Source organism: Anabrus simplex, chromosome X (genome assembly GCF_040414725.1).
Source record: "Anabrus simplex isolate iqAnaSimp1 chromosome X, ASM4041472v1, whole genome shotgun sequence".
Lineage (NCBI taxonomy): Eukaryota > Metazoa > Arthropoda > Insecta > Orthoptera > Tettigoniidae > Anabrus > Anabrus simplex.
Window position 1 is genome coordinate 4,316,710 of NC_090279.1, and position 144,179 is coordinate 4,460,888.

At 39.8% G+C, this 144,179-nt stretch overlaps 1 protein-coding gene across 1 annotated transcript; it reads right to left on the minus strand.

Annotated features, from left to right (window-relative positions):
- Nucleotides 1–36,042: 36,042 nt before the first annotated feature.
- Nucleotides 36,043–91,060, minus strand: LOC137503151 (uncharacterized). The gene is made up of 3 exons (XM_068230626.1): nt 90,945–91,060; nt 85,354–85,449; nt 36,043–36,234 (listed from the first exon to the last, which is right to left on the minus strand). The coding sequence occupies exons 1-3, from the start codon at nt 91,008–91,010 to the stop codon at nt 36,043–36,045; spliced, it is 354 nt and encodes a 117-aa protein (XP_068086727.1). The 5' UTR covers nt 91,011–91,060.
- Nucleotides 91,061–144,179: the final 53,119 nt, after the last annotated feature.

A 144,179-nucleotide genomic window follows, 5' to 3' on the forward strand; every position in this document is an offset into this window, starting at 1 on the left:
ACGAATAGGAAATACAGGCCTAAAGCCGCGCGACTTGTGGTTGAATATTAATAAAAATTAGAAGGCCAAAGCCGATTCGCGGCTTCTAACGTTTGCTTCTTGGCAGACCAATCGCTTTGTAAATAGAGATTAGAATTCGCGGCTTCTAATTTTTGCTTGTTCACATACCAATGGTTTTATCACTAGCCGGACCTAACGTACCCAGACCAATCGCTTTGTCACTATCCGTGTAGTAATTACAGATCTGAACACTGTAAGGCATATATTCCCCCACTTATGTTTTAATATTAATAAGAAATAGAGGCCTGAAACCGCGCGACTTATGGTTGAATATTAATAAAAAATAGAAGAGTGAAGCCGCTTCGCGGCTTCTAACCTTTGCTTGTTCAGAGACCAATCGCTTTGAATAATGATATATTTAAATGGTTCAGAGGTAGCGGTACATACTGGTCCAGGGGAAATAAATGCTGGAAAATTATTTCATACACGCACATAAAGAAGAATATGGAAAAACGGAACATTTATACCGACACTGAACGTACCTTAATTGAGATCACCAGCTGTCGGAAAGAGATTGTGAACTCGCCCAAGTTGGTACGTGGAGGAACTAAGTTTAGTTGTTGGTACGTCATACTAGAAACCCGGACAAACATGTCACACACCTAAAATTAACACTAGATTTAAACTAATACAATATTGAGATGAACACTACACCGTTTCCTTTTAAACAACTCTGCGGTACTTATTTACTATCCCCGATCCCTGAAAGGGGTGCATCCTATTATTTTACCCAATACCCGTTATAACAAGTTTCATCTTCGAAGATGATATACCGAGCTCGATAGCTGCAGTCGCTTAAGTGCGGCCTGTATCCAGTATTCGGTAGATAGTGTTTCGAACCCCACTGTCGGCAATCCTGAAGATGGTTTTCCTAGGTTTCCTATTTTCACACCAGACAAATGCTGGGGCTGTACCTCAATTAAGGCCACGGCCGCTTCCTTCCCAGTCCTAGCCCTTTCCTCTCCTATCGTCGCCATAAGACCTATATGTGTCGGTGCGACGTAAAGCCAACAGCAAGATGATGTCGGAGACATTACAGAGCGTCTTTCACCAGTAAGTTGAAATGGCAGACAGCCGTTTGCGAACGCCCAGCGCAGCAGAAGTCAGTCTAGCGAGCCGTGCGCCCTCTGTCTATTATCGTTCAAACACATTACAATTTCCACTGCGCACTTGTAGATGGCGTTAGGGTACACTTTCCAGTCTGTTGAATACACACGTTGCCAACACTGAAATAGTAATTGCGCCGAGCATTTAGTCCAACAGCTTATTTGAGTTGTTCAGTGATATAATGCACATATACGAAGACGAACATAGTCAGATTCCAAATGGACTTAACTAATGATATAATTAGAAAGTCCTTGTTCGTGGGATGTCTCATCAAAGGAATACAGAGATAAAGCGAAGAAAGCCGACAGTTTCCACGAACTCGAAATTCTCAATAAATGTTACCGCGTGAAAACTAGCATCCATCCGCTCCCAGTAAGTCGAGGATTGCAAAAAGTTGAGAAAAGTCGGAAGATGGGGGCGGTAACGGGCAAAATTTATACTTCAAAGTGGTTTGTTTTTGAAGCAATGAGCAGGACGAGGGAAGGAAATATACCTAATAAAACTACATTTAAAAATCGTAACAAGAAGCAACAGTGGCAATAACAAAGGCCAAATCCTCTTCATCTTTTTTCTGCTAGTGGCTCTACGTCGCACTGACACAGGTGGGTCTTATTATCATGTTTACACTATGAGTGTTTGGCTGTTGTTATGGTGATCTTTGAAAAAAAGTATGGCGGACGGACTGTAATGTGTGAAATTATATTTTCGTAATAGAGTGTTTATTTTATAGCAGTTGTGAGTGTTTACTATGTGATCAACTGGTTATACCTATACCGGGTAGGCATAGGTCCCTAACAAATTGTGGCGACCCTGCCAGGATACGTAATTTTTACACAACTTGTAGATTGTGTTGAAATGGAGAAGTTAACGAAAGCTCGGAGGCCGGTTAGAGCGACTTTTACGAAAACGTACAATTTGCTCTTGCAAAATTTAAGTCAAGAAATACAAGACGGCATTCATGAAGACACGTTGCAATCCTTGATAAATAAATTGGAAAGGTTAGGAAAGGAACTGGCACCGTTGGACGAAAAAGTGTTAGATTTGTTGCTGGCAGAGAAGGAGACGACGAGTATGACCGTGAGTACGAATCTATAGACAGTTTTAGAGACAAATTAGATGATGCAAGACAAAAATATGCCCTGTGGTTACAAGCTAACAATGCCAATGTGTTGGAAGTAGTATCAGGTACATCTACTGTATCAGCTGAGAGTAAAAACAAAAGGCAACTGAAATTAGCCAAGATAGAACTCGTGAAATTCGATGGGGAGTTTAGGAATTGGTTGGAATTTTGGGGACAATTTCGGCGCATCCATGAGGACTCTGAAATTGAGGATGAAGATAAATTTCAATACCTAATCCAGTCCACGAAGGTTGATAGCCGAGCTAGAGATTTAGTTACCAGTTCCCCCCCCCCCCACTGCTGAAAATTACTCTAAGGCTGTAGAATCCCTTAAGGGTAGGTTTGGAAGAGAAGATTTATTGACAGAATTCTATGTCAGGGAGCTCAAAAGTCTTGTAGTAAAAATGTTTCTCAGACAAGGGAGAAGCCTATGCTTGCTAGCTTATACGACAAGTTAGAAACACAGCTGAGAGCTTTAGAATCAATAGGCGTTACTCGAGATAAGTATGGCTCAATGCTCTTTCCGTTAGTAGAATCTTGCTTGCCTGAGGAAGTATTACGTGTCTGGATGAGTTCATCAACGACTAAAACGGATCAGGATAATGGACATGCTGACAAACTGACCGCGTTACTTGGTTTTCTGAAGGGTGAAGTAGAGAGTGAAGAGAGAATTACATTCGCTCAAGCTGGTTTTGGACTATCGAATAAATCGAGGAGTGCTAAGATTAAAGAACGGGAGCGGGGGGAGCAAGGTTTAGCTACTGCTAGTGTACTTTTCGCTGGAAAAGGAAACAATTAGGAGTGTGTCTTCTGTAATAAATCGCATGACAGCAAATGGTGTCATCTGGCTCAAGAATTGAACTTAAGGGATAAACATAAAAGGTTGTCAGAGAATAAAGCTTGTTCTTCATGTCTGAAGGTGGGACATACGGCTGCTAATTGCATTACGAAACTAAAATGTCTCGTGTACAGTGATAAACATGAGGCTATTATGTGTCCCAAATTAGATGTAAATAAAAGGGGTTATAAGGGTGATGAGAAGAACCAAGAATGGGGTTCAAAGTTGTCAGGTGGCCCAACTCTAACCCTTAACACCCAAACCAGTGATGTTTCGGAAGTACTGTTACAAACTCTTGTAGTTAGGTTAAATCATCAAGGGAAAGAAATAACTGTACGGGCATTGCTGGATACAGGCTCGCAGAAATCCTATCTATTGCAGAAAACTGCCGCGGAAATGGGATACATTCCATCAAAGACTGAAAAAATTGAACACAAGCTTTTTGGGGATGCTTCAATCGGTGCAAACGATCATAACCTGTATAGGAGAGCTATTGTCAACCTACGTCATTCAATTTCTCAAAACATTAAGGTGCTGGGACAAAAAGTAATTTGTGGTACAATCCCACGTTTAAAAGGGGGTCCTTGGATGGATGAGATCAGAGGAATGAAAATTTGGCTCTCTGATTATGGTCCAGAGCCATCGGAGATTGAGTTACTCATTGGTGCAGACATCGTGGGAAGTTTATTGACCGGGGAAACAATCAATTTGAGGTCTGGTTTGGTTGCTGTTAGGACCACATTTGGTTGGACAGTGATGGGACAGCTCTGGAAGACAACTGAGAACTCTAACGCAGTGTCTATGGTGAACTCTCTGTTTGTGAGAACGGCTTCTTTGGGTGAACTATGGAACTTTGAAAGCATAGGAATTTGTGATCCGTCCGAGACGTTGTCGTAGGAGATTGAAATGGCAACATTGAAACATTTCCAAGAAAATGTTAAGATAGATGAGGAAGGACGATATAAAGTCGCGCTTCCATGGAAAGAAGATCAGCAGCTATTGTCAGACAACAAGGATGTTGCATTAAAAAGACTGGTTTCTGCAACACACCGCTTAATCAAGGAAGAAAATTTTGAGAAGTACCAGCAGGTGCTCCATGACTGGCAAGATGAAGGGATAATTGAAGAAGTTGGCCAAGAAAGCTCTCATGATGCTGGGTACTTTTTACCGCACCGAGGAGTTTTTAAGGAAGAATCGACTACAGCAGTGAGGCCGGTGTTTGATGCTTCATGTAAATCGAAAGGAGGACTTTCACTCAACGACTGTCTGGAGAAGGGACCTAATCTATTAGAAGTAATTCCATCTATTTTGAACCGGTTCCGTTTAAACACGATTGGCGTGATCTCAGAAATAAAGAAGGCATTTCTTCAAATCGCAGTCGCTGAAAGGGATCGAAACTTTTTGAAATTCCTGTGGTGGGAGAATTTTGCTGAGGGAACTCTCAAAATATACCACCACAAACGGGTTGTTTTTGGAGTTAACTGCAGCCCGTTGCTACTTGTAGCGGTATTGGATCTTCATTTAAAAACAGTTCATGCTTCCGTGAAACCGCAGATAAACTGACAACATCGCTGTATGTGGACAACTGCGTCACTTCCGTGAACACAGAAGAAGAACTTAAACAATTTGTGGATGAGTCGAAGGAGCTATTGTTGCAAGGAAAATTTGACCTAAGAGGGTGGGAGTACACCAGGTTGACTCTGGATGATGAAGTACCTAAAGTGACACCTGTTTAGGGTTTGTTGTGGGACCCCGTAGCTGATGTTTGTCATGTAAAGTGGTGAAGTTGAATGACTCTGATGTTCTCACAAGGAGGACAGTTTTGTCAATGACTCAAAGTATTTTTGACCCAATTGGTTTTACGTGTCCGGTTTCCATTGTACCTAAGGTTTTACTACAGGAAAGTTGGAGAGAGAAAGTAAGTTGGGATAGTCCGTTAAGTGAAGACACCCAAATCAAATTCAATAAGTGGTTGAAGGAGTTGCCCTTTGTTACTGAAATTAAAATGCCTAGAAGATTTTCTAGTTGTGAGGACAAATCGTCATGGAGTATGCATGTATTTTGTGATGCCAGTCAAGTGGCTTATGCAGCCGTTATTTTTTTAAGATCTTTCAATGGAAAAGAGTTTGATGTGCGACTGGTCGCAGCAAAATCAAGGGTAGCCCCCTTAAAGAAAATAACGATACCGAGACTGGAGTTATTAGCCTGCACTATAGGCTCACGTCTCGCTTTTTCTGTGAAAGAAAGTTTGAATTTGACGGACATCCCGGAGTACTATTGGAGTGACTCTTCTTCTGTGCTATGATGGATAAGGAGAGAGGGAGCTTGGGGAGTGTTCGTCACTAACAGAGTGAAAGAAATTAGATTATTATCTAATCCTAAGCGTTGGTTTCATCTACCAGCCACAGACAACCCAGCAGACCTACCTTCGAGAGGTTGCTCTACTTCGCAGATGATTTCTTCTCGTTGGTGGGAGGGACCCGCTTGGTTAAAGTTGGAAGAGAACAGTTGGCCATCGCGCGTTGTAGAAATTAATGAAGAGGAGGTCAGTGCAGAAAGAAAAAGAAGACCTTGTTACGACTACTATGCTTGTCTCCCAGGGAAAGCAGTGGTATTTAAATTTGTTTTCTCAGTATTCAAGAATCGTCAATGGTGGCCTGGATGCTGTGGTTCATCAACAATGCAAAAAAGGACGTAGAGCAGAATGTTGCTTCTGAATTGGATTGTTTGGAAATTTCAATGGCGGAGAGACGACTGTTGAAAATTGTTCAAGAAGAGAACTTTACTGAAAGGGACAACCAACAAACATTGTGCCTTTTCAAAGACCAGCTGGGCCTCGTCAGGGTTAAGACAAAAATCACCAACAGGAAGGATGAATACGATTTCCGTACACCTGTTTTATTGCCATCAAATCATCCTCTGACTGAGGTGATAATCAGAGACCACCATTTGAGAGCTTCCCATGCTGGTGTTCAGATTTTATTCGCCATACTGCGGGAGCACTACTGGATACCAAAGGGAAGAAGAACAATTCGCAAAGTCATCAGGAAATGTATACAATGTAGAAGATTCGAAATGAAAATATCAGTTCCTGAAATGCCAGCCCTTCCAGAAGATCGTGTGAGAGATGCAGGTGTATTTGAAGTGGTAGGAGTCGATCTTGCTGGAGCACTATTTCTAAAATCCAAAGACAAGGCTTGGATTGTGATTTTTACACGTGCAGTTGTTAGAGCAGTCCATTTTGAACTAGTAATGACTTTGTCGACTACAGGGTTTTTACTAGCCCTTAGGCGCTTCATAGCCCGACGAGGCAGGCCTCGTGTGATTTATAGTGACAATGGGACAAACTTTGCTGGGGCTAACAAATTGTTCGGCAACACTGATTGGAAAAAAATAGGTGCGGAAACATCGGTTACTAGAATCGAGTGGAAGTTTAGTCCTTCTTCAGCTCCATGGTGGGGTGGATTCTGGGAGCGCATTGTGCAAATGGTCAAGAAACTATTAAGGCGTGTTTTAGGCAAGGCTATCTTGACATATGAGGAACTGTTGACTGTTATTGCTGATTGTGAATCCGTAATTAACTCTAGACCCCTCACCTACATTTCAGAAAGTCGTGATGAATTGGTACCTCTAACTCCGTCAATGTTTCTTCAGGACATTCCCACGGTTGGTACTCCAGATTTAGACAAAATAGATCAGGTCAGTCTCTCAAGAAGATTTCAGTACCTTCAACAGCTGAGGAATGAACTGAGGAGAAGATTCCGCCTGGAATATCTGGGTAGCCTTCTGTGCTGTCCATCGGGCAAGGAGTCTGATCGGCATTGGAAGGTAGGAGATGTGGTCATCATTGGTAGTGATGACAAGAGAAGAATCGACTGGCCCCTGGGGAGAGTGACAGCTATATTTCCAGGTAAAGAAAAAGTGATCAGGGTAGTTCGGATGAAGATATCCTCAGGAGAACTCATCCGTCCTACGAGGCACCTTTATCCATTTGAAGTTGAAGGTGGGAGTGAGGAGATGGCCATACCCAGTGGTACGGTTCCTGAGACATTAAGTCTCGGCAGCCTAAACTTCACCAGGAGTGGAAGAAGAGTTAAAATACCTTCTCGCCTCTGTCTGTAAACATTGTGTTTTGATTGGTATCAAAAAGTGGGAGTATGTCATGTTTACACTATGAGTGTTTGGCTGTTGTTATGGTGATCTTTGGAAAAAAAACAAGTATGGCGGACGGACTGTAATGTATGAAATTTTATTTTCGTAATATAGTGTTTATTTTATAGCAGTTGTGAGTGTTTATTATGTGATCAATTGGTTATACCTATACCGGGTAGGCATAGGTCCCTAACACTTATGGAAACGATGAGAATGGGAAGGCCTACGATGTGGAAGGAAGCGACCGTGGCTTTAATTACGGTACAGCCCCAGCATTTGCCTGGTGTGAAAATGGTATTACCACAAATATGTATAATGAACTACCTGTACATAGACAAAGGAACTCAAGTTTAACATGTTTATTAAGTGTGGACACAATGTTAAATGAAACAGTATTTAACACTTACCATTTAATATGTTGATGGTGTCACCTGTTAACATTTAACATGTTGTTAAATGTTAATCAGTGGAGACCAGCCTTTACGGTAAATTTGTAGAGAAAAGATGCCTTTCCTTCTGATGTAAAAACGGGGAGATCTGTCCCCTTGAGCGTTTGTTAAAGGGAGCAGCTGTACTGATGTGAAAAAAAAGGGACTTCTGGCTCATGATGTAAATTGATTTTCTCTCTAATTATTTTACGCAAGCTCTCGAGCTAGAATTGTACCTCATCTATTGTTAATTACTTGGCAAAGTATTAAGCTTGTGATAGAAGGCTTAAGAAAATAAATAAAACTGACAATTTTAAAGTTTAAAATCATGCTTTCGATTTCCGTATATCCACCCATTCACGCCCGCACCTTCCTTCAGCTCCGTGATCCACACAATCCCCGGAACAATAACGACAGTTAAACCCCAGATCCATGCTGTTCCTTGGAACGCAAACCAATGGTGTTCCTCACACAGTGGTACTAATCACAGAGACCAGTACTGTCGTGGTGTTCCTCACATAGCGGTACTAATGACAGGTAATACCCATGGGGCTCCTCGGATGCAAGCCCATTGTGTTCAACACATAGTGGTACTAATCAGAGGGACCCATACAATCCCGCGGTGTTCCTCGAAATGCAAACCCATGGTGTTCTTCACATCGTTGTAAAAATCTCGGGGACCCATACTATACCGTGGAGTTCCTCACATAGTTGGTCCCAATCACAGGTAAAACCCAGGCCCATGGTATTCCATGGAACGCGGACCCATGATGTTCCTCACATAGTGGTACTAATCAGAGGGACCCGTAATCTACCGCGGTGTTCCTCATATAAGGGCACTTATCACTGGGATCCATACTATCCCGTGATGTTCCCCACATAGTGGGTACTAATGTCAGGTAAACCCCAGACCCGTTCTGTTCCTTTCAGCGAAAGCCCACGGTGTTCGTCACGTAGTTGTACAAGTCTGAGGAACCCGTACAGGTGTACCTCACATAATGGTACTAATGACAGGTAAACCCAGACCCGTAGTTTCCTCACATAGTGGTACTAAACACAGGGACCTCTACTATCCCATGGTGTTACTCGCAGAGCAAACACATGGTGTTCTTCAAGTAGTTGTACAAGTCTCAGGGACCCATACTATACCGTGGTGTTCCACTCATAGTGAGTACTAATCACAGGTAAAACCCAGAACCGTGCTGTTCCTCGGAACGCAAAGCCATGGTGTTCCTCGTATAGTGGTACTAATCACAGGGACCCGTACTATCTCGTTGTGTTCCTCACATAGTTGTACAAATCACAGCACCCGGTTCTATCCCGTGGTGTTCCTCGGAACGCAGACCTATGATGTCCACAACGAGATGCTGAAACACCCGAGCGAGGTTAGCCTCATTGTTTCTCCCTGGGATTCTCCAACCGAATCGGGGCAAAGGGTTGGCCTCTGTAATAGTGGTGGGTACTATACATGGGTACTTTAAACACATAGTGATCCTCCAACAGACAAATGGTATTCTCAGTTTATGGTACTAATTACAAGGATAATGGAACTAAACACATGTAATTTGGTTCAAAATTCAGCATTCATCGGCCTTGTCCCCCACCCACAGAGCTTTGCGTGATTGGTCCGCGAGAGCTATTTTATTTCACTCATGTCGGCCGGCAAATCAGGTAGGACCCACCTACCCGCCTCCTGGGACGCAGCACGTGGGAGTAACATCTCTCCCTCCGCTACGACAGCGAAATAGGTTCGTGGTTAATCTGCTGTAATGTGATGCGTCTATCCCTCCTAGCTTACCGCTCTTACAACAGTCAATGGCTGCCATGCAGAAGAGCCGCATAAGATGAATAGACTCTAATTCTTCTGACAGTAAAATTTTGAAGACTGATGGCGAGATTTACCATTTTCCACGAGCTGGCGAGAAATCTGTTTAGCTGTTACATTAGATCTGCCTGCGCAATCGCTCCTGTTATTACATGTCGATTTTAAGAAATCTTCCCCAGCTTTGACGGTGTTGGAGCTCAAAGAATCGTTGTCAAATAGATCGCGAGTGTTTCTCAATATTTCCCTACATTCTGTATATTGTGTGCAGCCTCAGGGATTTGTGATACGAGAACAATGCTTCACGATATTTACATAATCATAATATGATTCAGGAAAAGGCTCTATATTCAGAATGTTCTCGTCAAGTGAAGTCACAGTCTGCCTTCTTAAAATGATATATTATTCGAACAGGAACTCAGATTTTAACGATTTAACGATAAGACGTATAATACCAAGACGAGGCCACAAAACTACTTGCAGATAGAAGATTGTGGCGGTGTTTAGTAAATTCCCAGTGGGTCGCAGACTGAACGCTGAAAGGCATAACAGTCTGTAATGAAGACGTATGTATGAAAAGGAACTGTCTCCCGTCAGATTGCAGCATATATCTGGCATAAACCAGGACGATGCTGGATTGCTTGTCGCACTGATTTCGATGATAACTGAGATATGTGTTTGCTTACGCAGATACTGTAAGTTAATATCTGGATTATATCCATGCCTCCGTATCGCACTGTTGAATGACGCTGGACGTTTGTTATCATGCTGTAGAAATAGATCACACGAATCTGCACATTCTACCTCAGCCTCTCCGCTCTTGTCGGTACTGAGTAGCCGGGTGTTGTATTATGACTGTTGAAATCACCACCACAAACTTCACATAATGATGGTGGAAGGCTTCACCAGTCTAAATACAGTACCTGGTGGCTAATTAATTGCGCTCTACTGTGAGAGTTTCAATGTCATCACGGGAGAGGATCTGGATATTGGAAAGCACTGAGGGTGTTCAACCACTAAACGCATGCACTTGATTTTTGGACGGCGAAGATTCTAGTTTCGGTGAGTTTCCTGAATGCATTTTATTAGCGTATGGAGAAAATTGTGAGTGTATATATTTCTTGTTGTCTCTCATATTCTTAGAATTAAGTCAATAATACGGTCTAGAAAGCCAAGAATAACGGCCGAAAGGATTCGTCGTGCTGACCACACGACACCTCGTAATCTGCAGGCCTTCAGGCTGAGCAGCGGTCGCTTGGTAGGCCAAGGTCCTTCAAGGGCTATAGTGCCATGGGTTTTGGTTTGGTTTTTTAAGTCAATAATAGAAATAAAATAATCAAATGCAAAATATTATTATGCAAACTTGCGTAAAATAAACCACTAAACCCATACATACTGAAACAGGAACGCCCGTACTTCAGTTTTCTGGAGAGCATGGATAACGCCAAGGCGCGTACGGTTCATGCTTTAGAGAGTACGAGAGAAGGGTAGTGAAATGAGTTCATATTTCAAGTGGAACTTGCAGTTTATTAAAAAATGCATAGAAATTATATCACCTTTTACAGACGAATAGTTTGAATGTCTTGGAAGAAGTCGAGAAGGCGTCGTTCTGCGGCGTCGGCGTCGTCCCTCGGCGGTTGTTAGCCCTTGATGTTGGAGACTCGAACCTGGGGCGGTCGTCTGATGATAGTGCAGCGTGGAATATTTGTTGAGTTTTGTATTCTACTAAGTCCTATTAAAGGAGCAGAGAAATGTAAAACTTTCGCACAGAATGTTATTGGAATCTGACACGACACTTCTCTACCGCACTGCACTGCAAATTATGGCGAGACACTGTTTACTGTTCCACCGGGAATGGTGTTGGACGCACATTTGAAAAAACCACAGTTCAATGAAAATGATTAATATTGTTCGTGCAATAGTCACTGTCGAACGTAAATAGATAGATAATGAAAATAAACTGGAATTTTCTGAGATACAACCGTTTACCGCTTCACGTAATCTCAGTGCAAAAGGAAATAAATTAAGTCCTCACGGACACAGTCTTTGTACTGTTTGTAATGAGCACATCCAATGTTCTAGCACACGCACACGTAGAAATAAGTTAAAGTTTCTGCGAAGACAGAAATAAAACAATTTATGACACAGTCTTGCGAAAGAGAACCAAGTTCTATTACGACGCAGTCTTAACAAAAATCACGTAATTTCTCAGAGATAACTTTTCTACTGAGGCACAATATCACACGTAAATATAGACACAGTCTTTATGAGGGGAATTAACATAGTCCCTTGACAAGAAATAAAGGTACCGTATTCCACGAATCAGCTCTATCCTTGAAAGGAAATATCGGCACAGTCTTATGAAAGTAAATGTTCGCACAGTTCTGTGAAATGGATTGACACAGTCTTTTGAAAAAGAAGGTTGGCACAGTTTTAGGAAAGGAATATGTCGACACTGTTTTCTCACGGAGTAATTGACACAGTCTTTGAAAGAAATGTAGGCACTCTCCTTTACGAAACAAAGTGACACTGTCCGTAAAAAGTATCGTTCTTTTATTAGGGAACAATTTTGCGAAATAACCTAACACAGTCTCTTGTAGAGGCAACAACTAAAGCACAGTCTTTATGCCCTAAGTCCTTTAAGAACAGTTTCAAAATATCAAGTGATTACTGTAGTCTCTCGGCTCGACAGACCGATATTATCAGTGAATAATCTTTCGCTTACACGCGAAGTTAGAAACACTCGTATTGCGTACTTTCAAACCCCTGTCCTTAACCGGACAGAGTAACGAGCTGTATCACATCAGCGAGACGACTGGTTCATGACGAAGTACTGTGCGACACATTGTGACACACTGACACTCTCTGATCTCTTCGAGGCTAGCGACCCCCTAATACTACTCAAGGTCGGAGGGCGAGACTGGAAATATGAGCTTCAAAAAAATTCATATCCCGGGCATCCTTCCGCCGATTTTAATGAAATTTTGGGTATAGCATTTGCTGACCAGGCCCGCAAGGTGACGTTCTCGAAATTACGATTTAACCTTCCGTTCGTGATGAAATGCCATAGAATCGAACAGAACTTTCGGTGTGATGTCGCTTGGCCTTGGCAGGCACTCTGTAGCAGCGCTTGCTTGCATGCTGTCACCCATGATGCCCGCGCACTCGGCGCTCGTTTTGAATCCATACAGTCGGGTGTTAGTGCGTTCTTCGTAAGAAATACATGAACGCGAATGCTCCCAGAGCATTCCCGTTTCAATACAGAGGATGACAACGAGCAGAAAATGAGAGCTGATAAGTGTTAAATAAAGTCTGCGTATTCCAGTAACATCTACAACGTATTCCGGTGTATTTTGCTATGTGTAGGGCTGATTTGACCTTGTATTATTTTAGGGGAAGTTTACCACAGTTCCAAATATTAATTGTAGTGCTGAGAAGATATGAGGCGAAATATACGATGCTTGCGTATGTTAGAAGTGTCAATTTGTAATAACAGAAATTTTGTCATACTTTTCCTCAAGATGGGACGTTAAATTTATTAAATTTTTCATCAATTTTTTTCAGACGTAATGAGGAACACGTTAGCAGTAGAGCAGCGAAATTTAGAGGATTTTCATGCACGTTAATTTCGGAGATTTCATGTCTACTTATGTAGAATCAGTTGTGTATGCAAATTGGAAAGTTATGGTCAAATTGTAATATGTAAATGTCAATAATTAAAATAATTATTTATTTATTTGGCGTATGGCTACATCACTAAAACAATTAATATTTACAAAAATTATCTCATACTAATAACAAGAATAATTGATTCCATCCAGCTAGTAAGTTGAAGACAGGAGAGAGTTCGATTTTAATCTACCGCAGCAGTATAAGTAAGGTATTTAGCATTAGAGGTTGCCTCAAGACATTATCTGGCAAGCCAGTTAATCATAAAATTCATATCAAATGTTTGGCCTTGAAAGACAGTCTACTTATTTCATCAAACAATAGGAAAGAATGAATTCAGTCCCTGGAAAAACTTCAAGCAATTGCATCTAAAATGAATCCAAATCTCATATAAGGAAACCTGATACATGGGAAGATCTCCTCGACACTTACGTAAACAAAATCTTGTAACTGAGTTTGGTAAAATTACTCAGGTAAATAATTTCAAATACTTGGGGTAATCATCCAACCATCTGCATTAACAGAGAGAGATGTCTATAATACATGTAAGCCATAGAATCACGTGGAAAATGTACAACAAAAAATCAATATCCTGGAACGCAAGATTAAAAATTTATAACACCGTAATTAATCCTGAAGCATTACACACATCAGAAACCTGCATCATTGGAGAAAGATCACTATCTAAAATAATTCGAAAAGAAGACAGAGAAGTCCTCAGGGAAATATTTGGCCCAGTAAGCATAGAAGTAGTGTGGATGAATAGGAGGTCTCCGGAATTATACAAACATACTGAGATAATATCAGACACAACTGGAAAAGGGCGATTGAAATTTGATGGCCATATTCATAGAATGGATAATGAAAGACTCACTAGAAAGATATTTAATAATGCCTCCTCACTAAAAGTCAAGAATAACTTGGTATTCAAAACAGAAAAAAGACCTTTCAAGTAATCAGCAAACCAGATAAAATTATATGGGACACGCCTAGCTTGAGAACGTTAGTGAACATATACATTTTTGCTAAAAGCCCAAGATGAGAACACCACTGCATGGATGGAAGAACGGATGAAAAACACAGCAAGGGAAGAAGAGAATCTGGGTAGAGAAGAAAGCACACTCATCTGCAAAATAAGTACAGTTGCGCTCCTTAGTTGGGCACAACATTATGAAATAATAATAAGCAATGGAATGAGTAATAGTTACTATCCATGTGGTATGCTTTGTTTTTGTGAAAGGTCAGTCTGCAATACATTTGGCAGAAGGTGATAGCACGTTGTTTGGTCTAATGAGGTTTGAGGTCGATGTTGAAGTCGGTGTCATATGCGTCTGGAGTACTGTATTTCCAAGTGAAGTGAGAAACTTCGTAACTGTCCATAACTGTCGGAGGTAGATAAGGTCTATTTTTCCATGACGTTATGAAACCATGTGATCCAGTTAGTGAGACATGTTCCTAGTATATATTCCAGAGTTAATAGTGAAGAATGCTCGAGGGAAAACCGTCAGGACAGAATGTTTTGAAATATGGTAAGGTCCATGGTTTGAACACTGAATAGGGTCCTATATCCAGAGGGATCATTTGTTCACCTAATGACTCCATTAATACCAGTGACACTCATATCATATTCTACAGATCGAATTAGACTCGAGTTCATTCGTGATGGCAATGATGATGAGCGATATATTGTCTGATAATACAAGGATTTGGATGTGGATTTGTGCTGTAATAAAAGGCCGTCGGTGGCGAGATTTGTTTCCTCAATTCTAAGCCAGTAGAGTGCAGCAGGTATAAACCTGTTTCATGAGATAACAGGTGTCCACATTTATATGAGGCGGAACCTGTTCGAAAAAACGGGGGTTAAAGTAAACGGGGAGTTATTTGAATTTCAATTCTATTGCATAGGAAAATTATAGAGTGGATTCTCAGTAAGAGTTCTGAACATTTGACTTTTTTATTCCAGTTTCGATGTTTCCATAACACATAGTTCTTATTCCCACTGAGCATTTAAATAATTATTTTGGTGTCAGAAGGATGTCCTTAAATATTTACGATTTCCACTTCATGATATGTTCGTAGTGGAGCTATGTGTTAAGGATTGTCGATGGCGTGTCCTCCAGTGGAAACGTAGGATGGTGGGTGAAGTGCATGGAAGGGATTCTTGGAATTGCTCGGCCATGCTAGGGCAGCGAAATGATGTAGCTAGCCAACTGCCCCTAAATGAGAGGTGAGTATTCTAGTTCGAGAGTCAGTACCACATGGTGTTCCATAAGATGTAGTTGCACTCTCTCATTAGTCCATGGGATATTGATGATTTATGGCCATGTTGTTCATAGAGAATTTGTAAAATTTCGCATGTTTATATTTTAGTAGGACTATATAAGTGGACGTAGTTGAACTCCGTGACCAATATTGTTTAAGGGTCACCCATGAGTCGAGTTTATTTAGAAATTTGATTGAATGTTATAACAAAATGATAGCATGGGTAAAATTTTAGTAGTATAGGATTACTTTTCACAGGTTTTCATAATTTATTCCAATCACCGACTTCAACCTGTAGTTTTGGTTTGTGATATAAATTCATACATTTAATATAAATAATACTATTTTAAGCTGTGTAATATTACACCATTAATTCAGTGGCACTTGAAGTCCTCCAATTTTGGAGGGACACTTTGGTCATCAGGCACATTCAATTAACTTCAGTGAAGGGTCAATTTGGTCATCAGCCACATTCAATTAACTTCAATGTGGGGTCACTTTGGCCATCAGGCACATTTCCTTAACCTTAAACATTTACTTTATTGGATGACCACGATTGCTCACTGATGTGAATTGGAGGTTACTCAGATTTAATTGAGGGTCCAGGTAACTCATCATATGCTGATGGTCAGTTAGTGGACAGCCTACATTAAAAATGATCTGGAGATCACTTCCTGATATTTAGGCGATCGAGAAATCGGAAGCATATTGCACAGTTGTTTATAGAGCTGAGTAAATTGAATCTCATGCTGTTGTTTTCTATTTCTCCACAAAGTGGTTTTCTGTAAATAGCCCTTCAGGCTTTGTTTGTGGTGGATATTAATTTCATCCTGAAATCATCAAGCTGCAGTGTATTATTAATGTCATGGTCTGCAGACAACTGTTTATGGCCATATTTATAAACACACCCGCCATCATATTTCGTTATTTTTGACTGAATAAACACAGTCAAATTACGTAAACTTTTAATCTAAGTAAGTAAGCCTTCCTTGATACCGGATAGTCATGTCTGGAAGTGACCAAGTTTCATTAACATCCCCTGAAACACAAGAGTTAATGATTCATGCTGAAGATCTGGAACAGGCAAATAACAGTTTGACATGACTCGCTATGTCTCTTCAAAACTTGCAACGTTTAGTTGTAAGAGATTTTTAGTGACTTATGTGAGGTTTGATTAGAGAAAATTGAGTGGCCATATCTCGGCCACTCAGTAAACGAAAATGGAGAAACTTTTGCAAGAGTATACCACAGTTGTCGACATAGGAGTCCTTACTTACAGACGCCTCCTCGAAAACTACGTGATCTTCATGAATAGCTACCGACACTGAAGTTGAACTTTCAATTTGCATTCAGAACAGGTTGACAGACACAATATTATCGTAACAAGAGCCGAAGGAGCAGGTAGAGTTTTGAGCTACTGGTCTACTCATAATTAAAGTAATACACCAGTGACATGTGGGAAGGGGAGCACAGGTGTGCTCAGTCTTCAGCAACAATCTCTTCAACTGCATACAATATTTGAAATGGTTCGGTACTTATTTATTCCCTTGAATTGTTTATTCAAACATTTTAATTTTTATCCTGCACTTCTGGTCTTTTACCACTCGCCTTTATCATATGATTCTTCTGTGTTCACCCGGAATACTTCTTAACCGCGCATGTGGACGGTTCCTTAATGTGTGTTACTGAGCACACTTCTACTGACGTCCGAAAACAGAATGCCATCCATGGCTTAGAACAAGCGGGTGTCACATATCTGTGATTGATGAGGAGATAACTCCTGAAATATCCTCTGCTCCTTTCGCACACGGACCTGCCATTATGTTACCTGAAGATTCTCTCAGAGAAAATGGCAAAGAGGGAAGGGCCACTCTCCGGTGTACATCACGAGTTGTGCCGAAAACGTTCCGTTCTCGCTGAAGAACTTTCTACTTCTCTATTGTTTGCGATCACATGTGTCTGGCTACATCTCCAGAATATGAAGGTCTCGTAGAACTCCGAACACTCGTGCAGTAGTTAATGGGACATAAAGCAAAATTACATTATTACTTAAACCCGTGCACCTTCATCCCGGCGTCACGTAACGCTAGTGCGCTGTCTCGCCCGTGTGTACCGACAGCTTGGTGCTGCATGCGAACGATTTACCACAAAACACGGAGCAGTGCGCCAACTCCCCCGTGAGGTTCACTTGTGCATCGGTAAGTTAGATCATTCCTTGAACATTTTATCGCATTAATGAGCAACTGTGTGCATTGGCACTCGTCTGCAATGATGGATACACGATCTGGCTGAAGATATCGCAATACATTCTAACAGTAGGCTACTCGTCTGTATGCGTCTGCTTGTGTTTCGAGAGAGCAATTCTCCCGGAAAAGTGCTTAATACAAATACTGTAGCTGTCTGGCTACTTGCCCATGTGACATATTAGGGGGTCTTTCTGGATGAAGGACTTGCCACAGATTTTGCAACAGACGTCTTGTCGCCCGTGTGAGTCCGCAGGTGGCGTGTTAAGTTGGATTGCGTGTTGAATGACTTTTCACAGACATTGCACTAGTACGGCTTCTCACCTGTGTGAGTGAGCATGTGACGCACAAGAGTGCCTTTCTCGATGAAAGACTTGTCACAGACACTGCAACAGTATGGCTTTTCTCGTGTGTGTGTCCTCACATGTTTCGGGAGTACGCGTTTATCGTTGAAGAGCTTTCCACATATATTGCACAAGAACGTTTTCTCCCCTGTGTGAGTCCGCGTGTGAACTGCTAAGTGGTCTTTCCGCCAAAAGGATTTGCCACAGACATTGCACCAGAACGGTTTCTCTGCTGTGTGAGTCCGAGTGTGAACTGCTAAGATGTTTTTCCGCCCAAAGGATTTGCCACAGACATTGCAACAGAACGGTTTCTCTCCTGTGTGAGTCCGTGTGTGAACTGCTAAGTGTTTTTTCCGCTCAAAGGATTTGCTACAGACATTGCACCTAAAACAACGTGCTCCGCCATCAGAAGGATGATGATCTGCGTTGCTCACATCGGGTCTCGATCTACAGCGACAAAATAAAAACCATGTGACCAAAAGTTCAACAATCAACTCCACTACAACTCTCACACAAAGGAATTGCTACTGAACATCTCTCACTGATAACCCATCAGAGAGTTCCTTACTCATGAACATCACATTCGTGAAAGTAAACCTCATCTGAGGTCAAATTCAGAGTATAATCTTAAATTTTGAAAGCTCTTACTTGTTACGGGAATGTGTGGAGTCTTTTCTCTCGAATCACGATATCCTGCGCAAGAAACTTCTGACGATTTTGGAACGTGCGAGCTCATAGACTACCTTAATTAAAGAATGCATGAGAAGTGGTCCAGCCTAAAAAGGAGAAATGCAAGCTCTTTGTCTGGCACACATTTATCTCTTGAAATCTGAATACATCTGTTATCCTGCATATGTACTGCATTTGGTTTGGAGTTTTGATCTTCTTCAACCACTCTGCGCTTTGTGGCAAGCAAGTAATAATTTTTGTAAATACCCTTGTTGCTGAGGTAGTTTTAGAGAATCAGTATTGTAGATATTAATAAAATTGAGATCATTGTTAGCCGAGAGTCAGCAAGATCTGCTGAACTAAGGCTAACTTTTATGAATGTTATTTACAGTCACGGAAACATACATTTTTATTTGCACATTTTTATCATATCAGTGTAGCATTCTATTACATCACAGTGTGGTTATTTCTAATTATATAGCTTTGATGTGCAATCAACTGAGCGGACCTACAACTAGGATGGCTTTGTTAGTAGTGTTTTATTACAATGTTCTGATATCCCGAATTGGAACCCAAACGCAAACTATCATGTCTCCGAATATTCTAGTAGTGTTTCTTTAACACTACAGCTAGAAGGAGCATGAAAATCAAGGCTAGAGTTAAAATTCGAGAGGACAGGACGTTGAATTTCACCGTAGTGAATATTGGGGCTATGTGAAAGAAGGAAAGAGATTCCTTTTATTTGAAAAGTTCATGGGCAAAGTGATTACTTTGAGTGGAATGATAACATCATAGGATAGCATCTAACCCTGTGGCTGTCTCCCCACCACAGATTGGTTCTATATACTTTAGGAAAGAAGAGCAAGAAATACAAATTTCTTGGTTAAAGGTGAGATCAGGAACATGGGAAAAGTCGATCAAACAGGGCAAAATGCTTTGTAACATGAAGTGGCACTTCCCAATTTATGCTGTATGAACTGAGTTCGCATGGCCCAGTCAAATGCATGGCTTCCTCACAAGCAAAGTAGTGGGAGGCTTCACCATGTGTTGTTACTGCACTCTTAGGAGAAAATAAGTGGACAAATAAAAGTAGGACAATGATTCCAGATACGACAGGCTAGGCCTCTTGATCACCTAACAAGATATTGATGTTTACATCACTAGACAACAGGGGGGCAGAAAAGATGACACTGGATTGTACTGGCATATCACGCCAAGTAAAAGGTGCAAATGTCTGTGGCCATTTTTCTTTACGTGACTACGTGATTTTTGTTACAAGTGATTTATCAGGTTCACAGTTAGTTATTCAATAAAATGGTATTTAACTTTGCCCTGATAATCATTCTGCACTAACCAGCTACATTGCTGAAACACGTGGCGCGTCCCAGGTGGCGGATACGGATTCCCCACTGGCTTGCTGGCAGACTTCAGCGAAATATAATAGCTCTCGCGGACCAAACACGCACAAAGTCCTCAATGGTAACTTTGGCGGATATCGAGACGTTCGATACGAAGCTGTTGGCAGAAAAAAAGGTACTCTGCCTTTTTGGAAGTTAATGCAGAAAGGAGCGTAGTGTTTCTTCTCTAGAGGTGCGGCTACAAAAGCGTCTGTAACCCATGTCCGGAGTGGTGTAACTACCTGCTGTCAAGAGCTCTAAAATGCTTCAAGGCAAGCCGGTCGTAAAATAATATTGACACATGATTACAGAAATATGTTTCATAGAATCAGAACCATGGTTAGGGCGTCCTCTTGAAGGGATGCACGCTGGCAGTGCCCAGTCAGCATGAAGAGTATGCAAGTGTTACCGTCACACGGGCTGTGATGGCTAAGCAAGCGAGTACCCCCATTCTGTATCGCATCACTGAACTATACCTGGATGAAGTACCAAATTAGCCACAGCACTTGACAAAAGGCATATAGGCATCTGTGAGGTGCAGGAAAAAGATGGAGTGGTGAAAAGTCATGCGAAATGGGGTGCGATTACTAACGGATGTGCAACGGAAGCCAAAGAACAAATAATGGTGTTGGCATTGTTATATCAGCAAATTATGACGTTTCAGACTCCGAGGTGCAAAAGTATGACAATCGCTTGATGTAACTCGTCTACATTGGGGAGAGAAGGAAATGCTAATTTTTCAGTGGAACGCTCCAAACCTGGCCAGAGCGCGGAAACCAAAGATGCCTTCTGAGCACTGCCTAAAAAGAAGACCGCTGACTTATCTTATCGTTGCTGGTGAAATGAATGGACATGTCGGACCGAGGAAAGAAGAACGCACCGTCCATGGCGCAAATAGATATGGACAGAGGAACGACGATGGCAAAAAATTCCCGGTTATGCAGAACATGATAATCGCAAACACACGGTTCAAAAATCGTATATTCATCTAGTCGCGTACTACAGTGGCTCCCATCCAACTCACATGGACTACATCCTCGTCAGAGGAAGGAATCTCAAGGATGTTCTACAGACAACAGTTGTTCCTTACGAAACCAATGTGATGCAACCTCTACCTGTCACCTGCAAGCATTGGATAACCTTACCAACAGCCCTATACTTCGCTGGAAATGGACCAAATGGGATCAAATGGTGGTTCCTAAAGAAGGAGGCCATCGTTGTTGCAAAAGTTACAATGCCAGGAATCACCGCAGATGAAATGAGCCTGACTAAACTGAAAGACGCCGCACTCTCTATTCCTGGTAAAACTAAGTTAGGGCGACGACAACGGAGGATTAACTATGACACGTGGCTTCGGAATGACGATGTTAAGTGTGCAGCACAGTTGAAGAGTCTCTTGCTTGTTGGAATGCCTACAAAGCAGCCACTAGTAAAATGAACGAGATTGTTGCTGTAACAAAAGCAAACCGGTAAGCAGGACTATATGAGAAACTTGACATGCACGAAATCGAGCGGAAAATTTAACAGCTAGTCAAACCGAGGCATCGCAAAATGGAAGAAGTCCAACGTTTTTATGGCATCAATGAGGAAACAGACGATTTGCTATTCGACTGGCGGTAAGCGCGAGTACACTGGCGGAATTATTTTGACAAAATTTCAATCCTGGAATTTCCATATTTACCAATCCCCATCACCTCCGCTGTTGAAGGGCCAATGTAGGAATATGACGTCACCGCTGAAAGAAATGAATTCAAGGAAAGACATCTGTCCCGATTATCTACGGCAGAGTTTTGTTTCTCTAAATGGGGGAAGCAGCAGTGTGGTTAAAGCAAGCTTTCCAACCAGATCATCAAATAAGGTAGAAAAACCAACAGACTGGCGACGGAGTAGCCATTCAAAGTAAGGAAAGCCCTGCCGATTTTTCTAATTACCACCCTATCATACTTCTGAGCCACATAATGGCAAATTTCGAACAAATCTTCGACAAAAGGATTAGCAATTTAGCCAAACATACAACAAGCCAACCTGGATTTGTGTAAAATTGTGGCGTAACAGGAGCAACCCACGCTGCTGGGCTGTTACTCGAGAGACGCTGTGAAAAGAATAAGAGGCTTCATCACGACTTTCTGGACCCTGAAATGGCCTTCCATCGGGTACCTCATAACCTAATCAGTCAGCGCTACAAGAACATGGGCATTCCAGAGCACCTTGTTGAGAGGGTATAAATGCTCTACGAAGAAACAAGGAGTTATTTCCCGCTGCCGCAGAAGCATCTAATGAATTCTGCATAACTGTAAGATTCCACCAAGGCGCTGCCTTACCACCTTTGCTGTTCATTCTTGTGATTGACTCCATTATATCAGACCTGCGCAGTCTGATACCATGGATATTTCTCTATGCAAATAATGCCATTTTGGCTGCAAGGAACAAGCTTGATCTCCAGCGTCAAGCAGAAGACTGGAACAATCGACTAGCGCAATATGTCCTGCGCCTCAATAAAAAGAAGACAGAATACATGTCATTACATCGTCGAGAAGTTGGAACCATGCATGTTGACGGTGAAGATATAGCACGAGCAGAGACATTTAAGTATCTTGGCTCCACAATCTCTGATGATGGCCGACTTACTGATGAAGTCAACTTAAGGATATACAAAGCCTGACTGAAGTGAAGAATGACAACGGGTGCCCTTGCGACCGGCGAATGAAGGACCATCTAAAATCTAAGATCTACCGAACTTATCGTCCTGTCCTCTTCTACGGCAAACAATGTGTGGCCAGGTAAATAGGTACAACGCCAACTAAGCATCATGGAAACGAAGATCCTTAAGAGGAAGGCTGACATAACAAGAGTGGATCACATTTCAAATGATGTTACAGTAAAACCTCGTTAGTTCGAAGCCATTGGGATGCAAAAATCGGACTTCAAATTATGCGATTTCGAATTAGATATGCCAACCCTTGCCACGACACCAAGTATTCTTAAGACCTGTTACTGCATGCAATTAACTTTGATACAGAGTTTGAACGTTTCAAATCCCATTGAAATAATTATTTCTGAAATGTACCCTACAGTATTCAAATAATGCTCTTGGACAACTCACTGACAAACATAACCTCATGCAATGAAAGGAAAAATAGTATGATTCAAAGACGGGAAGAAATCTATGCTAGCTCCCCTGTCCTCTATTCATTGAATGACTGTGCTGTATGCATTTTAGATGTCCTGTACTTGCAAGGAAAGTACGTACCCGATGTCCTCAAAACACCGTGGCTTATCGAACTTTTCTATGACGACGGGAGAAATTTTCTCGCTTTAGTCTGCATTACAAATTTACAACACAGTACAGTGACGCTATCCTTTTACGATTTCCCGCTATGGCATCTCTCTTGAAATTCTTCCAGTAATTGCCGCGTCACAAAGTATTCTCAGACCCATTAATGCATGCAATCATTTTGATTCACAGTTTACAACTTACATATGCCATGGAAGAAGCTATCTCCAAAAAGTATCCAAAAAGGTGCATTTAGGTTATTCAAATAATGCACTTGGATAAATCACTGGCAAACATAACCTTACAAAACAAAGGAAAAACACATACGATTCAAAGAAGAGGACTTTTTATGCTGGCTCCATTGTGCAAATGTTTCATTTTTAGGTTTACTGTACTGTTTGCATTTTTAGATGCCTTTTACTAGCACGGGAAGTGCCCGACGCCCTCAAAACATCGTAGCTTATCGAACTTTGCTACGACCAGGAAAGAAAGTCTGTCGCTACAAGCGCGTTGCAACACAGTACAATGACCCCCACCCTTGTACGATTTCCCGGCTTGCACCCTCTCCTTTAAAACCAAGTACATTTGAGCTCGGCATTAAAAAATGCAGTTTCATTGGCATTTACAATATTGTTCGGTGCGTATGAACTGCTTATACGCACGCTTTTTCGCCAACTGTTAGCACCGCCAGTGTTCGCGGATTCTACTTTTCCGCACACTGCCTGCTACGTGATATTGTACCGTTCGTTAAAACGCTGAATACAAAAGAATTACGATTGTACTCAAACTTAGCAAATATGAAGCACACTGTGAACACACCGAAGTGAGTGAAAGTATGGAAAGCTACTCCAGCAGATACAGGAAGACGCATTCTATCATAACCGGGATAAATTTTGAATTTAAAATAATCTGAAAAATACTAACGTTCTTAAATGTTGAGGCAGTTTTGAATTAAAAGTCTGAATTTCGGTAATGGAAAACGACACTGTTCTTCGAATTACGAATTTTTCGTATTTCGAATTAAGGGTTTAAATAACATGCAAAACACCTCATGTTTCTGGGAAAGGGAGATGCTTTGAATTAGGCGGGACTATGAATTAACCGATTTCGAATTATCCAGGTTCTGCAGTATTAGAGAACGTTTTGGCATTTGAGGAATGGCATGTGCGCAGGTTTGGGCATGTGTTGCGTGCAGAGGACGATATATTGGGAAAGTCAGCGTATACACAGAAATTCGGTGAAAAGAGGTGCAAGCGACGAACAAGACAGCATAGGACAGATAAAGTGCACAACGACCTGGAAGCTGTGAAACTACATATATACATGGCCCGAAACCGAACTGGAGAGAATGAATCACAACACCGGACCCTGCCACCAGGCAGGACTAACACTAAAGAAGCAGAATAACAAGAAGCAGATTGATGAATATTCTGTTATAAACATGGGATACAATGGATATTTTACACATCCTATCATTCAACTGAGTATGTTCTAATTCTCTCCCCTAAAGCCTATGTCCAATATCTAAAAAGACTTATTATCACAAAATACAGTAGTGTTCGAATGACCGAACGCTTCTCCATTTTGTGCATAAGTGACTCCTATAAATGCATTATAAGGAAAAATATATATAACTCAACAAAATCAAAATTTCAGGATTAGCCGTATTAATCAGGAGTGACAGTTTGAATATAAAGAGAAATTCTATGAGTACCAACAAGAGGGGAGTCCATCAGTTAATTCTAGCCTGAATGGAATTTTTTCATTCATATTTCTGCATACATCCGTCGTAGAGAGCAGACGATCAGAATAATCAGTTCGTTATTTTCACCCCAATCAAGTCTATAAATATGAAGACCATGGAGGAGTGGCACAAAGTGGTCAGCTCAGGGCCATGTGACACTCGACACTCTACAAGTGGAAGGAAACGGCATCACTAAGTGGTTAGCTCATGACCATGTGTCCCTACCCAAACAGAAGTTAGCCTCATCACTAATTATATAGCTCAGGGCGATGTGCCTCTCCAGTAATGTAAGTTAATCTCATCACTAATTGGTAAGCTCAGAAGTATGTGTCTTTCCACAAGTCAGCGATTAGGAAGTTTTCTGAATCTTAAAACCTGTTCTTCTATAACTCAGTACCAAATTAACATGGCAAATCTTTTTGACATTTTATAAGAGGTCATTTAAATTGCTGAATGATATTTGTAGACTGTCGAAATGAGAGTCCGGATAACATAGCACATGAGGTAAGATATAAAACAAAGTGGGAAGCAGTAGATAAGATCCGGTCCACTGAATCCTTCAGAAGCATCTAAAATCTATGATATACAACGGACTATGCTATAAAGACAATGGAAAGTCCTCTGCCTTGTATAACAAAGAAAAAGAAAACACACAGAAATCCTGTTGCTTTGCTGGTTCGAGAGTGCCTCAGTGCAAGATATGTTTTAAAAAATGTGCATTTTGTGTGTGAAAAGTAGTCATAAGCAACATTTTTATTGGTGGTCATAACACAAGATTGTTCTCTAACATAGCCTATTTTGTCCTGCTACACAAGAATTACAAAGCAACAGCACAATTTGAACCTCTAAAAGTTGAAGTATATGGGCGATGTTTAGATGTGTGCATGGTTCTATTCTGACTAATTACAGAGTGTAAGCTGGTACTGGGCAGTTCTGTGGACTGAAATGAATATTTCTTGCCACTAGTTGTGAATGTACAGTAGGAACAAGTCAATGCGTCAGATAACAGTCGAGAAGACTCTAACCACCCACAAAATCAGATAAACCTTTCAGAATTCATAGTTTCCATCACTAATCTGGTTTGCAGTCAAACCTTAGGCTATGACTAGTCATTGCAGGACCTGCCAACACAAGGGCTCGGTTGAGAGCACCAATCCGAGATTATACAATCATTTCCCAGGGATTATCACTGATCGTTTCACACAGTGACCAACAAACATTCATACATACATACATACATACATTTATTGAACATAACAGGCGACTTCGCCCCTATACATGTTCACATGCAGAGTAAAATAAATAATAAAGAATAATAATAATAATAATAATAATAATAATAATAATAATAATAATAATAATAATAATAATAATAATAATAATAATAATAATAAGGATAATAATAATAAGAATAATATAGTCTAGCAGTCCTTAGCTGTAACAGTCACTCATTCAATGTTCAAACATATTCATCCAGTGTCCTTATTGTGCTCTGTACTTGCGTCACATTATTGTTCCTGACCTACACCTAATCAATAAATCAAACAACAACACTCAGCATTTCAGCACTTGCATTCCAGCTAACTTTAAAACAAACAGACCATGCAATCCTGTATCATTACCCAACTCCACATAACTAAGAACTCGGTCCCTATATTCCCTAATCCATTAGAATATTATCATACTATCCCCTTCCCTTATATACATAACTATTCCACCCCCTATTCCCCTGCCCACCCTCTAACTCACTCTCCTTCATTTTACTCTCACAGGCCTTTTTTGTCGCACATAAATACCTGTTCAATTCACCCCCTTTTTACCATTGTTTAATAATCCATCTCAGGATTGCGTTCTCATCCCCTCTCCCCAATATTTCCCGATGCTCGGCACTCAATAATCCATGTCTTAACCCCCTCGTTACCTCACAGTCTCTTAGCAAGTGAAAATCACCATTTACATCTCCGCAAAGTACACACCTTGTCTTATCCCTCCCCTGTATCCACCCTGTATTCCTTTGCAAACCTAAAAGCCACCACATCATCCCATACCGTTTTGACCTATCGACGGATCTAATATTCAACCCTGCTATCTCCTCTATTTTCGTCAAAACAGTCAGCGAGTTTCTTAGTCTGCTTTCCCCCAATAATTTCTGCCTATGGATATCTCTAATAGGGAACATGCATGATCCGGGGTTTTAATTAAAAATATGCTAATCTGATTCAAAATTTCATGCAGAATTCAAAAATGTGATCAGAATGTACAAATAATAACTCCAAACGTGATAAAAATCTACGAAAATGTCACGTCACGCAAGCACGCGATCTCATTGGTCTGACGTCATCGTACAGGTTGACTGAATTAGCAGACGAAATAACACATAGTGTGCTGTGAGAAGCAGGATACACTTCGCGTATTTCTACTTTACGTTAGTGTCTAGTATGGTTAAATTCGAGGTCTATACATTGGATAATAATCTGAGTGGTATATTTTAGACTTAAAATGAATCCTGCGCAGACAGTGAGGCAGAAAACTTATAAATGGTGTAGAGTTCCGATGTGCAATAGCACATCGCATACCATACCAAACAAATTGTTTATAAATGTTCCAAAGACACTAAAACTAGGAAGAAATGGATTTTGGCGAGCCGGAGAAATGCTGGTGATATATCGGAAAAGTCTACAGTTTATTTGTTTTGAATATTTTAACGTAAGATGAATTTGTTTGAATTTTCAAATCACTTTTCCATGTCAGCTGTTCTAGTGGTAAAACTTTAAATTTTAATGTATGATGCTTTATTTAAATGCTTCAATTACATCTTGGAATATGAAAGTAATAAACAGTGCATTAAATAATGCCGATTATTTAAGTATTTTCCAAACCTAACCTATGTTTTGGGTGATCCATGTCAAGATAATAAATCAAAGGGGTTATGAACCATTTTGACAGCTCTAATTCTACCCATATATCTTGACATGGGACAGTTATGTATGTCTTTATTGAAGAGCTTGGTAAAGAAATTTAGGCTATATCTAAATACTCTATAATGTAACAAAGAATAGGCGTGTACATTATGAAAGGAAACAACGTGAATTTAACAAATGTATAACTCTACACAAAACCAATGCTTGTCTGTTGGGGTCTTATAAGTTAACAATGCTCAATTATAATAATTATCATAATATTAATGAAGTAAATAACATAATTGCACACAGGTGAAAATAGTGATGTAGGTGTTTAAAATATTATCCAACTTAGCCTAAGTTTTAGGTTATACAAGCCAAGTCAATAAACCGAAGGGTAAAAATACCGCGCGAGTTGGCCGTGCGGTTAGGAGCGCGCAGCTGTGAGCTCGCATCCGGGAGATAGTGGGTTTTGAACCCCACTGCCGGCATCCCTGAAGATGGTTTTCCGTGGTTTCCCATTTTCACACCGGGCAAATGCTGAGGCTGTACCTAAGGCCACGGCCGCTTTGTTCCCATTCCTATGCCTTTCCTGTCCCATCGTCGCCATAAGACCTATATGTGACGGTGTGACGTAAAGCAAAAAAAGAAAGTAAAAGTCACAGCACCCAAAGACATTCCTGTATTGAGCGACTAAAATGTCACCAGGACACTTTTCTTTCCTGATATGTTCAGCTTGTTAAAAGCCAAATGTAATTAATGTTATTGGCTTCACGCCCCTCTAACTACTTCTACGATTTTCGGAGACGCCGATGTGCAGGAATTTAGTCCTGCAGGAGTTCTTTTACGTGCCAGTAAATCTACCGACACGAGGCTGACGTATTTGAGCACCTTCAATACCACCGGACTGAACCAAGTTGGGGTCAGAAGGCCAGCACCTCAACAGTCTGAACCACTCAGCCCGACTTGTGAAAACTAGATGAAGTCATATTTATCTTTATCATGTTTAACTTTTTCCCTCCACAAAGATATTTAATTCTCTTTCATGGGCCCCGGAAGTGGGTAGGCCAGTTGTCCCAACCATAAATATATATTTTTTGGGGAATGATAGATTATAGCCCTATAGTACTATGATCTTTCTTTCTTTCTTTCTTTCTTTCTTTCTTTCTTAATCAGTTTATCCTTCAGGGTTGGTTTTCTCTCGGACTCAGCGAGGGATTTCACCTTTACCACTTCAAGGGCAGTGTCCTGGAACGTTGAGACTTTGAGTATGGTGATGAAACTGGTGAGGAGGGCCATTACCTCGCTCAGGCGGCCTCACCTGTTATGCTCAACGGGGCCTTGTTGGAGGATGGGAGGATCGGAAGGGATAGACAAGGAAGAGGGAAGGAAACGGCCGTGGCCTTAGGTGCCTGGAGGAGAAGTAGGAAAATACGAAAAACCACTTCGAGGATGGCTGAGGTGGGATTCGAAACCCTTCTACTCAGTTGACCTCCCGAGGCTGAGTAGACCCCGTTCCAGTCCTCGTACTATTTGTTTTCAACTTTCATGGCAGAGCCGGGAATCGAAACCGGGCCTCCGGGAGTGGCACACATTAACCACTACACCACAGAAGCGGACTAGTACTATAATGCTACCTATATGGTTATGTTAGTGCTGAAATCCGATTTCTTACTTTACTAATGCTGAAAGACCGAAAATGTAATGTTATTCTTTAATAGGGGAATCAGTCTAGAAGGAAATGTTGAAAGTGATGTGATATCTATCCAGGTTCGTTGTCATCCTAATACTATGGGTTACAGTACATTGCACGAATATAAAAGACGCCACTTACAAACTTGCTTGTTATCCGCGAATTTCTGCGGCCACAAAAATCACTATTTTTCAAGAATGATGACATCTACACATGGTAGATTGTCTGACTGTGCAGTTTCGAACCTTTCTTCTGTCATTTCGAAGTTACTCGCGATCATGAATAATAAACAATCGGCTTTTAGCAACGGCTGATGCACAACGGCTGGTAGAGCTCCATGCGGTACTGGATCGTGACGTCACAGCGCGCCGCTTACGTCAGAGGCCGTTTCACTCGCCTTGCGGAAAGGTACTATTAAACATTTTTTTAATGGTAGAAAACAAGGCAACATACCGCAATGTAATACGTTTACGTACTATTTCATTGGTGTACTTTTCAAAAAAAATATTTTTGAAAATTATGCATGTTCCCAATTCTCCTTTCCAGTATATTCATCCCTCTCACTTCTGTCTGCGACCAAACCTCCCCCCACAGGTGTCCTAATCCTATCCTCTCCAAATATCCCTTTATTTTTTCTAACCATCCACCCTTATACATGCTCTTACATTGCTGTGCATACGCTGCCTGTAATACCCTCCCCCCTTCCTGTCTTTTTAAATTCATCCAGTATCTAACTATTCTTTTCACACCCCCTGATTCCAAATCCTCCCCACACATTAATTCCTCCCGTACATTTGCTGTACATCTCGGTAAGCCCATTACTAACTTAGCAAAACTACTAACAATCCTTCTTAGTTCCTCTCTTTTCTCATCCAGCCCCCAGACTTCTGAGCCGTATAATACCCTCCCAACGATTACCGACCTGAACACTAGCCTCAGTGTTTTATAACTGATTCCCGGGTATTTGACTAGCAAATTTCTGACTGAGGCTAAGGCTGCCAATCCTCTATATTTCACCCTTTTGATCTGGTCACTCCAAGTTCCTTTATCATTAAAAATAACTCCTAGATATTCCAACTTCCTTACCTGTTCCAATCTATCTCCCTGAATTACCCAATTACCTTCTATCTTTCTTCTTTTGTCCACCTGGACTACTAATATTTTAGACTTATTTCCATTAATCCTCAATCCCCATTTCCTCGCAAATAGCGTCACTGACTTTAAGGCCCTATTCATCGCCCCTGAGGTTAGCGTCATCAATAACACATCATCCGCAAATATCAGTCCTGGTACTTCTAAACCATTAATTACTGGCACAGCCCAATTTTCTGCCCCAAACCCCTCTAAAATATCGTTGATAAATAAAATAAACAGTATTGGCGATAACTTGCATCCTTGTTTTAAACCCAGCTTGCACTCTAATGGTCCACTCAGTCTCCCTTCTCCCAATTTTACACAAAACCTGACAACCCTATATATTCCTTCCACTTCTCCGAAATCCCTAGCCTGCCTAATTTCTCTAATAGGGCCTCTCTATTCACCTTGTCAAAAGCTTTCTCAAAATCTATTGCTGCTACATAAACCGTACTTCTAGCCATATTCTTATACTTTTCTAGAATAGTCTTTACTATCATTATATTATCCACTGTTCTTTTCATTTTCCTAAATCCCCCTTGGTAATCTGTCAAAATTTCATTTTATTCCACCCACCCGCTTATTCTGTTCGCTAACACCCCAGTATATATTTTACTCAAAGAATCCAACAGAGCTATACCTCTATAACTGTTCACGTTGTTCCTACTACCCTTCCCCTTGTATATAGGGCATATAATTCCTGTTTCCCATTCCTTAGGGTAATTACCTCCCTCAAATATCCTATTGAATAGTTTAACCATGCCCTCTATCATTATCTCATTTTTGCAAATTTCCTTCCAAAACTTGTTATTTATACCATTACACCCCCCGGCCGACTTCGCTCTGGCTCTGCTTATCACTCTCAAGATTTCCTCCCTTGTGATTTCTTTATCCAGGTCATAAATTGCCACTCTCCTATTCCTCCAAATTACTTCTTCTCCCGAACCTCTCCATCTTTCATCCCCCTTTTTCCATAGTAATTCATCAAAGTGTCTGACCCATTGCACTTCCTCAATACTCGTTTTCTCTATATTCCTTCAACCCTTAATAATTTTATTAATCTTATCCCAAACTCTCTCAAAATTGTTTGTCTTGCAGTCATTATTTATGGCTTCCATTTGTTCCTCTAACCATGTCTTTTTTGTCTCACAGATTTTCTTTCTTTACTCCTTCCTCAATCTACAGAAAAACTCCCTTTCTTGGCTCCCACCTTTTCTTCTATATTCTCCTAACGCGTCCATCACCTTCCTCCGCATTCCTTCACACTCCCTATTAAACCATTCTTCTCCCTCTTTCTTATTTCCCTTTCTAGCTTTCGCCTTCTGCGCTATTATCTTTATTGGATGTAGCAGCAATTCCAAGGCTTTATCAGTATTATTCTCTTCTAACGCCCCTTCCCACCCATATTTCAGAAGTTGTAACTCTTCTTTTACTACCCTATTCCAGTCCCGGCCCACCTTCTCTGTCCATTTATACTTATTATAACCACTCCCTCGTTTATCATTTGTCTCAACTTCCTTCATTGTACACTTCTCTTCCCCCCTTTTCAGCATAACCCTCACCGAGAAATGGTGTGATTCAATCCAGTCTCTTATTTCCATTCTTACAACTTCCTCAATCATCCCTTCCGAACTTAAAACCATATCTATCACTCTACCACCCGTCTCAGTAACATATGTCAATTTCCCCGACCTGTCACCCTCTATCCACCCATTCAGAATATACAAATTTCCCACAGCACACATCTCTAGGAGTTTCTCTCCATAACTATTTGTAATTTTGTCCTCACTCCTTCTACTTTCCAACAAACACATTCCATCCTCCCTACTATAAACTGGGCTCTGTTCCCCTATTCTCGCGTTCCAATCCCCGAATAACAACATATCCTCTTCACCTCGAAACATTCCCCTTATCCTACCAATATCTACCAGTAACTCTTCAAAAAAATATTTATTTGCACATGCTGAATTACTAGGGTGGCAGTAAACAAAACCTAGATTTATTTTCTTCCTCCTTCCCTCACCCCCTCCCATATTCAATCTCAACCATATGGTTTCCATCATATCGGTCTCTATCTCTTCTACTCTTTTACTAATTTTTTCCCTAATTAGAACTATCATCCCTCCTGGTGCTCGTCCCTTATTCCTCTCTTTTCTTCTATATTTACATTTTATCACAAACCCCTTCCATGAAATCTCCCTCCCTGTTTCCAGCCACGTCTCCAAGAGTGCCACAACATCAAAACTTTCAATTACTTCCCGAACTTTCTTGTTTCCTAATTTGTTCCTTAGTCCCTCAATATTCACACATCCTATTTTCCAATATAGTTATAACTTTCCCTCCCTCCCTTCTAGGTCTCCCCCTCTATGCTTGCTTCTAGTAGTTATCGACCTCTCATCCCTCATCTCCATTCCTCCTTCTTTAACCAACCTATACCGTTCCATGTCTTCTGTATCTTCCATCCCTTTACGTACTTTTCCCCATATGTCTTTTAAGCTCCTACTTCTGACTTTACTCATAATTTTTTACCTTCCTGTCGATCTGTCTCCTCTTGTCCTTTCCTGTTCACTACACCACTGCACCCTGCTCTCACTGATTCTTGCTGCTCAACCCCACTCACCCCCTCACTATTCTGGACTTCTGAATCCATCTTCCCTTGTCCTTTCTTGCTCACTGCAACACTACACTCTACTCTCCCAGTTTCTTGCTGCTCACTCTCACCGTCCACTTCACTATCTTGATCTTCTGTCTCCCGTCTGCTCTGCCCATTCTCTTCTGAGATGCTGTCCTCTCCTGCCACGTCTCTCCTCCTCTTCTTTTATTCTTTCTTCTTCCCATCTTGCCTTGTCACCTCAACACCCTCAACCCTCTCGTTTTCCTCCTTCTCCTTTAGCTTCGTCACTGAATGTACTCTAACCCATCGCCCGTTTGTCACCTCCAACTTCAGACCTCTTATTCGGGCCTTTAGCCCCTGGTTCCTCGCTCTCCATAGGTGCCTATTCAAGATCCTCATATTTTCACTTCCTTCTCTTCCCATGTCTCTTTTCACCCTTATTTTCTGACCCTGTAAATTCTTACTGTTACCTACCACAATTACTGCCATTAGGGTAGATAAAAATTTTACCCTAATTGGCCTCCGACCTTTAGTTTTATCAATTCTCTCTACATCGTCTATGTCAACACTACTGAAATTTATCTTCATTGTATCACGTATAACTTCGATCACCTTACCTATCAGTTCCACCTTGTCCTCTCTTACATCTTCCTCAACTCCATATATAAATATGGCTTTCTTCCATCTCTCCTGCTTGTACTCCTCCCCTTCTTTCTTCATCCTCATCATCTCCTCTTTCAAAAATTTCACTTCCCCTCTCAATAACTCGATTTCTTTCTCATTATTATCTACTCTTCTGCTTGATTCCTCCGTCCTCGTTTCCAGCCATTTCTTCATGTTGCCTATCTCCTTTCTCTGCTCCTCCATCATGTCCTTTATTTCCTGCACTTTCTCCCACTGGCATTTCTCCTGCATGACTTCACTCACAACCACCCTGAGTGCGGCCAAATCTTCTGTGTTATACTTTCCACTGGTATTTGGGCCTGGGTTTAATTCCACCCCCCCCCCAATAACCAGTAGCACCGCTACCACTGCCACTACCAGCAGAGTTTCACTCATTTTTAATCCATCTTTACTTATCACCAATCCGTTCTTGTTCTCCTTCTTCCGTTTCGCCTGCCATTTGCCAATAGCGGCCCGGTATTGCTCGATGCCAACCATATTCACCGCACGCAGTAATCTACACGACCTCTCTCCTCGACCGCTCGAGCTAGACTGAGTGACCAACAAACGTGTGAGAGCAAAAAATTAATTACCAAGTAGTCCAATGGCACCCTACAGTTCAAAAACCATTACTACATTACATGTTTGAAAACAGGACATACACCTGTGCTCCTTTCTAATGTCAGTGATATAAATTACAATTTTGAAATAATATTATATCATTACATTATGTCCGACTCCTTGCCTGAACGGTCAACGTACTGGCCTTCGGTCCAGAGGGTCCCGGGTTCGATTCCCGGTCGGGTCGGGGATTTTAATCTTAATTGGTTAATTCCAGTAGCATGGGGGCTGGGTGTATGTGTTATCATTATCATCATTTCATCCTCATCACGACGCGCAGATCGCCAGCGGGCGTCAAACAGAAAGACCTGCACCAGGCGACCCGAACCCGTCGTGGGATATCCCGGCACTAAAAGCCATACGACATTTCATTTCATTACATTCTTATTTACTTACTCTTACAAGATAATAAATTCACTTACTTGACAAAATCTGAAATTTTTTGAGGCAACCTGCACAAATTTAAAACATTTTTAGCTGTCCATTTTATTAGTTTATACTAATTGTGTAAATGTGTTTGCAATCAACACACTACAAGCACTTGACTGACAATGAGCACCAAAATGAATAGTGGGAATTAGCAACAATCAGCAAGTGTGACCACAACAATGGAACAAACAAAAATTCAATACCATGATATTTTTTAATGCTTACAAAAATGTGGAACTTTTATTTGAAAACTATGATATGTAAGATGTAGCACTACTGATCTGAACATTTCATTTCTACAACACAAATGGAGGAATCTGACTTAACACACAAGAGAAGAGAAAAGATGTTTTAAAAAATCTAACCAAATAAATAATTTAAATATGACATTTTTTGGAGTTATCACACTATTAAACTCAGCCATCATTATACTGATCAGTGAACCTAATTATGTTAGTTTGAAATTATTATATTGTTTACAATGTACATAATACCTAACATTTTTGTATTTGTAGATTTAGTTTATAATCTACATACATGGCTTTTTCTGTGTGTCACTGTTCGTATGAACGTATAAAATTACTGAGAATATCTGGAGTTAATAGATGCAGAGAGCATTTCAGATGATAAGAATGTGATGAACAAATGATGCAGTGACAGTGAAAGAAGGAACACATTTTCATGGTTGCTTAAAGGTATTGTAAACAAATACACTTCAAAAATATATAGCATTACCAAAGATTCTTTTTGCAGATATATATTCAATAAAACTACATGATGAAACACTAAATATGAACTTCAAATTAGATAATTTTAACCAGTAGAATTTAAGGATATTAGTGTTCCTTGTAAATGAGGATTAAACTGATGAATATGGCCACGTTTTGGAGATAAACCAACCACTACTGAACACTACTATGAGTAGGTACAACTTATTCCATACTGTATAGGATTTGTAGTGTACATACTTTGTTTCTTCTTTGATGTATGGCAACAGCTGATCATCAGTATGTTCTTCTATGAATATTTCCTCCTTAATATCTTCAGAAGGCTATAAGTAAGAATAAAGAAGGGAATAAAAATATATAGGCCTAAACATGAAACAGCTGAGAAAATAAATTTCATAGTGGCACAAGAAGAGTATAATTAATTAATCTCCCATTTTGAAAATATAAGAATGGAAAGAAACAATCAAATCAAAATTACTTTAAATGCAAAGGAGGTGTATACCTTGGTGGCAAATGGCACACAAAAATACTTTATTATCAAGCACTAAATATTAAATGAACAGAGAAGATGACAATTTCCAAAAATAGAGTATTAAACAATAAACATTAAGTTTTTTCTACAAAACACCCAGCTCATTCCTTATGAATTTATGTTATTTACACAATTCTACGCATAATACCTTCTGTATTTACGAACATAATCAACTCATATACAACATGTGGAATTACTTCAAATAATACTATATAATTACTATTAGAATAAAATTTGCACTGCATTTTTTAATTATATTTTTTACCCTGATTGGAACCCAACTTGTATAACGACCTGCTGCATCTTAACACGAGTCCTTTTCCCCAACGCTTTTCAGACAACTGATAACAGGGATAAGAATGTGAAAAGGAACACACTGTAGGATAACAGTAGATATGTAGCAATAGAAAAGGAGGAACCTTTGTAAATATGAAAACTAAAAAGTGCCTACAGATTTGTGAATATTCAGCAGAGTATAAATGTACACATGCATGTGAGGATAGAGGCACAACTGTGTCTGTGTACATGTACAGTTTAAGGAAAATAAATAATAATAATAAACACTATCTCCAAATATTACCCAATACTATTCCTTGCTTCTGTTTCTCTTTCTGCGATCCCTATTTCCACAAAGACTAGCTATTTTCCTCATTCTCTTATATTTACATTCCCCTGTTCCCATCTTTCTATACATGACTTGACTTGTCACCTCTTTGCTCATTTCCATGTTCCTTTATGCTTTCTTTCCCAAAACACTTCAAAGTAATGTCAAATAATCCCACATTATTCCTAGCACCTTCCCAAAAAGTATAAATGCTTATATCATAACCATTGAAATACCCATCATCCCCCTCTGTACATCACATTAAGACCAAAAAACAAAAAATAATCAACGTTGCAATCAATGAATAAATGAATGAATGAATGAATGAATGAATCAATCAATCAATCAATCAATCAATCAATCAATCAATCAATCAATCAATCAATCAATCAATCAATCAATCAACAGCATTTATGTCTGTCGGTTGTTTATGTTGAAAAGGATTGTGGAAATGTATCAAACAACTCCCTTGGCAAATTATTTCATTCACTAAATCATCTTCATATAAGTGAATATTTACCTAAATTTGTGTCCTTGAATTCCAACTTATCTTCATGTTGTGAACTTTCCAACATCTAATACAGAACATAACGTAAATTTATTCATCAACTAATGTCATTCTATGCCATCTCTCCAATGACATCTCAGAATATACTGTTTAATCGAACAGCTTTTCTCCTTTCTCCAAGTCATCCCAGCCGAAACTTTGCAACATCTCTATACCGCAACATTTCATCTTTCCTGTTCTCTAATCAAGTAATACTGGTGATGGTCTCATATTCTCATTGTGGCCTTGCTGGATATTTATATGCCCTCTCCTTTACAACCCGTAAATAACCTCATAATCATATTAAGAGAACTGTAAATTTTATTTTCAATCCTGTTTATGTGACTACCACAACCTTATCCTTATTATGAGTACCTAGATACTTACAGAGATCCGCATGAGGAACTTTCACCCCATCACCACAATAATTAAACCAGAGAGGACTCTTCCTATTTGTGAAACAGACAACCTGACTTTTCACCCCGTTTACCATCAAAACATTCCCATCTTATAATATTGTCAAGGTATTTTTGCAGTCACTCACAATCCTCAAACTCATTTTTTACAAAGAGCCTTATCTCTAATTGCAGTTCATTATTCATATTATCCATATACACTATGTGATCAAAAGTATCCGGACACCTGGTTGAACATAACGTACAAGTTCGCGGCGCCGTCCATCGGTAATGCTGGAATTCAATATGGTGTTGGCCCACCCTTAGGCTTGATGACAGCTTCCACTCTCGTAGGCATACGTTCAATCAGGTGCTGGAAGGTTGCTTGGGGAACGGCAGGCCATTCTTTACGCAGCGTGTTCACTGAGGAGAGGTAGCGGTGTCGGTCGGTGAGGCCTGGCACAAAGTCGGCGTTCCAAACCATCCCAAAGGTGCTCTATAGGATTCAGATCGGGACTGTTATTGTCGGGATGTTATTGTCGTGTAACCACTCCGCCACAGGCCGTGCATTACAAACAGGTGCTCGAACGTGTTGAAAGATGCAATCGCCATCCCTGAAGTGCTCTTCAAAAGTGGGAAGCAAGAAGGTGCTTAAAACATCAATGTAGGGCTGTGCTGTGATAGTGCCACGCAAAACAACAAGGGGCGCAAGCCCCCTCCATGAAAAGCATGACCACACCATAACACCACCGCCTCCGAGTTTTACTGTTGGCACTACTCACGCTTGCAGATGACGTTCACCGGGCATTCGCCATACCCACACCCTGCCATCGGATCGCCACATTGTGTACCGTGATTCGCCACTCCACACAACGTTTTTCCACTGTTCAATTGTCCAATGTTTACGCTCCTTACACCAAGCGAGGCGTCGTTTGGCATTGACCTGCGTAATGTGTGGCTTATGGGCAGACGATCGACCTTGATCCAAATTTTCGCATCTCCCGCCGAACCGCCGAACTGTCATAGTACTTGGAGTGGATCCTGATGCAGTTTGGAATTCCTGTGTAAGGGTCTGGATAGATGCCTGCCTATTACACTTTACGACCCTCTTCAACTGTCGGCGGTCTCTGTCAGTCAACAGACGAGGTCGGCCTTTACGCTTTCGTGCTGTACGTGTCCCTTCACGTTTCCACTTCACTATCACATCAGCAACAGTGGACCTAGGGTTGTTTAGGAGTGTGGAAGTCTCGCGTACAGACTTCTGACACAAGTGACACCCAATCACTTAACCACGTTCGAAGTCCGTAGGTTCCGCAGAGCGCCCCATTCTGCTCTCTCACGATGTATAATGACTACTGAAGTCGCTGCTATGGAGTACCTGGCCGTAGGTGGCAGCAAAATGCACCTAAGATGAAAAACATATCTTTTTGGGGATGTGCGGATACTTTTGATTACATATTGTATATCAGAAAATAAAGGTCAAATAATACTGCCCTGTGGGACCCAATTCATAATTGTTACGGGATCAAATAAAGCTTCACCTCCTGTAATGCTCTGAGTTCTATTTTCTAGAAATATACCGGATGTGGAAAAATTGTTAGGGTAAAAAGTATATTTCCCTCTTTATGTAAATTATTGGCTTTTATAGCCTAATCCTTGAACATGTTTGGTTGTAAGGTTACCCCTTGGGATATCCCTGTCCTCACTAATGTATTTCTCACAATATCATTTCATTATTCAGATGGTTTTGTGTCATTCTTGTTAGTGCTCATGTTCTGTTGTTTAGTGTCAATATCTGCATATTGTTGCTGTATGGAAGTAAATCATGTGACGTATTGTTAAGACTGTGCATTCTGTAACTTACATGCATTATTGATGCTATTTAGAAGTTCAGCTGATATTTTTTAAGAGTGGTTCTAGAGAACTGTCAAATTTTGATGTTATGGGGAGACGAAAGGCCTTTTCGCCAAGAAAGAGAACTACTTGTTGAGTAATGTTATTCACAGCAAGAGATAACTTCTAGATTGCAAATATCACTGCAATCTGTTAGTAGAATTATAAAATGTGAAGACAAGAGGAAGACAAACTGTCAACAACATGTTGGAAACTGTGGGAGAAAGAAGAAACTAACCCGAAGTAGTAAGCAAAAACTGATTAATTTGTCAGTAAACAATCGCAAGGCTACTAATTTGGACGTACGTAGAAATTAGAAGAGTATGGGTCATTCGTATCAGCCAGGACTATGAGACGAGAGCTGTTTAATGCTGGAATGAAAGCAAGCAGACCTTGAATAAAAGCAGAGATTACACCTGCTATGGCTACAAAGAGGTTTCAGTGGGCCAAGAGTCTCCAGAATCGGTCATCTGATGACTGGAAAACGGCAAGTGCATGACAAGAATGTTAATTCATAAACTGTCATTCATTAATTCAATTTTAACCCTATCTAACTGATGAAACAACGCAGTATGATACAAGTATAATTTTATTTCTTTGAAACTGTACAGCTTATTGCATATAATGCTAGGCTTATTTCTTTTATTTATTGCAAGTTTGTGTTGGTGACGAATCGGTATTTACTGTCGAAGAAGAGACAAGTCAATATGTCAGAAGAAAACAAGGAGAAGCATTCTATCCAGATTGTGTGAAGCATCCAACTTCAGTGACGGTCTGGAGTGTGTTTTGTTGGTACAGCTGTGGACAACAATATATTGTCGAAGGAACTATGAGACGTGAACGGTATAGTATTAAGAACCCGACTGCTACCTAAGGTGCAAGAGTGGGTTGGCCAAAGTGAATTTATTTTGCCACAAAGCAAAAAAAGTAATGGAATGTATAAAGGAAAACTATGTAAACGTTCTTGATTGGCCTAGAAACAGTCCAGTCATGAACCCCATATAAAATACTTGGACGACAGCAAATAAAAAACAAATATAACGACAACATTTGGCTTGATTGAGAAGCTCGTTCAGATCTGGTTTCATGATAACGATTTTAAGTCAGTGTAGAATACGGATTGAGGGTATGCCCAGTCGAATCAAGACACTAATGAAAGCTAAGGCGATGCATATCAAGTACTAAAGTAATAAACTTAAAAATTGGTAACATATTATGTGTTCCATTCTCAATTTCTTAGCGTTTACTCTAATAATTTGGCCGCAACTTTATAGCCACTCGTTTAGTCACTATTTTCTTTATCCAAACTGCACTAATTCTTGTCAGTAGTCTCCCAAGATCTACCCTATCAAAAGCTTTAAATATGTCAATCGTGATACATTTGACCTCCTGAATCTAATATATCTGCTATATCTTGCTGGAATCTACAAGATGAGCTTCAGTGGAGTAATGCTTCCTAAACCTGAACTACCTTCTATCAAACCAGTTGGTAATTTCGTAAATATGTGTAATATGATCAGAAAGAATGCATTCCAAGAGTTGGCATGCAACACCATTCAAGATGTCTAGTGTGTAATTGTTGGCTTTATGTTTATCACGTTTTCTTTATACACAGCGTGCTAGTACACTAATCCTTAATTCATCTGGTATAGCTGCTTCATACATACACTAATCAATTAAGCACTACTGATCTAGTTCTATATCTCAGCGAACTGACTTTCGTATACACCCATAAATGCTACCAATCCCAGCAGCATTTCTAGTTTTAAATTTTTGTATCTTATTTTCAATGTCTAATTTTTATTATAGTACTCGTAATTTCAAAAGATTGGGTGAAAATGTCAACTGCTTCAGGTACTACAGAAGGACATGACCATACTATTTGTGACATATATTACGCCTCATGGGTGACGGGTGCGATGCTCATTTGCTTGTGAACAGTGTCTTCTTTATATGATGCAGGACTGCGATGCCCATCGACTAAGGGAGTATACACATTCCCATGTTGTATAATTGCTACTCCATACCTTTCCCAGTTTGTCAATATTGAACAACGCACACAGTGACAGCAACAAGACATAGTACCATGCCGTATATTCTGGACTTCAGATGTAGTGGTATTCTTCAGTCATAGAATGTACCTGTGAATTCCTTTTATCTCATCCTTGCTGCTATTACCATAATTCGCACTTCAACAAATACCCCAGTATCAGTCCGTAGGCAAGATCCTAGATTCCTGAATCAACTTGGATGGAGCCATTAGCCAGGTATTCACTCTTCTCTTTGTTCATGCTAAGGTTGTATTGTGAGAAACAGGTATACCAATCTTCATCTTGATGCCGCAGTCCCATTCTGGGTCTATCAGTAAGTGCAACATCATCTGCATATAAGAGAGTCCTACAAACACTCCTTTGCAGGTCCCATGTGGTGGTGTCCATGCTGAGGACAAAGGGCAATGGGGACAGAGTGGAACATTGGTGTACACACCAACTTCCAATGAGAAGCTCTCCGAGACGTTGACAACGTAACATACACAACCTCTGGAGTTCGTGTATAACATCTTGAACCAAATTATAAGCATTTCTGGTACACCATGGTCACGAGTGCAGACCAGATCACACGGTGTGGAACACGGTCGAAAGTCATTTTAATATCAAGGAAGGCAATGTAGACTGCTTGCTGATGCTCTCAGTGCTCTAAGATTAGCATTCTGGCTTAATGAAGATGCACTGGTTAGCAATAATGCTGACGATTTCACCCAGTAAATATTGAAGGATACTTTCAAAGATCTTCTCATGTACAATTGGGGGCAAATTGGACGGTAATTTGCCCATTCTCCTGGATCATCATTTTGCTTAAAATAGGTACAAGGGTGTTTGTAGCACAATGACGAGGAACAGAGCCAGAGTCAACTCTGGCACTGAACAAGCTTGTCAGCCAGTTGATAACGAGTTCTTTAAATTGCTACAACTTCCAGAAGTATGCTGGATGGTCATCTGGTCCTGGCGCTCTTTGGTTTCATACTCCTAATGGCACTGTCGTCTTCTTTTAACATGATGCATAAGATGGGACTTACCTTCTAGAATACGGTGATGTGGGAATTCAATGCAGGAAATCTCTACAAATGTTTTGCCAATGTTAGAGGATTTCTTGTTTGTCCTGTAATCACTGGTCATCATTGCCTCTAATGCACACAGAGTGCTCAATACTTAAGTCAATTTAGGTCAGCTAGAAAATAGTTCTTTTCTCCTTCCTTTCAGTTCAGTGGTGTACAGTGTTTATCGGAACTATACAGACAAAAACAAGTATGCCCTTCGTGTTATGTTAGGAATAACGGTTCAATCAGGCTGGCGGGGAAAATGATTCTTTTTGAGAAAATGATGTTAAAGTGTTACTTCCGGGTGCACGATTCAAACTGTTGAGCTACTGCGGTATTTCACGGAAGACAAGGGTAGGAAGGGGCTGTGGAGTGTATGATGTAATTTCTTCATACGACTTCGATAGGATTGTCTCTAACAGGCAATATTCACAGTTCATTTATTTAATAGCCGTAACCGCACACATAGTCAAAGAACACGCTGTATTTAAGACACACTTGTCAGTCAAGGAAAGCACCAGATTGTTTCTCCTCTCGTCTGTTTGTCGCAGTAATATTCTATATTAATTAACATGCTCGAAGGAGCAACGTTGACGCGTCGCGATTGTGTATTCCTTCACTCACAACATTTTCTTTAAATAACGATATTTTTTGTGGCGCCGACCTCTAGAGTTCATTTGCCACTACTGGCACCATATGATATGAACCTGCGTGTAACTGGAATTGCGGAAGTGTAGAGTGTTGAATGTGAGGAAAGAAACGTTCAGGACGACACAAACACCCAGTCCCCAGGCCTGGGCTGTTAATCATTTACAATTAAAAATTCCTGACCCGGCTGGGAATCGAACCCGGGGCCGCCGGGTGACAGGCGGGCGCTTTGCATCCTACACCGCGGTGCCGGTCTTCACTCACAACATTGCAATTTCAATGAAATACTGAACGAAGGAATCAATACACCCAGTGGTTTGATTACAGTAGATGTTCAATATGGCCCCCTCCTACTTTGGTGCATAGTTCAGAGTGGTGTAGTAGTGAGTGACATTGGACTCTGTCCAGGATGTGTAATGTGTGGCGAGCGGCTTGGAAAGCTGCCTGTGTTCTTGGTACAAGTATGTCTTCTCTTCCTAAGGGGTTCATATAGTAGTCAATTTGTGTAGAACAAACTGTACACTCCTACCGGCGCCCAGAAGCGACTATGCGAAATGAACTTGTGCATTTGCATCGAGCATTACTTCTGCCTCCCAATTTTCATTTCCCATCCCTTCCCTCTTCTGACGCACAGCGGCTGGCTCTCTGGCATAGCAAATACAGCAAGTTCGTCAATTTGATCTGCACGCCCTGAAGTAACAAGGTCACTTCATTTCCTCAAAATGAAACATTTGCCCGGCAATCTGACTGCGCCATCATTCTCAACATCACATGAAGAGCATGTCTGCTTCCTTTGTCAGTATAGTTCTGATACATCTTGTACGCAGGTCATTAGAGTGAGCGCACCTCGATTCAACGACAGATTTCTCAGCCACACGTTCGGCAAAGACAATTATTTCCCTGTGTTCTGGAGTCTTTTCTGAAACCCAGTTTACATACAGTATGTCTTTGTCTTTTCCTACACCTTTTCTTGGACTGGAATCATCCATAAAAACGTTTGATTTTCAATACAGTACGAACTAGGTTATGTTGTACCCAAGTTTATTGTGAAGGTTGCAGTGAGAGATCTGTAGAATGTGTCCACATGTTGTCAATTGCATTCAGGGCAACGAGAGGAAAATTTATGCTCTCTGCTAGGGTCTCCTTCTAGTCTTTAAGCTTCCACCACTTGATCTTCTCGGGGGCATTTATCCCTTCACCTCTACGATGCATTAAATCAGCTATGACTACCTTATGCTAAGGTCGTACACATATGGCATGACATTCATATCCTTTCTTAGTCGGAGATCACGGTGCCGAACGATAAGGTCAATTTGGTTTTTGCAATCACAAGTGCAGGTGATGAGGTGACTGATGCACTTTTGAAGAACGTATTACCAGAAACCAAGTCATTTGCCTCAGTGAAATCTAAAATGTGAGTTCCTCCATCATATCATATACGATAGGCATTACCGCCATGGCAGCTATAACAATCCTTAGTGTGACCAACATGCGCATTAATATCACCACAGAGAAGTGGGAACTCATCTCTGGGACACGCTGAAACACGATCTCCTAGGTCCTGCCAATGCTGTTCCTTATCTACGTCATCACAGCCAGACTGTTACGGAGAAAACACACGTTCGAGAGTATGCAATGTCGACTGTAATTGACATAAGGCTGTCTGAATAGCGCCGAACCTCAGCAAATCATTCTTGCAGACTTGTGCAAACAATCAAGTCAACACCATTCTGCTGGATGTACCCTGGTAGATAAGTTCGTAGACATATCTGATATCATGAGTATTCTGGCCTTTCCAAAGCAAGCAACTTACTATCTAATTTACATAGTTACACTCCATTTCCAAACCGGACTTACATTATCCTCATTACAACAGGTTAACTGAAACAATACAATTTTAGTGAGAACTAAATCTCTAGGGAGATATCTCCCCTACAATTAAAAGGTTATGTAATAATAAATCAAGCATAACATTTACTAATAAAATAATTACACAACAATAATTCTAAGCCACATTTAGATGTATCCAAATTACAATAGTTTAACTGTAACAACAAATATTCTTAAACTGTGAATCTATGGAACTTATGGGCCTGTAAATTTTCATTGACTATGTACATAACATTTAGTTTCCTTCGTTTATGAAAGAGACAAAAGGTGAAAAGCTTGACTGCAATTATCAGCCAAAGAACAGTGGCCAGTTGAATTCTTAATTTTAAGCTTTACTAACGAAAGTTAATTAAACACAATCTATGGCATATTGCATTTTTGTGATTTCTGCTATTTCTCTTTCACCAAAGAACTGTTTTTCACTATTGTTTTACATCACACCGACATAGATATGTCGTATGGCGATGATGAGCAAGAAAATGGCTAGGAGTGGGAAGGAAGCAACTGTGGCCTTAATTAATGGACAGCCCCACCATTTGCTTCGTGTGAAAATGTGAAGCCATGGAAAACATGCACTTCAGGGCTGTCGACGATGGGTTCGAACACAGCATCCCCCAAATGCAGGTAGATAGCTAAACGGCCAGTCCTTCAGTACCACAAAAAAGCAATTGCTCGAATTCCTCCTCTTCCAATACTTACTGTGAGAGTATCTTAATACGTAATTTCAAAGAATATGTTAAGAAGTAAGTTTTTATTTTACAAATTCAGTGTTCACAGTTACCCAGACTTACATGCACCTTCGGACATAAGTTTTCATACACATGTTCAAAATTTTACTTTCGAAAAATAAAGAGTAAAATAGAACTCCAAATGCACATCTTTCAAAATTCCATGCAGAGCATGCTTTCCTCCCTTGAAGTGAATATGGGCTGCCTACCTATCCTCTTCGGTTCTAGGTTTGAGGTAGCCTTTACTTCTTCGCAGTTTTTCCGTATGTCTTTCATCAAGAATCATTTTAAGAGATTTATCTTTTTTTGCAATTTGCTTTACGTCGCACCGACACAGATAGGTCTTATTGCGACGATGGGAAGGAAGCGTCCGTGGCCTTAATTACGGTACAGCCCCAGTGTTTGCTTGGTGTGTAAAAGGGAAACCACGGAAAACCATCTTCAGGGCTGCCGACAGTGGAGTTCGAACCCACTATCTCCCGAATGCTGGATACTGGCCGCACTTAAGCGACTGCAGCTCTCGAGCTCAGTTAATAATAATGTTATTTGTTTTACGTCCCACTAACTACTTTTTAAGGTCTTCGGAGACGCCGAGGTGCCGGAATTTAGTCCCGCAGGAGTTCTTTTACGTGCCAGTAAATCTACCACCACGGGGCTGTCGTATTTGAGCACCTTCAAATACCACCGGACTAAGCCAGGATCGAACCTGCCAAGTTGGGGTTAGAAGGCCAACGCCTTAACCGTCTGAGCCACTCAGCCCGGTTCGAGCTCAGTTAGGGATTTATCAAGCATATCGACATTGTAATTACGATAGACCATGCTTCAAAGTTCATGCTTATATTCTTGCAGCACAGACTGAAGTAACCGCATGAAGGTAACCTACTCAGAAAAACTGCCAACACATGACTCTTGAGGTGATCAAGCTAACGCAAGTTGATCCTAACAGAACTTCAGTTGGTGTAAAACACTAAAAAATAATTCACTTTAACTAACATTTGTTGACAAAGTGAACATTCAGTATCACACGATTCAACAAACAAATTGTCCGACTGAGGGACAGGGAAAAAGAGACAGCAATCAACAAATAGGTTTATCAAATAGTTCTATGAACTTAGACCGTCCTATATCAACACATATATATCCATATTAAGAAACAAACTGTACACTTGCTTGATGATAAACCGACGTCCAGAATTATCCCATAGAATATTGGGAAGCTAATACTCAGAGAAATGTAAAGAAAAAACACTAGTAAATTGCACGGTATTCGCTGTAAAAGGGAATCATGTATCAAATGTATCTGGGCATAGAGAAGCGCTCATGGGTCTGTTTATCTCCAAAGGGAAGAGACTGGGTTGGATCAAACACAATTCAATGACACTTGAGTGAATTTTCAATTAACAAATAGTTAATTCAGTGATTACCATTTTTTACCATAAAACCAATTATAGTATTAAAATTAACAGCTAAAAGACAGCTGGTTATATCAGAAAAGTTAACTGTTAATAATGTAGAATTACACTGCATAAGCACGGTAAAGTCTACAGATAGTTTCACTTTAAAGTTCTACACAACAATTCATATTGAAAATGATACTTTAACTCTTCACATAGGAATTCTACAAACCCATTTTACTAATACAACAACACATCTGATATAACTTAATTGTGTGATCTATTTTACATTTCTTAATCCAGTTTTAAAGTTGCCGTATTTGTATACCTTCCCTGACACTTTCTAGTTAGAAGTTACTGTTGCAACTGAATTTGTTTATGCACCAGTTGGTCGTCTTAAGTTTAATAAAACCTTATACAAGGTCATTATATGTTCATTTACTTCAATTTATTTAAGTAAAGAAGACAGTAAGATAATGAAGAATTACTTCATCTGGAACGTTTAAGCATTGATCAAGAATCCAGTAACGCTCAACAAGAATGGAAACATTGGTTCAGCACGTTCATGAACTTCATTTTGAGGTATCAAGTAAGTGACACTGACAAATTACGCATATTCATTGTGCCCGTTGCATTTCCGACCGTATTCCAAAATGGCGCCTACGGAAGGTATAGACCACTCAAGCTAAAAAGAGAACATAACATAACAAAGTCTTAGCATTTGAACAAAATAGGTGGCCATGACTTACTCGAAACGGCGAATCAACATATAAAAATACGGTAGAGGATATGAAATACACCGAGAAATACGAATATTCATCCAAATACGTGTACTGATTGTCCCGAAGTACAAGATCAGTTATACTACGAAAACAGAAACTGGAAGCCGCAGGAAAAGGAAATGATAGCAGAGAATTACTGCAATAAAAGAGAAGTCGTGGAAGAAATAATATTTAGAAATTCAATAATCTGAATTTGAAGATTTGTGCAAGACGAGGCGCAAATATCTTACGCGAACTTAGAGAACTGGACGATTATATCACAGAAGAAGGTTGAGAAAAAATAGCTTAAAATAAATATTACTTTAACAAAAATCTAAAATGAATACGTACTTCTCAGAAATATTTGATCTTATCGGCAGTTTTTCCAACAAGATGATGGTCTGCTAAACATCCAGATGGACCGACCTGGAGGGAGATATCATCCGAGCAGTTAAAACTACCCGAGATGAGTGGAGGATGTCGCCCAGCCATGGCCAATCAACTAGCCATGTGACGAGCGGAAGGAGAGCAACCGACGCCCGAGATGACGGAAGACGAGCGAAGTGTTTATAATAAGTAACATAATTCTTAATTCATATATTTTTGCCACATGCGATAGAATAGCCTAAGTATGAGGTAATTAAGTGTGCAAGTGAAACACTGAAGTGATGTGAATTATATTTATTATACTAAAGATATATTAAGTCAGTGTAGAATTAGACGGATATCTCGTGGAGTATGGTTACGTATTAACAAGTGATTCAACGAGGTAAATGAGAATACGGTTAAGAAGGAAAGTAATATAACAGCTGATTTCAAAGAGTGTCAAATGATGAATAATATCTATGAGTTTCGTAAGCCATCCAGTCATAGACTACGTCACAGGTGGATCGCGTATGGAGAAGTAATATTTAGAGTTCAAGTTATTCCTTGTCGAATAATATTGTTAAAAGTACATATACGGTATTTAAGGTTATGCATCGTATTTTTAAAGAGAATTGGTCAATAAAAAGGAATATTTACGCGGAGAAAAACATTATGTCTCAATAGTAGAAAATGATATAAAGAAGGTGAGTATAAATATTGAGTAAGTTAATGATTGTATTAATTGAAGGTTATAAATGGTAATATGGAGTTTTATGAGATGATTTAAGTATAATATTATGCGTCGTGAATATTATGAGACATATATGTGAAGAATAGACGTTAAATATGACTGGAATTGATGCAGATAGACGATGCAAATACTGAAAAGAAATACGCCGCGGGAGTAACATGAAATAAGGTATGGATGGATAAAATTCGTATACAGTTGAGAATTGAAGATGATATGGTGGTAATTACAGCTGTTAATAGATAGATATATATGTGAGTTTCGAGACGTATTCTCAGAAAATATGAAATGTGAGGTAGGCAAGATGATATATTTAGCTGACGTACAAGCATAATACCGAGATGTCACACCGCAGATACTTGTTGAATTTCTTGCACACATGATATATTTGGGTTAGGCTTAACGGCTGAACGCATACTGAGCCGAGATGCAATGAATTAAGAATTATACAGGTAGAATAGGAATATAGATTATTTTATATGTTGAGTATTGTTTTATATTTTAAGTTAGAAATTTGAATGAGAAGATATTAGACTAGGAGCCGTAATTTAAGTGGCAGTAGGGTCGAAAACCATAGACCGTCAGTCTCCATAATGCTGTTCATCGACGCTAACGAATTCAGATATAATATTTTAAATATATAAATTATGAGGAGGAATTCCGAATTTTCATAATGATAATGCAATTATGTTATATTAATGCACATGAATGATTAATTTAATTTTTCAAGGATAATTAGGGATATTTTGACTTCATTTCAGAAATATTGGATTCATAATATCACGATAATTTAAAAATAACCCAGCGCTGACTTAAACTTTAATTTTCACGGAATAATATTTATTTCAATCAACAATTATGGAGTTCATGATGATAATTATTATCACTTCGTTCAACAATTTATTAGTTTAATAAATATGTTTCTTCATTACTTTCATAATTCAAGGAGTGATCATTTATAGTAGTAGATAGTAGACTGACTTAGTATGTTAGGTAATTTTTATGTGAGTTGTTATGAAATTAAGGTCGAAGATGAATTTGCGAATTTATGCGGTAAGATGGAGACGTTCATCGCAAAGTATCGCGTACGGTCGTTGCGTCTTTCTTGGAATTCACGTAAAACCTAACTTATAGAAAAATTAAACATTTTTCTTGCTTGTAGATACCCTGAGACTACATCTGACTAGCCGGAGTGATAGCTGTGTCTCACCTGGACGCGGGTTGGGTTCATCATCAACCATGTTTCACCTACCGTTTACGAATACATGAAGGAAGCCAAAACTTATAATGATGCCATTAGTATCTTGGCTAGTGTTTTTTCTAAACCTGCCCGACACAAATTGGCAACTGGGAAGCAGCTATCTGGCGAAACTGTATCGATATATGTACAACATTTAAAGCTTCTGAGCAAGGATTGTAATTTTAAGGCTGTGATGGCAGAAGTGAAGAGGGACGATTGTATTCGCGATGCTTCTATTGCCGGCCTGATCTTACTCTCGAGGAGGCTTCGATTAAAGCAAAGGCTTTAGAGTCGACACTGGAACAATCTATTCAATACCAAGGGCCTGCTTTAGCCAATACCGTCCTGGAGCAACGTTTTTCTAGTTCATCTCACTCAATCGGCGAAAGACATTAATGTAGCTCGGCGGGTAGTGAAATATCAGGTGAGGCTTCGCTGCAACAACAAAGAAATGCTACTTCTGTGGACTTAATTATCACAACAGAAACTCTTGTCCAGCAAGGGAGGCCACTTGCCGTGCCTGCTCAAAATTCGGTCACTACACAAAGGTGTGTAAGAGCTCAAAATCTTCAAGCTCTGCCCAATCTTGCCATTGTCATATTTTTAGCTTCTATTCCTCCAAAGGTTTGTTTATCGAAAGCTATGACACCCATCCGTTTGAATGGAATGAAGACAAACGCTCTTGCTGATACGGGCAGTTCAACACGTTTTATTTCCGAGAAGCTGGTCCGAAAGCTCAAAGAACCTATTGCTGCTAGTGGCCTCACTGTCACCTGTCACTATGGCTTCAATGTCGCTTAGCTCTGTAGTGAAAGGAGCCTGTTCTGTAGATATAAAAACTGAAAACCATATTTACAAAGATGTTGAACTAAACATCTTGACAGACCTTTGCTCTGACGCCATTTTAGGACATGATATCCTTGGCCGTCATTCATCTGTAGAGATTGAGTTTGGGGTTTTAGAGAACCTATGAGTATCTGCGGATTAACAGTCGCGAAGGTCGAACCTGTTCGACTTTTCCGAAATATACCTCCAGGTTGCAAGCCAATCGGCATAAAGTCCCGATGCCACACAACAACTGATACGAAATTCATTGATCAAGAAGTTCAGCGACTTTTGAATGAGGATGTTATAGAAGAGAGCTTATCTCCATGGCATGCTCAGGTTCTTGTTACCCAATCAGAAAGCCACAAGCGCCGTATGGTAGTTGACTATTCACGAACAATAAATCAGTATACCGAGCTAGATGCTTACCCACTCCCACGTATCGAGGATATAGTCAACAAGGTAGCAAATTATGAAGTGTTCAGTTCAGTTGATTTGAAAAACGCCTACCACCAGATCCCAATCTGTGAGGAGGATCGCCCTTATACAGCATTCGAAGCATGCGGTAAACCATGCCAGTACAAACGGATTCCATTTAGCCCCACAAATGGAGTACCTCGTTTCCAAAGAATAGATACGATTATCAAAAATGAAAGACTTAATGGGGTTACTGCTTACCTAGACGATATCACTGTGGGTGGCAAGAACCAGGAAGAACATGATTTCAATTTGAAGAAGATCCTGAAAGCCATGGTAAAGTATGAATTCACGATAAACGAGAAGAAGAGTGTTTATCCGGTCAAAAAATTGAGCTACTGGGTTATGTCATCTCCAAACATGAAATTCGCCCAGATCTCGACCGACTGACACTTTTACAAGAGCTCCCATTACCAACTGACACTGCTTGTCTTCGAAGAGCGATGGGCAAGTTCGCTCATTTTGCCAACTTCATCCCAAGATTCTCCCAGAAAATACATAACCCTTCAAATGGTAGTTTTCTATTAAATGACAAAGCTATTGAAGCATTCAAAGCACTGAACGATGATGTGAAAAATGCACTAGTTTCAGCTATAGATGATAACGCTATGTTCACTGTAGAGACTGATGCTTCAGAACACACCACTGGAGCAACACTATCACAAAATGGACGCCCCGTTGCTTCCTTCTCTCGCACACTCAATCGACATTCATCTGTGGAGAAAGAAGCGCAGGCTATCATTGAATCCGTGAAAAGGTGGAGACATTATCTGCTAGGAAGATATTTTAGACTCATCACTGACCAGAAGTCAGTAGCCTTTATGTTTGATACTAGACATCTTGATAAGGTGAAGAATGAGAAGATACTGCGCTGGAGACTTGAACTCTCGTGTTTTGATTATGAAATAGTTTACAGACCAGGACAACATAATGAAGCTGCAGATGCCTTTTCCAGCATCTGGCTATTCAGTGTTGCGGTCCTAAACTGAAGATCCTCCATGAAGCTTTATGTCACCCCAGTATAACACGGCTTAATCACTTTATTAAGTAGAAGAACGTGCCTTATTCACTAGAAGATATGTAAAGAAGGTCATATCAGCTTGTAAAATTTGTGCCGAATTGAAACCTAGATTCATAAGGCATGAGGATAATCTCGTCAAAGCTATCCGAATCTTTGAGCGCATCAGCATGGACTTCAAGGGACGTCTACCATCAAAATCTAGAAACCGGTATCTCCTCATATTAGTTAATGAATATTCCAGATTTCCCTTCGCCCTTCCTTGTACAGATGCCACCTCGTCCACTGTATTTCTAAACTTAAGCAACTTTTCCCCATATTTGGATTACCTTCAAATGTTCACTCCGACTGAGGCTTTCATGTCCCAAGAACTGAAGATATTCTCCACGGCTGTTGGTGTGGCGACAAGCAGGACGACTCGATACAATACAAGAGGCAATGGCCAAGCAGAAAAATATGTTGGAGTTGTGTTGAAAAATATACAACTCGCGTAGAAAACAGGGGGAATGGATATCCAATGGGAGGAAGTTGTACATGATGCCCTCCATGCCGTCAGATCACTGCTATGTAACTACTACAAATGAAACTCCTAAGGAAGTATGTCAGGCAATCTAAGTAGGGGCCACTCGTGGAAGTAGTTACTTTTCTTGAAGCAAATCCCGAGTATACTCATATTCAACACAAAGATGAAAGGGAAACTACTGTTTCGACTAGAAACCGGGCACCATTGCCTTCTCCTTCTGAAATAGGGATTTCTGAAGAAAAGGGGGAAGAAGATGCCTGAGGAGTAATAGATGGACAACATTCCCATGGAAGCCACACCACTGCCTCATCGCCCAGATCTTCAGATCCAGTTCCATGCGAGACGGAATCTCCTGAATCATCTAGGTCAGAGGAGAAGGTTCCAACCGCCCCTCCCACTCCACACCAGCTACCGATGGAGAACAAGAATCCGTCGCCGTCCTGCCCACGTTAAAGACTATTATCTAGGTGGAGGTGAATGATAAAACTTATTTGTGTGATCTCTTTGACATTCCTTAATCCAGTTTTAAAGTTGCCTTATTTGTATATTTTCCCTGACACTTTCTTCTCAGATGTTACTGTTGCCACTGAATTTGTTTATGCACCAGCTGGTCATCTTAAGTTTAATAAAACCTTACAAAAGGTGATTACATGGTAATTCACTTCAACATCAATACATCAAAACATTACATTTTTAATACTTCTGTAACATTTATAACTCCGCCATGCCGGTTGCAAGCCCGGGGCCTCATCTCGCAAGTGATGAGGAAGGGAGGAGCAGGAGGAGTATAAACCTCGTTAAAAAACCAGGGTCCATCTGGCTCCGGATGGTAGCACCCTGTTATAGGGCCCCCACCTAGGGTTACAGGTGAAGAGGACCAACGGCTTGAAGGGTGGATGAGGATATGTCCCAACAGCTGGAAAGGCGGAGGAGTCTCTCTTCCTGGTAGTGGAAGCAGCGCTATCAGTATCAGCACAGTGCAGGACTAAGGTGTCTACTGGACTGTCGCTGAAAATTTACTGGCATGGTCAAGAAGACTTGAATGGCAGTAAAACTGCGATGTGGAAGGCAACGGGAAACCACCACATTATTTTTCCTAGTATAGCAACCATGGATAGTACGAATTGTAACTTAGATACTACTGATCATGGAACTCGGACACCAAGATCCGGCAGGGGAGTAACTGAGGTATCCCAGGTCGTCAGCAAGCGAAAATCTCAGAAGTTTGGAGAAGGGATTAAAATAGGGACATGGAATACAAGAACAATGCTAAAAACAGGAAGACTAGAAGAACTCAAACGAATTATGGATGAAAACAAAATAGATATCATGGGATTATGTGAAACTAGATGGCCTGGCAAAGGTGATTTCCACAGTGACCCATTCAGAATTGTGTACAGTGGAAATGAAAATGGTGGACAATATGGAGTAGCTGTAATATTAGGAAAGAAGTGGGCAAACAACGTGCTAAACACATATCATGTTGATGATAGAATAATGATGGCGAAAATAGCTGCCAAACCAACAGATATGGTAATAATACAGGTATACTTCCCTACTACTGGACATGACGACGATGAAGTTGAGGAAATGTATCATAAAATAGAAGATATAATTAAACTAAACAAAGACAAAGATAACATAATCATAATGGGAGACTTCAATGCTGTGGTTGGCAGCAATATTACTAGAAAAGTTGCTGGCAGATTCGGTCTAGGACGAACAAATGATAGAGGAGAACGTATGATGGACTTCTGTGAAGAACAGGACATGATCATAATGAACACTGTATTTGACATGCCTAATAGAAGACGTTACACATGGAAGGATTTCGGAGATAATAACAGATACCAAATTGACTACATTCTAGTTAAGAGAAGGTATAGAAATCAGGTAACTTCATGCCATAACTATCCTGGCTTAGACATCGACAGCGACCATGTCCCAGTATTAGCAAAATGTCGAATTAGGCTGAAGAAGTTTAGGAAACCAAGAAGCAAGAAATGGAATCTAGAGAAGTTAAATGATCCATTAACACAAGTAGCATTCAAAGAAAAGACAGATACGATCATGTACAACAACTGCAACGAAACAGATTGGGACGCTGTCAAAGCTTCACTTACAACGGCAGCAGATGAAGTGCTAGGAAAAAAGACGCTTGAACCCAGGAAGAACTGGATGACCGAAGAAATACTAAATCTCATTCAGGAAAGAAACAAAGAGCATCGGAAAAATACCCCAGAAGGAATGATAAACTATAAGAAACTAAAAAACTTAGTTACACAGAAGTGCCGAGAGGCGAAAGAAAGATGGATGAATGACATTTGTAAAAGCATAGAACATGATATGAAAATCGGAAATGTTGACAGAGCATACAATCAAGTAAAAAGAACACAATTCAAGGCTAAAATGAAATCCAGTGTAATAAAAGATACGGAAGGAAGTCTGTTAATAGAAGATGAGGAGGTAATGAAGAGATGGAAAGAGTATTTGGAGGATCTATATAATGGAGAAGAAATTGACAATGTAGATGAGTACATCATAAAACAAGACCAGGCTTCACAAGATGAACTAGGTCCTCCCATAGTGAGAAGTGAATTCGAAACAGCACTGCAACAGCTGAAAAAGAACAAGGCTCCTGGACCAGACAAACTGCCTGCTGAACTGTGGAAAAACTCTGGAAAAAAGCTGAAGGATGAACTCTTCAAAATCATCCAGTACTGCTATGAAAACGGAGATATGCCAGAGGATTTTGTTGAAAGCAAAGCAGTACTTCTGCACAAAAAAGGAGATTCAACAGAATGCTCCAATTACAGAATACTAAGTCTTGTTTCACATGCAGCAAAAATATTCACATGCATATTAAAAAACAGAATCAAAATGAAAATTGAGCAGAATCTAGATGATGATCAGTTTGGGTTCAGGAAAGGAGTAGGAACAAGAGAAGCTATTATAGCACTTAAAACCATCTTGGAGAGAAGACTGGAGCTTAACAGAAATACATATATAGCTTTTGTAGACCTGGAAAAAGCTTTTGACAATGTTCATTGGAAAAGGCTGTTCAAAATTATGAAGGACATTCATTTGGACTGGAAAGACAGAAAAGCAATACTCAACCTCTACATCAATCAAAGAATAAACATCGAAAGTAATGATAAAGTATGCAAGGTGAGAATCAGGAAAGGAGTAAGACAGGGGTGTTCCTTATCACCATTTCTATTTAATCTGTACATTGAAGAGGCCATGAAAATTTTTAAATCCAAAACACCTGGCATTAAAATAAATGGAACAGCTGTACACTGTATTAGATTTGCCGACGATATTGCACTTCTGGCTGACAATGAGAAGAACATGCAGATCATGCTCAACAAATTAACATCCATCTTAAAAGATTTCCAACTTAACATTAATGTAAATAAAACTAATGTTATGGTTGTAAGCAAATCTAAAATGAAGCCAGAGGCACAGCTCAGAATTGGAAATATTTTAATAAAACAGGTGCAGAAGTTCTGCTATTTAGGATCAGTTATTACCGATGACAAGAGATGCACTGTGGAAATAAAAAAAAAGGATTTCCCTGTGTAAGAAAGCCTTTGAGGAGAAGAAGCAGCTCTTAACTAATAAATCCTTAAATACTGAACAAAAGAAATTATTTATCAAAACGTTCATTTGGAGTGTGCTGCTATATGGCTGTGAAGGATGGACTCTCTTGAAGGAGGACGTGAAACGACTAGAGGCAGTGGAAATGTGGCTATGGAGGAAGATGACTAGAACTAGCTGGATTGAGAAGAAAACTAATGAAGCAGTGCTTAGAGAAATAAACACCCAGAGGCATTTAATAACAGCGATAAAAAGGAGAAAAGCATCAGTTTTCGGTCACATTCTCCGGCATAATAACTTCATAAAGAACTTGTTCGAAGGCAAGGTGATGGGAAAGAAAGGCAGAGGGAAACCACGGAAGACGATCATTGAAGAGGTAGTTGAGATGATGGGATGCCAAGGTTATGGAGAGATGAAAAGGATCGCAGAGAGAAGAGATCAATGGTTGCAGCGACAAGGCGAAGCCTTTAGATGATGATGATGATGTAACATTTATACAGTAATATATACTGTTCAAAGATATTTCATCTACAAAACATTGTACCTGTACATTTTGGCATAATTGGAGTTAAAATTGAGATTTAATTTAATTCGGGCAGTGGGTCATTTATAGCAGCTGTGATGAAATCCAGGATCAGATAACCTTGGAGCAAGTCGCCTTTAAGCTCATAGCTGCATGGGCATGTGGGAATCTGTACCTTTTCTCTTATTCGTCAGGAGCCTAGCATGCGACAGATATGAATAGTTAATATTTTCAAGGCTAGCACCGCCTGGCAAGTTTTCAGAACTCTTCACAAGACCAGTTTCGAACCATGATATTTTAAGAAGACGTGAAGAAAATTTATGATTGGTTTCCAAATAATCACACATTCTAGGTTGAGAACTGATAAAGGCAGTGTGTAATTGACGCTCCACTTACTCAGCTCTTACACTACTGCTTTCATACCGCTCTACTTCAGAGCACAACTTCACTTCGCTTTCCCACTACAGTTCTACAAGATATTCTACGCCAAGCGACATTTATTCGCCGTAATGTGTTACAAAGGGAACACTTTATTTTGTCTTCTGCAAGACAAAACCACTACAATATTAATTGAACACGTGTGGTATGCATAAATCATCTGAACACGCAAGTTAAGTGGATATTACGATCTGCGTTACCGGCGCGTGACTAATGTGCATGAACATGCTAGACTGCAATGGTGTACGCAACGACATTACTGGGGACAGGAATGGCAGCAGATAATGTTTACGGACGAATCCAGGTTCCGTTTGTTTGAAAATGATGGCCGCATTTTGGTTTGCCGCAGACAGGGGGAGAGGCATCACATTGACTGCATTCGCACAAGACATACGACGCCAATTCAAGGCGATATGGTGTGGGGTACTATTGGGTACAAGGACAAATCACAGCTGGTGAATATCCAGGTCACTGTTTCCAGTTTGATGCATGTAAATGACATCCTGCGACCAGTAACCATACCCTTTCTGCACGAAATCCCAGACGCCATACTTCATCAGAACAATGCGCGATCACATGTTGCTGCCCGAACACATGCCTTCTTGTTGTCACATGATGTCAGACTGTTGCCCTGCCCCACCTGATCACCCGACATGTCGCCAATCGAAAATGTGTGGTATATGGTGAAAGGACGGCTGCGGCGCTGTGACCCAATGCCAACTACCAAAGATGAACTGGAACCGGGTGAATGCAGCATGGATGGCTATACCCCAGGACACCACTAGCGCCTTATACTTGTCGATGCCATCACACATGGAATAAGTTATCAGTGCCCCTGGAGGACCCAGTGCCTTCTAGGCAATAGGGCACATGCCGAACCTGGGTGACTGAAATTCTAATCGTTTCTGCAGAACATAGCCTACTAATGAACATCTCTTGTGAATATGAACTTCCTATCTCTAGTCTTTCAAGGCGTTTTCTTTTTATGAATATGAGTGTAGTTCTATCAGTTGAAATGTGTTGATATTGTAAGTCTTCAATTATTTGAAATTCGTTAACAGCGTAGTGTACTAACAATCAAGTGTTTAAAACCATAAACCAATTTGTTTAACTTAGAACCTAAAAGAATATAATACGGATGGATACGGAGCATTCTTTTGTAAATTTTTATAGAATATGACACGCCATCTTGCTTAATTTCATCAATGAAGTATAAATTGTCACCTAAATGTCATTCATGTACGTTAGGAACTAAACTTATGATAAAAAATACGTTATATTAAAAGTAATGAACGTCGATGTAAATGACTGACTGTTAATAATAGGATTTAATGACCTAGGATGCTCTATTTAAGAAGGCAGATCGGGCTCAATGGGAACAGCCCAGCCTTGTAAAGTGACAGAATGGGATGATAGTTCATATTTATGAACACTGAGGAAGTAGCAACGAACACTGCATTATGGAGAGTATAGTACCGAGCACATGAGGCGACCAGCTCAGTTTAAGATAATAATCACTCTCTGTGCTCACTCAACAACACCAAGCTTGTCTAATTAATAAAACGTACCTAATTGACGGAAATTTTAAACCATTATTAGTCTGTCTTCTATAATGTGCGAAGATAGAATGACAAATCTTCTTTATGTCCTAAAGTGATCATGATTCTTATTGGGGGGATTTGAAAAGTAGGGCTTGGTCATGAGTGCAAGCTTAACCTAACAGGCACGGATTCGACTTGAGACCTATCATCACAGGCCCTGGATTCAACCCTAGGCGTAACCTTACAAGGTCATTAGCTTTACAGACTCATGTTTGACGTCCAAGAGTGCTGGCTTAAGCCAACAGGCACAGATTTGTTGCCCAGCTCAACCTTATACGGGCTTTTCACACTCGAGTTTGAGATTCGATCCTAGGCTTAACCTAACTAGAAAATCAAGTTTAAGAACTTCATTTTAAATCCGTATTGAACCGATAATAAAATGGGAACAAAATAGTAGGGTCCACCTATTCAATGCAACACAATGTTATAAGCTTAACTATAACATTTTAATATTATTAATGAGACCAGCTTCGATGCATGTATGCATAATCTTCAGCCATAAACTTGAAAACAGACAATATCCTACTTAAAGTTACAAAACAATGCATAATAAATATGAGAGTACACTAACCTTATGGATAATTGGTAGAAATTGACGTGATTAAAACATAATCCTGAAACAATGTCTTATAACACTAGCTTGAAAGTTTTCTTTGCAGAAAATATAGCACCATTTCCTTATACAAAGTGAAATTCCTCTTGTTGGAAGTTCACCGAGTCTTGAAATATGGGATAAAACTGTTAAGAGCATTAATCCAAAACCTTTTTCAAAGCACTGAGTGGAATATTGGCCATTGAAATTATATGTGATATTCTTTCTTAATCAACTTTTAAAATGATGTAGCAAGTTTTTAAATCTTTCTAGATTTCTACGTGATGTCAGCAATATTATAAGGTACTATAAATCTCTAGAATTCTAATCTATAAACTCTAATTTTTACAATGTAAAATTTAGAGTAGCAAACATTAAAAATCAACAGCATGTTTCGCTTCAGCTCATGTGCTAGTGTCTGTGACTCTGCAGCCGATCGGCTTCTCAAGACCTTAAGTAGCTTTATACAGGTATGCCCCTATGAATAATACAGATATTTTAAACCCTTCACCATCTCCCTAGTCCCATAATACCATCTTACGTCAAGTTTAGCTCTGAGCCCTACACCATAGCTCATTCCATTTAGCCCTCCTGCCCTTAAACCATTTAGCCCTTTTGTCCTACAGCCATTTAATCCTTTAGACTTTTTTGCAGTTTCTCAGCTCCATGACCTAAGGCCACCTTTCAAAGTTATAGCCATATGAATAAAGCGTATATATTAAGCCTTCTATCATTTCCCAAGTCCTATTAAAACAATGTGTGTAGCTGCTATCTTGTTCCAAGAACAGATCCAAAAGCCCCTGGACCATGTCTCAGCTTGTCTAGTTAGCTTATGCCTGAGATCGAATCTGAAACTCGAGTCTGTAATGCCTTTGTAAGGTTAAGCCGGACATCAAATTCTTGCTTGTTAGCTTAAGCTAGCACCCATGTCCCTGATCACATTGGCAGTTGGGTTTAGCTAGCACTCTTGGGCATCAAACTTGAGTCTGTAAAGGTAACACCCTCGTAAGGTTATGCCTACGGATGAATCCAGTGGCTGTAAGGTTAGGCCTAAAGTTGAATCTGTGCATGTTAGGTTAAGTTTGAACTCTTTGCCAAGTCCTATGTTTCAAATCTCCAGCCAAGTAAGGTTGTGAGTTTAAGTATGCACTCTTATACAGCACATTCCGTGTGGCGGAGGCCTTTCCCAGGGACATGTGGTAACAGTGGCCGGCAAACATGTGACTAGCATCTACTACTATCTTCTTTTTTCAGTGTTACTTAAACCACGTTCCATACCTTCCAAGGACAGTGAAGAATATCTTCAAAGTTATCATATACTTATACTGTAGAAATTTGTGAGTGTTGATTTTCAATTCAAAAAGACTTTAATATTGAACAACATCAAGAAGACTTAATTTGTGTAATTCTTGTGATTTTTGAGCAGTTATGTTTTAAAATAAATGTCTCCTGTTGTACTTCATTTCTTTTGCCAGACATGTTCCAAGTCCCACCACATCTAAACATGCCTGAAATATTTAAGCATTGCCAACACAATGGTCCACCTCTGGATTCCCTGTGTTCAGCAATTGGGTGCAGAGTAGTTTGGGGGCAATATATAAATATGCAAGCTATTAAGATAATATTTTATTAGTACAAATAACACAAGTAGTGTTCAAAATCTTTCATTTTGTGTGCTGTGAACGACTGTGCAACAATTACAGGAGTTAGGTGATGTCTTGATGTCTCCATTGAGTATCTTACCAAGTTTTAATACAATCAATATCTTTGATACTCCAGGTTACAGCTAAAAGTCACTAATTTTAGGCACCTCCAAGATTACTCTCTTGAGTGATAATCCTAGCAGTTTCCATTGCATTCGGTCTCGTCCAACCCAAGCAGTTCCTTTCCAGATGACCACATAGATAGGGACGTCCGCGTATGTACCGATTAGTACAAGGAATTTTATATAGTGAAAATAACTCCCTCAATTCATAACAGCAAAGCCACAAAGAACAACTTATACAAAATTCACACTACTGTCCTAGCTATAAGCCACTGCTTGAAATGAATAATTCCTGCAACATACTGCAAGTAGCAATGATACCAACTGCCACACATTATGTATATTGCAATCTTGGAACAGTATCAGCTGTTGTAAGGCATTGGAACAAAGCCAGATGTAACACAACACCTAGCAGTGCATTGCAGTGCATTACAGTACTCTGTGGAAGACATAGCAACCACTTGAAGAAAATGAGAATATTCGTATAAAAACTACAATGTTTCTAAGGAACTTCAGATTTAATGCTTTAAAATAAGGGGTGTGGTGTTAGTAGTAGTGAATGATTTTTAAGAGGAAGTACAACTACAAAACCAGCCTCTAAAAAAGGGGTGTGTCACTGACATTGACATGACTATATTAAAAATGATCTGAAGACCTTAAAGATTCACTGGAGGAAAAAATGGTAAACTCCATAAATCCAGTACCTAATAATAATGGAACTGAACATACATTATCATTGTTACCAAGTTTTTGTGGTAGGTAGAGGTGAAAGAAGGTGCGGGGGTGAACGGGTCTCAACCTACGAAATTAAAGTTAATGTAAAATTTAACAAGGTTATATTTTCTTTCCAAAATTCAGAAATAACACGAATGGCAGGTACAGAGTAGCAAGGCAGCAAAAGTACAATTACAGTATTTACAGGATTTGGGCTTCGAGCCCCGAACTCGCAATTCTTGGGCAACTAGCCCAACTTTACCTCAAAACAAGATTTAACAGAGGGGCAGAAAACCCCATTCATGCCCAGGAGCACTTGCTCTAAATTACACAGAAAAGCCTCCTCGAGGCATACAACACTCAATTTTTGAGAAAGAGCCACTCGCTCTCAACTTTAAGCCTATCAAAGGCCACACCAAACTCCACCTTCAAGTTGTCCTCTAAGGACATAGACACAGGGGTAAAATACCCAACCTACTGAGGCCTATTAAGTGAGAAAAAGGTTAATTACATGACCTCTAAAATAACAATTTGAGAGGAGGCGATCTGCACTCCTAATACATTTTGTTTAAAAACTAATCTGGCTCTAGGCCGCTAATGCAAGGGCTAATCCCATACTACAGAGGTGACTTTAGAAAAGAACAATTTACATTACATTAAGGAAGAATCGGTTGTGAGAAGTAAGTTCACCTCAAAACAATATGAGTGGGAGCTCGAGAGGGTTAAGCAGTCTCTATCCCAATATGTAGCTTAAAAGAGAATAGATACAAAGAGTCTTTACATTTTAGGGAAAAGTTACATGGAGGAAAAGCTTCGGACCCGCCCCGAGAGTTAAACTGCTGAGCTAGCAAGAAAAGAAGTTATTATACGGCCATTACCTGGTTGTTGAACTGCTGTCCGAAGAAAGAGGCACTTCCCGCCCCCTGCTATGTACTTTACACACTGAACTATGGTACTGAAGTGGCGCAGAGACCCTAAAATCAGCAGTTTATATACTCTCGCGGAAAGTTCGAGGCGTTTCAGGAAAGAAAACACCCGCCCACAATCATTTATTGGTTAGGGTTAAGCAGCATATCCAATTTGAAGAAGAAACCCCTTATTGGTCGTAAATTAATTAAAGAAATTCGGGATTGGCTAAATTCAAAACAAGGGGAAAGAAAGGGGAATACAGTCAACTTAAACAATACCAGAAATAAATTTAACAAGAAACAAACTTTTGAAATAAAAAATTCTCCAAAAAACAATTCTTTCACCTTGCACTAGGGTGCACTATTGTAGTTCTTCAGTAGTGTCCTCTAGAAGAGAAAGTTCACACTTCTTACTACAGGTAAAACAAAAATACATCGAAAACGACCCAGTTCAGAAACTTCAAAATTTCCAAGTAGTGACATCTTCTGGGTAACTTGAAAATTAATACATTAGATAGAGTTCGGACTTCCTCCAGCAGAGGGTTTTCAACTGGCGCAAAGTTTGAATTAGCGGCGTGGAGGTGTACCGCCCGGTACAGACCTCCCCCCCCCCCCCAAAAGTTCCTCCAAGGGGTAACACACAGGAACATAAACTTTGTTTCAAAATAAGTTCCAAGTTATGATCTTGATATAGACATTAATTGCGGAAGCATTTATACAATTTACTAAATTAGGTTTGATCCAGTTTCAAAATTCTTGTAGTAACTGTTGAAGTAATGTCTTTATGTTTGTAGAAGTTGATTTCAGAAGGAAAATTTTAGTTTTTTAAGGTTGATGAAAAATTTACTAAGTCCACCAGATATTGCAGGAAATCCAAAAAAAGGTAGTAATGTTGAACTGGAATGTCCATGTAGCTGATTAAATATTTTCAAGGTTGATTAAGTTGGATGGCCAGACCGGCCGCTGCAGCTTGTGTCCAGAGGAGGCCGCTCGGACCCCTCAAGTACCCTGAGATACCGCTCACCCGCACTATGGGAGGAGTAGTGGTGTTGAAGCACGCCGCGCCCGCGGTGAACATATACAGGCTGCGGGCAAGTAGCAGGTTGTGCGCCGCACATCAGCCTTGGCCGGGAGGAGGGCTCCGGCTCGCCATGCACATGTCGACCTCGCTGGAGTAGAGGGGGCCCTTCCTCTATCCCAGTCGCGGCACGGCGCCGCGCGGCTGCGGGGGCACTGAAACATTAAAGCTCGACGGCAGAATTTTTGTTGGACCAGAATGATAGTAGGGTACATTCATTGTAGTGCGGTTGAGGGGCCAGCGGCGTGGAGAAATTCATTTCATGTACAAGCCACTGTGTGTAGTGGAGCAGGAGACGGGAGCGTGGTAATGGCCGTGGCAACGACAGGATGGCAGTTTAACGGTTCGGGGAAGGTTTTACAAAAATGCTTACATATAAAACAAAATATTATAGAAGGGGCAGAAGGCCTTCAAAGTGAAAACCTCAAAAAAAATATAACCTTCATATTCCTTTCAAGATTATATGAAGCAAGTTAGCACAGAAATTATACAGGTTTCACCTGCGACAGGTGAACCCTAAATATCCTCTCGGTGGCTGGATTACTTAATAACAACGTAACCGGCGTAAGGAAATCGAGAATGACACACGGCACATGAAATCTGGGGGCAAGCTTGCCCGCGGGAACAAAATTCTTGACCATCACTTGGTCGCCTACCTTCAAATTGGTGGGTCTCCGTCCACGATCATATCTTTCCCTAACCTTTTCATGAGACACTTTAAGATTGGCTTTGGCCTTCTTCCAAAGATCTTTAATATTGTCCGAGTCTACTGTCTCCGGTAGAATGTCACTCAGAGACCAGAGGTTAGAGAGCGGCGTGTTGGGAACAAACTTGAACATCAAAGACGCTGGAGTAAATTTATGTGATTCATGAACCGCCGAATTCAAAGCAAAAGCTAACCAATGCAGGGACGTGTCCCACCTGGAATGATCTTCATGATGATAGGCAATAAGCGCGGACCTGAGATTACGATTAACCCGTTCAGCCAGAGATGGTTGAGGGTAATAAGCAGAAGTCGTCACATGAGAGATGGACAAGTCAAAACAGAATTTACGAAAAAGATTTGATGTGAACGCCTTAGCATTATCAGACACAATATATTGGCACGGACCAAAAGAAACAAAAATAGAATGTAGGCAAGTAATGGTGGACTGAGCGGTAGCCAGCTTAGTCGAAAATAACCAGGAAAATCTTGTAAAACCATCTACACATACAAAGATGAACTTGTTGGCATTTCCCTTTGACTGAGGGAAGGGTCCTACATAATCAATATACAGGCGTTCCATGGGGCGCGAAGCCTGATGCGAAGACAAAAGGCCTATCTTGGTGGACATGGTGGGTTTACTAAGCAAACAAGATTTACAAGCTTTTACTAGTTCACGGATTTCACCGTCCATACCCTTCCAGATGAACCTTTCACGAATCTTTTCACGAGTTTTAAAGAGTCCAAGATGCCCCCCTAATGGGGTCTCATGATAGTACTTGAAGATCATAGGCACAAGAACAGCTGGAACGACAACCTTCATCATCTTATCATGCCTCGAAGGGCAACATAGAACACCATTCCTCAGTACATAAGGGACAACATGTTCCCCAGAAGAAAGGGTTTCCATTATCGGAGCCAGCGTCGAATCTTCACGTTGGTATTTCTCGATATCCCTAAAGAGCATGGGAGCATCTGTTAAGATGGCATTAACATCAGACAGTATGGACTCGGGAGGTGATGAACTCTCGACCGGTTCATGGGTCTCGACGTCGTTGGAAAACATACGGCTGAGTCCATCGGCAACAACATTTTCGGTCCCTCTGATATGCCTGACATCGAATTGGAAGGCAGAAATTCGGATGGCCCAACGGGCTATACGGCCAGTACGACGCGGCCTACCTAAGACCCAGCTTAAGGCTTGATTATCTGTCTCCAGGTCGAATTTGACATGTTCCAGATAGAGACGGAACTTTTCTAAGGCAAATAAGACTGCCAAACCTTCGAGCTCATAGATGGAATACTTGGCTTCTTGAGCCGATAGAGTCCTAGATGCATAGGCGATGGGTCGCCTCCCTAATTCAGTCTCTTGAAGAAGGACTGCTGCTACTGCTGACGACGACGCGTCAGTTTGGACGATGAATTTTTTTGAGAAATCAGGCATAGCAAGGACAGGGGCATTACAGAGAGCTAATTTAAGATCTTCAAAAGCGGCTTGTTGAGAAGGTCCCCACTCGAATTTGATGCCTTTCCTACGAAGAAGGTTTAAGGGCGCCGCTCTATTAGCGAAGTTAGGAATAAACTTCCTGAAGAAATTCACCATACCAATGAACCTGGCGATACCTTTAATGTCCTTGGGAGGTTTAAAATCACGGATGGCCTGTGTTCTAGAATGATCGACTGCAACACCATTGGGTGACACAATATGCCCTAGGAATGACATAGAGGGCTTAGCAAAGGCAACCTTGGACAACTTGACAGTTAACCCAGCCTTACGAAGGCGATTGAGAACTTCTCGCAGATGATCTAGATGTTCTTCAAAGGTCTCCGAAAATACGACGACATCATCCAAGTAGTGATACAAGTACTCAAATTTGATGTCGGAGAAGACCCTATCTAGCAGCCTAGTGAGTACAGCTGCTCCCGTGGGGAGCCCGAAAGGCACGCGGTTGTATTCATACAAATTCCAATCCGTGGCAAACGCTGTAAGATGTTTAGACTCTTCCGCTAGGGGAATTTGATTATAGGCCTGATTCAGGTCCAAGATAGTAAAGAACTTGGCCCTACGAAACCATGAAAAGCAAGAATGAAGGTCCGGAATGGGCACAGATTGTAACACCACCTTCCGATTGAGAGCCCTATAATCAATGACAGGCCTGAAGCCCCCTTGGGGTTTCGGGACTAGAAAAATAGGTGAAGAATACGCCAACTTAGAGGGCCTAATAATACCATCCTTCAACATCTGATCGATGATTTTTTTCAGAGCCTTCATTTTAGGTGGAGATAGCCTATATGGCGGAAAACGGACAGGAATCGAATCCGTGACCTCAATTTTGTATTCAATAAGGTCAGTAACACCAAGAGTATCAGAAAACACCTCTGGAAACGACTGACACAACTTACGAATACTATCAGCCTGCTCCTCAGGTAGATGTCTAAGGTCTAACAACATCTCATCCTGGGTAGGCGAAATAGATGAACATGATGCAGAATTATATTTTAACAAGGGGATTTTACAATTGGAAGCAAATTTGAATGTGCACGACTTACTCTGAAGATCGAGCACAAGACCAGTGTGAGAAATGAAGTCAGCTCCCAATATGATGGGGCAAGACAAGTGCTTAGCCAAAAACTGTTTGATTTTCCATGTAAATTTAAAAATACGAATTTTGACCTGTAAAGAACCTAGAATTTCTAATGGAGATGAATTAGCCGAAACATATTGGATCGAAGAGGAACAATAGTCAGGAAGTTTACAAACAGATTTCAATTTTGCATACCATTCAGCCGAAATAATAGAACAAACACTGCCTGAATCTCATAGAGCTGTTATAGGCTCATTATTTAACTCAATTTTGAGAAAGGGGACCGGTGCGGGGGTATCCGCCACAATCCTAAGACACTCTTTGGGGCATTCAAAAGATGGATTTGCAGATTGAACGTTCCCTGAATTTTCGATCTGTTTACCAGGGGTTGAGCCTCGGAAAGATGGATTAGTCGACTCAGCCGAAGCCACTAGTCACTTTTTATTATTGGCATTGGTGAAATTTGCACCAGAGGTTGAGCAGGAGGGGGTGCTATTTGAATTTGGGCAATTCTTGGCGATATGTGAGAAAGCCCCACATTTAAAACAGCCTTGTGATGAACCAGCTCCATTATTTGCCCTACTAGTTTTGACCAATGGACATTTATTGCGAAGATGGTCAGGCGACCCACAAGCATAACATTTACGGGGTGTGACTGGTCGGCGAGGTGGAGGCCGAGTATTACTAAACGAAGGAGGGGGTTCTTTCGCGACACGCAAGGAATCGGCGTATCTAACTCCTTCCGCTGAGACGGCCAATGCTTCAAGTTCAGAGAAGGTTTGCGGGCACGCCGCGAAACACAAATATGACCTATAAGATGGTGAAATGCCTTCCACAATAGCTTGTACAATCTGATCCTCAGGGAAGTGAAGCGCAAACACCCTAGTATAGAACTTAATGTCTTGTATGAAATCAGCCAGATTTTCATCCAATCTCTGTACTCGATAATAGTACTTCTGAATCAGAGATGACCTCGCGCGAGCAGGAATAAAATTTGCAAGTAGATGTGCATGAAAATCTTCAATAGATGACTGTTCGGCAATGGCTCTTACTATTTTATCTGAGAGAATACCAACTGCATAAGGATAAATTATCTGTAACATTTGACACGGAGAAAGAGAAAAAACAAGGGCATGATCCTGAAATTCAACTAAAAACCTTAAGAATGAAATAACTTCACTGGTGGTATTAACAGAAAACTTAGAGATACCTCTGAGCAACATTGCTAATGGATGAGGCAAGCTGCTGAACCCAGGTGACATAGTAGGTAAAGGTTTCAGTGGCAAAAAAGTTAGTTCAGAACGTACATTATTCAACGACGTACGGCGTTCAGACTCGTTGTCCAATGGGGCCGAGATAGTTTGAGCTCCAACGGTTTTCCTATTGACTTCTCCCTTAGGAGGCTCTTCCTCGCTACCTACATTCACCGTAGCGGGTTGATCAGTTTTGGGAGGAACTTCCCCAGTTAACAATTGAGTGACCTTACTAGATAATTCAGAAATATTTTCAAGCACCGTACTAGCTTCGTTCCTCTGAACGTCATTCAACTTTAGGGACAACAGATCGTTAACTCTATTTGAAAAATGAAATAGCCTGGCTTGCACACGCTTAATTTGATTAGGAGAAGGATCATTTTCGTCAAAAAAACTAACTACAGATGCTAGCCCAGTAATATTCTCGATGATCGTGGAAAGAGAGTCGTCAATTTCTTTCTCTCCCAAAGTGGGGATGGAAATGGGCAAATCAAGGGACTCTCTAAGCTTGTTTGTGTCTACTGCAACCGTGCCTCCAGATTGCACATTTCTGATAGTTAACTCATAGATCAACTCCTCCTTGCGCAAATAGTTAAGATGGAGAACATCGCGAGGGCCGGGCATGATGACAGAACAATTTTGAAACAGGACAAATCAAAAATTCCAGCAACTGAGAAAATTGTTAGAGTTCGGATCAAGGCAATGTTTAGCCGTCAAAAGGGGCTAAATTGAGACCCATTCAACCACGCTCTGCTACCACTTGTTACCAAGTTTTTGTGGTAGGTAGAGGTGAAAGAAGGTGCGGGGGTGAACGGGTCTCAACCTACGAAATTAAAGTTAATGTAAAATTTAACAAGGTTATATTTTCTTTCCAAAATTCAGAAATAACACGAATGGCAGGTACAGAGTAGCAAGGCAGCAAAAGTACAATTACAGTATTTACAGGATTTGGGCTTCGAGCCCCGAACTCGCAATTCTTGGGCAACTAGCCCAACTTTACCTCAAAACAAGATTTAACAGAGGGGCAGAAAACCCCATTCATGCCCAGGAGCACTTGCTCTAAATTACACAGAAAAGCCTCCTCGAGGCATACAACACTCAATTTTTGAGAAAGAGCCACTCGCTCTCAACTTTAAGCCTATCAAAGGCCACACCAAACTCCACCTTCAAGTTGTCCTCTAAGGACATAGACACAGGGGTAAAATACCCAACCTACTGAGGCCTATTAAGTGAGAAAAAGGTTAATTACATGACCTCTAAAATAACAATTTGAGAGGAGGCGATCTGCACTCCTAATACATTTTGTTTAAAAACTAATCTGGCTCTAGGCCGCTAATGCAAGGGCTAATCCCATACTACAGAGGTGACTTTAGAAAAGAACAATTTACATTACATTAAGGAAGAATCGGTTGTGAGAAGTAAGTTCACCTCAAAACAATATGAGTGGGAGCTCGAGAGGGTTAAGCAGTCTCTATCCCAATATGTAGCTTAAAAGAGAATAGATACAAAGAGTCTTTACATTTTAGGGAAAAGTTACATGGAGGAAAAGCTTCGGACCCGCCCCGAGAGTTAAACTGCTGAGCTAGCAAGAAAAGAAGTTATTATACGGCCATTACCTGGTTGTTGAACTGCTGTCCGAAGAAAGAGGCGCTTCCCGCCCCCTGCTATGTACTTTACACACTGAACGATGGTACTGAAGTGGCGCAGAGACCCTAAAATCAGCAGTTTATATACTCTCGCGGAAAGTTCGAGGCGTTTCAGGAAAGAAAACACCCGCCCACAATCATTTATTGGTTAGGGTTAAGCAGCATATCCAATTTGAAGAAGAAACCCCTTATTGGTCGTAAATTAATTAAAGAAATTCGGGATTGGCTAAATTCAAAACAAGGGGAAAGAAAGGGGAATACAGTCAACTTAAACAATACCAGAAATAAATTTAACAAGAAACAAACTTTTGAAATAAAAATTTCTCCAAAAAACAGTTCTTTCACCTTGCACTAGGGTGCACTATTGTAGTTCTTCAGTAGTGTCCTCTAGAAGAGAAAGTTCACACTTCTTACTACAGGTAAAACAAAAATACATCGAAAACGACCCAGTTCAGAAACTTCAAAATTTCCAAGTAGTGACATCTTCTGGGTAACTTGAAAATTAATACATTAGATAGAGTTCGGACTTCCTCCAGCAGAGGGTTTTCACCTGGCGTAAAGTTTGAATTAGCGGCGTGGAGGTGTACCGCCCGGTACAATCATTATAGACTGTTATGCCTTTCAGCGTTCAATCTGCAAGCATCTGAGAATTTACTAAACGTCGCCACAATCCTCGATTTGCAACTAGTGCAGTGGCCTCATTCAGTTCTATACCTCTTATCTTTAAATCGTTAGAAACCGAGTCTAACCATCGTCGTCTTGGTCTCCCTCTACTTCTATTACCCTCCATAACAGAATCCATTATTCTCCTAGGTAACCTATCATCCACCATTCACATCACATGACCCCATCACCGAAGGCGGTTTATGCGTACAGCTTCATCCATCGAGTTCATTCCTAAATTAGCCTTTATCTCCTCACTCCGAGTACCCTCCTGCCAATGTTCCCACATGTTTGTACCAGCAATCATTCTTGCTACTTTCATGTCTGTTACTTCTAACTTATGAATAATATATCCCAAGTCCACCCAGCTTTCGCTCCCGTGAAGCAAAGTTGGTCTGAAAACAGACCGATGTAAAGATAGTTTCATCTGGGAGCTGACTTCCTTCTTACAGAATACTGCTGATCGCAACTGCGAGCTCACTGCATTAGCTTTACTACACTTTGATTCAATCTCACTATATTACCATCCTGAGAGAACACACAACCCAAATACGTGAAATTATTGACCTGTTCTAGCTTTGTATCACCAATCTGACAATAAATCCTATTGAATTTCTTACCTACTGACATCAATTTAGTCTTCGAGAGGCTAATTTTCATACCACACTCATTGCACCTATTTCCATGTTCCCAGATATTAGACTGCAGGCTTTCGGCACAGTCTACCATTAAGACCAAGTCGTCAGCATAGGCCAAACTGCTTACTACATTTCTACCTAAGTGAATCGCTCCCTGCCATGTTATACCTTTCAGCAGATGATCCATGTAAACTACGAACAGCTAATGTGAAAGATTACAGCCTTGTCTAACCCCTGTAAGTACCCTGAATCAAGAACTAATTCTACCATCAATTCTCACTGAAGCCCAATTGTCAAAATAAATGCCTTTGATTAATGTTAATAATCTACCCTTAATTCCATAGTCCTTTAGTATAGTCAGTATAGTGAACATCTTTTCCCTCGGTACCCTGTCATATGCTTTCTCTAGATCTACGAAACATAAACACAACTGCCTATTAATCTCGTAGCATTTTTCAATTACCTGGCGCATACTGAAAATCTGATCCTGACAGCCTCTCTGTGGTCTGAAACCACACTGGTTTTCATCCAACTTCCTCTCAACAACTGATCGCACCCTCCCTTCCAAGATGCCAGTGAATACTTTGCCCGGTATACTAATCAATGAGATACCTCGATAATTGTTGCAATCCTTCCTGTTCCCCTGCTTGTATATAGGTGCAATTACTGCTTTTGTCCAATCTGAAGGTACCTTACCAACACTCCACGCTAATTTTACTACTCTATGAAGCCATTTCATCCTGACCTTCCCACTATACTTCACCAATTCAGGTCTAATTTCATCTATTCCTGCTGCCTTATGACAATGGAGTTTTTTACCATCTTTTCCACTTCCTCAAGCATAATTTCACCAACATCATTTTCCTCCTCCCCATGAGCTTGGCTGTTTGTAACACCGCCAGGATGATTTCCTTTTACATTGAGAAGATGTTCAAAATATTCCCTCCACCTCTCCAGTGATTCCCTGGGATCTATTATGAGTTCACCTGAATTACTCAAAACACTGTTCATTTCCTTTTTCCCTCCCTTCCTAAGATTCTTTATTACTGTCCAGAAAGGTTTCCCTGCCACTTGACCTAGCCTTTCCAGGTTATTACCAAAATCTTCCCACGACTTCTTTTTGGATTCAACAACTATTTGTTTCGCTCTATTTCTCTCATCTATGTACAAATCCCTGTCAGCCTCGGCCCTTGTTTGGAGCCATTTCTGATAAGCCTTCCTTTTACGTTTACAGGCTGCTCTCACTTCATCATTCCACCAAGATGTTCGCCTTTTCCCATCTTTACACACAATTGTTCCTAGGCATTCCCTTGCTGTTTCTACAACAGCATCCCTGTATGCCACCCATTCACTTTCTATATCCTGAACCTGCTTACTGTCTACTGTTCGAAACTTCTCACTAATCATATCCATGTACTTCTGTCTAATTTCCTCATCCTGGAGATTTTCTACCCTTATTCATTTGGAGACAGATTTCACTTTCTCTACCCTAGGCCTAGAGATAGGGTACTTAGTTCACTACAGATCAGATAGTTGTCTGTATCATCGAAAAATCCGCGAAAAATCGTACATTCCTAACAGATTTCCTGAATTCAAAGTCTGTTAAGATATAGTCTATTATGGATCTGGTACCGCTAGCCTCCCATGTGTAGTGGTGAATAGCCTTATGCTTGAAGAATGTATTCGTAACAGCTAAACCCATACTAGCACAGAAGTCCAGCAAACGCTTCCCATTCCCATTAGCTTCCATATCATCCCCACATTTACCAATCACCCCTTCGTATCCTTCAGTTCTATTCCCAAATCTCGCATTGAAATCGCCCATTAGCACTATTCTATCCTTGCTGTTGACCCTGACCACGATGTCACTCAATGCTTCATAAAACTTGTTAACTTCATCCTCATCTGCACCCTCACATGGTGAATACACGGACACAATTCTTGTCCTAATTCCTCCAACTGACAAGTCTACCCACATCATTCACTCATTTTCATGCCTAACAGAAACTATGTTGCGTGCAATGGTATTCCTGATAAAGAGCCCTACCCCAGACTCTGCCCTTCCCTTTCTAGCACCCGTCAAGTACACTTTATAATCTCCTATCTCTTCCTCATTATCACCCCTTACCCGAATATCACTTACTCCTAGCACATCCAGATGCATCCTCTTTGCTGACTCAGCCAGTTCTACCTTCTTTCTTCCATAAGCCCCATTAATATTAATAGCTCCCCATCGAATTCCATTTTGTTCGCCAAGTTGTATCCAAGGAGTCCCTCGCCTGTCAAATGGGAGTGGGACTCCGTTACTCCCATAGATCCGAGGCTTGCTTAAAATGTTCCGAGCTCGGTAAATTCATGAAGCAGGATGCTACCCTACTTGCACTTAGTCCAAGTGAGGATCTATCCTCTAACGGGTTATGGACCAACGGTGAATTGTATAGTCCTAGCCGCCTGAGCACAAGGAGGGCCACGACTCAGAATGTGTCCGAGAGGCCCACTCCCATTCCATAGCAACTGGTATCCCGACTCTCAGGACCACTTACTAGGCCACTCAGCCGTTGCCCATAGTTCACGAACTAGGACGTGACTACAGTAACCCACAAACATGAACCAAAGCAAAGAATTATTAAAATCAACAGCATAAGTGAATATGACAAAGATCTGGCCTCCAAAAATGAAATTACCAAGTTTTGATGGAGACATAATGTTGTGACTATATTTCAAGAGCACTTTTACAAATATGATCACTAAAATTTAAGGTCTAAATGGAATAAAAAATTTCAATATATCACTTTGTCCCTGAAAGTTTAGACAAAGAATACCATAAATACACATTGCCACAATCAAACCCAGTGTCACCATACTATACAACTTAATTCATAACCGCTACCACTGCCCTAAACTGATTGCATCAGAGTATGTGAAGCATATCCTTGAATCCACAAATGAGCTGTGCTCCACCCTTTGCATTATAATGAAGTCAGGAAATATTATCTTCATCTGGACAAGTTCACTAGGATTCGTCTCTACCTCGTTTACCCCTTCTACACTGAATGGGCTAATCGGGCCAGATTTAATTTTCAATTGCTTTAAGTGATAAAATATGGACTGTATATGCCCAAAACCTTGTGTATTTGTTCATCTCGTTAAGTAGTTACTGACATGATTTAAAAATATTTTTTACTTGCTCACTACTCTAGCTGCTCAATAAATTACATATATGATGTGTCGAATGGACCTATCCTTTAATTTCAATGTTGCCCTACGTGGCAGTCACTACAGAAACAATATTCGACTACCTCCACGACTAGGGAGTGCTGCAGTAAGGAATGTAATAATTTGTTCATTGTTTCCATGTTCAAATATGGCTGGTCATCAGCGGTTATGTGAGAAATCTAAACGAAATATATTGTATGAAATTAGTGAGAGTGAACATAAGAGGAAGCTGATGACACATGACTGATCCTTATTTTGTGTTTCCCAAAAAATCTGATGATGAGGATCATGTTTCTCTTGATAGAGGAAAACGACAGGCTCCAAGTATCCGATAATGAACTACACGATGAGATTTACTCTGTACAAGAAGAAGTGTACATATCTCCAAATGGAAAAAACAACCCTACTGACAATAACGTATAAGGTATGTTCAACATAAACAGTGGAACCACTATGTAACGTTTTTAGAGGGACCTGATTTTTTTAACCTTAAATGAGGGTTTACTCGAAATCGAGGTTTCAGTAGGAAGCACACACATTCCAGAGATCCTTGCCTGTATTAACATAAATTACTTACACAATGACAGCAATAACAGAAGGAGATATCTACCCCACACACTCTACTGTAGTTACAGTTTGTTCTTCATTTTGACAAATTTATGACAATTGCTTTTTACGTCAACTGTTCTGCATCTCTAAAGGATCTACAAGATCCTACTAGCATTGATATACACTTCAATTATATTAACTTGTATTATATATTTTTGCGACTGAACCTTTTACAGGCTTGTTCTTTAAGCTATTCACCGAGTTTCATCGGTATTTATAAGCACAGTGCCGGACGTTGTGCATGTTGTGCTGATCTTCAGGAATTAGCATCTTCCTTTATTTAAATGACTTGTCTTCGACGTCTACACAATTTTGGGACTTTAAATTTATTAAATTGTGTTGTGACTTTGTGCCTGGCAGTGTTTGCATGCCTGTTCACCTCTTTTCGTAAACATTTTAGAGCACAGTGCCAGACATTGCGGGTGTTGTGCTACTCCTCAAGGACATGTGCCTTGCTACATAAAAGTGACTGATCTTCGAATTCATCTGGTTTTTATTTTAAATCACGCAGTGCTAATCCCTATTGTCTTATATTGCTTGTGGAATTGCTTTTGTGAATGATTTATCCTTTAATTTTTTGTTTTTTTATGCATTGCTTTTGTATTTTTAATCAGCTGATGATGACCCAGATTGGTGCTCGAAACTGCTACCGCTTTTAAACAAATAAGAATGTAACACCACATTTCTTACTTACTACTACTGAATAGGTTGAACCACTTCATTTCTAGTTTTCAATTTAATTGTAGAAGTATTGTAAAGAAAGGAATCGAATTAAGTAATTTAATAGATACAGCATATACATAACAGATTTTGTAATAGGAGTTGAATCACGGCTGAGAAATGATATAATGGATGCATATATATTCTCATGGAACTGAAGTGTGTATTGTAGAGACAAGATAGGAATGGTAGGAGGGGGAGTATTCATTCTGGTGAAAGATGAATTTGTAAGCTATGCAGAAGTTAAAGACGACAAACATGAAATTCTTTGTGTAAGGCCCATCTCTAAAGATAAAAGGCAACTTGATGTCTTTGGAGTGTACAGACTGGGAAAGGGTAGTGCTGACACTGATACAGAATTATTTGATAAAATAATCACCTATGTTGGAAACGATAAGGAAAGGAATATGATAGTAGCAGGTGATCTCAATTTACCAAATGTCAATTGGGAAGGTAAGCCGAATGACAGGAAGCATGAACAACAAATGCTAAGTAAGTTAATATGGGAAGAGAAGCTGATTCAGAAAGAGATGGAACCAACTAGAGGGAAAAATATCCTAGATGTGGTGCTGGTAAAACCAGATGAGCTCTATAGAGAAATCGAAGTAATAGTTGGTAATAGTGATCATGAAGCTGTTTTTGTTGTAGATAAAAATAAATGTGAAAGAAAGGAAGCTATTAAAATTAGGACTATAAGGCAGTACCATATGGCTGACAAAACAGGCAGGAGGGAGTTTTTTTTAAAGTAACTATGATCGGTGGAAAACGGTAATTAAAAATGTGACCAGACTCTGGGATGGGTTTAAAGCAATTGTTGAGGAATGTGAAAGTAGGTTTGTACCTGTAATGGTGGTAAGGAATGGAAAAGATCCACTGTATTATAACAGAGAAGTAAAGACACTAAGAAGGAGGTGCAGGTTAGAAAGAAATAGTTAGAAATGGCTGTGGAATTAGGGAGAAATTGAAGGAACTTACTAGGAAATTGAATCTAGCAAAGAAGTCAGCTAAAGATAACATGATGGCAAGCATAATTGGCGGTCAAACAAATTTTAATGAAAAATGGATGAGTATGAATAGGTACTTTAAGGCAGAAACTGGTTCCAAGAAGGACATTCCAGGAATAATTAATGAAAAGGGGGAGTGTGTATTTGAAGGTCTTCAACAGGCAGAAGTATTCAGTCAGAAGTATGTAAAGATTGTTGTTTAAAAGGATAATGTCCAGATAGAGGAGGTGACTAATATTAAAGAAGTATTAAAATTTACCTATGATGGAAATGACATTTACAGTAAGATACAAAAGTTGAAAACTAGATAAGCGGCTGGAATTGATAAGATTTCTGGGGATATACTGAAGGCAATGGGTTGGGATATAGTACCATATCTGAAGTACTTATTTGATTATTGTCTGCATGAAGGAGCTCTACCAAATGAATGGAGAGTTGCTATAGTAGCTCCTGTGTATAAAGGGAAGGGAGATAGACATAAAGCTGAAAATTACAGGCCAGTCAGTTTTACATGCATTGCATGTAAGCTTTGGGAAAGCATTCTTTCTGATTATATTAGACATGTTTGCAAAATTGATAACTGGTTTGACGGAAGACAGTTTGGGTTTAGGAAAGGTTATTCCACTGAAGCTCAACTTGTAGGATTCCAGCAAGATATAGCACATATCATAGATTCAAGAGGTCAAATGAACTGTATTGTGATTGACCTATCAAAGGCATTTGATAGGGTAGATCATGGGGCACTACTGGCAAAAATGAGTGCAATTGGACTAGAAAAAAGATTGACTGAAAGGATGGCTATATTTCTAGAAAATAGAACTCAGAGAATTAGAGTAGGTGAAGCTCCACCTGACCCTGTAATAATTAAGAGGGGAATTCCTCAAGGCAGTATCATTGGACCTTTATGTTTTCTGATATATATATCAACAATATGTGTAAAGGAGTGGAATCAGAGATAAGGCTGTTTGCAGATGATGTTATTCTATACAGAATAATAAATAAGTAATAAGACTGTGAGCAACTGCAAAATGACTTTGATAATGTTGTGAGATAGACAGTAGGCAATGGTATGATGATAAACAGGGTTAAAAGTCAGGTTGTGAATTTCACAAACAGGGAAAGTCCTCTCTGTTCTAATTACTGCATTGATGGTGTGAATGTTCCTTTTGGGGATCATTGTAAGTAGCCAGGTGTTAATATAAGGAAAGATCTTCATTGGGGTGATCACATAAATATGATAGTTTATAATGGGTACAGACCTCTGCACATGGTTATGAGGATATATAGGGGTTGTAGTAAGGATGTAAAGGAGAGGGCAGATACGTCTCTGGTAAGACCCCAACTAGAGTATGGTTCCAGTGAATGGGACCCTCAACAGGATTACTTGATTCAAAAACTGGAAGAAATCCAAAGAAAAGCAGCTCAATTTTTTCTGGGTGATTTCTGACAAAAGAGTAGCATTACAAAAATTTTGTAAAGTTCGGGCTGAGAAGATTTGGGAGAAAGGAGACGAGCTGCTCGACTAAGTGATACACAATACCAACATAAATTGTCCGTTATTGGACATTACTAATTTTAGTGCTAACTCATTCCTGGTTGCAAGCGTTTCGGCCCCGTGTGCTATTAAGGGTTATAAATTTCATGTTGTTGGTCTGTATTGAACTGAGAATAACATATGAGTAAACAACACAGTAAAGGTTTCAACCTATTCAGATTTTTGATTTGATGTGGCTGATAATGACCCCTAGATGGGTCGAAACTAGTTCCATGTAACTTTAAAATATTGTGAATATATTTTGTATTGAATAGGTGGAAACCTTTACTGTGTTGTTTACTCATATGCCCGTGTGCTATGTTGGGCTGATGAGTTGGTACATAGCACACCCACCAAGACGCATGGCTTGTGCATACCATGGAGGCTACTGCGTAGGCTACTTAGAGCCACCGGCAGTGCCAATGCACTATGAGAGACTGTCTCATTACCAAAAAATTGATGCCTGCTTGGCCATCAGTTGATATAGATGTTGATTCCCATAAGGAACCTGAAATATTTGTCTGAATGAGTAAATGAGCCCAACAGAGCACATGCGGTAAAATGCTGACAACCAGGAATGAGTCAGTTGTAATGTCCAATAAAGGAACATTAATGTTGGTTTTATAAATTTACTCATTTGGACAAACATTTCAGGTTCCCTATGGAATCAACATCTATATCATAAGTGGTAAGTTCTGAGCTGTCAGTGGAGGGATGGTGTGGATTGACATCAGTAGACGAATATGTCTGAGTGATGTCTTTAAATTAGGAATGATCACAATATGAAGACAAAGCTGGAATTCAAGAGGACGAATTCGTGCAAATATTCGTTTATACGAAGGGTAGTTGGGGAAAGGAATAACTAACCAAGGGAAATGTTCAATAAATTTCCAATTCCTTTGTGATCATTTAAGCAAAGGTTAGGAGAACAACAGATATGATATCTGCCACCTGGCCGACTGCCCTAAATCCAGATCAGTAGTGAGTGATTGAAACCCCGGAAAAAAGAAAACTCTTCAGCGCAACTGCAGGCATGGGACTGAAATGGCATATCATCCCTCCTACAGCACCACACTTTGGTGGAATCTGTGAAGCAGCTGTTAAGAGTCTTATACATCGCCCCAGAAGGGTGATGGATTCTTATTGCTTCATCAATAAAGAACAGACCACTCTTACGAAACATACATCCCCTCGCTATAGTTAACCCGTCAAGTGGGGAGGTCATAAAAGAGGAATTCCTGCATAGTGGGGAATCATTTTCAGTAAATTTTTTCTTTAGAAAAGAAATAGTTTTTGCCAACCTACACCCGCTTAAATATTATATTATGTTAAAATTAGCATAAAATTATACGTTGCGGTGTAAATTGTGTTATTATTTACAATTAAAAGGATTTTTCAATTCATCCAGTGTCAGTGCAAAAATTGCTTATGTGCCATTTCATATTTACTCCGATTCGGAGTATTATTTGTGTTGCTTATATTAATTCAAAGTTGAAATGCGTAACGCACAAATAAAAAAGTATCATATACTCCAAATAATACAGACACATTCACTCAAATATCACATTTTCCTGAAATAAAATAGAAAAATTTACTCACCACGTAGGCCTATAACTTGCCATTGAAGAGGGCAGCGAGTAATCCATGAGTTCATTCATCACAATTTTGTCACCAAATTACACAAAATTACACTACACTGTTCAACACTATTTACACTAATTATTTACACACAATAGCTATAACAAATGACTGGAGAAAAATTGAAAAGAACAATTTCAGGATGGTCACTGATAGTTGCCGGCACACAGAATGTACAGCGGTCACCGAGTGTAGACTACGATCTTCTCACATTCCCCGAGTATGGAACCTGAGACTCGCTGGCATATTTTCAATGCTCATACTTCAACTGTATGGTATAGCCTGAAGCAAGGAGAGGGGCACAAAGCGACATTGCATACTACACAACAATACCGAGTGTCCCGCCGCTGGCCTTTCGCCACGCAAACAACGCATCTCTTATTTGTGTGCAGTCTTGATTTCGAGGCTGGATTGAAATCTGGAAAATGCCTTCCCGAGAATCGAGTTGACAATTCAACGGGTGCGGGTCTCACTGATCGAATTGGCAAGGCTGCGTTAGGGGTAGCGTTCGCATACTTCTGAAATAGTTTCTGCACAATTTGAATACGAAACTCCAGCTGAGTGAATTTACCGCCGTGTTTCTTGTATATCACAAAAGCATTGAACACTGTTATATCCAGTAGGTGTCTAAAAATCTTGTGGTAATATTTCTTCATTCTTTTTCTCGCCATACTGTATGGCACGATACATTGGTCCGATAAGTCCACCCCTCCCATTGAGTCATTGTACTCAATACATACGACCAGCTTCTCTTTGGTTTCTCCTTTCTTGTTTACAACAGTGCGCATTTCCGCGTCATGAATACTACTCAGCATGCAGACGTCTCTCTTGTCTTTCCACTTCATGGCCATGAGTTTGTTTTTATAGGCAAAAGCCACCTCCCCTTTTTTCAGCCTTTTCCCCATGACGTCCTTCGGAAGATTTTTTCTGTTAGATTTTACAGTGCCGACAGCGTCTGTCTGAAACTCATTGAGCTGATCGAAGAGTTCCGGGCTACTGTAATAATTGTCAAGAGCTATGAGATATCCCTTATTTAGAAGAGGTTCGGCTAGAGCAAACAGTACTTTCGAGGGCTTGGTATACTGAGAAATATTTACCCCACAAACCTCATTTACTAGCTCAGTTTCCTTGCCTGTGTACCACAGGATATTCCACACATATCCTGTTTTAGCCTCACATAATTTAAAAGATTCCATCCCGAAACGAGCTTTCTTCTTCGGAATGTATATTTTCCACCCCAAGCGACCTTTCCAAAGGAGTAAACTTTCGTCAATTGATAGACGATCATCTGGTAAATAGGACATTTTAAATTTTGATACAAGAATGTCTAGAACTGGCTTCACTTAGTAGAGTTTTGGGGATACTTGCCGATCGTAAGCCTCATTATCTGAGAAATGTAAAAATTTCAGTAGAAGGAAAAAACGTTTCTCGGACATGGTCTCGTAAAACACGGGCGTAGCAAACAATCTATTACGTGAAAAATAATGAGACAGCTTCGGCTTTTGAATTATACCCTGAAGAAGAAAGATCCCAAATAAAAGTTTTATTTCTTCCTTGTTAGTAGGAACCCAATCCCTCTCCCTGCTTCTCCTTTTCATTTTAGCAGTTCATATACTAGCTTGTATTGACTGCTGAGCGTACAGATTAGTTTGCTCTGCAATAAGTTCGCACAGTTCATCGTCAATGAAATGCTCAAATATTTCGTCCGGTTCTTTTTTATTTAAATGTTCGCCCTGAATTCCACTTTGGTATGTAGCTGGAAATCGGGCTCTCCTACATCCCCTTACATCCCAGTCATTAGGCGGAGTAGGAGGCAAATCACTCTCACTTTCTGACACGCTACTCTCATCGGAGCTCGAACTCGACACCTGTCCACGGCATCTAGGCAACAGGCCTACTCCGACGGAAGCACTCGTGCTTGGAGCATCTAATAGCGGGATAGTTTCACCATTACTATCTAAACTAGAATCACTGCAACTATCTTCCTCACTGAGCTCGAGAATATCCCGTATATCATCACTCGGAAGATCTACAATTCTTTTGGACATGTTGACTACAAATAGGAAACGCTACATGTAGAATTAAAACAATGAATCACAAGATAAATTTATATACCAACAAAACAACTTATGAGAGCTGAAAACATTCACACCGGGACACGAAATACTACGCTCGTCGCGGCACACTGACTGAGCTTCTCGCCAAGCGCCACATAGGTTGTTCTTGCGCTACGCAGCTATGTAGCAGATAATAAGGGGATTCCAAGACGTGAACTGCTTAGATACACGAAGGTGAAAAAAAATCTGTCAGATGGCAGCACCTCTCGGAACATACAGAGAAAGTTTCAAACCTACCGCTTGTTTCGTAACGGAGATAAAAAATAAAAACTTTCTGCGCTTCACATGACGCGCGCCCACCATCGGGCTCGCTCAAGCCGCGTCACCTGAAGCGAGCCCCACTCTACGGGTTAAATGAAGACCCTTTTGACACTTCTTACCTAACTACATCCCATTTCCTTATAGGAAAGCCAATTACTACTCCCCTGATCATGATTATACTTCCTCTCTCATCAGTAACTAGCCCAGATGGGCTAACCCAGAACTCCTGGAAGAGCTTGTCAAAGGAATATCTCAATAAATGAGCAATGAAATACCCCATAGCAACATGCTCACACTGAAAGAAGCCGACACGCATGCTTTGCAATGGATTATGGCAGTGATCAAATGTGTATCCTGGTAGTGATGGATTAATTCATGAAACGAATGTTCAGGTGAGTAATGGTGAACATACAATGCCTATTCACAAACACTATCCCTTACGACGTATGAAAGAGAAAGGCAAGATCACTCTTGAAGAGCTTATTTATTCACTGCAAGTTTAAGTAATATTATAAGTCACAATGGACGAGTAACACCACAGACCACATTTTTTTTTTACAACTGGCTTAACGTCGCACCAACACAGATCGGTCTTATGGCGACGATGGGAAAGGAAGGGGCTAGGCGTGGGAAGGAAGCGGCCGTGGCGGTCAGTAAGGTAAAGACCCAGCATTTGCCTGGTGTAAAAATGGGAAACCACGGAAAACCATCCTCAGGGCCGCCAACAGTGGGGTTCGAACCCACTGCAAGCTCACACCTGCGCGACCCTAACTGCACTGCCAACTCACCTGGTAAGCTGACAACATTTAGAAAAATAACAATGTTTTTCACTTGCCACATGATGGCTACAATGTGTGTAGCATATAAGTGAATGCTCACAATAAGCAAGCATCACCTTCAACTTTTATCTACAAATAATTGTATTATCTAGAAATTAATAATTAATATAATCAATAAGATTACGAAGGTGTTTCAATTGGAAACAACTAATAAAATATCCAGTAACAAAAGAATGTATCTTATAGAAAATCTGTCTTTGAAATATTTAAGTAGTGAAAAGTATCAGTAGGAATCATACCAGCTCCCAAATGATATACAGTAGAGGTCTTTGGAGCAATCCTAACTGCTACACAATACATAACGCAAGATCGTGGAACAACTTGAAGGAAAAGTAAAAATTAGGTAAGTAAACAGTCAATCTCATGAAAAAAGTATATTTTCCGTAGGCCTATCAATTGTATGCATTGAAATGAAGAGTCAAACAATGATATCTGTTGAGCCATTTTCTATCTACCGTATTTACGCGAATAAATCCAGGATATTTTTATTTTTTAAATTTTAGGCACAAAATTTGGGTGCAGGTTTTACTTACGTCAAGATTTTCAACACACTACGGGGTCACGTAGTTTTCATACAGTGTTTTAGACGTGGAGTGTGATGAATTTTTAAGTAATTTAGGAAAGGATTCTAGTAATGAAAGAGACAAGGAATCTTCCAATCTACAGCAAATCAACCCCATTGCAAGTTCAGATTAATTAAATACTTGTCACGTAAGAAGGACTACATGCTAATTTTCATGACATATATTTTATAGCAGTGATTATGCATTTTTATCCACTCTAATATGTTCAGGCAAAGTAGCTACATCCGTCATGTTCATATTTGCACAAAGACAACGTGTCATCATCGCCATAAGACCTATCTGTGTCGGTGCGACGTTAAGCTAGTAGCAAAAAAAAAAAAAAAAAGACCAGGCGGAACTCGAGGAGTCACATACAATTTTGTTTGTGCCTATGTTACTCCTTCAATGCAAGTAATTTTAGTTCATTTCATTTTTTCAAAATGATCCTTCCTAAAATGAAGGTGCGGGGATTATTCGGTGGCAGGGATTATTCGCGTAATACGGTATTTTTGTTACTTGACTACCGGTTATCAAATTATGCACATTACCTCAAGTGAGCTTTCCTGTGTTGGCCCTGGCTCTGTTAACTCTGATTTGGCTTCTTTCTTCAGAGCTATCACTCCTGATACATGTTCAATATTTTCCTGTGGAAAGTTAGATATATTAGGTATGCACATAACAGACATCTACAAATCTAGTCACCAACAAATGAGTATGATAAAGCATTACCTGACAGTTACTTTCAAAATTTCACTAATGTTTAAGGAAGGTTTTTACCAGCAGAGGATTGTTAAAACCAAAGGTTGTACTGAGAATGGTGTTGATATCCTTGATCACTCCTTATGTTAGAAAAAAGGATCAGACTGAGAACCAAATATAAAATGAGAAACGCTTCCTAGCCATTACAGAAGATATCTTACTGGCCATGGAATTGAGGCCGTCTCGCACAGAATTTGGGAGTAAGCTGCCACAGACATAAAAAGTAAATTGCATGAACTGTTGTCGTAAGTCCAATCATATCAATCAAATCTTAGAGATTGTTTGAACCACTTCCAGGTGTTAAAACTGTTCTAAATCATTTTTCTTCTCAGCATAGAGTCTGTTTACAGAAAGATTTTAAAAAAAATTGAAATATTTGAATCACATTCTCTACTCTGGTTTTGCTGAGCTCACAGGGGCTACATAAATCATTGAGATAGTTTTGTTTCAAACAGCATATTACAATGCTTCCAAGTGTAAAAAGAAGAAAACAAACATGAAAGAAGGAGGCTTATCACAGTCATATACCAGGGAAAGTTGTAGCCCAAATTCAATGACACTACACACAAAATGTTGTACTACTAAGGGGATGTTATGTAGTGTTCCATGAAGAAATGTGGGGATGAGAACACCATCAGTAGAGAGTCAACAATGTTGGAGTGTACATCTGCAGTTTCAGGAGCTCTTTCATGATCTACAATAAGATATTGAAATTTCTCACTTGGATTCATAAAACCATGTTGGCAATAAAGATGTGGGCGAGGGACGTTCTAATATAAGTTCATTTACTAATAAAAACAAATTATAGTAAGTTACACAATTCTAGAATATACCGACTTAACCCATTCAATATAGAAGAAAGAGAACAGTGGCTGAACTAAGAAAAGAAACAAAAATGATGCACAAAATGACAAAATGAAATAATGACAAAGGGAAAGAAAAGTTAATTTTTTATGTTCCTTACATCCTGAGAGTGTTGGAGCTCTCGAAGAAGAGGCATATTAAAGAAAATTTTCTCAAAAAATCATGTATTCTAGAGTTATGCAGGGTTCTATAAGTAACATAGACACAGACCTGTATGTGAGAAATAAAATAAGCTAATCACTATTCTGCCTTCCTAAATGAATTCAAAGTCTGAGCAAAATACTTATTATGAGAGAAATTACATTCAGATTTTAAGCTATTTTATCTCTCATATGCCATACACAAATCTGCTCTTTCCTTAACACATATATCTTCCAGCAGATTGTGGATGTGAGAGTAACCCAGAGTAATCACACCTGTGTTGACATCCTGTTTGATGATGCTTCTTGCTTTAAGGGGCCTAACATCGAAGGTCATCGGCCCAAAACTCTGTTTAGTAGACTGGTTTGATGATGATGATGATGATGCTTGTTGTTTAAAGGGCATAACATCTAGGTCATCGGCCCCTAATGGTACGAAATGAGACGAAATGAAATTACCATTTAAAAGTACAATAATCACCCAATGACCAGAATTCAAAACGTGATGAAGAACGAATGGATGAATATGAATTTAAAACAATTAGTGGATCCGACCTGCAATGCCTCACCTTCCCAGAAACTATATTACCGACCAAGGGACTCCTACCAAAGCACGATCCTGAATCAATGATGCTTGTTGTATAAAGGGTTTCTATATCCAGGTCAACGGTCCCTCATAATGGCATTTAATGCTAGTAAAGTAGAACCATGTCATTTCTCAAGTTGCGGTACTAATCAAAGGTAGCGTAAACTCACGGTGTTCCAACAACTTATGGTACTACTTACAAGTAATGTACATCGTACAGGTAAAATAGACCTACGGGGTTTCTCACATAATGGTGACACTCATAGGCAAAGCAAACCCATGGTGCACCTCACGTAGGTGTACTAATCACAAGGACTAGTACTATCCCGTGGTGTTCCTCAAATAATGGGTACAAATCACAAGCAATGTTGACCAAAAGTGACGCTCATAAAATGATACTAATCATAGGCGATGCCCAGATCCGTGGTGTTTCTCACATAATGGTACAAATCACAGGCAACATAAGCCCGTTATGTTCCGCATATAGTGGTACTAATCACAGGCACTGGAAACCCACAGTGAGCCGCGCTCTGCTGCTACTAATCACAAACCTATTGTGTACCTTACATAGTGGTACTACTTGCAAGTAAAGGCGACCTTTGGCTTACCCAGGTGATGGTACTAATCACAAGTAGTTTCATGGTTCTAATTCAATCATCCCTTGGTTGCCCCTTTTAGTCACCTCTTACGACAGGCAGGGGATACTGTGGATCTATTCTTCGTCTGCATCCCAACCCACAGGGGGTAGAGAGAGAAAAGAAAACCTCAACAAGCACACAATTATTCTGAGAGCAGCGTGCATTAGTTGCAGAATTTTAGCTTTAAGCAACTCTTGGGCAATATACAGTCTATAAATTAGCAGTTCACACTGTTTGCAATAGATTATTACTGTCAAGTCACAGTTATTCATTGAATATCTCTCTTCCAACATTCAAGGTTTTCAAAGACTCTGAGGTGCCACAATGATGTGTAGGAATTCACTTTCTTGCCAGTATAACTACATACATGTGCTGGGATAACTCAGCTTCTTCAAATACCTCTAGACCGAACGTGAATCACACTCACTAACACGAAATTAGAATGTCATCAGTTTACCCTCTGAGCTATCAGATGAAGAGCCACAGAACTGAAAGTTACACACTCAGAAGATTGCAATGGACTGTGACTTGAGTAGCAACATATGGAATATTATTAACGAAATTGGAGGGAATAGGATTGGACGTAAGGGTTATACGTTGGATAAGAACATTTCTAAATTCAAGGGTTCAGAAAGTCAAAGTAGGAAATAATATATCACAGGAAGAGAAAGTCTGGAAGGGAATTGCACAGGGTAGTATAATCGGTCCGTTACTTTTCTTAATATACGCAAATGACTTAGGGAACAATATAACATCGAAAATAAGATTGTATGCAGATGACATAATTGTTTATAGGGAAATAAATAACATTGAGGATTGTTCAGAATTACTAAGGGACCTTGTCAGTATCCAGGAATGGGTTGAAGAAAATAATATGAAGATTAATGGAGGCAAATCAACTGTTACAACATTTACAAACAGGAGCTTTAAAACTGAATTTGAATATACTTTGGATGAGGTAGTTATCCCAAAAGATGGCAAGTGCAAATACTTAGGTGTGAGATTTGAAAGTAATTTGCACTGGAAGGGTCATGTTGATGACGTTGTTGGGAAAGCATACAGATCGTTACATGTCATAATGAGGCTACTTAAAGGATGCAACAAAGAATTAAAAGAAAAAAGTTACTTAAGTATGGTTCGTCCATTATTGGAATATGCAAACAGTGTTTGGGATCCTCACCAAGAATACCTAATAAAAGAACTAGATGGTGTGCAGAGGAAAGCAGCAAGGTTTGTAACAGGGGATTTCAGGAGAAAGAGTAGTGCATCAGAAATGTTAAAGGAACTTGGGTGGGAAACTTTAAGTAAGAGAAGGGAGAAAAGTAGACTTATAGGATTATATAGAGCCTATACAGGAGAAGAAGCATGGGGAGATATCCGTGAGAGGCTACGGTTGGAAAATAATTATATTGGTAGAACTGACCACAAGTACAAAATTAGAAGGAATTTTAGCAGAAGCGATTGGGGTAAATTTTCTTTCATTGGGAAGGGCGTGAAGGAGTGGAACAGTTTACCAGGGGTAGTGTTTGATCCTTTTCCAAAATCTGTACAGATATTCAAGAAGAGAATAAACAACAACAGAGATAATAAATTAAATGTTAGAGGGCATTCTACCAGTGCAGGATATTGTAAATAATAAATGTGTGTGATTAAATTAATTCCATCCCCTGGTCTAAGGTGTTTGGACAGCATAAGTAGGGGACTGCCTGTAGGGGTGAAGTACAGTGGGGACTTCGAGGGCCCTGGGACCGCTACGGTAGCTGTGAAGGCCCTTCAGGAACTCTGAAAAGTGGTGGCAAAAGGGGCTCTGGTTAAGACGCACAAGGTCGTTATGCTCCTTAGGTTCCAAAATGGGTAAAATATAAATATGTAAATAAATTCAATGTTAATTTTAATCTTATATCAGTTGTAAGGTATTATTAGAAGTAATTTCACATACCGTACTGAATATGAGTTGACTATGTTTGTAAGATATTATAAGTAGAATTTTGTAAACAATATAAATTTATTAAGGATGATGTGTGTGTTTAATAGAAAAAATTATTAGCGTAAATTGTATTCTAGGAAAATTTTCTTCGTCTCCTGTTAATTTAAAATTTAGTGCTTGACAATAATGTATTTTTGTGTACCATTTGCCACCGAGGTAGACACCTCATTTGCAAATAAAGAGATTTTCATTTGATTTGATTTGAACAGATAGAGCAAGGAAAGATGATGAAAATCATGCTTCTTCTAAATAATTTTCACTGCATCTCCACCTTCATCAGGGTGTTTGCTTTAGACAAGCTACACTCACAGTAAACTGCCAAGGCAGAATTTTAATACGTGCTCACCCAACATTAGTGACAATATAAAAAAGTTTAAATGATGTAAATCTTACCTGGAATTTCTTTTGAAGGAAAAATATGTTCACCATGAGAGCCATGGACCTACTGGCCATAACCTAATTCAATCTAGCACCCACCATTTTCCATCACTTCAGCAACTACTAGCACTGCAATTGGCTGACATATGATAGGAAATGATGTCAATCCAACAAAGATTCCATTACCAAACCAAGCAGAATAAGGACATTACCACACACCCTCCATAAATCAATTTAAATAACCAACAGACAATAGACAGTCAGTCAAAGGGTACTTAACACATGAAATGCCCTGAAGCCTCAATCTTGAGACACAGCCTATCACAACTTCATCACTAGATGGACCTAACCATGGTTCCTTCACTATCAAGCCCACAACATTAATTCAGCTTTTTGCCACTATCAAATATAGAATGCACTGCCACCTCCCTCTTAAATGCTAGAGGCCAATTGTCCACTCGGCAGCAATTATCTGGGAGCTTATGCCACTAGAAGCCCTTTCCTTGTCCCACGAACAATAATTTTGTCACTAGCTGGACCCATAGATGTACATCAATACTGTTGTTTCTAGTTCGTAAGAGTTGGCAGCTTTGTGTAGCACACTGTGGCATACTCTCAGACAAGGAAACAAAACAGAGACATACCACGCTTACATGCCCAAGCAGCAAAAGATGACTGCTGATGTTAATATTGGGGAAGCACATAGTAAATTATGCCCCTGCCAACCTTATTCAGCCGGTAAGGGTTAAATTCTGACCTCCATAAAGTTATGTGGAATGAGACTTACAAGTGATGCATTTGTTGTTCCTTCAAGCCAGGCTGGTTCCTCCTTGATCTTTATTTGCAAGTCCATTTCACACTGCAACTGAAGCAGTTAGAAGGTTCTGGGGTTTATGATTTCTTCCAATGATGTTACACTGGAACACAGACCAGAAAAATGTATTACCTTGTTGTTACTTAGGTAATTTTTCAACAGACTAAACAACAAGCTTGTAATTTTACATGACTCTCAATATCATGATCACACAAAAAAGCCCAAAAATTTAACATGCCTGTGGATTTCGTGAATATACCTATAGGACCACAAGTTTTCTATGACTGATACTATGATCAGAGCTAAGGACCTCCAGTTTTACATGACTTCAAATACAGTTATCACTTCCATACAAAATATAAGTTAACATGTCTGTCAATATCGACTTCATAGTCAAAGGATCCCTAGTTTTACATGACACCTTATATCGTATTCATAGCTATATAACATACAGTTTTACATGGAAGTGAAACCACAGCAAGATGGGTTTTCTTGTTAAAAATCAAACATACATTGATTGTGATCAAAATGCACAAAACTTCTTGAAAATTCAGTGACTATTCCATTAGCATATCATTCTGATCACCCGGGTCCATATCTTAGAATCTTCGTACCATTGTTATCTTCTGCACTTTGATTCACAACTAACTGAACAAGATCAGAGTGCCTTGAGATCTGTTCTATCAAAATTTTCCTTCTTCGCATCAAATTCTCTCAAACTGTTCTCCTCTCATCAAGCTGATTCACTATCTCTTTATTTCTAACATGTTCTATCCATCTGATCTTCAACAACTTCTGATAACACGGCATTTGAAAGGCTTCAACTCTGTTTTTCTCAGCACCAGTTATTATCCATGTTTCACTTCCATGCAGTGCCGTACTCCACACTCAGTCTAACATCAATTTTAAGTTCTTCAATGCATTGAATCTAAAGAACACGATGGAGGAAAGATACGAGTTTAGGTAGGATTTAGTGATGACATTTTTAGATATTGAGAAGGCATACGAAAGTGTACCAGGGCAAGCGGTCTTCGATAGATTGATAAAGAAGAAGGGAGGGAGAGGAGGAGAACCAATTATAAAAGCCATAAACGAAAAGTGAGTAAGTAGTAAGACGACTATGACAGGACAAACAAACTGGTTCGAAGTAGAAACAGGACTTAAACAAGGATGTGTATCATCCCCTCTACTCTACATTACAACGATGGATGAAACAAAAAATGGAAAGCAAAGAGACAAAGGCCTTACTCTTTGCAGATGACATAGTAGTATGGAGAGAAGATGAAATGGAAGTACAAGAACAAGATATTGTATAGAAGTAGGAGCTAGAGGTATATGGAATGCACATAAGTGTGGAGAGGTATATGATAGCAGTGGTGATGAGAGGTAATAGAGAAGGAAGTGGGAATATTGAAGTAAATGGAAGACCATTAGAAGTTGTGGAAAGCTTCAAGTATTTGGGGAGAGTAATTGCAGAAGATGGGAAAATAAATTAAGAAATTGGAAAGAGAATTGAACAAGCCATTGAGTTCTATCGATGTGCGAGGTCTATAGTCTGGAACTCGGACGTCCCTAAGGAATGAAAGAAAATGTTGCACCCTATGTATTACACACCAATTTTGACATATGCATCAGGCACATGGACAACAGCAAACTATGATGAAAGCAGAATCCAAGAGGCCAAGATGAAATTCCTTAGAGGAATAATAGGGAGGATATGAAGGAATAAAGTCAGAAACATAGAAATCAGGGAGAGAATTGGATTCCCTAAACTTGTTACCTTTTATGTTTTTAGCATAGATCAGTTCTAAAACACGATTTCTCAAAAAAAGGAGAGGAGAGTCTCCCTCAATCATATGACAGAGCACAATGTTTACGTGTCAGGCCAAACAGAGTGGAAGCGTGCACGAGGCAATGCGCAGTTAGTCGCGCAGAACACAAATCAAGGCCCTTCCCGAGAGGTATTCCGTAGTAGGAGCAAAGGAATAAAAAGGGGACACCAAACAAATAAAAAGCCCAAGGGATCAGGTTTTAAGAATCATGACATATATTGTAGCAACATCAAAAGAAAGCTTATAAACATGATACATGGCAATGAAACTCATAATCTTTGGTATTGGTCAGGTACTGGAATAGTAGACATGTTAGAAGATTAAGTTAAGAAAATAAGGTGTATGTACAAGTACTTTGTGAGAATATGGACAGATGACTACATTCAAATAGTTACAATGGTACCAATATCGTAGCAAGGGCGTACCCCGAATATACATCAAAAAAATATTACTAGTGGAATGATACATTCAGTAAACATTGGGATAGCAATGCATAGAAACCACCACATTGATATTTCACAATATTTAATCCCCCGAATACGAATTTCATTTAACTAGAAGAATAAGTTGACATTAATTTTAAAACCATTAAAGAGAAAGAACACCTATGAAAATTTGCAGACCATTACTAATCTTTCTAGTGCATTTTTAATTTCTCATACAAGAAGAAGAATAGGAAGTAACAAGGGCATACACCGGTAGAAGGAGATGTAGGGAAAATGGATAAAGAAAAAAAAAACACAGGTGAGGGCATTAAGGGAACAGGCAGGGATCAGGCTGCAAAAACCCGTTGAAGGTTAAGTTCATTTCAACACACGATGTAAGGTTCCAGCTCGCTTATTGGTCCGCCAAGGAAAACTCCCCAATCACAGTTGTCAATGTTCACAGAAATGAAGGAAGTGCTCCATAGTGAAGTAAAGTCCAAAAAAGGGCCAAAATTTTACAAGCTTGATATTTGTAACAAAGTCTGTGAGGAGCTAGAAAGAATATCAACATGAATATGTAAAATAAAACATGAGTCTGCTCACCCAGCGAGACATAGGCCTAGAAGGTTTGCACACATGTTAAATAAGTCAGCACAGACCAGCCGCGGACGATATAAAACTCCCACTACTTACAATAGCATAATGCACACACTTGATTGCCGATCAAGGTGAAACGGCAAGTTTATATAGGCCGGAGAGCCAGGCGTGGAATGTGCGGGAACAATGATGACGTCAGGGGGTGGCGGGGAATGGATAGCAAGCACACACACAGTCATGAGGCAGACAAGGCAACAGATGGATGGAAAGTGTACCGGTCCAATGTCACTAGAAGAAGGGATGAATATGCACAAGGTAAGAAAACATATATATCGGGAGCACATTACAAACTGCAAGACATGATAGAGACCAATAAGCTGAAATGGTATGGACACATGATGAGAATAGGACAGGGTAGAGTTCCACAGAGTGATTACAGAGAAAATAATAGGAGAAAGACATCAGGGAATGCCCAGAAATAGGTGGATGGATACGGGGAAAGAGAGTACAGACAAGAGAGGAGTAAAAGTAGAAAAAAAATTGGAAAAAAGAAGGGAGTTGTGGAGAAACAAAAAAATGAGGAGGTCCTTAATTCACAACTCTACCCAAAGGACTGGAAATGGAAAATGAAGAAGAATCTGTTGAAATGAAGACAAAAATTTATTCAACACTTCTACCAGCTCATTTCATTGAACCTTTACTTAAGTGCACTTTCTTTATTTGTCTGTGCATGTCATGTCTTATGACACAACCGAGGGTTGGTTAACACAGCACCCCTTGAAGGGAGTTCTGTGTCATACAACTGGTTTAAATGTTTAGCAGTTTGTTCCCCACATGGTATGAAACTAGTCTGTGTTGAATACATCGAGTGGTGCCTAACTGAATTCATTTCAGCCAATAACAGTGCTTGTTATTCACTTTGTGATATTTTACTGTAAAAGTAAACATAATGTACACATGTAACATGAGCTCGTTCCTGTGGCCAATTGCGTTGATTCTTACTCATTGCCAGGTAACAGATTTCTATGGAAACACATATCTATTCAGGAAACTATGATTAATTGTATTTTGTATATTGCAACGTAGGGGACACTAGGCCTACTTGTTCTGGCCTTCACTGGTTATTCTATTAATATATTCCTGATTTCACTTTGAAGTAACTACCTTTTACAGTTTCCAGAGCCACAATATGTTCTTGAAGATTTTTCTTCCATTCCTGCTACTGGTTTAATATTGCCCTAACAAGTCGAAGCGAAAGTGCTAGGATTAAGAAGGTAGCGGCGTTAAATACGGTAAGGTTAATTAACGAGAAAATGGGGAAACCACGGAAACGATTTTCAGGGCTGTCTATCCTGGGATTCGAACCCATGCAAACTCACCGCCACACGCCTATGAAGAAGATCTCTTACACACCAATAAATCAGGAAGTATCTTACGAAAGAGAGGCAGTCTACTGTTAACTAAAACATCAGGAGTAAATACCGGACATAGCTGTTGTGGGATAAGGATGTGATACAGAAGAATCTCCATAACAACACTGATATACCAAGAAATGTACATATGGAGATATTTTCACAGATATCCTACACGGAACAACTCTCAAGATTTCGAACACTACCGGTACTAAAATCTTTCGCAGCCTACACTGTAAAGAACAACCAAACATTCATAGCGCCACTTTCAAATCGCAAACAGAGGCAAATAACACATCAACACAATAATTAAAATTATACCGATACACTATCTTGTAACTTCTTTCTGAAACTAATATCCGCAATTCTTCACCTCATTCCAATAAATTTAGATATCCGATATATTGCTACAACACACGATTTGCCGGTACTTGTAACGCAAAGGCCAGGAGGTTTCAAAAAGAAAGCTATTTATATGCTTATACATTTTTAATGCTTAAGTAAAAATAAAATTAAGAAAATTAAAAATATGTATAATGCTGAAACTGAGAAACTTTAGCATTAACGTTTAACGGTTCTCAATTGAGATCTATAAGTTTGGCAAAAGTAAATGACTGAAACTTGAACATTACCGACTATAAGTGTAAAGTGATAGAAATTCCTCAAAGAAGAAAATCTGAAACACAATTAACGGCATAAGCTGTACAACTGGTTAACACGCGCCTGATACAACAACATACCTCACACTTGGAGACAAAACTGATGATAATAATAATAATACTTTATTAACGGTAATACCATTTTAATGTATTCTACAGTTTGTTAGGTCATCAGCCAAGAGGCTGGTTAGACCCTCAAATAGCACTACCAAAGGCTTTGCAGTTATAGGGAAACCGCAAAAACCAATGGCAGAGCCTAAATTAGGCGTACTAGGCAGGATGAGGAGTGAGGTAGTTTGCCATTGCTAATCACTTAAAACAAACTTTTGAAGAACGGATTTGATTTGTATCAGTCAGTAGAAGAGGCTGAATTTAGGAAAGGATGTATTACCAGTGACAACTCCCGAATATATGACAGTTATTGAAAAGTTCACTGTGCGCCATAGAGAATGAGTAAGAGTCCATTCTGAACGTTATTTTTCACTTCTGTATTCATCGGCTGCCACAAAGATTGCTGGGATTTCCACGCTAGCGCCTCTGACCGTCGTAGGCCGTAACTAAAATTATCGGGCGGGCGAGTTAAATCGTTTAGCGCGTCAGGTCCCCAGGTTCTCATTCTCCCCCCACTCTTCAATATATTCATTTCTTTCATATCTTTTTTCTTCTCTTTCTTTCTGTTACCTTTTTCTGAAATACATCATTCTGAACATTGAAAACACCTGGAAGTTTGCCTGTGCTTCATTATTATTTTGCTGGAGAAAAGAAGTTTACCAGCCTGTGCTGCTTATTATAATATTACTTTTATTAATTTACAAAGCCATGAAGGAAGGGAGTGACCGGTCTGGCCTCTGCAGCTCTTTTTTTTTTTTTGTGCTGAGGGAAAAAGAAGCCAACTGACAAAGGGAGGAAGGAAGGAAAGAAGTGACCAGAAGGTGAGTGGGATTGACAATCCTTATCTTGAATTAAGAACTACGACAGAAATAGACGCTAACATCACCTCGTACGTCAGTCCTCTTAACACTATCCAAGCCAACCTCAACAGTCAATAGTATCAAGATATGCCACTTATGCAGGAAATAAAATTGAAATACAATGTAAGAAAGAATGCCACACACAGGAACCAAAATGATTAAAGGAAACTCATATGCTAAGGAGGAAGTTTGTAGGATTCAAACGTAAGCAGAAATGGTACATGATCGTGTGATTAATGGAGCTATATTCTACCTACTATCCACAGTATTACAGGTATAAAAATTGTGTAGAAATTTCCACAAAAGTTTTAGTGATCATGGTATATCATAATTTCATGACATTAGATTCAGTAGTATTAATCACCAATTAATAATCATCAGTCAGAAAACAATACAATACAAATACAAAATCATTCATTTATGAAAGAAAGAGTGGAACTGACAAGTTGCAACATAATACTTTCCTGTCTTTTTTCTCACCACATAAGTTAAGGTCAAGAGTGTTAGCACGACCAGGGATAAATAATCCAAATTAAAGGAAATACTTACAATTATCCCAACCAAAAGGCCGTCGCTGATTGTGGAAGAACAGGACACAAGAGGTCAAGCGAATCAACTTAAAATAAGCTTAACTAATTGGCTGAAATAATAATTCCTTCATCCATTTAAGAAAACTTTAATAATACCAAAACACTATAATTTACCGACCTCAAAATTAATATATTTCTTTAAATGGATTTAAAAATGACGATAAATACTGAATTCTATTTAGATCAATCAAAGAACAACCCAGTAGAAAATAAAATCCTTACATCAATAATTATTGAATGAAAACATAAGATCTTTAGAATAATAAATGAACGAGGTTCAATTGAAAATTAAATAATTAAATCCACCATTATAGAATGGAGAATGAAAACCTATCTAATAGACTATCTCGGTTTTCGGAGGTTGGGTGAAAATACTAAGAACCAACCAAACACACAATATCAGAAATCGAAGAAATAATTCACGAATATGCAATCAAATACAGAAGTAGGATAAATAATCCAATATTCCCCAGAGACGATAACAAAATCGAAGGAGAAAGTCAAATACAGCAGAAATGATCCAATGCACGCAACTATTCACAATACAGATAAACGTCAAGACCACAATAATAAGCCGACACTCACATGTCAGATTCAACACAGCAACGCCCCCCATTGCGTTTGCATTCTATTACACAGCTGTGTTCACAGCCGACTTGCTGTCTTACACAGGACAACCGCCATGATCAAATGAGAACACGATGTACCGAGTAAGTCATTAGATCAGCTTTCATTTTAAGAACTAGTTTTCTTTTTAACAGCCCGAAATGGCTTGAAATTTTTTTTAAAATTAAAAATATTTGATTATGTTTTAAAACAAGAAATGAAATAAAACCAGCCCTTTAAGGTTATACAATTAATTCGTACACCATCTTGTCGGAGCTCCTTGAACACAATTATTCCTTTCGTGCACGAAACCTAATATAATTGAATGCAGAAACAAAAATTAACATATAATTATCTTCTTAAATTAAATTGAAACCTCAAAAATTTTCACATTACAAGTTAACGACAATGACCTGTTTTCGACTCTAAATTTTTTTTTAACCCACAAATGATCCGAACATCACCTTTAGAAATTCTCACATATCGTAGACTTAAGTACTCAGCGTTTTAACACCATTAAATAACAGGATTAGTTCTTCAGTTAAAACAGTCATGACATCCAATGAAGCTACTTACGAGGTCGGTGTTTACAAGAAATAAAATCCTTTCAAAAAAAAAAAACCACATCTTCGGCACATATGCCAGATGGAGAATCCATCAGCCGGGATCAAATATCCACACCATCTTTCCTTCTTGTAAGATAATTTGTATCTTTAAGGCACAACCAGCAGAGATTAGCTCAACGCGTCTTCCAGTTAAAAAGCCAAGAAGCAGAACAACTTTTCACGTTGATTGTTAGAGCACGGTTCACGGCCAAGCAAGCTTATCTTCTTGGCGGCCAGATAGCAGCACCAACAACTCACCTTCAAATTGTTAGTACTAAATCCACCACTAGATGGCTCACCATCAGCAATTTAATGAAAAGCCCATACAGTTACGATATTCAACACGCGGAGATGCAGACAAATGATGAGAAAGCGTGAATGTAATAGAGACAACATAGTACCATGACGAGTAGTTATTCAAACTCCATTACAGCCTCCCCCCCGAAACCATCAACCTGGGGTGGCGTATAACAAGCAGTCATAGTTGAAAAGCATCTGTCGTCTCAAGAATATGTGTAAGAAAGGTTCCATCTTCAATAATTTAACATAAACACTTCTCAATGTGAACAGAGATATACTTGGGTGATATATAAGAGTGATACAGACCACTCGCAGTTGTTTAGTGTTCAATTAAGTCCATGTTTTCACGCGCAATATCGTTAGCACGCCAATTTTCCTTGAAATGTTCAGATAATACTAAGATTACTAAGGTAATCGGAGTTTGCTTAATCACAATAAATTTTCAGACACATAACCTACACAAGAAAACAGGTCTTACAATGTTTAAAACATAGCATAATTCTCATTCGAACATAATTCAGGGCTTCAATTATAGGGAATGACAAGACTTCATGAGTGATAACCATATTACCACATAAATACCCCCAAAAGAAAACACAACAAGAAGAAGAAGAAGAAGAAGAAGAAAAGGACCAAGATAAATAGGAAAACATAAGCCTCTACAAGAAGTAAGTCAGTGCAACAAACATTAGATAATTCTTTAAGTAACTTATCACACTAATCACTTTATCATCAGTTTCCTCCAATCCGATCAGAATACCACAGCAAGAGCCGAAACCTGAATATCAGATCATTCACGATAATTATCACATCAAGTTTAAGTGTAGCGAATAAATCAATATATCAATTAAGTAAAAATTTTAACAGACATACCTGTGAAATCAAAACCCCCCAATCAATAGATGATAACCTTTGTTTTTATTTTCAAATCATTTCTTGGCTTAAATTAATATTCCATTCACACAGCTTCAACTTCCATAGGCTTACTACACATATACTCGTTCCAAGCAGAAGGTGAAAACAAGAAACAATAATAAATAGAAGGATACTGAATAACCGTTTAGAACTTGCAGCTAAGCAAGAGTAGAAGATATGAATGTTTAGAGCAATGGTAAAAGGTTAATTACAGTTGGAGACATATGTATAATTCAGATGTAGGGTACGCGTAAGGTGGGTCATCAACAACCGAACTATCAGCAATTACCAGGCAATCAACACACAATATCAACACCTACACCGGGACAGAAAATGACCGGGAGAAACACGGGAGACAACACTATTCAGAAATCATATACTCCTTCTACAAGCCCCCATATGCAGGTAGAGGATCGATGACTGCAGTACCGACTGCACGAAGCGAATAATCCCATACTCATTCTTCTTCATGACAGAACGATAACTTACCATACCAACGACATCATTCAGATGAAACTCCCATTATTAAATGCCTTAGCCAGGCAGGTTAATTAAAATGAACGTTTAAATCCACAAGCTTAAGCAAGATGACCACAGATGAACCAGTTATGGCAGAGAATATAAGAAGTTGAACCACAAATCAGGTGACAGACCCGAAATAAACACATAGTTAAGAATTTCTCCCAAATGAGTTGTAGATACATAAAATGAGTTTTCACCAAATCCACCTTGACACCAAAGAGAAAAATAAAAAGGCAATGTACAACCTCCTCAAGGTGTCCATACTACAACAACCCACATAATAAGTAACTCAAATAACAACAATACATCACCACTCAAATGACCACCAGTGCCGATGTGTCAGCCACGAAGGTAAAGGACATACAAATCCTCGACAGCATCTCACAAATCACAGAGTGCCCACCCAATATCATCACAACAACCGCAATAACCACCATCATGACTTCAGAGGAACACAGTCACCTCTCAACGAAACCATAATGCCACCCCAACATAATTCCCAAAATCAAACCCATAATTCAAAACTTCACCGATTCACAAGGATCAGAAACCATACCATAAGGTCAAAAGGAGGTACACTCCTTAGGTCATGAATCCTTTAACTATCTCAACATCACTTCACCATAACGGACGGAAGAAGTAAAACTCTAAGTACATTACATGAATCTACAACTCTAATTAAACAATATACAATAAAACAAGTCGCAATTTCCCCCGAAACACCTTAGAAAATGATGATAACAGCGATGAATAGGCAGAGTACCAGATCACCTTACCACGTGAAGTCCACACGAATATTGAATATTTCCACAGTATGAAATCACTTAACACAACTTTCCTTATAGGCTACTTCCCCTTTTCAAGATGGCATAAACACCAAATCAAGGTCAATACCACCCGTAAACCTAACCAGATTCCCATGAGCAGAAAACAACTTTAAAACACTAGAACATAATTGACAGACCAGAACATAAAATAATTTTTCAACTACCACAGGTTCAACTTTCCTCCACAACTACATCACCTAGTCGAATAAGAAGAAGGACAAGCAATCAATCCATAATTAATAATTATGTTTCAAGTAACCTAGAACAGGATATCAAACAAGTAAAATCCAAGACAGAAGTGGTAAACAATTGATAGCGAGGCAAAATAGGCACGATCAGTTTGAGACCACTAGTACTATTAGATGAAAAGGGCTCAATAGGTTTGTCATCACAACAGATCAACAATTAACGCCAAGCTATCAAACATCAGATGAAACAGGATAAAATTAGGGATAGAAGAAACTCAGGAGGTAACACAATCTGGAATCAGGTAACTAGCCTACTTCACAGAATCACAGATACAATTCATCCCACCATGGAACATCCAACCAATTTAAAAAAAGGCAAATTAAATCCTTCGATTAGAAGAACCAACAGGGAAATAACGAGCAAGAACCCATACTACATATACCACAGTTGTCCTTTGCAGAACCTCGGCATTACCCGGTCTATAAATATGTGATGTCAAGATCACACTGTCGCTCCCCAGCAAAACAGGTACCTCCCCCAATATTTCCCCAGGGGACGAGGTAAATAAAATATAAGTAGTGGAATAGAAGTCGAGTCGATGGAAATGCCCAAGAGTCCTTGAAGAAGACAGTTACACCTCAAATGGCCCCCATAAACCATCATTAGTAGGATTCCAGTACCGGCTAGAGGATTTGCTATTTATTCCCATACCTAAGTATCAAATTCAATAACACGGCAAGATGACAATAACCATGTCAAGAGACATTATAAGAACCACTGAGAGAAAATGCCTTTGAGTGGCAGGTAAACATTAAATGGGCTTTACAGAAAAAGGTTAAACACTAGAGGACATCGGATCAACAGGCAATGCATGAAGAAAGGAAGGAAGGAACCAGATCACATGAATCAGATACATAATTACCACGAGGGTGCACAATAACAACAACGCAAGGATCAGTCAGGCATGAGAAACATCAAACACCAAATAAGGTTTACCCCAGGATGAAAACAAACAGAAATTAAGAAAGGCCAGGTAGATTAATCAATACTCAACCAAGGAGATCACGATTAGAGAAACTTGAAGTGGCCCAGACACCTGGTGAATACCTCACAACCAAAGTAAGAGGGCTTCGACACATCAGAATAGCAGAACACATGCAAGCAATAATTAAGACAGGGAAAACCAGTAAAAACTCCAAAGTTTAGGCACGAGACCAACAAGTCATCCCAATCAGATACTAATCCACATGGCTCAACCATGATGGTAACTGCCCAATAAACAGTTGACATATAGAGAAAACCAAAACGTTAACCAGGTCAGTAACGATAGTCATACAAGGTAGATGGTATTCATATCGAATTCCACACAAGGGCGAAAACATATCACTAATTGATTGTGACATAACCCAGACCTAATCACCCAAGAGTGGATGCATATAACGGCACACATCAAGCTCACTACACAATAGAAGTAAGTAAATTAACAAATTTAAAAAATAACACTTATAAATCAGATAAGGTTAATTAATTTCAAAATTAGAACACAGCAAGGCGCACAGCCATATCACTGATTAAATAAATTTTCAAGAAATCGTGATGTGCGCATCCTATCATCAAATATCAACAATCAAGGTACAGTTACTGACATGAAAATAACAGAGGTTAGTAAAAGGTAATAAGGGCAAATAACTATATACCATCATCAATGTCAAGGTAACAGACCTCAGCTAATAATAATGAAAGAGCGCAACCCATCACAGCACACCATTTCACACCTAACGTTTTACACAAGTAAATAGAGATAGAAGGCCATGCTCAGAGGTTAGGTTGAATATTTTCTCGTGTGCTCCTTAGATCCATAAGCATACCCCTTATTGGATGAAGAAGAGATGACACGATGAGTAGTAAAATTATTAGCCCTACACGAAACAGAGGGAGGAGGATACCTGGAGTGCCTAGACTCATCTCCATGTTTTACATCCTCTGCAAATGTACAGGCTTCCTCAAGTTCTCCAAAATTACTAGGGCACTTAGTCAAAGATAAAAGGGACCGATATTGAGGAGTAATGCCTTTGATTACACAAGCGACCATCTCTTCTTCCGGTACCATGATTTTAAAAACCTCGCAATAAAATTTCAAATCCAAGACATAGGCCAATAGATTTTCATGCAAGAACTGCGTTCTATAACAATGTTTTGGAACCAGACTTTGTAACGCAAGGGACGGAATAAACCTTGCCAAGATTGACTCGTGAAATTCATTTACACTTAAATTACTGCTAATAGCCTTAGAAATTTCTCTTTGAAGTACACCTTGACAGTTGGGAAATAACACTCTAAAAATTCCCAGAGCATCCATGCAATACACATTAGCCGACTCAGATAATTCTACTAGAAACCTCAGGAATCTAATGGTTTCGTCAATGGAATCTACAGAAAAGGTCATTACATTTTTGAAAAGATCCTTAATAGAATTGGGAGCCGAACATGACCTAATCAACAAATTCTCAACCGCAGGACTAAGTCCGCAGCAATGAGACGAGGATGGATTATTGACGGTCTGAGGAGTAATTAACTCATTAGTGGCACCAAGGTTGTTACCTTCATTAGTTTCAATCTCATCACTTAATGACAACTGACCAACCTTCTTCATATTAATCATAAAATCGAGTTCAACCGAAACATTAATTACTGAAGTCAACAACGAAGTGCATTGAGACATCAATTCACCTTCAGGTCCAAGAGAAATCAAATCTTGCACCCTGTTAATAAAGTGATTGGTACGAGCTTTTAATCTTTTCAATTGGTAATCTGATGGACTACACTCTTTTAACTGTTTTATAAACACTAATAATTCGTTAATAGAACTGGACATTGCCTGCACTGACTTACCCAAGTCGATGCTCATGTTACCTGGATCTACAGGGGAATCAAGGGAGGCCAGAAGCAAGGTAACATCGCCTTCCATAGAACCAGTGGACACCAAACCCCGAATATCGAGCTCGTACAACAGCTCACCCTTCCTCAGCATTCTTGGCAACAACACGGCACGTGCACTCATTTTGATATGAAACAGAAAACGCCTAGTTTAGCACTCAACCCAAGCCTGTCTTTCCCTCCACAAGTTTAATTAACTAGTCTCAATTGATTTATTATTTCAGCCAAGGTGATATCAATGGCCTGACAACATAGCCAACAGTTACAAAAAACAAGAAAGAAAAATATGCTTCCACAAGATATCAGGACGTAGCTGTACAGAAAACCACGCAATCTGATACCAAACACAAATAATGAGAATAACAGAACGTAGCTGCAATGGCAACCACGCTCTGTTACCAAACACACTCTCACCACATAAGTTAAGGTCAAGAGTGTTAGCACGACCAGGGATAAATAATCCAAATTAAAGGAAATACTTACAATTATCCCAACCAAAAGGCCGTCGCTGATTGTGGAAGAACAGGACACAAGAGGTCAAGCGAATCAACTTAAAATAAGCTTAACTAATTGGCTGAAATAATAATTCCTTCATCCATTTAAGAAAACTTTAATAATACCAAAACACTATAATTTACCGACCTCAAAATTAATATATTTCTTTAAATGGATTTAAAAATGACGATAAATACTGAATTCTATTTAGATCAATCAAAGAACAACCCAGTAGAAAATAAAATCCTTACATCAATAATTATTGAATGAAAACATAAGATCTTTAGAATAATAAATGAACGAGGTTCAATTGAAAATTAAATAATTAAATCCACCATTATAGAATGGAGAATGAAAACCTATCTAATAGACTATCTCGGTTTTCGGAGGTTGGGTGAAAATACTAAGAACCAACCAAACACACAATATCAGAAATCGAAGAAATAATTCACGAATATGCAATCAAATACAGAAGTAGGATAAATAATCCAATATTCCCCAGAGACGATAACAAAATCGAAGGAGAAAGTCAAATACAGCAGAAATGATCCAATGCACGCAACTATTCACAATACAGATAAACGTCAAGACCACAATAATAAGCCGACACTCACATGTCAGATTCAACACAGCAACGCCCCCCATTGCGTTTGCATTCTATTACACAGCTGTGTTCACAGCCGACTTGCTGTCTTACACAGGACAACCGCCATGATCAAATGAGAACACGATGTACCGAGTAAGTCATTAGATCAGCTTTCATTTTAAGAACTAGTTTTCTTTTTTACAGCCCGAAATGGCTTGGAAATTTTTTAAAATTAAAAATATTTGATTATGTTTTAAAACAAGAAATGAAATAAAACCAGCCCTTTAAGGTTATACAATTAATTCGTACACCATCTTGTCGGAGCTCCTTGAACATAATTATTCCTTTCGTGCACGAAACCTAATATAATTGAATGCAGAAACAAAAATTAACATATAATTATCTTCTTAAATTAAATTGAAACCTCAAAAAGTTTCACATTACAAGTTAACGACAATGACCTGTTTTCGACTCTAAAATTTTTTTTAACCCACAAATGATCCGAACATCACCTTTAGAAATTCTCACATATCGTAGACTTAAGTACTCAGCGTTTTAACACCATTAAATAACAGGATTAGTTCTTCAGTTAAAACAGTCATGACATCCAATGAAGCTACTTACGAGGTCGGTGTTTACAAGAAATAAAATCCTTTCAAAAAAAAAAAAAACCACATCTTCGGCACATATGCCAGATGGAGAATCCATCAGCCGGGATCAAATATCCACACCATCTTTCCTTCTTGTAAGATAATTTGTATCTTTAAGGCACAACCAGCAGAGATTAGCTCAACGCGTCTTCCAGTTAAAAAGCCAAGAAGCAGAACAACTTTTCACGTTGATTGTTAGAGCACGGTTCACGGCCAAGCAAGCTTATCTTCTTGGCGGCCAGATAGCAGCACCAACAACTCACCTTCAAATTGTTAGTACTAAATCCACCACTAGATGGCTCACCATCAGCAATTTAATGAAAAGCCCATACAGTTACGATATTCAACACGCGGAGATGCAGACAAATGATGAGAAAGCATGAATGTAATAGAGACAACATAGTACCATGACGAGTAGTTATTCAAACTCCATTACATTTTTGCAGTCTAACGTTGCACTGACACGTCAAAAGTTTTCAGCAACACCATTTGTATTTTCTCAAGGAACTTACTATATGGTACATCTTTCAGTCTGTCAAATGAGGCACGTAGGGTCACACACTGAGAAATATGGAGATTTGTACTTCTTTTGTATCTGCCAGAGGATGGCAAGTCTCTGGCAGAGTAGTGTTTAAAGAAACCAAGGCATGGTAGCACGAATCCCTGTTCCTACATATTGCACCAAAACACACCATATCATTCAATCAATCATCTGCATTTAGATGATAAATAATGTCAAGCTACAAATTGTATGCATCCCTTGTATTTATTGTTCTGCACTATTTACAGTACTTTAAAATGTTTTATTTCATGTATCAGTTGGATATATCTAAATTTCTCTGCTAAGCGGATAAGGATAGCATTATGAATATGTTTATGGGCTTAAAAGACAAGAGAGCGATTACAGATTCTGTGATTGTTCCCTGTTACGACATGCAGGAGGTACAAATAATGCTTCCTTTCAGTCCATCCACAGGAGAGGAGTCCCAATAAATGGAAAGAAATACGTAGCATCAGGATCTACGTACTACTATATGGCAGCTGATCCAGCACAAAAAAAGTTCCCATGGCACGCCACAAGATAGCTGCGTCCAAGGAATTGGTCACTAATTTATATACAGTATTATGGCGTGGAAATAAGACTCCCTAAGCCTCCATATGTAATACAGTCAGGGTTAGAAAAGAACAGGTGGTGACCGAGGTAGATCGGATAGGATAGATGAAATCTAAATGCAGATCAGTATTGATTGATTGATTGTGTTGAAATTGAAAAAAAGTTGCCACATGGTCACGAAGAGAGATGGTGTATATGAGATGGGGCATCGTGCATGATGGGGACTCATTGTGCAAATGTGGAGACGAACAGACTTCTAGGCATCTCTTGCACTGTCGTCTATGTTCAATAAATTTCCAATTACTTTGAAATCATTTAGGAAAAGGCTAGGAAAACAACAGATAGGGAATCTGCCACCTGGGCGACTGCCCTAAATGCAGATCAGTATTGATTGATTGAGGAGCCTGGCACAAGTAAGCGGAAGCAATGCCAGGATTCACCCAAGCTCCTAAGTTCAGAGCCCATGGGACCCTTTTTAGTCGCCTCTTACATCAGGCAGGGTATGTCTTGGGTGTTATTCTACTGCCCCCACCCACAGGGGGACAACTATTATCAGGAAAGTTTGTACAACTGTTACCATCACATCAAATGTATCAGTTACCAACAACACAAAATTAACAAATATTAATTTAGTTACTTGGACATTGAATACATGCCAGTACATACTTCTGTAGAAGAGGATGTGCATACAAATTGCAAATAAGAGAGGAGAGAGCTTAACATATTTCCTGTGTTCTGATGAGAAATTGTTTCCAAAATACACAATTTTCAGTGAAACCACTTTGGTAGAAATGGATGATTAACCAAAACTATGACTTCTTAACAAAATTCATCCACACAATATCACATGACACTTCCACTTCAGTATTTAAATTTTATCACACAATTCTACAGAAATGATGAGCTCATATAAAGGAACAGACTATGAGGGCACCAAACCACATGTTTGAAAGGTTCTTCTGGAAAATAACTCCACTTTTCAATTTTCACTTCCCATTCAGCAGATATGCAATTAAGACAAATGGAGTCTGGAACATGCATATGTTTGACATATTTTGAATTACAATACTGAACATGAACTGAACACACTTGTTTTCTACCTTTATGAACAATTATAATGATATTATGTGCTTCATAATGTCTCATTTTTTGGCTATGAGTTTTATATTGCACCGATTTATGGCAACGATGGAATGGGCCTGAGAAGGAAGTAATTGTGACCTTAAGAGGCGGGTGGAGTCAAGTCTAGATCCACCTTTTATTTAAAAATATCGCCACTAGTCTCGTTCCTGTCGACAGCTAACTCCACTGATAGTTACATTGCGGGTGCATAGATGGCAGTGAGAAAGGCCAAGGCCGAGCGGGCGATTCCCTTCTCACCCTCCAGCGTTACATAGTGTGTCACCGGGAAGTTGTGATACAGTACTTGCACGGAGCTGATGATGTTGACATTTGTACGGAATGCGAAACATTCCAGGATATTATTGAGCATGGGTTAGTGCTGAGCAAAACAGTGAACCGTCAGGAGTTAAAATAACGTACTGTTTCCGACAAAAATAAATATAATGGCGTATGGCTTTTAGTGCTGGGAGTGTCGGAAGACAAGTTCGGCTTGCCAAATGCAGGTCCTCTGATTTGATGTCCGTAGGCGACCTGCGCGTCGTGATCAAGATGAAATGATGATGGAGACGACACATACACCCAGCCCCCATGCAAGAGAAATTAACCAATTATGGCCAGCACACCGGACACTGTTTCCGATGTTGAAATGAAGTAGTGCATCAACCCCGTCCCCGCCTCACGTACCGGCCAGTCAGTGTTACATATTATAATTATTCTATCCAATGAAAATACAAACACCGAGCTCGATAGCTGCAGTGGCTTAAGTGCGGACAGTATCCAGTAATCGGGAGATAGTGGGTTCGAGCCCCACTGTCGACAGCCCTGAAGATGGTTTTCCGTCGTTTCCCATTTCACACCAGGCAAATGCCGGGGCTGTACCTTAGTTAAGGCCACGGCCGCTTCCTTCCAATTCCTAGGCCTTTCCTATCCCATCGTCGCCATAAGACCTATCTGTGTCGGTGCGACGTAAAGCAAATTGAAAAAAAAAAAAAATACAAACTGATACAAAATAAGTGAATTAATTTACGCATTTATTAGTCACACAGTGATACATTGGACATAATATAAAGATTGTAACGCGACCAAGAAAGGAATTTTCCAACAACCTCGAGTAAAAAAAAGCCTTAACTTACAAATTTATAACAGTTTCTTCCTTGGAAACGAACAGTTCTGAAATATATAAACAATGTATAAAAAACATCCCATTGGATATTGTGCTAAAATTTGGATTCGATCAAGTAACGTGTTTTCGGAGACGCAGAGGTGCCGGAATGTTGTCCCGCAAGAGTTCTTTAACGTGTCGACACGAGGCTGACATATTTGAGCACCTTTCAATACCACCGCACTGAGCCATGTTCGAACCTGCCAAGGGGAAGAAGGCCTGCGTTCCATCCTTCGAGCCGTTGTGAGAGTCTCTTTGTCTTTACAAAGACGGATTTGAAGTCGTATGTTTTCGTATAAGTTTTAAATAATAAATGTTACAGCATCTAAAGGTCCATTAGTTCTGTATTTCATGACTTGAGTGGAACGTAATTAGAGTAACTACTAAGGTAAAAAAAAAATACCACTTCATTCTCGCTCTCGGTGACGTCAGGCGCTTTAGCCAATAGCAGCGCTGCTCTATCTGACCTGTGAGATATTGTAGTTACGTTGGAAAACCCCGTTTCCAAGAAATACAAGGATTTTAAACGACGGTTTTGTATAGCTTACCTACCCGTTATGAAACTCTGAAACGGTGCTGAGGGTCACTGCAACTTCCCTCTGTAGGTGAGGGTATTAGAATAACACCCACAGTATTCCCTGCCTGTCGTAAGAGGCGACTAAATTGGGCCCCATGAGTTCTGAAATTGGGAGTCTGGGTTGGCGACCACGGAGTCCTTAGCTGAGTCCTAGCTTTATTTCCACTTACTTGTGCCGGGCTCCTCACTTTCATCTATTCTTCTTCAAGTGTTATCTCCTTTTTTTGCTAGTTGCTTTACGTCGCACCGACATAGATAGGTCTTATGGCGACGATGGGACAGGAAAAGGCTAGGAGTGGGAAGGAAGCGGTCATTGCCTTAATGAATGTACGGCCCCAGCATTTGCCTGGTGTGAAAATGGGAAACCACGGAAAACCATTTTCAGGGCTGCCGACAGTGGGGTTCGAACCTACTATCTCCCAAATACTGGATACTGGCCGCACTTAAGTGACTGAAGCTATCGAGCTCGGTGCATCTCCTTTCAGAAGATCGGCTACCATAATAGAGATTCTTGCTTTGCATGTTGCTCAGTAGTGGAACAGTTGAACCATGTTTACAAATTATCAATGCGCTTTCTTCCTGGTCTTCTTTTTCCTTGTACCTTTCCTTGAATAACCAGCTGCAGTAGACGATATTCTCTTCTCTCATCTATCCTATCCGACCACATTTGGTCAACTCTTGTTCTTTTCCGACCCCGACGGTATTACTCTACGTAAGGAGGCCTATGGTGTCTTTCATTTTCACACCCTTCGTGGCCTTTGTCTTTCCTTGGCCGATACCTTCATTTTCGAAGTGTCGGATCCCTTCCATTTTTTCTCTCTGATTAGAGTTATATAGAGGAAGGTTGCCTAGTTGTACTTCCTCTTAAAACAATAATCATCACCACCACCACACAGCAACTGAAAAACGGTTATATTCTTGTAACTGTTTCATTCAACAACAGTTGTGTTCCCGAAACGGTTGCGTTCTATCTGCCCCAGCTGTAAGGCCGGGCGCACATTGGGACGCAGGCGAAGCAGCTAAAGCAGCGCAGCGCAGAGCAGATTTTTGTAATCCACACAAATCATTGCACCACCGCAAGTTGACAGACAGGGCAGGACAGAGCAGAGCAGGCCGGTTCTGCACCTACTTCCGCCTACCACGCGCAGTCTTCGAAACACAGTTTCCTTCGCACGTGTCGCGTAGTTAGTCGAGTAGGTGAGACATGGAGGAAAAACATTTCGAAGCCGTGCGGTCGTACCCTGTTTTATACGATGGGAATCATGTGGACTATTGAATAATACATTAAAACTAGATATCTGGAGCGAAATTGCCAAGGACGTGAATGTTAACGATGGTAAGAAGGCTACTATCAAAACAATTTATTCACAAATACTCTTTAGGAAAATAATAAATATGTAGAAAACGAATAGTCGTAATACGTTAAAATAATAAGTAAATAAGTAAACATTAAGTAAATAAGTAAATCATAAATACGAACATTAAAAAGAAATTAAACAATCTGAAGAATATGCCAGCACACCAGGCAATAGTTCGGCTTCCCCAGGTATATTTTTGACGTTGCATAGAAGACTGAAAAAGGGGAACAATGCCAGTTACTTGGAATTTCTTGTCATCGTAGTAAGTCAGTAGTTCTCTCTTGAAACTTTATCCGCTTGCCACGGCACACTTCCTACCGTGTTGAAATAATTGGTAAACTTCTGTCTCACTATAAAAGCACTGGATGCACTTCTCTTGCGTACCTATGGAAGCAACTGGTTCTCAGGCATTTTGACAATGTCTTCATCTACATTATTTTCAGGCTAAGTGTTATATCTCAGAAAATTATGCAACACACAAGCCGCCTTTATGACTTTATCAACACTGTCAAATTTGATCTCGAATGGTTTTCGAAAAACACGGAACCTAGACGCCAGTATGCCAGAAGAACATTCAACAGTTTGCCTTGCTCGTGACAGCCAGTAATTGAAAATCTTATTTTCATAGTTTCCGGTTACACTTTGTTTGGGATACGGCCTCAATTTTTCAGACATTGGAAAGGCCTCATTACCAACAAAAACGAACGGCAACGGTTCTATAAAATTATTCAAAAATGCTGGAAGCGGGATTTTCAAATTTTGTTCATTTGGAACTAAGATCATTGTTGCTAGCCATTGCTCCTTCCTTCTGAGAACTGACGCGAGACTGCGTGGCAATGTGCGCTCACATACACTTCGCAGTTTCGTCAGAGCTACGCTGTCCTGACCTGATCTGCCCTGCTCTGCGGCCGTCTGCTTCTCAATGTGCGCCCGGCCTAATGGGTATTACAAACAGTGACACATGCACGGAGCCTCAAAGAGGATTGTAATGCAGAAACAGGGCAGTTCCGCCTGCAAACCTTGTATCGCGAGCAAGGGAAGCAGTGCAGCGGTGAGTTACCGTGCACACTAGTAACAAACGTATATTTAAACCCATGTCCAGAGGCGATTCTAGCCCTGGCAGGGTGGGGCTCAGTTTTAGTGAAATAATTGTTTTAAAATTCCTTGATTAATAAAGAAATTCTAATTTACAGATATAATGTATTTGAAATAAACATGTTAATGGTTGTGCTAATGTTGCCCATTGTATTTTCAAAACCATGGTTACTTTTCTTTTGAATTCTGTTACCAAGACTTTCAATTCCAAACACCCCTCCGTTTTAAGTATCTAAAACCGCCACTGCCCGTATTGTAATGGGCTACAACTGAAAGAGGAACAACATATATTTATAGCAATTAATTCCATTTTTATTCTTATTCTACTAAACCTTAAAATACTTTTGTAAATGTACACACCAGAGATAACAGAGAATCATTAGTAGCAACTACTATTCAGTATGCGGATTCTCAACCATTACTGCATCTCTTTTTGTAACTCTACGTCATTTAGCCATTCTTTTACTGAGATATGTTGTAGCTTATTCGAACTGACGATTCACCTCCGACCTACAATTACCAGTAAAAATAAGTTAATTTTCTTAGTCTGAATAGTAAGCATCCTTGCGTCACTAACATAAGAAAGAAAATTCAATAATGTCGGATAACACCTACCTCAGATAAGGCAGCTCTTTTAAGTTCATTCGTAATTTCATGGTGTTCTTCACCAACATATTTGTCATATTCTTCGGCGTGTTTTAGAGAATAATGTCGATGAATGTTTTTTTTTTTGCTAGTGGTTTTACGTCGCACCGACACAGATAGATCTTATGGAGACGATGGGATAAGAAAGGCCTAGGAGTTGGAAGGAAGCGGCCGCGGCCTTAATTAAGGTACAGCCCCAGCGTTTGCCTAGTGTGAAAATGAGAAACCACGGAAAACCATCTTCAGGGCTGCCGCCAGTGGATTAACACATCCACTAATCATAGTACCACGGTATAATAAAACACGACAAAATATAACGTGCAATTGAAAGGTCAAACCACAACTAGCGAGTAACAAAGTATTGTCAGCGTGTCAACTGCCGCTTGTTATGAAGCAAGGGTGAGGAAGCGACCGATAGCAGCTGAAGATCTCACTCACCACATCCCTGCATGGGTAAGAGCTAATCTGTCATCATCCCTCTTCAAGGACAAGAATTTGTGACGCTGCGGCATCTGACGGAAACTGGCTGAACTACCAGCACTAGAATTCGGCCGACACTCGTAAGTCAATAAGCAGTGCTTTATTAAAATCACAATTAAATATATAAAGAATCCCTAATTTTAAAGTATGTTAAAGTAGCCAATTAGAAAAAAATATAAACTTCCCTACGGTATAGTTTGCTTCTAATTTGAACACAATCTTGACTTAAAATAAGTTTACGAAAATGGTTCAGAGCTCAATTTTATGTGGAGATTCGTTATTTAAACTACCACTTTATAACTATATTTGCATTTCTTTTCGAAATGCTTTTACACCAATGGAAAGTGTATCATTTTTTTATTTTCAAAATCTTCCTCCACTCCGAGGCTGCCTAAGACAAAGAATACGCATACAATTTCATTCAAAAAATATAAAAAATAAGTACTTTATGTCTCAGTCTAGCGAATACAAGTGGTGTCTGAGTATCAAAAGAGAACCCCTGAGTGCTTTCAGCCCCCAGTCGATGAACTCCTTGGTACTGATGTTGAAGACCTTCATCAGCTCTATCGTCTTCTTAGGGACTGTCCCTCTCGCACCGATCATGAGACCCCTCACTTCTACATCGTCCAGTTCGTATTTATTCTTATAATACGGCACTATAAAAACAAAATAATTTTACCTTGTTACGTTTCCTTATTCAAAAAAAACTTTTACAAACTTATGACCCATGTTACAACAACTACTGAGCTGGTGGCCGGCCGTTCCAGCTCCGGCCGCCTCTTGACTCGCTCAGAAATACTTGTAAACTAGATGAGGCTACAGACAAAAGCACGGCGGGACAAACACACAATGCCGGGTTGGTGGACCGGTCGGGTTTGCTGGTTCATGTGTCAAACCGCCAAAACGGACCCAACCACGAGCTGATCAGAGCGACCTAGGGGCCCTTTTAGTGACGCAGTATGAGTAAACCATCCTTCTTGAAACACAGATATACTAGATGATGATATTTTTGCAGATGTCCTGGATGGTGCAATGAACTTATAGCCTGATAACCGATATAGAAACGAAGAATAACGGCCGAGAGTACTCATCGCGCTGACCACACGCAACTCGTAATCTGCAGGCCTTCGGACTGAGCAGCGGTCGCTTAGTAGGCCAAGTCCCAACGGGGCACTTGCGCCATGGGGTTTGGTTTAGCCTGATAAAATTTTAGAGCCTGCATGTAAATTAGAAATGCATTCAAATCTCTTGTAACACTGTACTCGGTTTTTTCAGAAATCTTACTCCAAATTGGTCACGCAATATGTTGAGCTTCTCAGAATTCTCTACCCGAGACTAACCTTTGGATAAAACTGCCTATCAAGGTAACTAACTATGTCTTTTAAAAGTGGTCAGGGCCCACTACATTTTAACAGGGAAGTAAAGAGATTAGGTAGGAGGTGCACATTAGAAGAAATGAAGTTAGGAATTGCTTCGGGAGTAAGGAGAGATTGAAGGAGCTCACTAGGAAATTGAATTTAGCAAAAAACAGCTATTAGGTTAGGTTAGGTTAGGTTATGTTAGGGTAGGTTAGGTTAGGTTAGGTTAGGTCAGGTCAGGTCAGGTCAGGTCAGGTTAGGTTAGGTTAGGTTAGGTCAGGTCAGGTCAGGTTAGGTTAGGTTAGATTACGTTAGGTTACGTTAGGTTAGGTTAGGTTAGGCTAGGTTAGGTTAGGTTAGGTTAGGCAGCCAAATGAATTCCAGAGAGAAATATCCACCAGCACCAGTCCTGCTCGCTGTTACTTCTTTCAGTAGCGGCAGACCTACTCGTACTAATGATTGGAAGAGTGTTGATGTCCTCGGGAGGATTTACAGTTCTTTTAGGGATTCACTTTATAAATTGTTACCACAAAGTTCAAACAGGATATGTAAATATACTCTGAGGCAGAAACAGGTACCTGGAAGGACATTCCGGGGATCATTAAGGGACACAGGGGTGAATATGCGAGGATTTATAGATTTTAAAGATAATGTCCAGATAGAAGGGCGACTCATACTGGCGAACTACCTAAATTTTCCTACGATAATAATGACATTTACAAAAAGTTACAAAAGTAGAAAGTAGAAAACTAGAAACGATGCTGAGATATATAATTTTGAGGGGGACATATTAAATGTTGGAATATAGCGATGCAAGGCCAGACAAACCACCTTTTATTGGCGAAGGCAGCGAAACAAGTCCAAATACAACCCACGAGGAAGTAGTGTATGCAATCAAACTCCAGGAGAATGGAGAAGCTGTAGGTCAGGACAAGATTCGTGCAGAAACTCTCAAACTCGTAGCTCAAGGCAATGGCAGAGGGTTAGAGCTGCTAACTACATTATTCAACGCAATATATAAATCTGGCAGAATTCCATCTGACTGGCTAAGATCTTTTTTCACCATACCTAAAAAGGCTAGTGCATAACATTGTGATGATTATCATATGATCAGCCTAATGTCCCATGTGCTAAAGGTACTTCTGCGTATCATACGCACGCCAGTCTACCTCAAATGCGAACGCCAAGTTGGACATACTCAGTTTGGCTTTAGGAAGGGAACGGGTACGCGCGAGGCTCTTTTTTCCTTGAATGTTTTGACCCAGAGATGCCTAGATATGAATGTAGATGTGCATGCTTGCTCCATCGACTACCGAAAAGCTTTCGATTGTGTATCTCATGCAAAACTTGTTAAGATTTTAAAATCTACTGGTGTAGATGTTGGTGATCTTCGTATCGTTACCCATTTGTACTCGAATCAAACGGCAGAGGTCTTAATAGAAGGAACTACTATTGAGGACATAGCTATACGAAGAGGCGTCCCCCAGGGATGTGTCTTGTCCCCACTCCTTTTCAACATCTACTCTGAAGCTGTGTTCAGAGAGGCTATGGAAGATGTTAAACTAAATATCAAAATCAATGGCTATGGTATTAATAACATCCGATTTGCCGATGACACGATTGTGTTAGCCAGCAACCCTAGTGCTCTTCAAATCATTATAAACAACATCGTGAGGACCAGTGAAACCTACGGTTCATCCTTGAATATTAACAAGACCAAGCTGATTGTATTCTCGAAAACACCAAAACAGGCCTCCCTGTAAATCAACAACAACATCGTCGAACAAGTATCTTCCATCAAATATCTTGGAACTCTAGTGAACCAGCATTGTGATTCAAAAGGTGAAATCTTATCCAGGATTGGACAAGCACAAAAAATGTTCAATATAATGAGGACCTTATTCACCAGCCGAGAACTCAACCTCCAGCTCAGAGTTCGAAGGGTGGACGCTCAGCCCTTTATTGCGAAAGCGGACTCAATCTTTTGAACTGTACTTATACAGAAGAATTCTCGGAATATCTTGGGTAGAAAAGAATTCAAATGAAAATGTCCTCAACATCTTGAACAAGAAGAAAGAGCTTGCATAACCATCAAGGAGCGTGAGCTCAGCTACCTCGGGCACATCATGAGATGTGAACGATATGAACTTCTCCGACTGATCATTCAAGGGAAGATTTATGCGAAAAGATCTGCAGGAAGACGGAGAAATTCCTTGCTGAAAGACTTGCGGCGGTGGTATACGTCGATAGAAATCTTCCGTGCTGCCGTTTCGCGTGTAATCATAATCAATTGGATCGCCAACCTTCGGAGGGAGACGGCGCCATAAGAAGAAAAAGATCTGATATACTTATTTGATTACTGTTTGCGTGAAGGAGCGATACCGAATGAATGGAGAGTTGCAATAGTAGCTCCATGGTACAAGGGAAAGCTTGACATGTGTTGTTTGTGAGCTCTTTCTTTCTGAATATGTCAGACATGTGGGCGTGGACAGTTCGGGTTTAGGAAAGGTTATTCCAGTGAAGTTCAACTTGTAGGAAGGCATAGCACATATTTTAGATACCGAAGGTCAAATCGACTGTATCGCCATCGACAAATCGAAGGCTTTTGAAAGGGTAGATAATGGGAGATAACTGACGAAAATGAGGGCTATTGGACTAGACCAAATGTGGTTGAATTGGTCGCTAAACGTGTAGAAAATAGAACTCAGAGAATTGGAGTAGGTGAAGTGTTATCTGATCCTGTAATGATTACAAGGGAGATCCCGCAGAGAAGTATAATACGACATTTATTTTTATTATAAATATAAAATATATCAGTGAAGTACCGCAAAAACAAATAGGGCTATTTGTACTTTATAGAGTAGTAAATGTGTTACAGGGAACTTCAACGTGAGAGGGACAGAGGTTAATTGTATGGTGGTAAATGGGACGAAAAATCAAGCTCCATGTTTGACGAAGAGGAAGAGTCCTCTCAGTTGTAATTATTGCGTTCATCTGTTGGTAGAACCTTATGGGGAACACTCTAAATAAGTAGTTATTAATAAAAGGAATGATCTTCATTTGAATAATCATATTAACGAGGTTGTTAGCAAAGGTTACAGATCTCTTCGCATATTTATGGTAGTATTTAGGGACTGTAGTAAGTATGTAAAGACCGGGCGAGTTGGCCGTGCGCGTAGAGGCGCGCGGCTGTGAGCTTGCATCCGGGAGATCGTGGGTTCGAGCCCCACTGTCGGCAGCCCTGAAAATGGTTTTCCGTGGTTTCCCATTTTCACACCAGGCAAATGCTGGGGTTGTACCTTAATTAAGGCCACGGCCGCTTCCTTCCAACTCCTAGGCCTTTGCCATCCCTTCGTCGCCATAAGACCTATCTGTGTCGGTGCGACGTAAAGCAAGTAGCAAAAAAAAAAAAAAGTATGTAAAGGAGAGGGTACATACGTCTCTGGTAAGACCGCAGTTACAGTATGGTTCCAGTGCACACCACGACTACTCCACACGAGAACTGGAAAGGATCCAAAGGGAAGCAGCACGATTTGTTGGCAGTGATTTCCGACAAAGGAGTAGTGTTACAAATATTTTGCAAACGTAGGTCTGGGAAGACCAGGGAGTAAGGAGACGAGATGCTCGACTATGTGGCATATTTTGAGCTTTCAATGGAGAATTGGCGTGGAATGACATTAGTAGGCGGATATGCTTGAGTGGAGCTGTTAAAAGCTGGAAAGTTCACAACATCAAGATAAAGTTGAAATTCAAACTGGGGAAATGTTCATTTATAGGAAGAGGAGTAAGCGATTGGGAAATGTTCGGTAAATTTCTAAGTTGTTTGAATCTGCCACCTGGACGACAGCGCTAAATGAACCTCGATATCTCGACTCACCTCGGGAGCCAAATTTCGTTTCGAGTTATCGAAATTTCGCGATATCGAGAACACCGCTGCTACACTAACAAACTAAGGCGTCACCCTAATTATAGAGAGAATACAGCAGTGAAACAAGAAACACCTTTCGTTAGTCCCTTCTGTGTTGACCATCTTTTCTTCCACGTACATTTCAACAACATTTATTGCTCTGAGAAACACTGTCACTGACTCTGAATGTAGGTTCGAAACCTGCCAAAGGAGCTCGTCATCCACGACTTCCGGGGCTGCTTTCTATCGTGACCGGTAATGAATTCACACCCGAATAACAACGAAGCTTCGCCGATTTTCCGATCACTAGAAGTTTGTTTTTCGATTCCCGTCATATTGGCTTATTTATTGTGAACTGTTCCTCGCAAACTACAAATGCTGTATTGCACAGTCAGTGTTGTACAAAATCCGAGTTACAGAGTATTTTTCGCTTCAAGGCAGGAATCGTTTGGTTCGTGTAACAGAGAAATGAATGCATTTGAGGAATAGGCCAAACGGCCGGGAAATTGAAGTCACTTCGAGATATTGAAATTTCGAGTATTCGAGGTTCGAGTTATCGAGGTTCGACTGTATGTACATATCGTTTGATGTCTTTATCTCCAGGAGCGATGGGCGTGCACTTTATCGCAGCTGCGAGTGTCTTGAGAGGAGGATTGGGGTGCAAGGTCAGAAGAACCAAACAACACGTTGCGCAGTAAATCAAGGCCACTGTGGGAAGGCTGGAGAAAGGGAAGGGAAAAAGAAAGTGGGGTCATCCGTAATTAGGGATGCAATTTTGCCGATTTGCCTATTTTATTCCTGTATTCAAAAACATAAGATTTAAGGTAGAATTAAATACAATGGCCTCATTATGGCAGCGTTATTTGTTTTTGCGAGTTTCCTGTAATAATTTGTGGTGCTATTTAATGATCCAATCAGCCTGTGGGCTGAAAACTTAACAAACGGAGGTTGTGGAGGCAATTAGTTAATTTGCAGACGCTTGCACGAAAGCATAAAATGTAGAAATAATAATAATAATAATAATAATAATAATAATAATAATAATAATAATAATAATAATAAAAATGAAAATCCACACCCTGTTTCCAGTAATTTGACAGGGTCAGGAATGAATGAATGAATGAATGAAGCCCCGTCTAGCGACGAGGATAGGAATTGTGCCGGCTGCCGAAGCCTTTCGCACTCCACTGGGGCAGTGATTAATGACTGACAAATGAAATAAAATGATACCGGAGAGTGTTGCTGGAATGAAAGATGACAGGAACAACCGAAGTACCGGGAGAATAACCTGTTCCGCCACCGCTTTGTCCAGCACAAGTCTCACATGGAGTGACCGGGATTTGAACTACGGAACCCAAGGGTCAGAAGCCGACGTGCTGCCGCCTGAGCTACGGCGGCTTCAATAAAAATATTAATAATAATAGTAATAATGATAATAATTGTACCGAGAGGTACTCCTCTACGCCGCGCCTACAAATGAGCGCCTAAAAGAACTCCTCTATCTATCAAATGTGAAAACAATAATACAACAAGTTAGAACTTTACTCTGAAGGTGTCACCAATAAAATCTGATATATTTCTTTATTGTGAAGTTTCCTGAACTGTGCGAATTTCTACTTGTTTTGTTTTCCATTCATCAAGAAGTTTGAACATTCTCTTATAGATGACACTACCAAAGAACGATGATCATGCACCGTGGTGCGATGTGAAAGAACTTTGATTTAAAGAAGTTTTCTATTCATAAGGTTTTTTTTACTAATTGATGTTCATTTATTTTTGGATTGGCAATATTTATCTTTTCTTTCCGCCAGTTTTGAATCTAGCCAATCCCTAATATTTGTAATTAATTTCCTACCAATCACAGTCTTCTTCTTCGATCCTGAGTGTTACCTTTTAAATCTACCAATAAAATTTTGTAGGTGTGTCTTGATTATTCATGAATTATCTCGAACTTTCCCCGAGGGTTTATAAACTGCGGATTTTCACGTTTCTTGGCCAATTGATCGTCATCTGACCTAGCGTGTGTGTTAAAGCAGGAGGCGGGCGGCGCCTCTTTCATCAGGCAGCAGTACACCGACAAGGTAATGGCCACATAACATTTTTATATTTTGCTAGCTCCGCAGTTTAACCAGAGGGAAAGGTCCGAATCATTAACTATGCAACCTAGTTTTCCTAAAATATAACTTTCGGCCGGCTAATGTAATAACTTCATTAAATCTTTAACTGCAAATCGGGATAGAGAGTGATACCCTCTCAGATCACCTTCATATTGGTTTGAGGTGACTACGTTTTGTAACTGGCTTTCTTCCTTTCCGTAATGTCTTAATTTATTCTTATACGAGTCACCTCCATAGTTTGGGAATAGCCCCGTTTCATCGGCCTAGTGCCCCTTAGGTTTTAAGAGTTCATATCTAGGAGTGCAAGTACACGCCTCCATTCAATTTGTGTTTCGGGGCATTTTTCTTAACCTGTTCTTTTCCGCAAAGGCCCAATAGGTTGGGTAATAGATACCCCTGTTTCAAATTTCGTGGCTTGATGGCGAGTGATTGTGAGTTTCTGATATTGCCTGGAATAGGCTTGGAAATCTGAGAGCACGTCAGCTCTTTTCAAGTGTTGTAAAAGCGCCTCTGGGAGGCTTGATATTGTAAGTTGGGAGCAAGTGCTCCATGTATTGAGGGATTTCTGCCCTTGAATAAATTTGTGCTCTTGTGTAAATTTGAGCTAGGAGCTCAAGAATTGTAAAGCGAGGGGCTCGAAGCCCAGATTTTTAAACTGTCACTAAATTTTGAATTTTCCTGTCTTGTCTAAAATTTGTCATTTTACCTGACGCTACATTGTTATGAAAATTTGCTAAGGTTGAATTTAAGAAAATACAACCTTCAGTTTAAGTTTTAAATTCTTTTTTGACATTGTAGTTAGACCCATTCATCCCGGCACCTTCTTTCACCTCTTTCTGCTCCACGGGTAACCCCGGAACAATAATAATAATAATAATAATAATAATAATAATAATAATAATAATAATAATAATAATAATAATAATAATAATAATAATAATAATGTCATCTGGCTATAGTTTGGATACATTTCGCGTGATCCAGGAGATGTCACTAGCAGGTACCTCGGCGGCTACATTGATAGAGAAAGTAGCGAGAGTTGACAAGCTGGAACTGGTTTATTGACATCCATAACAAGCTACACAACAGCCATCCCCCAGGAAACTGTGTCTCTCTCACTAAATAGAAAAGACTTGACTGAAATACTGTAAGTCGCAGAAGAGAGAATTCTTGGAAAGATCCCAGGTTCAGTATTGGAAGGTGGGAAATACTGGAAATCAACTCCACAATAGAGCTGCTCTCATACCGTGCCACGAAAAAAGGAGACTGGCTTTCTATGGTCATGTGATGAAATTGTCTCCCAACCGCTTGTTCGCCTTCTAGCGAAACAAGAAAGTCCCATCCAAGGGCGACAAATGGGGCCAGGCATTGTACGATTTTAGGTCTTCGGTAGTAAGAATTCTTCGGAAGCCTTTCGCAGCTAGTCATTACCTGGTTTCCCTATTGCTGGAAGTCTCTGTAAGTTAACTCGAGCATCCAGCGTTAAGATAAAACTATTGGCCTTATGGGCTTTTACTTCTATTGGTGTTACCCACTTTACTTCTACATGTATATAAGGATTATAATGAATTCCTTTGCCTTTGGTTATGGTACCATACACAACCATTAACCCGACTCAAGGGAGATAGGGCCACCTTCCCTATTCTCCACTTGAGTAACTCCTGCCTGGCGCATCCACGTTGCGGGGGTGGGCATCCTCTACTCCAGTAGGCCGGTGTAAAAGGAGGGCTAAGTTCAGGTGGGGACCCAGTCCCACGGGGTATAACGTGGAACCCTTGCCCAGTCGTGGTGAAGACAACCTGTCTAGGAGTAGGATGCTCCAAAATCAATGTCCCCAGCCAGTGGATAGGGTTGAGCGTGGGGTTAACGGCCTCATCTTGCAAAAAAGCATTGTTCAGAAGACTTCTACGAGAAAACCGGATGGAAATCGAAGACGACAAAAGCTTAGGAAAAGGACACGAGTAAGGAAAGCGGATATAAACATGGCGACACGGAATGTAAGAACAATGTTGAAACCGGGAAAATGCAAGAAATTGTAAATGAAACAAAAAGATTTGGATACGACTCAGTAGCGATTCAGGAAATAAGATGGGAAGGGCAAGGATGTATTGAAAAGAAAGATTATAACCTATATTACAGTGGGCCGGAAGAAAGAACAGGAGAGTTCTGTACGGGATTTATAGTACATGGGAAATTGAAGAAGAGTGTAATAGGATTTGAACCGATCTCAGATAGAATATGTAAGCTCCGGATTAAGGGGAAATTTAGGAACATTACTGTTATATCAGCACATGCACCAATTGAAGATGCGGATGAGGAAAGGAAGGAACAATTTTATGATGAGTTAGTACAAACCGTTGAAGAGGGACCAAGATATGACATGACTATTATTTTAGGAGATTTTAATGCCAAAGTGGGAAAGGAAGAGTGTATGAGACCAATAGCCGGGAAATATACACTACATGAAGAATCAAATGAGAATGGTTTTTACTTGGGACAGTTTGCAACTACGAGTGGTCTTATAATTAAAAGCACCTGCTTTGATCATAAGAAAATACATAAAGGAACGTGGAAGATGCCAGGAAACAATGTGGTAAATCAAATAGATCATGTACTAGTGACAACGAGGCATGCAGCATCGATTATTGACGTAAGGACATGCAGAGGGCCAAACTGTGATTCTGATCATTTTTTAGTAAAAGCCACAGTGAGGCAAAAATTGGCAATAGGACAGAGGAGACAACCTACGGAAAGAAAGAAATGGGATTTGGAAAATCTACAACAACCATAAGGAAAACAAGAATTCCAGTCAAAAATGAATAATACTTTACAGACGATTGGACAAGTTTCTGGAATAGAGGAAAGGTGGGCAAAAGTTCAAAATTGCATACAAAATGCGGCACAAGAAACACTGGGTATAGCCAAAAAGAAAAGAAATATTTGGTACGATATGGAGTGTGAGGAAGCGATTGGAAAGAAGAATGCAGCAAGAGCAAAAATGTTACAAAGAGATACAAGGTCAAATAGGGAAAATTATGAGAAATGCAGACATGAAGCTAATAACATCCGTAAGAAAAAGAAAAGAGAGATGATTAAGAAGAAACTAGAGAGTATAGAGACACAAAGGTTCCAGAAAAGGACAAAGGAATTCTATAATGAAATTAATTATTTCAGGAAGGTGTATAAGCCAAGATTGAATGGCTGTAAGAATAAAGAAGGTAAGCTATTACAGAATGAAGAGGAAATAAGTGAAAGATGGACCGAATATTTCCGAGAGCTCCTTAACAAGGAAAGAGAAGATGTGGAAGAAAGTGAACGGCAAATGGAGCAGAATGGACCAGAACAATGGATAAATGCCCCCACATTGAAAGATGTAGAAAATGCTATTGCAAAATTAAATAACCATAAAGCAGCAGGAGAAGACGGAATAACAAGTGAACTGATTAAAAGTAGTAGCAAAGAAATGCTAGGAGAGAGACATGAACTGATTATTAAGATTTGGGAGGAAGAGCGGATACCTGATGAGTGGAATACAGGAATAATTTTCCCAATATATAAGAAGGGAAATAAATATGAATGCACTAATTATAGGGGAATCACATTACAGAATATCATCTATAAAGTATTTTCAAATATCCTATTACAATATCTGACTCCATATGCTGAAGAAAGATTGGATGAAGTACAGTGTGGCTTCAGGCGAAATAGAAGCACAGTAGATCAAATGTTCGTGGTACGTCAAACGATGGAAAAATGCTATGAGCATAATATAGATCTACATATGTTGTTTGTAGATTTTAGACAAGCATTTGACAGTATATACAAGGATAAGCTATATGAATACATGGAGACAATAGGAATACCACAGAAACAGATTAGGATGTTCAGAATCACTTTAAGAGAAGTAAGGGCAAAGGTGATGGTGGATGGAAGAATTGGAAATGCGTTTGGTCTTAATACAGGAGTCAGACAAGGTGATGCACTCTCAGCTACTTTGTTTAATCTGGCAATTAACCAAGTCCTTGAAAAAATAATGGATACAGGAAATATTGTATATAAATCTAAACAAATTTGTGCATATGCAGATGATGTAGTGTTAATGGCCAGGAATGATAGATATTTGAAGGAAATGTTTCTTGAAATGGAGGAAGTATGAAAACGGATGGGATTGGAGGTGGATGACAGTAAATCTAAGTATATGCATGTGACTGTTACAGATGGCAGAAGAAGTCAAGATAATCTGACAATAAACGGCCATAATTTTGAGAATGTACGAAGTTTTGAGTATTTGGGAACCATGTTGACAAATAATAATAGAATAAGTGAGGAGATACATCGTAGAATAATAGCTGGAAACAGGGCCTATTTTGCTAATCTTACATTATTTAAATTTCACCTATTGTCTAAACCTACAAAATTCAAAATATATAAGACCCTTATTAGACCTGCAGTGATATATGGCTCAGAAGCCCTGAACCTTTTAGTTGATGACGCAAACAATTTAAAGATATTTGAAAGAAAGATTATTAGACGAATATATGGCCCAATTCAAGACCAGTATGGTTGGAGGATAAGGACGAATGCTGAAATACAAAACATATTAGACCAGGAGGATATAGTTAGATTTATTAAGGCACAGAGACTGCGATGGCTTGGCCATGTGGAAAGAATGGAGGAAGACCGAATGCCAAGAAAAGTAGTTAAATCCCGAGTAGACAAAAGACAGCGACAAGTAAGGCCCCGTAGTAGATGGAGTGATGAAGTTGAAGCTGACTTGAGGGCAATGAACATCCGCCCATGGAGACCAGCCGCTCAGGATCGATGTAGATGGCGGCCTATCGTAGAAGAGCCCAAGGCTCACAGAGGGCTGTAGCGCCGGATAAGTAAGTAAGTAAGTAATAAATTCCTTTAACAAGGTATACTTTTTCTTATGAAACAAGCATTGGTTGTGCCATACAATATTGAAGAAGACGTAAACTCATTTTGAGACCATCCATTTAAATATCGTATATGCGGTTCAGTACACGGAACAGCCGGCCATGCTTGTTGCATCGCGCCTGTAGTGCGGAAGTGTGTACAACAGTCAACACGTGTAATGACTCAGCTTAACTACTGCGAAGCATCATTGGTGAGGTCAGCGCGGCATGTTTCCTGTTTTGTGTGTGTCACGCATTACAGTGATTGCTTGTGTAAGGGAGATATCTGGCAGATTGAAGAGATCGTCTTTCCGGGGCGCATAGTGTTTTTTATAAATACAATGTGTTTCGTTTTTCATGTATAGCATTGCTTTTGGTTGTGAGTATCGTGTATTGTTTTTGTCTGTTCAGTATTTTATATAGTAAAGTATGGCTGAACATGTGAAAAGGAGAAGTGGTGAAGTTGTCAGGAGAATGGAAAGGCAAATCGTGCTTAATAAAGTTTGATATTTGAAAACAAAACATCCAGGACAAAGTGTAAGCTGGGTAGTAGATGGAGCCGCAAACTTGTTAGGAATTTCGAGGTCTTCCGTCTTCGAAATACTGTAAGGAAGGAAGCCAGCGAAGGGACACTACAGATTCCCAGCAAGAAGCGGGAAAGGAAAAAGTCAATTCGCAATAATTCCAGACTCTTTAAATACGATGATTTTGTCAGAAGCGGAATACAGTGCATCGTTCATGAACTCTACTTTAGTGATGAACCGCCAACCCCGAACTACTTGATTTTAAGAAATCATACGAATAAGTCATTCAGCACTCTGTATTTTATGTTGCGGAAGAATATTTAAGTTATCGTATTTTGTGATAAACATGAAGCCCTTGCATCAGTTATCACGACTAAATTTATCTGAAGTGAGCTGAAGGGTACATCACCGAGATAGAGATGTCTCGCCGTCATCTTCCTGTGTTGTAACTACACAGTGAAATGTTTCTGGGGGCTAATAGACTCAGCACTGCGCTCCCTTACAGCAACAACATAATGAAACTTTCTCATATATAAGAAACAAGACATAAACATTTCGGTTTCTGGACACGCATGTTATTATTATTATTATTATTATTATTATTATTATTATTATTATTATTATTATTATTATTATTATTATTATTATTATTATTATTATTATTATTATTTAGTTCGCATGCCTACATGTTGAAACTCCTACTCTATTTCGGATGATGCAGTCAGTGGGCTATTATCCTTAAAAAACGTTTTGGTAAAACGAAATGTCATGACTGTAATTTGATTAATGACTGGAGATAATCCGGCATTTATATTATTATTAGTCTTGCAACAGCTGTACCAAGCTGCCATCACTGTATTTCACAAGCAGTGTCCGAGGCCGCGGTGAGTGAGCGAGTATGGCAACAGTGGAAGGCAACCTGCCCGAAAGGCCTGTAGTCTTTTCTTAACTGTGGATGCTCTAGAGAAGTATTATAAACAACGACTCGAACGATGTGCTTTCTCCCAAATTGAATCTGATTGTTCATTTCTGCTCGCGTGGTATTTACCAATGGATTGAGGCTGTTCCACACGTCCATTCTTTGTAGGGTTTTAAACTCAGGTGTCCGTACTTTTGAATGCAAAATGCACTGAGAGAGAAGCTGTGTATCGGCCAAAACATCCCGGAGCTATCTGCATCTCGTGACAATGAATACGGTAAGTGTATTTGTTGTGGTCTGAATAGGACGACGTTATCCAAACACAAAATCTGTGATGAAGTGTGGCTTGTTTTTATATTTATACGGACTTCCTAATTCCCGACGCTCTTCTGCTTTCAGTCTGTAAGCTCCTGTGGCATTTATTTCCACACCTTTCATCTCTAACTAATTATAAACTGAGTCTAAACATCGCCTTCTTGGTCTTTCCCTACTTCTTTTACACTCTATGGCAGATCCATTATTCTCTTTAGTAACCCATCATCCTCCATTCGCTTCACATGACCCCACCACCAAAGTCGGTTTACATATGCAGTTTCATTCATAGAGTTCATTCCTAACTTGCCTTTATCTCCTCTCATTCCGAGTACCCTCCTATCATTGCTCCCACCTGTATGTAGACTACCAGTAATCACTCTCACTACCTTTATGTCTGTTACACCTAACTCATGAATAAGGTATCCCACGTCCACCCATCTTTATCTCCTGTGCAGCAAAGTTGGCCTGGAAACAAACAGGTAGCTTGGTGCAGGAATTCTCTCTCACAGAATACTGCGAGCTCACTGCAGTAGCTTTTGCCGAGATGCCTACTCATGTTCTGTAGCGCCTGAGGTCACTCAGCTGTTGAAGGACGTGACTACAGTGACCTGCTCTAGGAACTACTATTATTAATGTAAAAGTTAAAATACGGTAGCAAGTGTAAAACCTAGTTGCATAACCGCAAGGACTCTGTAGAAAGTAGGCCTAGCTCTCATGAACGCACAATTCAGTACAAGTGGATGTCGACGTTCCGAACTTTATTCCAGTTGAAAGTAGGAGTTTTGATTCTCTTGGGAACAAATAATACGTGTTTTAAAATAAAATTTGCCTTATGTAGTCACTGTGATATAAAGGACCAGAGCTGAAGCACAGTCAAGACAAAAGTTGTAGTCTAGTCCCTATCCACCCTTTTGTAGCTCAAAAGCTACTGAAATTAACGTGATATTATACGCTGAGAGAAATAGAAACGTGAAATTAAAGTCTACCATCGGAATTTTCTGGCTAGGAATCTCCAGTCTTCTGTGCCACATTAAATTACAGAGTTTCCCATTGTGTATGGCAGCAGCCTTCTCTAATTAGTTGGGGTATGTTTGTATTGGTACATTTTCGGTCACGAGTCAAATGTCACCTCATCTGGAAAGTCCAAGAAACCTATGATCGGTAAGAAAATGCTCCAAAAACCGACCGAGGACCAACCATGCACCCCTCCGTTCCGTGGTCTCGACTTCCGATTTCCGGGGGGTGGTACGTTCGTGTCTAAAATAAACTACTGTGCATGTAGCTTACAAGATTACAAGAGTGGAGGAAACAATGAATGCTTATTCTACGGCAAATGAAAATTGCCATAAATGCTAAAATAAATGTAATTTACGTTGGTAAAAGAGAACAAATCATACATGAAAAACCATGAACATAATACTACACTGTAAATTTGGTCAAATGGACCTAAATTCGAAGGCGAAACTTCGCTGAAGTCTATTATGAATTTACATCGGGATGATTTATAATTTATTTACTCATGAATATGCCCTGACAAATGTAGTTAAAATGAGTGCGACGAGTTATATTTAAAATCTCCCTCCGACACTCGGAGAACAACAAGAAAAAACAGTGAAGCCAATGTTGAGTGGTTACCTAAATTTTAACACAATAAACAGAAATAAACGTAAACACACATCGATGAAAACAAGACATCAAATTGGTTTGGGATTTGAACCCAATTTGAACAAGTCAACAAAGACATTTTCAGGACAGTATCCACATTGAAACATGACGAAATGAACAAACACACACATCATAAACACATAATCAAATCCTTGGCTGAAGAAACATGCCTCTTTCGCAGGAAAACCTGTGTGTGATGATGTTCTGGATTGTCTTGGTCTCGAACTGACAACCTTCTGATTGTCATAAACGGCCCTCTAAAAATCCCTACTTAATCTATTTTACAGAAAGACTCCTTATCATTCCAGCGATGATTTATTGGCTAATTTCCATTACTGATCCATGCATATATAATTGTAGTAAAAGAAGGATTTAATTACTTGCACTCAAAAGTCTTTCGATTCGTGAGTGAGGAGGGTTTAGCCTCTTTTACATTGTTTGATCTTTCAGGCGAAGGTGGGTTACTTCTTCCTCATTCAATCCAGCGGTAGTCTGTCAGCAGATATATCATAGTCTAGCTTCTTTCAGGGCGGTTTACGAACTCTGGTAACCTCATAATTCCAAACTCGGTACAAAGACGGCTTATTGTAGCCTCTCATTAATACTTCGGAATATTCTCTCTTAGTTTCTAGCACGATTCTTCTTTATCAAGTCATTTTTTCTTATAACCACTTGTTCCATCTCAAGCCCTGGATTCAGATCTGAAGAACGCGCGCAGAAAAACTTCCCTTGAACCTCTAAAACACCTTAACCTGTTATTATTATTATTATTATTATTATTATTATTATTATTATTATTATTATTATTATTATTATTATTATTGATGGATTTCTTACTGAGGATACTATATTTATATTATTATGTTATATTTGCCTTTATATGTAGTGGCAAAGTTAGGACTCGTGGTCCTCTCTTACACTTAACCACACTTCATTAACATTGTACATCTGAGAGCAATATTCATATTCTTATCTTAAAACTACCATTACAAACTATGAAACAAAATAACATAAACTCTATAAATATTCTTAGTCATGTCTTAAAACTATCGTTACAAATTAAAAGTTGAATGACACAAAATACCATAAGCACAGTAAACGTATATTCACACACATTCACTCAACCAGTCATTCAGCCTGGCAGCACACATCGAGGAGATGCTCACGGCAAGACAACTTGACGGAATTTAAGGATTTTATGGCTCTAATGTTGTGGGGGAGAGAATTCCATATTCTAGCTCCATTTGCAACAAAGGAACGGCTAAATGCTGCTGACCTGCTGAGAGGGATAGCAAGTGTACTGCCGGAGCGTGTGTTATGCTGGTGGAAAGAGGATAGGAAATTGAGTTGTGAAGATAAGTAGTATGGGATAATCTCTTTTAATACTCGAAAGATTAATACCGCCATGTGGAGGTTTCTATATTGTTCAAATTTTAGAGGGAAAGTTGTCGATAATAAGGGGTAACGTGAACATCATATCGTAAGGAAAAGATAAATCTAATACATGAGTTCATAGCACGTTGTAATCGGTTTAGTTGTTCTCTCGTGGCATCAATTAGTACTACGTCACAGTAGGAAAATATTGGGAGGATAAGAGTATTTATAAGCCTAATTCTCATGTTTAGTGGCAGCATATTTTGATATTTTAGTGTGTGCAGGGACGCATACATTTTTCTACAGATATTTGTAATGTGCTCTCCCCAGTTAAGATTCTAGTTTATAATTACACCGAGATTTCTTACCGAGTTTTCGTACTGAATAATTTTACCAGATAAAGTTAGTGGAGGAATGTTTTTTTTGCCGCACTGATTTGTCGTCTGCCCAACAATAATAGCTTTAGATTTTGATGGAGTAATCAAAATATAGTTTTCATGAGCGTATGCACAGATATTATTTAAGTCAGAGTTCATATAACCTATTGCTTGATTGATGTCTGAAATTTTGGAATGATAATAGATCTGTAGATCATCAGCATACAAGTGGTATTTACAGTGTCTTAGCCGTGTCGATATATCGTTAATATAGATAACAAAAAGAAGTGGTCCAAGTACAGAGGCTTGTGGTACTCCTGAATATTTCATTACCCATTCGGATGACCTATTATGAAGAATTACGCGTTGTTTTCGTTCCGTAAGATATGAGAGAAAGAATTCTAGAGCTGTCTGTCCAAGGTGAAGCGATTTCAATTTAGCAACCAGTACGTCTATATTTACCGTGTCAAAAGCGCTGCTAAAATCAAGAAGTGTAAGTAACGTCACCTGCCTTTCGTCCATAGCACGTCTCATGTCGTCTGTAACTTTCAGCAGGGCAGTGGCCGTACTGTGTCCCTTTTTGAAACCCGATTGTAAAGGGTCAAGTAGTTTGTATTTATTTAAATATTCGGTTAATTGCACGTGTACTATGCGTTCAAGAGGCTTGGAGAGATGAAAGTATGCAAACAGGTCGATAATCTGTTATAATTACAGGTGAGGAAGTTTTGGGAACAGGATTTATAACAGCATTTTTCCACATTTTTGGAAAGAGGCCACTTGTGAGGCACGTGTTATATATATGAGTAATGGCGGGAAGAATAATGCAAATGATGTGTTGTATTATGAGTATGGGTATTTCATCAGGTCCTACAGCGGATGATGTGATTGATAATACTTCGCGTTTCACGTCAATCTCTGTGATTTCGCGAAATTCAAAGAATGGCCTATTTGGTGGTGGCTGGTTCAGAAGAGATTTTATAGCCTGTGATATGGTGTGTATATCCGGTTTAATTTTTATTGCAGAAAGATGAGCATTCGGTCTCTCCAGAGAGATGTCTGGATTACATGGCTGGGGCAAAGCTTTCCCAATTCCAATGGAACGAAGTTGTTTCCAAGTGTTTGACACATTTAAATTTCCAGCCAGGTGATTGTAAAAAGAAAATTTCTTATTTCGAATTATTACTTTAATTCTATTCCGAAGTGTCCGATACTGTTCAAGCGCACTGGAAGAGTGTGTGCGTCTGTAGAGCCAGTGTAACGCGTCACGGTGAGAAATCATTTGTTTAATGTCATCGGTCAGCCATGGAGAAGGAGGTCGGGAGACTTTGGCTGTACGCTTAGGTGCATGTTTATCAAGGAGACCAAATATAAGTGAACTTAAAGTTTCAACTTTCTTATCGATACCGTTTATATTTTTACGACATCCCAAGGACTATTCAAGGCGTCAACTCTCAGATGATCTAAGTTTATATGTTTAATATCCCTGAATGTGATGTCTCTAGACTTATACTTCGGTACTTTGAGCAAGTAAGACAAGTATATTAAGTCATGTGTCGATATGCTAGGGGTAGGAATTTGTCCATGTGATACTATTTTCTGTGGGTTGTTAGTGACCATCAAGTCAATTAGTGTATGTGAAGATGAGGTATGATTTGTCGGTTTTAGTGGAAGTATTGTCATGTCCCACGTCTGGAAAATACTTAAGAGTTGCTTTGTATCTCCAGCCTGTTCCAGTAAATTAGTATTGAAGTCTCCAAATATTAAAATATGTTCATAAGCAGGTGATATTCTCTGCAAGATGTCTTCAATGTCTGAGATGTGACCTACCCGTGGTGGCCGATAAAAAAACTCCTATTAGGGCTTTAACTGTTGTCACAATGATCTCGGAAAAAATGAACTCAGGTCTCGGGTCAGCACAGTGGGCAGATGTGCATACGATTTTACATTTAATATCATCTCTACAGTACAAGGCTACTCCTCCACCTCTTTTACCTATTCGGTCATGCCTGTAAATATTATAGCCCGTTATGTGTACCATACTACTAGGGATAGTTGCGCGTAACCAGCTCTCACTGATACAAGCTACGTGTACATGACCGTTTTCAAGGAGAGCTGTTAGCTCCTCATGGTGAGCAGGTAGGGATTGAGAATTTAAATGAATGCAGTTCAATGAACGTTCGTTGACCTGAAATACTTTCAGTAGTGAGCTCTGGCAGTGGGGTATTTCCGTTCTCGGATAGGAGAGGTTAGGGATAGGGGGACAGTCAGGTCCACAGCTAGCAGTGGTTATAACAAAGCAGAATACCAAGAAGAATACATGCTTCTTACCTGCGTATTTCCTCTGATATCGCGCCGGCTTTTCATACACTCAATCACATTCACACTCAATAATAAAACACTATAATACAAACTTAAACTAATCCACATTGTCGTCACTTCACACTCTTTCACCCCCTAGCTGTTTGAATAACATTGTTAAGGTCAGCTCGTGTGGTCACTTGAATTTTCTTCCCATCAGTGCTTAGAATAATGATACGTCCATCCTTAGTCCATACAGATTTCTGACCGAAGTGGTCACGCGCGGCGTTTAGTATGTCCTTTCTCGTTGCTGTTAGCGATTCTGTTATCAGCATACCCGATCCCTTCAGCGCAAGACATATCGTCCACTCATCGAGAACTCTAGCTAGTAGGAGGTCTGGGGTCGAGTCCATGGCACGTCAGACAGCACTTGTACAACCAATTAAACTATGTTACAGTGCCCTCGTTTTCCATCAATTTTACACGTCCGGATGCGTGCGTTATCGAATACACTATCCGCATGCATCACATAGCGAAATAAATCACCCTTAAAGCTCTCTAGTGAGACAATGTTAACAGGGCTGGCTCGTTTCCTCCCATCTGAAGCTTTAGGATGCATCTAGCTAAATTATCCCCTCCTTGAAACACACCATTTATTCCCAAAATAAACATTTTAAGGATTAATAAAAATACACTATTTAAAGCTCCGAAGAAAATATCTCTACTAAATAAAACAATGTATAACGCAACTTGTGTAAGCCAGGATCTGGCCAACGTTAAATCTACATTACATTATGCATATTTTTCAAAAAGAAAGTAACTCCGAATTCACTAGCTACTTAATAAACATGTTGGTGTGTATTAAATCATTCGAGCCTTCGGGAGGTCCAGGAAGTTATTCAGAGCTCCATAACGGCTGCGCTGGCCACTGAGTTGAAGATCCTGGATTCGATCTCTGTCCGTTGATCCGTGCTTCCAGGCTGCTTTCCTATGGTAATAGTCAGGCTTCGGAACATTTTACAGTTAAAATGCCAAAATATGCATACAAATGTGTAGTAGAAAGTGTTAAAATATGCATTGAAACGATCATATAGACTATCTAGTTATCAATTAGCGGTTTATATTGTAAGAAGCGCTTTAACCATCGCCAAATTAAAAATTATTACTTATATTACCAAAATACAAAGCTGCAGTTTGTCAATGAGATTCAAACGTGTTGATTATACTTAATGATTGCGTGATGAAATACGTGTCGAAACACAAACTTGCGGCTATTTTTGCTTAAAATAACTTTCCGAAAACACTGTTTTCACATCACACGTCATAATTGGTGTGTACGGGGGACAGCGTTGCTCAACGTCCGTAGGTACCCTACACGTGTCCTCCGGGTGGAGCTAATCGAGCAACAACAGCAAGATGCCGCCGTACTGCTCTACAGGGCCTCACAGGTATCACAATCGTGCAACGAACTTATATAATAGTCCTTCTGAGGACTCACATTCACATTCACACACCCGAACTTTCGGCTCGGTATTAACCATCTGCCAACTTAACATAGAAGTGAATATTTATAAAGATCCTTCATGAACTCTCCAGAAAACAGCATCATTCTTGGAGACTTCAGCAGCCACCACACGCTGTGGGGATACGATGAGTGCTTTAAATGGATGGATGCAAGCGATCTTAAGCTAGTGTTCGATGCCAAGGACAAAGGAACTTTCCCCTCTGGTCGTTGGAAAAAAGAATATTCGCCAGATCTCTGTTTTGCCTCCCATAACCTTATGACAACTAGCTCAATACACAGACAGGTACTGAACAATTTCCCTCGGAGCCAACACAGACCCATAATCTTTAGAGTTGTCCGACTCGTTGGCTGAACGGTCAGCGTACTGGCCTTCGGTTCAGAGGGTCCCGGGTTCGATTCCCGGCCGGGTCGTGGATTTTAACCTTAATTAGTTAATTCCAATGGCACGGGTGCTGGGTGTATGTGTAGTCTTCATCATCATTTCATCCTCTTCACGACGCGCAGGTCACCTACGGGTGTCAAATAGAAAGACCTGCACCTGGCGAGCCGAACCCGTCCTGGGATATCCCGGCACTAAAAGCCATACGACATTTCATTTCATCTTTAGAGTTGGTCTGCAGATCCCTGTTATTAGGTACTGTATGTACCCATACCTAGATGGAACTTCCGTAAAGCTTACTGGAAGTCATATGCTTTGCACACAGATGCCAACATTAGGTGGATAGCTCCAACGCCAGAAAATTACTGAAGGTTTGTTGGGCTAATAAAATCAGCTGCAGAAAGAACCATTCCTCGTGGCTATCGGAAGGATTACATACCTGGTTGGAACGAGGAAACAAGTCGCTTGTTTGCTGAATATTTAGAAGAAAACAGTCAGGAGAAAGCAAATGAACTTCTGAAATCTCTAGATAATGCTAGAAGAGAGAAGTGGATAATGGGGGCGGTTGGAGTCTCCTTCCTGCAAATGTGGTGCTGAAGTGCAAACTATCAGCCATATCTTGAAAGAATGTCCTCTCCAAGCATTCACTGGGCCTATGGAGGAGCTACATCAAGTAACCCCCACGGCACTCACTTGGCTGGAAAGACTTGACATCAGCTTGTGATGAAATCTCAGAACCTGCAGTTGTGTGTGTATGTGTGTGTGTTTACCTCCTAGTTAGTCTGTAAATACTCTATATCCATGTATATAAATATGTTTATATTTTTCTAATAACACTTATATGTAAAATACATTTCAAACGATTGTGAAAGGTAGCATCATACGCTAAAATAATAATTTCATTTGTAGAGTTCCACACTTGTGACATGATTGAAGGATTTTCCCTAGGATATAGAGTGCGACCCACAGGGAATTCATAGTGTTCAAATCAATATACTTCTTGTTGTTCTTGTTGCTTCATGAGGATCAAACGAGCGAACCTCAGCCACACATCGCATCACCAGGTAACTTTAATGTTGAAGACATTTCTTAGCTGACAACGCAGGATCCCAATACAGCGAAAACCGTAAAAGTATGCAATTTCCTCAATTGTGCCGAGAGTTGAGCAGATAACGTGTTATATTGTGAGCACTGCAGAGCTCTGTCAAACTAAAGAAGCAAATTTCGAAAATCACTTCCAGTCCAAATGCCTAAAATCTCTTGGTTCATTACGCGTTTTCTTTCTTATTCAAATCCTAGCCAAATTATTCTTTCTGTAATGCGTTCCTTAGTTCAATACGCTCGGGGATTTTTGATTTTTTGAAAGATAATCTCACCGAAGTCTTAAGTAAAACTCTGTATAGACTCTTATTAGCGTTCGTAGTGGTAGAAAAAGGCAAACTACTAATATAATCGACCGGATAACGATAACTAAACAAAGGATAGCAAATTTTGGGAATAAACATAGAATACATCCTCATAGTTCATTATACCTTGTTTACTTAAAATTCGTGGCTCATATCCCTAGGATGATTTCAGCAGTGAGTTGCCTGCCTGCAGGCCTATAACTGTGGATTTTTTCCCTGTTTTCTTCTTGTGTTATCCCACATGTGGAAGCACTTGTGTTCATAAAACATCCCCTGCAAACTTTTACTCATACTATATCTGTCTTAAGATATAAGATAACATAATTCTAAATGTCCTCTTATCAGGATCGCCTGTTCAGTATCAACACGTGGTGTTCTCTTATCTCTGCTGCCAAGAGACCAATACTCTTCCAATAATCTTTCTCGTACGTCTTCACGAAGTCTCTCTTTACACTCTGCTCGACAGTCTCTAAGTGGTTCTATTACTCTGGCTCTAAAGTGGTATAAGATTTTCTATGTCCGTTGTTTTTAACCCGAGAACAGCATTCCTCTGGCGAGAAAACAGATGGAAAACATTAATACCTTCTCCACTTGAGCTTTCCACTTACACAGGCATAAAATCTGGATCGTTTCCCTGTTGTCATTCACTTCTTCATTTTCATATCTGGCCATTGGCTGCAACACTGTCAAACTCAAATGAGCATTGTTATACCTCCTGAGCACGTAAGCCCATACACTAAGGGTGCAACCTTACACTTTATCCCCTGTAATGTATAGATAGTGATTATAGTTACTTTTCTAACTGTTGGGTTTCTATTCGACGTCGCTAACCATATAGTTTAGGGACCCTACTTTCCGATACGACGTCCGGCACGTTGGCACTATACAGTCCGGATTTATTTCGTGAATTGCCAGAATTACGTATTGCCATTGCAGTCACTAGTCTTACATTTGCGGGTTTAATTGTAAATCTGTTTGGTTAATACCAGGTGGCATTTGATTACGTAGTTTGTGTGAACGCAGCATTTTATTAGTTTTGGTTTTATTTCGTCCAATATTTAGGTACAGAATTCAATTAGGATGTCTAAGGAGCACGAAAAATCATCAAAAACTCCTACGAAAATGAAACCAACGTTACCTGGTTTACAAAAATAAATTCAGACATTGCTACGAGGTATTGAAAAAGAAAGGCGATGAGTTGTCACTCGTAGTGATTTGTACCTTTTGACAAGAGTTTCACAATTAATTGGGGTAAGAGTTATTTTTAATTTTGTTTCTGCGAAAAGTTTCTGACAATGAGAATCAGTTGAAGTGGAAAAATATTTCGTTATGAACCTAACCTAACCTAAACATGTCTTGTCTCGACTTCGATACGGTTGCAGACCTGGCCTTTGTGCATTGTTATTGACTTACGGCATATGTGTATGTAATATATTTGCTCGTGTGTATTATTAGAGCAAAGTTTCATTTAGATTTCTATTCTCCTTACTAGGTAACATCTGCCACCTGGACGACTGTCCTAAAAGCTTCCAGTAATGCTGGGTGGTTTGCACACCATTTCCAGAGGTGAAAACCTCCACTCTCTACTAAATTAATAGTTTCAGACTGCAACTGAAGAGCATCCTGTATATTGTCACAGCCGCTTACTAGGTCATCAGCATAAAGATCTCTGCGAACAACTTATGCGTCTCTGGGGAACCTCGATTCTTCATCTTCAGCAAGTTGCTTCTGCGATCTGGTAGCTAGGAAGGCTGCTGCTGCTGTGCAATATGTTACAGTTGCCAGTTCATATTGACAGGGTGGGTCCCTAGGTGATTCCCTCAAGATAATCCACTGATCGTTCCTATCATCTGCATGAACCATGACTTGCCGATACATTTCAGCAATAACTGCAGTGAACGCAAAGTTATGCATTGAAATCTTAGAATAATAGTATAAAGATCCTCTTGTATTTTTGCTCCAACCATTAATATATCATTAAATGAAGTATTGTTGGAAGTTTTAGCAGGTGCATCAAATAAAAGCCTCGTTTTTGTGGTTGAGCTACTAAGCTTAGAACCTGAATGATGGGGTAGATAATAGCTTCCACCTTAATTCCCTGAACTTGACCATATGCCCCATGGCCTCGTGCTCGTGATGAAGGTTACAGTACTCGTGCTTAAGTGAGGGCTGCCTACTGAAACGCCGTTCTGGTTTCCCTAAACCTCAGGTTTCTGCTTGAGGGGTATCTACATGTAGCATCCCTAGTGGTATTCTCTGTAAAGTGCCTTTCTGTTGCTCTCTCTTCCCTTCTCTTCTCTTCTCTTCTCTTCTCTTCTCTTCTCTTCTCTTCTCTTCTCTTCTCTTCTCTTCTCATGACTGGGAACGTAAGCTCTTCTATTTCCCAGAACTGTAGTAGCTGGGTGTCTAATCTGTCTACTGACTTCAAGAAACCCTCTGATGGTAGCGTCCAGCAATAATCATACCTAGTCCAGTGTCTTGAAGAATAGGATGATCTGGTGGCCGAGTTCATAAAATAATAAAAGAAATGTTCTGCGCCTATTAACAAGTCAATGTCACCTGGCGGGAAGAACTTGAGGTCAGTGAGCTTCAAGTCAGTGAGTAAGTTCCAATGTTCATGCTGAATGTAGAGCTAACACTCTACCCCACCAAGTGCCAAAAGTTATGGATAGTGGAAGCCTTTACCTTTCACCATTCTAATGGAATTCAAGGCTTGAATGGGGATGACTTTGCTTTTTAAATACTAGTATTCATGTTTATTAAGTCTGTTTAATCATACTCCCTGCTTTGTAATTCAGTGACCATGGAATGGCTCTTGATGTTGTAAATTACCGTAAATTTACTTTTTATCGCATACTATTGTTGTGGGTATTATTATTATTATTATTATTATTATTATTATTATTATTATTATTATTACACATCCCTTAAAATGTAAATAAACTAATATTTAATATAGTAAATTATGCTTATTTCTTTGGATTCGTTTATTTCATTGCATACTGTTAACGCTATGGCAACATGACTTCTTTTTGATGTAGATACAGTATAAAAGCATTTCATCCCAAATAGATGTGTTATACATCCCTGTGTGTGAGGGACCCAGACGAAGAATACACCCATGGTATGTCCTCCCTGTTGTAAGAGGCGACTATAAGGGGCGACTAAGGGATGATAGTGTTAGAGCCATGGAACTAATTGTGATTAGTACCATAATGCGGGGAACTCCATGGGTCGCCGTTACTTGCGAGTAGTACCACTATGTTAGGTACACATGAGTTTTGTGATTAGTAGCAATATAAGGTGAGTCTGTATGGGTTTTCCACTACTCGTGATTAATACAATTGTGAGAAACACCACCGGTCTGGGCGTTGTCTGTGATTAGTACCCACTATATGAAGAACACCAAGGGAATACCGACGCCCGTGATTAGTACACCTAGGTGATGAACATCATGGATTTGCGTTGCCTATAAGTAGCGTTATAATGTGAGAAACACCATAGGTCTGCGTTACCTCTGCGAAATAAAATACTTCTGAATAATACCATAATGTGTGAAACACCGTGAGTCTACGCTATTTTTGATTAGTACAGCAACATGACAAATACTATGATTCTACTTTGCTAGCGATAAATGTCATTATGATGGGCCGTTGACCAGCATTTTGGACCCCTTTAGACAGCAAGCATCCTCGATTCAGGATTATGCTTTAGAAGCAATCCTTTGATCAGTAATACTATCGTTTATGATAGTTTCTGGGTAGGATCCACCGATTCTTTAAAATTCATATCCACCAAATTATTCTACATCATCACGTTTTCATTCTGGTCAGTGGATGATTTTGAACTTTTAAATTGACAATACATTTCGTCTCATTTCATACCATTAGGGACTTATGACCTAGATGTTAGGCCCCTTCAAACAACAAGTATCATCATCATCATCGTCAGGTTTATTATACCTGCACCAGTCAGACTACAGTCTAAGGAAGTACCTTTTATTATAGTACATAATGCTCTTACTTATATGTATAATTGAAGAACTGAAGATCCATATACAGGTATAACTGGTAACTGTGTAATTTGGGAGAGAGTAAGCCCATGTGGTATTGCACATCACAAGAAACTGAGTGAACTGGCTGTGCAGTTTGATCACACTGCTGTGGTGGTGGGTTCGAACCCCTCAGTCGGTAGATCTGAAGTTCTTTTTGTTTTTTCCGTGGTTCCCTCACTATTACTTTTAGATGTACCCCTTTATTATTCATAGCCCTCCTTCCTATCCCATTCTTGCCTTACAAACTGTCTTCAATCAGTGTGATTTAAGCCAATATATAGAAATCTGGTAATTCTGTTTGACTCATTAGTGCCCCTGTATATTTCCTGGGTTTCCCTAATGTGGTAAGCTTGAGATAAACCAACTTGCAAGCTAAAAATTGTTTAAAATGACCCTCCCATCCCCTACTGCTTATTGAAGGATGAAGAAGAATAAAACAACATCCAGGCAATAGGAAGACACATACTGTAGGTCCTACGTGGTAAGTCCTTGAACTTACGGAATTTGCAATAAAATACACAATCTAGATCATTGTCTCTCTCTCTCCCTCAACCTCCCGCTGAGAATACGGTTATACTAATGCGTACATCAAAATAAAGGCAGGAACTAATTAAATTTAATTTAATTTAAGCTAGTGAAGAAGAGAATGTATGTCTAGCTCGGGTTCGCGGATTCGAGTCCGGTGGTATTTGAGGGTGCTCAAATACACCATTCTAATATCTGCAGACCTACCGGTAAGTGAAAGAATTCTTGCGGGACGAAATTCTGGCTGCTCGTCGTTTATGGAAACCCTAGAAGTAGTTAGTAGAACTGTTAACATTATTATTCTCAATTCAACAGTGAGTTTGAAAGCTGACCTAATTTCTGTACACGTTAGTTCTCCTCTATGTTCCCTGGATAAGCTTGAATATATTACCAGCATGACAATTGAAAATATGCCGAATAATTACAGGTTACTGATGAGAGAAAAAAATGAAAATTCGAAAGAAAAGCAGCTTGAATTTTTCTGGGTGATATCCGAGAAGATAATATGTAGAGTTACAAAATGTTGCAAAGTTTGGGCTGCTCGACTGTTCCGAGCTGTCAGTGGAGAGATGGCGTGGAATGATATCAGTAGACGAATAAGTTTGAGCGGTGTCTTTAAAAGTAGGAAAGATTACAATATGGAATAAAGCTGGAATTCAAGAGGACAGATTGGGGCAAATGTTCGTTTATAGGATGGGGAGTTAGGGATAGGAAAAACTCACCACGGGAGATGTTCAATAAATTTCCAATTTCTTAATAATCATTTAAGAAAAGACTAGGAGAATAACAGATTTAGAATTTTCCACCTGGGCGACTGCCCTAAATGCAGATCAGTATTGATTGATTGATTGATTGATTGATTGATTGATTGACGCTCACACAAAAGAAAGGCACTAAGTAATTTGTGAAACTTTCGAAAATCACACTGCAAAGACTAAATAAAATGCATCGTTTAAGACACCATTATTTTCATGGATATCGTTTTAGGAATGCATAATCAAATTAAAGGCAGAAATATGTAACATCAATTTGAGTAGGTGTGAGAAAGTGCGTTTATTTCCTTAATCCCTCTCTGAACAAAGAAAATGGCTTAATTATGAATATCTTGTATTATTTCATCTTAAATTTTATCATTTACTGTCCAAGAGAACGTTCATTATGGATGCGCACATTGAGGTTAGTTTGTTATCATTATGTCTGGTGATTTTTAATGTGTAACTAGTCATGTTGGCAGGAGTGATGCGCCTTGAGAAAAGAGAATAGGGCGGTGATATTTAACTATTAGTGTAGGGCCTTAATTGGCGATTACTATAATTAGGGTGCTTGGTTGCGTCCAATACTTCAGGCCTCGTCCCCTTCCTCAAAATCGAGGTAACGCACTGGTTACGGCCCCTTTACATTCAGGAAGTACTGTGTTCATCATTTCGGTAGAATGGCATTCCAAGCTGAAGTAGTGTTTTGAATATCCTGAATATGTTTATTCTTCTGTAAAATGTGTTTCGGCTAACTTTTCTCCCCTAGAAATTTTAGGACTTATCCATGCCAAAATACATACTTCAAAATTTATGTGGATATCTAAGATAATTTTTGCTAAATATTTGCCATGCCGTGTGATATTAATAGCAGATTTCCTGTCACGTTCCACTATCGTGCTCGATCCTGCGCATTCAAATTTAGGAGTAATTTTCATATACGGTACTTCTCTTGAATTGCATTTCTCTAGCATCTTCTATTATTTCGCCTCCTCAGAGTGCGTCTGCCTGAGGATCAGGCTAGTTGCATGCGTAAATTATGTCAGTCATTTCCCGACGTGCTTTTTTTCGTATTGGCTGAACGTCGCACTGACACAGAGAGTTCTTATGGAGACGATCCGGAAAATCTAGGTGTGACTGACTTAACTGAATACAAGATTGAGGTTATGGATTCGATCCCTGTAATATTTCCTCCCTACAGGTTATCTCCGCCGAAAATGAATGTCCTCAATGAAATCATAGACCAAATGCTGAGGGAGGGTATCATTCGACCCTCCAAGTCGCCGTATTCTTCCCCCTTTTCTTCTGTTGTCGGAACCTCAAGGTGGCTTCAGGCCAGTAATTGATTACAGGGCGTTAAATCGTAAGATTTTTCTACAATCGTTACCACTTCCCGACTTGCAGTCATGTTTCTGTTGGTTTCGGGAGGCTAAGTTCATCACCATCTTAGATCTCAACAAAGCCTATAATGATATACGTCTGGTGGAAGAATCAAAACATCTGACTGCCTTCGCCACCGACTGGAATCTGTATGAAGACAACCGCGTGCCTTTCGGCCCCCCCCCCCCCCCCCCCCCGCACCGGCACGGCGGTTCTTACTAGGCTGCTAGGTAGGGTCTTCTGCGATATTAAATTTGAATATCTGTACCATTATCTAGATGATGTTGATATTTCCTCTGAGACCTTTGAAGAACCCTTAGGTCATCTAGATGAAGCTCTAATCGCCTTCGTAAAGCTGGATTGACGGTCAAGTTGTAAAAGGTATCGTTTGATTAACCATCTATGTCCTACTTGGGGCATACTGTGTCACCTGATGGAGTTTCAGTCGATCATTCCAGAACGCATGCAATCCGTAACTTCACGCCTAGTAAGGATGTTAAGGGGGTTGCTAGATATCTTTAGGAAATTCATCCCCAACTTCGACAATATGGCGGCACCCCTAATCCGTCTCCGCAGGAAGGCTGTCAAGTTTGAATAGGGGCTGTTGCAGCAAGCAGCGTTAGAGGATCTGAAATTGCCTCTGTGTACCGCCCCGGTCTTGGCTGTGCAAGATTTCTCCAAGAAGTTAATTGTAAACACAGACGCCTCTCCATCCGCGGTTGCTGCGGTTCTTCTTCAGGAATCTG

Bases quoted from the DNA above. Each gene is read 5' to 3' on its own strand.
- LOC137503151 (XM_068230626.1), bottom strand. From the start codon at position 91,010: ATGGACTTGCAAATAAAGATCAAGGAGGAACCAGCCTGGCTTGAAGGA. The intron at 85,450-90,944 runs GTAAGTCTCATT...AACTTTCCACAG, and splicing joins GAACAACAAATGCATCACTT to GAAAATATTGAACATGTATC. The intron at 36,235-85,353 runs GTAATGTGCATA...TCTTACTTATAG, and splicing joins CACAGGAAAGCTCACTTGAG to CCTTCTGAAGATATTAAGGA.